A 144,179-nucleotide genomic window follows, 5' to 3' on the forward strand; every position below is an offset into this window, starting at 1 on the left:
ATCTATCTATCTAACTCTCTGTCTATCTAACTCTCTAATTCTCTATTTATCTAAGTCTCTAACTCTCTTCCTATCTAACAATATCTATCTGTCTGTCTGTCTGTCTGTCTGTCTGTCTGTCTAATATATCTATCTATCTATCTAACTCTCTACCTATCTATCCTTATATCTATATATCTATCTAACTCTCTACCTATCTATATATATCTTTCTAACTCTCTAATTCTATATGTATATATCTATCTAACTCTCTAATTCTATATGTATATATCTATCTAACTCTTTAATTCAGTAAGTATATATCTATCTAACTCTCTGTCTATCTATCTGTCCCGATCTCTCTATCTCACTTTCTCTCAAAGTGAGACTTATATTTGACAGTGTTTTGAATTCAGAAGCTTGCGATTGAGACTTTCCTAAAGTCAGAGATTGTCCTGTAGTTACTACAGATGTTTGTATTGATTCACATATTGATTTATTTATGCTGTTTTGATCAATGTATTGGAAGCGGAAAAGAAGGGTCCAGCTGATAAATCATCCCTCGTCAACTTTATGAACGACGGAAGCTGGATTTCCGTTTTGGGGTTTCATTCCCCAACACAACGTCTCTGCCTCCAGTCCAGAGCTACCAACCTGTTCTGTGAAGTTTTCCACCTCTCCCCTCAGACCTCAGTGTTACATTACACCAGACAGGAAACTGCGCCAGCCTCACACTCCCCATCCTCCATTAGCTGGATGTGACTGCAGCTCACTGCTGTGCTGTCAATTATTCACAGCGCCTTTGTCTGAGTCGGCCTGATGACCTGGCGCTGGGAGTGCGAGCAGGCAAGCTCCTTTCAGCTGCTGGCAGGCGTCTTGGCCTCCACTTTCTGCTGACTGTCCACGCCAAGACGGGTTGATTTCTTACTTTGTTTCCCTTTGACTGACCCGTGAAGCACTTACTCCTATTTTCTTTCTTCCTTCACACTAAACTCAGACCCTTTTTTTGTTGATGTAAATCACTTTGGATTGGATGGGCAGTTAATTAAAAAATATATATTTTAAAGGTTCAGAGCGTAAGATTAAGGTGAAAGGGATCTTTTGGCAATAGAGATTAATTCTGTCAGGCTCCGTCGCCAAAAGATTGGAGATGAAATATGTAACAACTCACTAAAATATCTAAACAAACTTTTTTTAGGCCAATCACCTGTCCAGAAAAAAGACAAGGACATAGCACTACTCTGGTACATAAAAAAAGCATATTGAGAAATAATATAATATGGGATATAATATGTAATAATTCTGCATTAAAATGTCTATCGACCGATATTATATATTTTGTTGATAATGGCCACACCCAAAGAAATCCACAATTTTTACTCAAGGTAAAGAGGCGGTTTATTTGGTCGCCTTTAATCTGCATTTCCTTTTTACCAGCAGCTATGTCCAACTCAGCTGTAACTTTCAGTGACTAATGACGAAGTGGTAGCCAGTTGACCAGTCGGCTGTTTTTACCCTCCCCTGTTTGTGAAGGTCATTCGTAATGGATCACGACTATTCATTGTCAATTGCTGCGTGATGTGAATAAAACTTGAATATTTTACCTCATTGGCGAACAGGATTTGTGCTTTGGTAATTTCAGGTACACTTTCATCAGCACTGGTGGTGATGACCACAGCTCCCATCCTGCGCTGCCTCACAACGTCAAACAAGGTTTCTTGTTACTGTTTTGATTGAGAGACCCCTAGTGGCCAAAGTTACACATTATGCTATAAAGTGCTTTTCCTGTAGTGTTCGGACAAAATATCTTGAGATCCTATTTGAGTTTGGGTCAGTTTTGGTCACATTTGCCGGGATATCTATTTGATTAAGCAGAAAACATATATCAGACACAGAAATCAGGATGCTTGTCAGGCTCAGTTAACTCTGCATATTCTCCCTGTCCATCCATGTCAATGAACCATCAAACTCATTTTGAAGCTGCTATTTTATCGTCACAAAGTTGCATTGTGTTGCTTTAAAATACATGTGTATGTTACGGCAGCAGAATGGAATGAAATATAAAAAGCAAATTTAATTATTATTCTTTCTCCCGCTGGCTTCAGGTTACTCCTCCAACTCGATCGTTTCTCACCTGTTCAGCTCTGAGGGCAGTCTGAGCTTGTTATAAGGGATGTAACCGTCTCCAAGACCTGAAATATAGAAGCTCCTCACACAGAATTCCTCTCCACTGCTCTCAGCGACTTCCCATTCAACACGGAGAACTTTGATCTGTCAGAGAACACTCTGACAGAACCCCCCTCTGGCTTGTTTGTGGCACTTTGGGTCTCAAGTGTTGGAAAGGGAATAACATCGCCTTGGTGGATGGCATAACGTTCATCAACTCCCAAAGTTTACAGAGGCTGAACCAGCTCTGTGTGCTGGAGGGAGACGTCTCTATGGCTGTGAGTTTGTTCTGGGCTCATAACGCCCTCGCTGTCCTGGAGAGCAGAACTTTAAAGAACCTGGAACATCTTTGTTCACAGATTGTAAATTAAGTTGGACATGTCTCCAACTTCTACCACCATCCACAGATGAAGCCAAAATATCTCTGATACGAATGCTTCCATTTTTCCTTTGGAGACTTTGAGAAATGCGTTCAATTCATCCCCAGTCAACTTAAACTATCAGTCATGAAACTGCACCCCGTTATTATATCATCTAACAACTAATTAAAACCAGGCTCATCAGAGACATAAATGACAGACATTTTGTATGTTTGATGGGTCTTTTTACATTTTTGTCTGGTCCATGTCCCATCCAATAACCTGGAGGAGACAAGTTTATGACCAATAATCTAGCCAGCCATCAGGGGGCAATTTAAATGATTCAGTTTCCTCAGGGTGCAACATTGTAGAGCTAGACAGATATTGATTTTTAAGGCCAATGCCAATATTGGGCCATTAAAATGTTGGTAGTTTTATTTCAGCTGATATTTATAAAAAACGATTCCTAAGATGTTGTTCTCAAAGCCTTATGACTAAGAAATTAAATCAAGGCTCAATGATTTACAGTTTCAACAATACTTGCACATCTGTAATGTTTCTGTAGAATAAAAGGTTTTATCTCCATAAACATAAACACAGATAACAATTTATCTATGACAGGCTCATATCGATTCACTAATGATTTGGTCCTACTCTTTAAATATTTCTGGGCCAAATAATATAATTCATTTTGAGCATTTTTGATGAGATAATTAAGATAATTTTCAATTCACTACAGGTGGGAGGGTTTAGATTCATAATCATGATTAATGATTATCGCAATCAGCATTTCCTGACACAGGACAAGAGGAAGAACATTTAGTTTTAGCTGAAAATGTGTGAATGGAGACATTTGAGAGATCTGGAGGCAGATCACTGAAGTCTTCTTCATGATTTATATTGCATAGATTTTTTCAAGAGTTCGATCCCCCAAGCTGGGGGAGAAAAGTTAAGTTTTGTCGGCAGCACCAGCGTTGTCCGTGTCTCCTGGAAAAAAACAACTTGTTGTTCTGCTGAGGGGAGACCAGGCAGGTTGTTGTCTCCAGTCTGGATTTACAGATTGTGCAGCTTTGATCGCTCGCTCAACCGGCTTTTGCAAACGCATCGAGCCACTCGCAACTCACATTAATTAAGGGATTATGCAAATCGCTTCTACAGCATCACATGAAAGCTGAACTTGAAATCTTGTGTTTTCTTTCTGAGTTAAATTGTGTTGAAAACAACAATTTGTTTTCAACAACAGTTAAATTGTGTTGAAAACAACAATTTAACTCAAATAGGCTGTTCATCAGCTGATCAAAAGTTTAAGACCACAGCCTTTAAAAGCCCAAATCTGTGCAAAAATTTGGATTCCATGTAATTTCCTGTCAAGTTATCACACTGTGAAGATCTCTTGATGGCAAAGGCAAAAAAGCTCACCATCTTTGATCGTGGTAGGATTGTTGAACTGCATAAACAAGGCCTCTCACAACGTGCCATAGCTGCTGAGGTTGAACTCAGTAAGACAGTCATTTTGCATTTCTTAAAAGATCCTCAGGGTTATGGAACAAAAAAGTCAAGTGGTAGACCCAAAAAAATCGCACCGGCGCTGAGCCGTAGGATCCGAATGGCTGTCCGTCAAGACATGGGATGATCCTCGTCCCAAACTAAGGCCATTACTGGTGCTGACTGCAGCCCAATGACCATCAGACGGCATCTGCGAAGGAAGGGCTTCAAAAACAAGAAACGTCTTCAAAGGCCAGGTCTCCTTCAACGCCACCAAATTGCCCGTTTAGACTTAGCAAGGGAGCACCAAACATGGGACATTCAAAGGTGGAAGAAGTTTTATTCTCTGACGAGAACAAATGTAACCTTGATGGTCCTGATGGCTTCCAACGTTACCGGCATGACAAGGAGATGCCACCTGAGATGTTTTCTAGGCGGCACAGTGGAGGGGGCGCCATCATGATCTGGGGTGCTTTTTCCTTCAATGGAACAATGGAGCTCCAGGTTGTGCAGGGGCGTCAAACAGCAGCTGGCTATGTGGAGATGTTGCAGCGGGCATCCCTCATGACTGAGGGCCCTCGTCTGTGTGGTAACGACGACTGGGTGTTTCAGCAGGACAACGCTCCAATTCACAATGCCCGTCTGGTCTGACCAAGACTTTTTTCCAGGAGAATAACATCACTCTTTTGGACCATCCTGCGTGTTCCCCTGATCTTAATCCAATTGAGAACATTTGGGGATGGATGGCAAGGGAAGTTTACAAAAATGGACTTCAGTTCCAGACAGTGGATGCCCTTCGTGAAGCCATCTTCACCACTTGGCGCAACATTCGCACTAGCCTTTTGGAAACACTTGCATCAAGCATGCCAAAACGAATTTTTGAAGTGATCAAAAATTATGGTGGAGCAACTCATTACTGAGTCAGTTTTTGACACTTTAATTTCTGTTTTAGGAGTTTTTTTTTTTTTTTTTTAGCTGTGGTCTTAAACTTTTGATCAGCTGATGAACAGCCTAGTTCAGTTCAATTGTTGTTTTCAATAAATTGCCTTCTCACAACTTTTGGGCTCTTGTTCCCATTTCTTCTTATTGCATTTTGAAACTCTTCTTATAACCTTCCTAAGATTCAACAGTGCAAAATGCAGATTCATGCAATTTTTTAACTGGTCTTAAGATTTTGATCAGGAGTGTATTAAAAAGACAGTGAAACAATAGATTCCAAAGGTCTTTACAATGGTGGCAGCTGCTGTTTAACATTCACATCAATTGATGATTTGAGAGAACAAGTTATATTTATACAATAAGCTCATAGTTATTTAATTTGAACATATTTCATGAACTAAAGGAGAGATTGTAACATCGAGCAAATTTTTTAAGTACTAAAATGAGATTATCATTAACACAATAATAATTTCCCTGGTGGGGTTTTTGGTTTCCATCAGTAATAATCAATTTCGTTCCGCATTAAATATGTATTTAAATCCACGTCATCTAAATCTGAGATTTCTTCCACCAGATTGACCTTCTCAGCTGCCATAGTTGCAAGGCTTGCATATTACAACAGTTTTCAATACGCTGCCTTTAACATTTGAATAAATGTTTTGTCTGACTTTGTCAGGGGGAATTCCAGACTAGCTGCTGGGGGATGCATTATGCTTATGTGATCCAGTAGACTTTGCAAACCTTTTATATAAAAAATAAATAAATAAATAAAATACCTTCTAGAGGAAAGCAACAGTCACAAAAATCAGTATTAATGCCCTAAAATATGCATCAGCCCCAAAAATTCATTATCGATAACATAATCATGAAATTACAAATTTTCCAATTTTTAACACTAAATATTTTAAAATTCGTTTAAATGTACATAAACGAATTTGAAATGGACATGTGAAATGTGGGATGTGTTGCGATCTGTTCTCAGTCTTGTTCAGCTGGATCAGTGTGGGAGCTGTGCACCAGCCTGTTGTGATGAAGAGGAAGCTGAGCCAGATGATGAGGACTCACTTGAGTGAGATCTTCACTAAGATCTGACAGCGGGAAGCAACACGTCACTGGAGATTTAGCCCGATTCCCCTACATTCGCGGCTGAGCCCAGTTTATTCCCGTTAGGGTTAGGGTGCTGTTGATCAATTCTTGATTACAGCTCCGGCCCCTCTCAGAAAAAGGAACACAAACGAATCAAGTCTTTCAAAGAATAATGGCTCTGGGACTGGTCCTTCAAAATAAAAGTTAAGGCCAAATAAGTAGACCTAACAGAAGCCACACGCTCTTGAACTTTGAGAGGCTGAAAGCTCGCTGAGAGATAAGTAGGCGGATGTCAGGAGGAAAAGTAGGGTGATGTTAGGAAATGGAGAGATGTGTCAACTATCTTATCTTATGAAACACTGTTGCTCCTGATGTGAGTTTTAACTGATGATAAAAAACTTAAAAGTAGCTTTGGATAAAATCATTTGCAGAAAGAGTAAATATAAATGTAGCAATACATGTTCAATTTTAAACTTTGAATAAACCTTCACTATCTTGGGAAAACTTTGAGAGCCTTCTTTTAGCTTTGGTAAGCATATATAAACAATGAAGCAACAGGAGAGAGCGTGGCCTAGGGGATAGAGCGGGTGTTCTGCAACAAGAAGGTTACTGGTTCGATTCCCACTCTTTACCATCTGCATGCCAAAGTGTCCTTGGCAAGATACTGAACCCCTAAAATGGCCCCTCATAAATGCTGAGTGTTCTTAAAATGTAAATCGCTTTGGACAAAAGCGTCAGCTAAATGACATGTAATGTAACTATACAATTTCTTTAAAATTAAACCAGCTTGATTAAAACGTGGTTCAGTGCCTGAATATGGAGACAGTTTCCTCTTTCATAACGATTTCCTGGGAGAAGAGTGGAACTGAGTGATAGTCGCAGCATCAATTGTCAGAATCAGGTCCAGCAAGTTGAAGAGTAAAGCTGAACAGTTAAAAATACTTAAAAGTTGCTCGATAAAGCTTAGAAGCTGTTGATAACATCACAATGTAAAATGTTTATTAATGTATTCAATAACTCCTCCCTACCTCCTCCTGTGGAAACTTGTAAAACAAAGACAAGACATTAATTAGATTCAAAATTTATTCTTTTAATACATACATGTTATTTGGGATGTAAAGCAAAGGACGACTGGATCAAAACGGTTCAGAGTTCGGACCTGTGAACTCCTTCACTTCAGCCAGATGTATTTGTCTCCAACATCTGCATTATATCCAGGAGAGTACTTCTTCCCAGGAAGCTACAAGGATAAAAAGGCAGAGTTTATTAACCAGACTGAAGATTAAAACCAACAGTATCAAATGAGTAACTATTAATACTTAATATAAAGACTTTGATTTACAAGCATAATAGTGTGGATGTTTATTTTAATCAGCAGGGAAGCGCTCTGTTTAGAAGGTTTAATAAGTTAAGTAATGAGTAATCAACTATCAAACTCTATTTTTCATTATTTATTACTATGGAATCTGCAATGCACCAGTGCTGCAAATATCCTCGGTGACTTTTAATCTGTTGGTTCAAATGTGCAGAGGAACATTGCGCCGCCGCGTGTCACAGTTTCTCATTCTCTCCATGGAGATCCAGGCTTACGACAAAATGTCGGGTCACAGCCCTCTGCAGCATAATGCAGCTTGATTTTTGCAGCAGGGGGGACAAAAAAAAAAAGGGACCCCAGTCAATAAACAGAAAAGGTCAAACCCAAATGTTTCCCTCCAAGACTGATGATACCAAAAGCCCCGCAGAATATTCCACATCTGACATTTGCCTTCTTGTAACTATACGAGTCGCTCAATATTTCAGCGCAAGAAAATGATTTCAATCATGCTGACAGTGCTGCACAGGCTTTGTATCACAGAGGGTGGAGGAATAAAAGGAAAAGGAACAGTATGGATCGACTTCGACAGAGGTAGGATCCTCGATAATGTGAATTTTTTTAATAAAGTGTTCTACACAATAGAAGAGATAAGTTATCACCGGATAATTACAAAACGCCAAACAAAAGGGCAGTGTGTCCGCCAGTAATGACAGGACTTCCAACACAGTCGCACACTCTTGAACTTAATGAGCATAAAGAACTCTGTGTGAGCTGAGGACTGTTCACATCCACAATACATCACATGCACAAGTGTCTCAGACCTCAGCAGACTTCACGAAGGAAGTTATCAATAATCTGCGACAACGTAAAATAACTACGAAATAAATTAAATAAATCATATGTATAAATTTTGCTATTTTCATATACTAAATAAGATGGACAATGCATCCTCACTTCTTCACTCTATTCAGAAATGAAACCAATACATCCTGGATAAGAACGCTGCCGTCTTGTGCCTATGACATCGTTTGCAGCCGATAAACTCACTCAACCAATCGCAACGTTTTACCCCGTTTTTAATAGCATCAAATAATTAAAACCAAAACGAAAAATACTCCGAAACTTGTATTTTGACTTTTTAGTTTGGTCCATGTCCAATATGCTAACATGGAGGAGGTGGGGTTTATGACCTACACTGTGGCCAGCCACCAGTGTGGGGAATTGAGATGATTTGGCTTCACATAGGGGAGGAGTCATGTTGTCCATCTTAATTTGTTGTCTATGATGGAGAGGTGCAAGCATCTTTGTTAGAAAAACAGTTAAGAAAACTAATGTTTAAAACAAACACATGTGCATCTTTCTCTCTATGCTTTATTGGAACAGAATGTGTTGGTATATGTACTTAAGCGGGACAACTACCAACAAGGTTATGTTTTGATCTATTTGTTTGTGAGCAGAATTACTCCAATACTCCTCTAGTGAATTTAACTGTTGTTTAATAAGGGGACTGCAGGGCCTTGGCGGAGATTTGCACTCTACTGAGTTTGAGTTTGGATTCGTTATAATTGGATGTTTGTTTGTGTACCTCTGTGATGTGAGGAAACTCAGTTTAATGTGAACATCTTAATATGTTTGGCAACTCATGGAAAAGGGGACATTTTCCTGTGCTGTGACCATATCTTTAGTGCTTAATATGAAATGTAGCAGCATGTATCAAAAACCATTGAGGAAAACACTGAGGAGTATAAGGAATAACAGGGTTAGACATTTCAGTCCATCTCCATGGAAACACACTGTCCTCGAGTCCCATTCCGTCCTGCTGAGAGGAAGGTTTTTTTCTCTCCATTTTTCACTGGGTGTTTCATCGTGGGAGCTGCTGGATTCTATCTGGAATATTGTCAGGTCGCGATTTTGATGTTAAGTGCCATGAGATAATGTCTGTTGTGATTTGTCGCTATGCAAATAAAGCTGGATAGAATTCCTTCGTGCTCCTGCAGCCATCAAGTGATGACAGTGAAGATTTTATCATATGTACGACTAAAACCTTCAATGACACTTAAAAATCTTTGCCTTTGTGACCACAGTTTAATATTCCTGCACGTTGCTGCCACCAACTGTCGAAAAAGCGGGATAGCCTGCAGCAGGAATGGGCACTCACCAAGCAATCCATGACGATCACCATAGCAATACTGTTGAAGAGCTCTGAACTCATTGTCAAACATAACACAGCATGCGAACTGACCGAGTGTCACTGACAGCAGAAACATCACTGATGTGCTACAGTGAATATTCTTCTGCTGTGTCTAGTGAGGATTCTGATCACAGTCGTTCTCCTCTGACCTCGTAATTCAACAACACGTCACTGTCCACAGAACTGCAGAACACACCGAATGTTTTCTGGTTAAATGTTAGACAAAATCCCAGAAAGTTACAGAAATACTCAAACCAGTTTGTTGGTGGCAAACAATTACGTGACCGTCACCAATATCATGTTGTTTTTTTCCATTTTGCTGTTTAATAAGAACTTTATCCTAAAGCTGGGGGTTGGATGTGTTGTGAAGACGCTATTCACACAATGACAAAACTAAAGATATGAAATGACAGTGAGGCTGCCAGGTGGAATACATAGTCTCAACCTACCGCTTTATAAGAATAGTATTTTTCATCGTAGTCGTGGGCCCCGATGGTTATCTCTGGCAAGAACCTAGGTATATGGGTCAGAGTTGCAACCTGCTGTTTGTCTTCGACGCTGCAAAAAAGAGAGAATAAAACAAAGAGGAGAAGAGAGATTAAGAAAGAAAAAATTTTTGAAAAAGCTTCTGCAATATGTTAAAAACCTGCTCTGCAGAATAGATTAACTGAGCATAGCACACAAAAGGGTAATGAGAGCAATTAGAGCTAATTTGCATTTTCAGTTCTCTATATAATTCACATCAGGTTGAGAGACTGAGAGTGTAATACAGTGTGAATTGTGCAAATTGTATGAATCCAACTTCACCTGTGGGACCAATGCTCCTTTGTGTAATTTGCATTTTAATGTGATAAAGTGCGAAACTCATGAGGAACTCACAACATCCTCATGTGGTGGTAGGTGACGTCATCCTGATCCAACCAGGGACCTTTCTCAAACTTCAAATCATCGATGTCTTCTGCCATCTGTGGACGGCACACAGTAAATAACTGGTTTACAGAAATTGATGATAAGTTTTATGGTGTAATTAAACATAGAAATCATTCTTCAGGCAGCTAACGTCCAATATTCTCTTACCTTTTCGATATCTTGGGCTTGGGTTGTATCGTAAGCGAGAACTTCTGATGTTTCACTGAATTACAATAAAACACAGGCAAACACTCAATATTTCGCTTTTTTAATACATTTTTCATTTGGTCCATGTCTAAACCACTTATGTGGACTAGTCGACGAGACCTATACTACAGCCAGCCACCAGGGGAAGATCCAGACGTTTGTCTCCACTTTTAGGGAGCTGACATGTCATCCATCTTTACAGTCATTACATTTGACAGTATCTCTTGAATTTGTCAAGTTTTTCTTACCTGATTTTGGGTAGAAAAGACTTCTTGTATCCATCCTCGATGCTCTTCAAGTATGTCAGAGGAACACTCTGAAGATACGCCTGAGAATAAAGAGGTTTAATCGAAATTAGTGAACTATTGTAAGCCTAAGAACCCAGAATAAAACATCCCACTAGCACCAGTCATCACTGATGAGTGTGTTCAATCGTCTGAGGTGGCTGCTACAGTGTTAATTTTGTTGACGAAGACGATGACGAAATATATTCGTTAACGACCCTTTTTTCCATGACGAAGACGAGACGAAGACGTAACGAAAACAAATCTTTAAAAATAAAAACTATGACGAAATCTATTTTAATTTTCGTTGACGAGACGAAAATGTTGGTGGATGACTAAGTCACAATAATTTTTAAAACATCATCGTATCAGGCCGTCATGAAGTATCAGGAGCGGGCGAGTGACTGTGTCTGTGTGTGTCTGTGTGTGTGTGCGCCCCAGATAGCGCGTTCACGTGCCGCTCAGTGACTGACTGCTTCTTAACTATGGAAACAGTGAAAACACAGAGTTTCTCTGGTCTCAGCTGATCTGAGATCAGCGCTGCAGATTTTGATCAAAACAGAAGCTGCAGTTGGTTTGTACCGAGCTGCAGTATCTGTGTTCGCCTCCAGTCTGACCTGCTCTCACTTTTTGTTTTCACATTTAAAACTAAATATATACTTTTAAGCTATTAGGTTGCAGCTATATGTTTTTATAGAAAAGGAGTTTAATGTGGCTATTAAATGTGACTAAAACTAGACTAAAACTAAGAAGGATAAAAATGACTAAATGTGACTAAAATGGAATTCGTTTTCGTCGACTAAAACTAAACTAAAATGTAATTTGTTTTAGTCAACTAAAACTAGACTAAAACTAAGAAGGATAAAAATGTCTATATATGACTAAAACTAAAATGCATTTTCGTCAAAAGACTTAGACTAAGACTAAATCAAAAATAGCTGCCAAAATTAACACTGGGCTGCTACTTGTATTACGGTTACTGTTCCAGTGAGAATAATCTTCCCTCTATTGAAGGTTAATGAGCAGGATGTAGATATTTGACATCATCACTATGTCTTACAGATATGACTGTGTATGGTTGTGTTTTCAATGAGTTTGTCGCGATACCTTGCTGCTCTGTTTCAGGTTCTTCTGCACCTCCTCAGCTGGCAGGTCCACATAGAGAACAAGATGGGGAGGCAGGAACTCAGAGATACTAATGCCCTTCACCTCATTGTAGTGCTGCACGCCTGCATCCAAGAAATGTGTAAAAAGAACAGTATGTTGTGTCCCACAGTTTGTTTTTCTTATACACATGCAAACTAAATTTAAAACAGAAAATAATTAGGAAAAAACTGCTGTCTATATTCTGGTCCACTGAAATAAAGACAATTTTGTCTAATACTTAATTGACTATGTATTTTCTAGGTTTAATGGGAAGTTAAAGACTATTTGTCTGCATCTTTTAATAGTAGTGACACTGAGACTCACACTCCTTTCGGATGTAGCCCTCTGTGAACATGGCGTCCAGGAAGACCATGTCACTGAAGGGGGATCGCTCCAGGATCACTCCTTGGCCTTAAACACAGAGAATGATGCCGTTAATACACTTTAAATCCCTTAACAACAAACAGGAAATATTATTACTAAAATGAATCTGTCAATAGCATTAAATTAATGCATGATAATCACAAATATGATTTTAAAACCAATACAAATCTAATGTTTGCCATGTAAATTTGTTAAATTGATCACAGGAAAGAACAAACTGTGTGAGTGATACCTGTGGTAAGCAGGTGCTCGATGGCGTCAGAGTACTGCAGCAGCCTCATGTTGTACATCCACAGCTGCAGCCTGTAGCTGTTCCCATCAGCAGCTTTGGGGTCTGTGTAGAACTTTTCCAGGCTGCACATCCCATTGAAGTCAACAGAGAGAGGCTCCTTCTCTCCCGTCATCTTGTCCAGGTAGAACGTGTCAGGCTCAGGCATGTAGTGCATCCCTGCAGATACAATTATATGTTACTGTAGGCACCACTATCTCCCATATTCTCCTCCAACTGAAATATCACAGTAGCTCTGGCCACATATACCAAGAATCAAATTATTTACCTTCTACCAAGACAATCAGCTGTACATTTCCCCCAATAGTGCCAGAAAATATCGTTATTAGGGTTAATGTTATATCCAATATCGGCTGGGGCATAATATTAGCCAGTATTAAATGATTGAAGGGAGAGTTTATCAATCTGCCGTGAGATATTTACCCAGCTTGTCAGCCAGTTTCTGAGCCACCGCTCCTTTCCCTGACGCCAAGTTTCCATCCACAGAGATGATTTTGCTGAATCTGTTAAACCGAGGTGTTGTCCTTTCACCCAGTGCGTACGACAACCAGCCATAACGAAGGGTTCTCACGGAGCTTGTGTGAACACCTGCCTGGATGACAAAGAAACACAAAACCCACTGAAAACAAGATGCCAACAACCACTAGTATACGCCTCATTGTAAACATAATCAACCAGAGAGAAGTGTAGATTCAACTTCACGTTGTTGACAGGTATTGTCTTGTTCTATAATGAAGAATATTTCTAATATATTGTCCATCCCCCATGACATAAATGAGAGTAGATAACCAGAGCCAAAGTAAATGACAACTACCTGCACTTTAGCAGTGATTATGAAATCAATGGCTGTTTAGGCTACATTCTCTGTTTGATTTATATTTAGATTTGATTTAAAAAAATCAACTGGGACTACTTATAGATATCAGACAGAGGACGACAATACAAAAACAACAATGCCAAATATGGCACAGCAGTGTAAATATGTGAGAAATTATATTTATAAAGCACCTTTGAAAACCAAACTTACAAGCTGCTGTACAAAACAATTGTTGAGATAAAATAAAAGAAAATAACAGTAAAACAACAGAAGAATAAAATGGCACAGAAACAAAAACAGTGGAACCATAAGGACTATACCAAGTGAAGCTATTTACTTAATAAATACATGAACAGTTAACGGACTGTGCAATCATTATAAGGGGAAACAGTTCCAAAGGGTTGGGAGTCATGATACAAAAGGTCACCTTTAGTTCTTAATCTGAACTTGCGGATGGTCAGAAGATAAGATCTCATTGTGTGCAAGGGACACAATCATTCAGAATATAATGAGGAGCCTGCCTGTGTGGTGTTTTATATGTAATTAGAGGAATCCAGAAATCTCTTCTACATTGTATGGGTATTCAATGAAGAAGTGTGACCTGTGTTAATGTCAGGCTTTTGCATTTTGGACCAGTTGGAGCCGAGACACAGAAAAGCAGTTACAAATTGTAGATAAAGGTTAGAATAGCCAACTTAAAATGTGATCAACGGCGTAAATGAACTGAGGAAAAGAATAGGCCTGACAAGAAGCTAAACATAACATCTATCTGGATGAAGTTCGCCAGCAACACATCTGGAGGAGGTACGCGGTGTGTTGGCTGTTAACGAGATTACATGTGACGTTGATAATGAAACATTTCACTACTTCAATGTCCTGTCAGCTGTAAATAGACTGTGACAGACGTATTATTATTAGAAACAAACAAGTGAGTGTCTGGGTTGTGGTTGACAGCTTGTGATGCTAACGACCGGGAGGCTAACTGTTAGCTTAGCTTGTCCTTGTGAAATTGAAACGTTGTAGGAGGACAAATAACGATTATATTCTCCGCATTTTCCATCATCACCTTTTGAGCAGCCGTCACTGCTTTGAGAGCAGCGGCTCCAGACGGGATGACCAAGCGAGTGACCCTCAGAGCCATGATCCAACTCCAGAGACACAACCTCCCGACTGACCCAGGAATCTGTGCTAGCGCATTGGGCGACTGAATTATACGTCACAGTCTGGCCTTTGGCAACTTCGGTCTCATATTAAATGCGTCATATCGTGTCCAGTCACTTGCCTGAATTTATTTCTTCCTTATGAGGCAAACTTATTGTTTTAAACAGCAAAATTATCAAAGTAAATACCAATGCAAACATGTTACTATTTGGTCTGTAGATGTATGAAAATGTACATATGTATAAATATATATTGGCTTGTTTTAATCATTTATATTGGAATTATTATTACATATATTATTTGTGCCTTATAAACAATATAGAGCACAGGTAAAACCTATTTATCGTTGTATGAGATCCTTATTAATTAATTCACTTTCTTTCTTTGTCCCTATGTCCGTGAATTAAGCATAGCAACTGAGGAAAAAAAACAATAAGGCAAACAAAATAACTTAATAAATGTTTCAGACTCAGCATGAAATATGTTATTAAATGTAAAGAATCATCACAATCTTGACTGGAATCTTCTCTGATGTGAATCCTAACAATGTGTGACATCTCAGTATATCAGGTAGCTGGAGAAGTTTGGTGGAGATCCTGATGATTAGACCCTCAAGAGCTGATTATTACAGTAATGCGCCCAACAGAGGGTTGTATCGTCGCAGTGTTATTTGCAAACATGATTGGAGAGTTATGAGACTGTCTTTCAGTGTGTGTGAAGGACGATGTGCGCCGCAAGACGATGTGTTCCGCAGGATGATGTGCGCTGCAGGACGATGTGGGCTGCAGGATGATGTGCGCTGCAGGATTATGTGCGCCCCAGGATGATGTGCGCCTATGTGAGCAGCAGGATGATGTGTGCGCAGATGCGTGCAGCAGGATGATGTGTGCAGCTGGCTGATGTGCGCCGCAGGTTGATGGGGGCCAAAGCTCTGGCTTCTTCGCTTTGGGTTCTTCGCAACTGGCGCATCGGTTGCCTGACATTTATGAATCAGAAACTTGTCCATGGTTGAGTTTGTTTACTGATACAGTTTGTGTGATTTTAATAAAGTTGTAATTGCAACGTCATGGTCTTGTGAGTGTAGTTGTATGTGTGGCTGGGAGCGACTTGTACACGAATAATGAATAAGGCTGTGTCTCTCAGCGAGTGAGCGTGGAGGGGGGCGGAGCCACAGGACCGGTGCGCTATCTGGGAGCACACACACACTCACTCACTCGCCCGCTCCTGCTACTTCATGACGGCTTTATACGATGATGTTTTAAAAAATTATTGAGACTTAGTCAACCACCAACATTCTCGTCTCTTCTTGTCAACAAAGGTTAAAATAGATTTTGACATAATAAAATATGATTTGTGGTGCAGGATGATGTGCAGTGATATTTTGCCCTGCATGATGATGTGCGCAGCAGGATGATGTGCGCCGCATGATGATGTGCGCTTCAGGATGAAGTGTGCAGCAGTTTGATGTGGATGATGTTGAAAAAAACATTATTGAGACTTAGTCAACCACCAACATTCTCGTCTCGTCTTGTCAACAAAGGTTAAAATAGATTTAGTCATAATTTTGACTCACAGTATTATGGGACAAAGTGCGTCCCTTTTCAGCTCAATACCGGACGGGTGCTTTCGTTTCTAAATACGGGACGATTCCGTTTTTCAAAGGACGGTTGGCAACCCTACGTCTACTACACGTCTCCATTTTCTCTTGTTGGACATAAATTATATAAGCTAAAATATACTGGATATGGGCACTGCCCTCTTGGACTTTTGATATAATTTGGAACCAGAGTCTGTGCAGTGGTCAATGAAGTGTGAAGTCCCTGTATAGAAGTCCTGCGGATACACATATTGGACAAATTGATTTGAGTGCATGTCACTGCTCAGTCTCAGTTCTCAGTCTGGAGGCTGCATTTGGATTTGGATTTGTAGTTGTATTTATATAGCGCTTTTCTAGTCTTGATGACCACTCAAAGCGCTTTACACTACAGTTTCACATTCACCCAATCACACACACATTCATTCAGTGCATCTATCCCAGCACTTTGTTATTTGAAGACCAACTGCTTCACAGTGGTTGGACTGGGCCATTTCAAAGGCTCCTTTAAATGTGGCCTTCGATCCCTCTGCAACGAAGGATCCAATGGGTCGATCTTTCTAAGGCAAACCAATCCCAGAGTCAGTCAATTCTGTGAAAAAGCTGACAAGCTAGCTATCTGGGTGGTGCAAAGTAGCTAACGATTGCATGGGACCAGGGCCGGCCCTAGCACATTTGGCGCTCTAGGCAAGCTTCACTCCTGGCGCCCCCCCCCACACACACACGAAAGCTTATTATAAAATTATTTCTTTCTTCGTCGAAGTTGCTTGGACACACACACACTAACCATACGCCTCAATGTGCTAGCATGTTCTGACAACACCAAGGAGGTTCGTACCTCAATTTTTGCCTCATTTTACCCTAATGATAGATTCATTTTTTTAATGTCAAAATATTGGTTGGAGATATATGTTATGGGTCCCAAAATTGATACCACAGCAACAAAGTTTATCTGTAGAATACAGCATGAATGCAGCAGCAGTAACGAAACGGAGCATTCAGTTCCACATCCAGACTGCATCTTATTCAAATTAAACACAATTTCAAGTACAAGCATTTCTTTGAGTGTAACTGCATTTAAACTGCATAAAACATACATTCAATTATTATGGTGTCTCTCTCTTCCAAACAAATCTTAATTTACATCATCACTCATAAAGAAATATAAACATTTACAATATAGACCTATTGAACATTAGCTTATAACTGGCCTTTATAAGGCACAATAACAATACATGAATTACAGAGTCTGTGTGTGTCGGAGCTGAACTACACACTGTAAAGTAAACAATATACTATCGCGACCCGCCTGCAAGACGACGTGCAGGTAAAATAAACACCTATACAGGCGAATGTAGCCCCGCCCACCTAGTGCGCGAGTGTCTCTCCTCACTGCCCAGCGGAGTTTCTAGGTTTTACCAGTCAACACGTCTCAATGACACCCGTGGTGATCAAACGAGGCTTTAGGAGCTAACGTAGGTGACTCTCACCCACTACTACCCTGTAGAATACAGGATGGAAGCAGCAGCAGGAACGACACGGAGCATTCAGTTCCTCATCCAGACTGCACCTGACAGTACGGGTGAAACTGCTCCCGTGCCAAACGTTCCACCTGAGTGCTGCTGTCATTTACTGATTTCTCTAATGAAACTACTTAAATTACTGTCAGAGTAATTAAATACAATATTTTTGGCTATACCACATAGAGAAGGGGGCACAAAAAACTCTGCCTAGCAAAACAATTTTTATTTTATTTCATCTTATTTTTTGCTCGGCGCAGTTTTTGGCGACCCCTCTGAGTGGCGCCCTAGGCAACCGCCTATGTCGCCTGTAGGAAAGACCGGCCCTGCATGGGACAAATATCAGAGGTGAAAATTCACCAAAGCTGAACGGCACTCAAAACCTTTCTGCGGTTTTGTTCTGCCGCAGGGTGTGAATGCTTTTTACACCAATAATGTCCACTTTGATTTTCTTAGTTTAGAACCTCTACTACAACCAGCCACATGTCCATGGTTGTGTTTTCAGTCTGCTCTGCAGTTTGGACTGATTTTACAGTGTTAGCAGGGAGGAGGTTTATCTGCTCTGTTTATCATTTAAACGCTGAAAAGCATGGAAACCAGAATAGGAGCCTGTAATTTTGTGCACTGCTCTTCACTCGCTTCAAACCAAAATAAACGACTTCTACCACTACAGCAGTGACATGCCACATCTTGACTTCACATTCATTAGAGTAAAGAATCCAACTTGATTTACTCTCACAACATGACAGGGGTGGGAAACAATTCTTTGAGGTGATTCATAGTCTAATCCCATAATATAAAGCGTTTCTAATTGTGTTTTGTGTCTGCCTTCACTATTACATGACTTATTTGTAAAGTGTGTGTGTATGTGTGTATATTTGTGTGTGTGTGTGTGTGTGTGTGTGTTTGTCTTTATCACATTCCGGGGTCTGTTATCTGACAGCAAAGTCACAGGGTGGGGTCCAAAATTTTAGTGGGGTCCAAAAACCTGGACCCTAGGAAAATTAATTCAAATTCAGTGAAAAGAAGGTCAGGATGATGCCCTGTATGATTTTCAGGGTTAACCAAAAATCAACAAAGAAGAATGCATACATATTCACTTTACATAAACAGTGGCTAATTACCTTAATTTAAAGGAAATTTGCTTCAGTAAACTATCTTTTTCGAAAATACAGTTGAGTACTTTAAATGTTGATGTTTTTTGCAGTAAACAATATTCACAGCAAGCGAGTGTACAATTTCACGATATAATACAGTAATTTTCTTTTTTGTTAAGTCAGAGTTTAATTTGTGGCCTGCGATCGCCCATAAATCATCTGAAAGAAATCATGTTCAGTCAAGTCCCAACGGCTCATTTAGCACACAGTAGAAGCAAAGAAATAAAAAATATTGGTGTAAAATATTGTAGATAAGTGATTTTATTCACGATTGAAGGAAGTATAATAGTATGATGATAAGACAATTTTCACCCCAAGTCTGACCCTGCCAGTACTGAAGTGGAAAGAGCATCTATTACAACCTGCTGCTTCCCTCCTGTGAACATACATCATAATCCATTCCACTCCAACAAGGTAATTGTGATATTATCAAATTCATCGTTGCCCTATTATGTCCTTTTGAGTTGAATTTACATTGTATTGACATTTTGCTGAAATGACTTAAGCCTTGGTAGCACCAAGTAACACCAAGTTACTTGGTGTTAGCATGTTGCAGGCATGCATGCAAATGTTATCACTTCAGTTAGCTAGTCTTTGTTTGATTTTCTTAGCCACAGGATTTAATTTCTCAGCAATCAAATCAACAAACTAATTAAGTTAGCTAGCTTAGTCATTCACATGTAGCTAACTTGTGTTAAACGTCTACAGTACCAGTCAAAAGTTTGGACACACCTTCTCATTCAATGTTTTTTCCTTATTTACATGTTTTTCTACATTGCCAATTTATATTGAAGACATCCAAACTATGAAGGAACACATATGGAATTATGTGGTAAAGGAAAAAAATGCTCAACAAACCAGATTTTATTTTAGATTTTAGATTCTTCAAGGTACCCACCTTTTACTTTGATGACTTTAACGAGGCATGTCGCTATACATCTATCTAGAATCTAGATAGATGTAAAGCGACATGCCTGGCGGGCGGAGACGGGAGACCTTGGGTATGATAATATCACCACCCTTACAGGACGTAGCACTATTCAGAACAAGCGCTCCCTGACTCAACTCAGAGGAGGAGACCGGAGAATAGTTCACTTCTGCGTACGCAGGTGGATGAAGAAGGTGCTAATAAAAAGGTAAATTATGCTGACATTAAATTGTGATTCATTATAAGTGAGCTGAGCCAATTTGATTTAGATGCAGCATGTGGTCAAAGAAAGGTTTTTTTAAACTGGTAAAAGCACACATTTACATGAGCCTGGCAGCTTAACTTAAATTAACAATAAATTAAATGTGAATTATCACAATGCTTTGCACTTAACAAAGTTATAAAGCAACAGGTTTGTGCCTAGCTGATTTGTACTCGCAAGGGAGAGCCAGGAGGGACAGCTACGTAGCTAGCTAGATAGGCAGTGAGCCACCTGCTAAGATTAATCTGCCGGCACCTGGCTGGTTAACCGTGTTGGGTAGTATATATTTGTTTTAACATTTACTTGAATCAATAAGACACGTAAAACAGTATGATGATTGTGACACAAGGAAGCTAGGTTCCAAAGGTAACATGCTATCTATCCAAAAACAGCATTTTGCTGAGGGATGCAGGGTTCGTACGGTCATGGAAAACCTGGAAAAGCGGCCAGCTCTCAGCGGCCAGCTGCTGCTCTCTCATTGGGGATTAAGAGTACAGCAGCGCATATTTTCTAGTGTAACCATTGAACTGATCTAGCAAAAGAGGCTTGTACATTCCGCAGAGTATATGAAACTAGATGGAATGATATTATATCATCTGCATCACTGAGAACATTTCAGGAATCTAAGTGGAATGCCCCTCTAATTGGAATGCCTCTCTGTTGCTTCCATTCACAAAAGATGTCCTGACTCTCCATTCTTATTTAGATGTCCAGCAATAGGGGAGGTGTCAAAAATGTCCCTCTCTGCTTATTGGAGTGAGAATTCATCTGACCCACATGAAGATTTAAATGAAGCCCTCTCAGACCTAGAAAAGATACTCTGTCAAAACTTCCGGAGGATAGAGATAAGAGGAAAAAGGGGAAGAACGGTACCTGTTCTTTTGACCCCAGCAATGCAACAAGCTTTGGATCTGCTGGTCAACAAACGGCAGGAATGTGGGGTTCCTCAGGAGATCATATACTTGTTTGCGAGACCCTCCACTTTCACCTGCTACCGTGGGTCTGATTGCCTTCGACATTTCGACAAAGTCTGTGGTGCAAAAAGTCCAGAAAGCATTACCTCTACAAAACTGCGCAAACAAACAGGAACTCTGTCTCAAGTTCTCAACCTCAGTAATACAGAACTGGATCAGTTGGCTGATTTTCTCGGCCATGACATATGAGTGCTCCAACTTGCAAAAAATTAGCAAAATTCTCATGGCTCTGGACCAAGGACGCCTGGCTAAATTCAAGGGCAAGAACCTGGATGAAATCAACATTGATCCTGAGGGTAAAAAAATGCATTTATATAACGTGATCGAACTATATTTATCTCCAATATCACATGTTTTTTTAGGGTAAAATTTGAGCAGGTCAGAATCAATAAATTGCACTAACAGTCATTCTCTCCATTCCCACCCCCTCCTCCAACCCCACCTAACTCAGAGAGAACGTGCAGTTGGACAGTGACACTGAGGTGGCGTGTGAGTCAGACTCACAAGGTAAGTCTTTTCATATGGCCTTAATTTTAACCATGTCTATGTATTCAAGGATGTCCTATCAAATTCTTGTATGCATCTAAATATAAGCATGTGCATATCTAAATAATGTGTATCTGACTCATTTTTCACGAGCTACTTGATTCAAATGCTGGAGGTCCTGGGTCAAAAATGTTAAGTTGATAAATCTACATTACTGACTATTTGAATGAAAGATTAACTGGGAGAATGTGACTTCTACCATTGACGTGACACGGTCAGCTATTTTCTTTGTAGAAGTCTGATTTAAAAGACGTGCAGTCTATGGCTATGCCTTTTCACTGAAATCATCTCTTAGCTTAGAAATTATGGCAAATAGATAGAATAATACAAACACACCTGCATATATACAGCACTTCAATTTATAAGTATAACTAAGTTACAAAGATGGTGTTGGCAACTCTTACCTCAGCTTTCTTTTTTTCCTTCTCTTAAAGATAAATAACGCTAAGTAAAAAATAAAGCCAGCAAAAATATCTCGCCTTACTCCCAACATAAATTGGCCTAAATAAAGCTGTAGAACATACAGAAGACCGTGACAACAATCACTTTCTAGTAAGTAACTCAAAATATACCTGTCTTATCATGGATATTCGACCTGCAAAGTGGTCAATTCAAAACCGCAAATGTCACATAAAAAAAATTATTATTGAGTTTAGTAGAGTCGCTTGATTCTGTCCTGCAGGTTTTCCACAGCTGGTAGCTCTTCCCTTTTCTCTTTATTTTTAGCTGATACCAATCCATTAATACATGCCCGGATCTGCCTTGATACAAATCCTAAATTACAAATTTATTGAGGAATGACTAATACTTTAGTATTACTTTTTTCTTTGTAATTAGTTTTCTTCTGATTTGCATAGAGTCGGGTCACATCCAGTCAGAGGCAAGAGAAAGACCCTGCAATGCCAGATATGGGTCATAGCAATGCAGCACCAGAGCAAGGCACTCTGACACCTCAACAAACCTCTCACTGCCAATCACCAAAAAGGGGAAGAGGTAAAGTTTTAAGATCGAAGTTTGTTACTGTATGCTCTTACAAGGTTAATTTAATGTTTGAGTGTCATTGAGTTTTAATGGACTGTGTGTACAGAGCTCAACCGTTTTGGTTGCTAAAACATTGAGGGACAGTGATAAACTCTTTTCTCATTGAGTACGACAGAAACTAATACTACTACAACTACAAAACTGACCTGTCTTATAACTTGCTGTATATTATAATACCTTTCTGATATTATATTTTGCATCCTAAGAAATTATTCCAACTATATGACATTAAATTTGACATCCTCTTAGTTGCCCCCTTGTGCTGTTAATGGTTTCCAGTCTGGTTTGGTGTATGGTTTCCAGGAATTTCTTCTTTTAATTTTCTAATCTCAAGAGTTATTTCACACAAATTGCTTCCAGAAAATCTCACTTACCCCCAGTGTTAAGCAGATAGTTTAGCAGTTTTTAGATATTTGAAATTCTCTTCTGAAACTTCTGCCCACACACTTGATACAATAAAGGTAAATTGAATCAGAATTTGTTAAATATAGTTGGATTGATGTGAAACGGCTTCATGCAAATTATCAATATTCTATTTTTTATACCAGTTACTATTGATATCATTGTGATATACATTATACGTATATTGTTGTAATATATTGTAAATACAATTATCTGGAGAAGCAGTCTTTCCATTCGGCAAGAGATTTGTCATGCTGCACTCTTGTTCAACATCTGTTTCGGAGCTGAGAAAGTATTGCGACTGAATGAGAGGATAATGAGTCATCACCTTTATCCAGCCATTGAGGACATGTCATTGTGTCTATAAGAAATAATAGCAAGTGGGCCTGGAAGCACCTACATAGTCCATGCACCCATGAAATATTTCTTTTAAATATCAAAATAGCTTCCCTAGAATTGATTTACATATTCTGTTAATTGTGTTTTACACACTTTACATGGTAAAGCTCATTATGAGTCTTTGTGACCTAACAGGCCAAAGTAATTATTATTTAGCTGATTAACATAATATGCTCCCTCCTATCTAACTATGATCCACACACATGCATTCTCTGGTCTCCAAATCCTTAAAATTTTACACTTTTTTTTCATATTTTGCAGCCTTACAGTACCTGTTTATTGACTTTTGTTCTTCAAATAAAATTTCTATAGCACTTCCATAGAGACACACAAATATGTATTTGTTAACTGTTTTACAGGTCGCCAACCTTTAAAGAGAAAAATGTTGGAGTCAGAGGAGATCCGTGCTGTTGAAAAACACCTGATGTACTTCATCACTTCATGTCGTGTTCCAGGGAAAAGTGACTGTGATAAGTGCCTTCAACAGGAAAAATCTGCACTCAAGGACCGAAATTGGTCAAGAATCAAATCACAGCTCTCAAAAACAAAGTATAATAGTTATTTGATGTCTGTTGGCACCTGTTTTACTTGTCACATGTTAAATCATAATCTCCCCTTATCTCAGTTATCTAATCTGATGTTATAATTTCTTGCCTATAGTCTCGTATTTCATTTTGTGTTTTCTTTAATCATTTAAAACTCTTATTTGGATATTTGCAAAAAACATGGCAGTTCTGTTAAGCTATAGGAGTGTTCAAGTAACATTCTTTTTTTTTATTGATGAACCTCTCAATAACGTATAACGTCTAATGTAACTTAATTAATTTGCATTTTTGGTCCCTAACGCTAATGTGTATGGAGGACCATACATGACTTAAGTATAAATAAATACAGAAATAAATAAATAAGGAAATAAATAGATAAATACGGGACTAAATACATAAATAAATACATTTCCACATTTATTTATTTCCTCATTTATATATTTCTCTATTTCTGTGTCCGTATGCCAATGAGAAATGCTGGTATTACACTCCTGTGACTAAGCTATAGGATTGGTCACAGGAGTGTAATGATCCAGTCCTACTACTTCTGCCTTTCAAGGCTGACTGGTGTCCAGTAGCTTTTTGCAGTGTTGTGCCCGTTCACACTTAAAATTAACTAGTTCAAGTTCAGAGGGTTGGTTAAGGATATTTTTATTGGGATGATTTAGGTGTCAGTAGTCCCGACTGTGAGCGTCACGTCTCGTGTTGTACTGAGCGCAGAGAGGAGGAGGAAATAGAAACTCCAGCTCGGTACAAACCACCTGCAGCTTCTGCTCTGATCATGAAGTAGCTGATCTCTGAGCAGATGTTACCAGAGAAACTTGGTGTTTTCACTGTTTTCATTGTTTCCACTGTCCTACAAAGGCAATGAGCGGCTGCTTCATGGTGACGAACTCAGATCTCACTGCGTGTGTCTCTGAGCGACTGTGTGGCATGTGGGGGCGGCGTTGTCCGGTTGTGAACTCTCCTTTGTCTGATAGATCATTTGAAGCAACATTCCTGTTAAGGACCACTCCAGGATACTGCTTGATTTTTCTCAGCTCTGTACACCCAACACAAAGGGTGGATCCCACAATGCATGGTCTTGTCTTGTGACCTCACAATATCATAAAGACAAGGGTGTGTGTGGTGTGGTCCAGGTATTGCTGCTTTTGTGAGGACCTCGAGCCAGGGAAAAGTGACATTATGAGGACTTGTCTTCAACATGAGGAAAAAGAGCAAGTCCCTATATAACATGTGTAATATTTTACTGTGAAGATTTGTTTTACGGTTACTTTCAGGTTAGGGGTTATATAAGGTTAAGTTAAAAGTTAAGCAAGGAGTAGTTAGGGTTATAATTAGCTTAATGTATGTTATAGGTTAGGTTTGATTAAGGTTCGGGTTTATGCCAAGGTTAGGTTAGGTTAAAAACTAAACCGAAGAACGAATTAACAATTCTTAAATGAAGCAATATGCATGAGATAATTGCACATAATAGAAGCACAGGTGAACAAGTGTGAGGTGGGACTTAGTTGTGAGGTTGCTTCTTCCTCCTCCTCAGTCCCAGATGCTGTCTGATTTTTTTCAAAATTGAAGACTTATTTTTGGGCGTCTCCTCAGACCACTCAGTCTCCACAGGTAAAGTTTCATATGCAGGTTTTTCCACAGGCTCTCCTCCTCCTGCTTCTTCCCCCCATTTCTCCTCTTTCTCCTGCTGCTCCTGCCCCCATTAAGCCTCCTGCTTCTCCTCATCCCTTTCCTCCTGCCACTCACGATGCTTGAAATCCTCTCTCCTTTTTAGTGACAGTTTAGAAGTAAGTTTCTTCTCTCTGAAGAAGCATTTTCTCCTCAGGAGCACTTTTGCGGAGACATCTCATCTCCTCCATTATCTATCTACTGACGAAGGAGGTTCTGCCCAGCCTGGAAAGAGTGCATCTGAGACATGACTGCGTTCTCAAGCTCAGCCTTCATGTGGCTCGTTTGCTGCATGGCTCTCAGGTTTCTGCTTCATAGCTTTGACTGATGTCATTGTTAGACGCTGTAAGTTTCTCCAGATCATCTAGGAGTACCTTGTTTGGGCTCCTCTCAAACTGCAGCTCCAAAGCAAACATCTGCTGCTTGATTATATAAGTGTCCTGCAGCTCCTTGTAATATCTGTAGAGGTCTGTTTCCTTGTTCTGCTTGGTGGTTCCAGTGAGGATCTATGTAGTGCTGAAGGTTTCACTGACCTCCTCCCCATCCTCAGGCTGCCATATTTCTTCATTCGTGTAGCAGTAGCTTTCTTCCAGGGGTTGCAATTCGTTTTTTAAAAACAGTACACGAAAGTGTATTTTTTATGTTTTGCATGTTAATCTTGACACATTAAGGGAGCATGTCTACTTTGGCAGGTGAAAAAAACAGTGGTGTCCGTCCTATGAAACTCCTACACTTCAATGGTCAAACATGCGTTCATCCCAACACACACCAATTACCTGCAACATTGTCTGTGGAGTATATGGCACTTTGCTCGCATATTATATAACTTGAATTATGGAAGTGACAAAGTGCTCACAGACAGTAAAAAATCTTAATTTGAATGAGATAAATGTCTTGTTTGGGTTCCAAGATCCCCTTTTGGCCACTACTGCATTAAAATAACTGTTTATAGGAACGATTACAGTGCAGTGCTTAATAAAATGAAAGTGGAATTAAGACCTTGGTGGGACATTTTAAAGTAAATGCTCATGTTTCAGTATTTTTTCCCGGCTTGACCCTGGACCACCTAAACGTTGGTGACCCACAGCAAGGGCACAAACTGAAAACCACATCTACTTTATGTGTATTTGTTGGTTTGTATCCGTTCTGTCCCAGTGACAAGATTTTGTATTAAAAAAGTTATGTTTTCAAAGTCGGGTCTCTGCCTCCGGCCTCCCACTAAATACACAGTTGTAACAGGACTCGGCAGTTCAGAGCATGATGATGGTCGACAGAAAGCCTGATGGTTCGACGCAGGGTCGTTTTTATTTATACTTCAGCTGCAGAAGCAAATTTCATAAAGCATATTCCAAAATAGAAATACTGAGGATGTTAAGTGTGTTACAAAAGCAATTTTCCGGCATTAACTCCAGAATATGTTCCTAAAATAAGATCCTGGCATTTTTTTTAGATCGCTTTTCATGTATCAAGAAATAACAGGAGAATGTCCGACAAGTTCACAACATCAGGAAAACCTTCAGGTGATGGGTTGAGCCAGGGTAGATCGTGCATGAGGTAGGACATGCATTACATGTCATTTAGCTGACGCTTTTGTCCAAAGTGACTTACATTTTTAGTACAATCAACATTTTATGAGGGGCCATTTTTTAGGGGTTCAGTATCTTGCCAAGGGCACTTTGAAATGCAGATGGGGAAGAGCGGGGATTGAACTGGCAACCTTCTTGTTGGAGGACGCCCCCTCTACCCCCTAGGCCACACCGCCCCACACCACATGCAGGAAGCAGTGTTTTAGTGTACAGCATATCAACACCAGTGTCAGTTCTTATTGTCAAAAGTTGTTCAGCTTTAATACTGCAGTATCTAACATAAAAATGAAAAAATAATTATCATAATCATATCATTTGAAATCATGATAATAAGATGTAATTTCCATCTGTCACATTTACATCCAGGGTAGCTGAATGCAGATGCAGTTTATTCAACATTAACCAGTTCAACACAAAGTAAATTGTATGAGATAACATATAGGATGTTCCATGTATATTTATTTCTAAACATGATTGAATAGAGTATAAATGAGTACTGAGTGATAGTGAAAGTCTCATGTATTTTATTCAGTTGAGACGTGACATTTAAAACTTCACTAACAGAGGCACTATTATCATTTTGACTTAATGAGATATTGTATTTTTTATCTTGGACATATTCATTTATTCACATATTTAATGATTTTCCTGGTGGAAAAGAAGTTCCATAAACCCTTCTGAGCACAGAGAAAGTTATTACAGACAGACAGATTTTAACACATCTTGGGGAGTAATGTTCACTCCTTCAGCTTTAAATCAATTGTTCCTGCAGGATCAAAAAGACCCCAGGACAAGGCTGAACAGTTCAAATGATGAAATCTAAACAATAAAAATAAACCTGTGTTGTCTTTGGCTAAATCTGAGTGAAGTCGTGCAGTGCGTGGAGAACAATAAATCCAGTGAGGTAGCTGGGTGCCCTCAGCGAAAAAAAACACTGCTGGGCTGGATAAATTACAGCTCTAAAGTTAGTGAGGAATAAAGAGATTGAGCCTGGCGTTGACGACCAAGCACTGGTGTTGCTCTCAGAGCAATGCACCAAATAAATAAGCACACTCGTCGTATTAAACCCATGGGAACAGTTTCATAGAGCTCACCAGCAACCACATGTCAAATTCTGTGGTACAGCTGCGGCTATATTCACATTTTCGATTTGCCACAGTCCTGTTTTCCTGCTCAGTGTGGGTCTCTGTTACTGCAAACAGTCTGTGGGTAGGTAGATTTGCTCTAACTAGCTTTAGCTGTCAGAGGAGTGGCAGGATGTAGATAATAATAATAATGGTACTTTTCTTTAAAATAATAAGTGCTTAACCTGAACAAATAAAGTTTTCAAAAATAGCCATTTGACAAAAAGAAATTGGCCACAGAGTAGACAAATATAACAAAAAATAAAAGTAGCATAAATTAATACAGTTTGACCGAAGATTTTCTCACTGCTTCTGCAAAGTCATCAGGCAGAGATGACAGACAGATCACAGCAGCCTCTAAAAACTATTTAATTTCTTTATCCTCATTGCTCACACCACAACATCGTTAGACATCAACAAATTACAAGCCATGTTTTGCCCTGTGGTGCTACTGGTGCTGCTTCATAGTGGCCATGGAAATATGCGGTAGCAGCTCTTAGTTCTGAGATACAGCCTGGGGTGATACAGGATACACCCTATCTTGTAAAGTTCTGCATTTGGCAAATTTTAAATACGTTGATAATGAATGTAGGTAAATGTAGTTGACATATTTGATTTCTGCCAGAATATCTGATGTAGTACTTTTAGTGACGAGAGTATTAATAAAGTGTATATGATTGTATTCAGGCGCTCACAGAACCGTGTTTGAAGTGAGGGAAACCTGATGGTTGGGTGTAACACAGACACAGCATTCGGACATTAACCAACCTTCTCTTGTTCCCTGAGCTCAACCTCCAGGGGATGAGGACTTTCGTGTGATCAGCATTCTGTAAACTCAATAGACTGGTCTAAGGTGTCTCTGTTAAACTGGCCCCACCATGACCAGCAGAGGGCGACTCCACTGGTTGTTTACATAGAAGTCTATTGGAAAATAACTCTACTTCTCACTCTATAACATCATTAAAAATGTTCCTAATAAAGAGTTTATGTCCCAGTCTCTAGTTTAAATTCATCTTCAATACGGCTGATGTTAATTCAGTAAATTATGATCCATTTAGCGTCAAATAGACCATAGAGCACTGTATGCATTAGGGCCATGAATACAGGGTGACAGTTGGGGCCGTCCAATGGGTGCAGGTGGCAGGTGTAGGTGAGTGTGTAGTGTCCTCGATCTCACTCTGTCAGGCTCCACCCCACGCTCTTCGAAATATGGTAACTTCTGGTTTCAAAAAACCAAGATGTCGCTGGACAAAGGGCGAAAGTCAAGGCTACAAAACAACAGCTCATGAACCAAAGGCTGATGTCATGGTGGGTGTATACTCATTTTGATATCACATCAATTCCTTGAATGTTTTACATTTCTACAACAATAAATAGACAATTATGTGTAGGGTTTCTGGGCCTTGGTGGAGGAATATGTCAACTAGTGCATCCTAGTTTGTAACTATGTTACTCTGGGGCGGTTTGGCCTAGTGGTTAGAGTGGTGGTTCTTCAACAAGAAGGTTGCCGGTTCAAACCCCACTCTCTCCCATCTGCATGCCGAAGTGTCCTTGGCAAGATACAGAACCCCTAAAAATGGCCCGTCATGAATGATGAGTGTACTAATTGTAAGTCGCTTTGGACAAAAGTGTCAGCCAAATTACATGTAATGTAACATGTCTTTTTCAGATTGTTGATAAAATATGGCCAGAGGGTGAAAAGCCTCCACCTGAGTTATCCCCCAAAAACCTATAATTTTCAGCAGTCCAGAAGAAACTGGAGAAGCTGACCCAAACATGAAATATCTGCTTCCCCTTTTTTCATGATTTGCACTTTAAGGTTCACTACTGTATTTGTGTCACTGGTGGTCGTCTCATTCAGATGTAAATTTGGAAACAGAACTTCATGTTTTGACACAAAGGACAAAATTGTTCTGCAAAAACGACAGCGCTCCATTGAAATTAAAAGGACAAGAGCTCATGTTTCTGCTATTGGCAAAACAGAGTTTATTATTTGAAAGGGCGAAAAACTTTAACTGGGGAATGCGTACATGATAGACGGCTGTTATGATGAAGTAAAGTGTGCCAAAGATAAACACTTCTGTTTACAGGTGTGAATTTGTGAATGGTCTCCAAGGAACATGCAGTGAATTAACTTTGCTTATTTTGAATGTAAGAAAATTCCTTTTCATGGAGTTGCAGATGGGGATCAAACTGCCGACCTTCAGGTTGGAGGACGACCGCTCTACCCCTCAGCCACAGCTGCCCAATCAGAGTACGTGTGTAAATATTAAAAGAAAATCGATTAAAGAAACACTGTCAACAGCACCACAGTCTACACCCTCCCAAAAGATCATGAAGCTGAAATAGCAACTTCTCTAAAGGTGAATGTTAAAACCTTCATGACAGTTACATTTATTGCAGGGTTGTACATTGCATCAGTTATGGCTGTACCTAATAAACTGGCAACTGGGTGTTATGTCATAGATTTCTTCGCAGATGTGCCTCATTTCGTTTGTAAACTGTGTAGTAGGATGTCTATTTTGTATGAAACTTATTAAATACATATTACATAGTGTAGGGGCCAAAATGCATATTTGGTCTGTTTGTTTATTGTTTATTTTGAAAGGTTAGTCACACTGTTTGGATCATGTCTCTTCCGTTTGATTGACACATGGGTGTGGCTTAATGTATATACCTGGGCAGTCAGATCAGCGGGGGAGAAAGGGGGTTAGTGGCGCCCCTGATTATATTTTCTGTTTACCGTCGTTGTCGTCTACATCATCAAACAACCATGTTTTCATTCATCAATTGTCATTCGGTCTGCAGCAATAAAATGCTCAAACTATGTTCATCACCGGACTTGGATTCATTGTACAACGCGTGATAGCCTGGAGCCCACTTAAGCCTCTTAGCGGCCTTTTATAGGAAAACGGACGCTATATAGTACATTGTAAGTTGAAAAGGCTATAGACATTTTATAATACTATCTATTCGTTCTCTCTCCTGCAGGACAGCCCACAACATACAGCAGGAGTCACAAAGAGAAAAACAAGTAGTCCTGTGACGGATGGTGCTGCAGGTGCTTCATGATGCTGATCTCAACATCACAGAGTCAGGCTGGGATCACGTGACAAAACAGGAGACAATAGATATATTAATGTAATGATATTTTGGGATCTAACTATTTTACCTGAACATGCTCAGTGAGTTCAGTTGAAATATCCTGAATCAGCATAAAGCTCTGCTAGAAATGTTTGCTTGGGTGTAATGCCGGGGAACTGTTTTCGTGCTGTGAGGTTGATGAACCGGTGAACTGTTTGATCAAATACACATAGTGTGTACACTTAGGAAAGAGAGATCAATGACCACCTCTTCCACCATGCAGCAGGTTGCAGGACGCGTGATCACGGCTCGATGGTGACATGACTGAGGACAGCTGCGTTTTCCTTACTCTTTTGTATAATAAATGCGTCAACAGTCTGAATAAGACGCTACCATGTAAACAGCATTTTCAGATTTACCTGAATAAATTCATATTCTCAAAAAACAGTAATTGAATTAAGACACATGTATTATTCTGACCTTAGTCTCTTTATGGAGACACATATATATTTTGATTACATTATAATGTCCTATTACCAACTGCTTGAGGACACATGCCCTTGATCAAGTGTAATGTTGATCAAGTGTAATGTGACATGTCATAATCGACGACATGAAGGGTTTAGTCTATTAGCAACTCATGTTAACGTCATGATCCGATTAAAGTAATGTGTTATTCAGTAAAAGAGCACTGAATATTGGTGTCCATGTAAATGCAGGAACAGAGTCCACAGAACAGCTGTGTCAAGTACTTCAAGAATATTCCCACATACAAGCGATATTCACCATCTTTTATTTAAATCTAAAATTGCATTCGCATCAACTCTGGAATAGGGCTGGGTGGAGATGTGGACAAACATTATACCAACATATATATATATATATATACATATATATATATATATATGACTGAGACTTTCTGCTGAGTGAAGGTTGTGTTTTTTTCTTTCTTACCAGAGAATGACAAACACTAGATAAACAGAAAAACATTGATTATACCTTCTCATTGTGGTTGCACAATGCATGAGCATTATTAAACATTTATGTTTGAGTTTTTGAATATTGATATTGATGAAACTGAATCTGTAATTGATTCTATATACTCTGAAAAGGGTCTGTTGATGGAATATTTGCATTGGCTTAAGCTTGAAATGGCTAAGGGAAATTATAAGGTTTAATTTGACTTCCTTGTGTTTTTGGAAATCTCATCAAAAAGTGTCACTGAGTCCAGTCCACCTTAAATCAACTTTGCCAGACTGTGCGCAACACATTTCCTGAAAACGCCCCGTGAAAGAGAAAAGGCGGAAACTCCAGAGACTCTGAATAATAATAACATAAATAAAAAAAGCTTGTTTATCCAGAGGAGGGACGGACTTCAATTGACTTCTGCGCCCAAAACCTTCTTTTCACTTTCCAAACCTGCACTTTACTTCCTTCAGCAGCAGTGACTCAGTCTCCACCCTCCGCAACAACAACCCCGACCCGGGTCAACCGCTGTGACAGCCCCCGGGATCTGTCAACTCGGCCACAGCAACAGCGGGCGTCCATGAACATGCGAGCCGGAGGAGTCGCTGGCTAAGCGGACACACGACGACGAGGCGCGGCGCGGAGCTCATGGAGGAAGCCCCTGTGGCGCAGGAGTGAAACAAAAACGTGGAGCTAACGTCAAGGTTGGAATATCGAAGTGACACCATGTTGGGGAACACGGGGACTTACGCTAACAAGAAGAGGAAGAAGCCTGTCCTCAAACAGTAAGACGCACAAATGTTATTAATCTTCAAACTTTGCCTCGCATTCTCACTTCCGTCACAGATGGCGGCTGACTTCCCTGCAGTGTATAACTGGCCGTAACATGTGGAAGGGAACGCACACGTGATACCGTGTAACTTGAAACTTGACGTGACTCTTTCAATTGTCACAAAGTTACTTAATGAAAAAGTACCCCCCCAAAAAATGGGTCCGAGTGTTATAATATGATACAATGTTCCTCTGCGTAGGTTTTCGGGGACTATATTAAAGAGGACGTGCGTAAGTGGGATCTGGCGTAAATATGTTGCCCTGGCGCATTAATCACAATCAAGTGGGAGAATCGGCTGCTGCTCTCACGCGATGCTCCGAGGAGGAGGAGGTGGGGTGGGGTGGGGGGGGGGGGGGGGGGGGGCTGCTGCAGAGAATATTATTGTAATGTGATACTGCCTCGCCTTCGTCACTGTGGGATCAGAGCTGGCTGCACGGTGTGTGGTTGTCATCTTACCTTCCTCCACTGCTCAGTCTTTTCTTTTTAATGTTCAGCACAAAGCGAACCAGGAGACAAGTGGAGGGAACTATGAAACTAATACACTTCAGAGGGAAATATGTGGCTTAATAGATCACTTGATCCAAACTGTTAACCACAAAAAAAAAAAATCCCAAAGGGAACAGGCATTGAGGAGGGTATCAAACCCAACCCTGGCAGAATCTTAAATGGATAGTTTACCCCCAAATCAAAATTCCCTCATTATCTACTCACCATTGCTGATGGAGGATTGTGTTTTAAGCTTAAAAACAAGTGCTTGCTCGTTGTGACTGTCTGGTTTGTCTATAAATCTAAGGTCTTAATATTTAACTGAACTTTATTTTATTATAATTCATTCCTCATTTTGTGTGAAACACTTTGTAATCTTGTTTAGATAAGTGGTATACAAATAAAGTTATTATTATTATAAAATGTCTGCAGATGTCCTCGTCCTAGTTACTGCAGCAGTAACTAATCCTGCAATATTCGGCTAGTTAGTTCTGCAACCAGTCATCTCAAGCTAAAGTGAAAAACCTTCTCTCTCCAATATCTTATTTTCAGATCAGTTTCAGGGTTGGTCCTTTGTAAGTTTAGTAAATGTGTTAACTCACTCATCAATGTATTTATATAATCAATGGATATTTGTAGTCTAACTTAGAAGTTCTGATAAACCCTCTGTATATGACAGATGAAGAGTAGACCAGTTGGTATCTACAAATCCAGATGTTATTTCAAGAAAGTGGTGGAGACGGAGTGGAGCTTAAAGTTGATTAAGAATAGGACATTTTTAGTTGAGCCAAACTTTAATACTCAGAGTAAATTGCAAACTTGAGCTATAATAGATAGTCCTGGTGTAAATGTAAACCAAAGGCAACCTCAACCATAGGTCTTTACTAGCTTTAAAATTGACATACAATGATTAATACTATAGTAAACAAACAAAATCAAAGTAAATATTATGCTCAACAAACATATAGCAGTAAATATTCCTTCAAATTATATTTTAAAATGTTGATGCATTGTAAACTAGTTATTATCAATAGGCTGTTCCCAATGTAAAAACTGAAAACACAAAAGTGACCTGGGACTGACGGTCCAGCTGCAGAAAGGCACCACTGAGCCTGGCTGTAAAAGGCTGTGGTCACCACACAGAGGCATTCCATGGCAGATCGGACCGTCCGAATTCTCAGTTTTATTGCCCAGAGGCCTTCTGTGTGTGCTTGCTGTCTCATTCACCATGAACTCTACTACATTATTTTAAAGAGTACCTATTCATTGTAATTTATATGCTGTTTTTCAAAAGAGAACAAGTCCTCTAGTCTTGCAGCAGACTTTTTTTTCGGTTTTCAATTAACGTTGTTTTTGTGCATTTAACAAATTTAAACTAGATTGTATAAAGATGGATGATATGAGAGCTCCCAATCATCTTGATGGCACCCTGTGGCTGGCTGCTGTATAGGTCATAAACCCTGCCTCCTCCATGTGAGCAGATGAGATGTTGACCAAAGTACAAAGAACAGTAAAGGAAGTTGTTATCAGACTGAGGATCAAGTGTTCATAAGTCTGATTAGTTTGGTTTTAATTTATTATTTGATGATATAAAAGGGGTGGGTGGCGGGGGGGACATCCACACCATGACCACCACTGCTCAGACTCCAAATGATGTCATGAGTGCAAGATGGCGCCATCCATGTCGTTGATATTAAGGCCTCACTTTCATAGAGTATGAGGAAGTGGAGATGTGTCATCCATCTTTACAGTATATCAATCTACGATCTCAACCCTCTCCGTGTTCCAGAAAAATGCAGTTTCAAACTGGCAGACATCATTTCATCATAGGATTTATTTATAATGCTGTTGTACTCTTCCAAAATAAACAACAGGAATCGACTGTGATTTATTGCATTTGTCTTTTGCTGGCTTTGCGTGAAACCGCTAACCCACTTTGGGTCAAACTTGTTATTGTTACATTTTTATCTCATTAAAAGGTGAAAGGAATAATTATGTACAATCAGTGCATTATATCTCTATCTCTACGTGCGTGGGGGAGCAGGGAGAAATAATGAGGAAGCAGGATGTTGCTGGCAAGTCAAACCATTGAAACGTCTGATGTCCAACTCCTGTTCACATGTTGAAGTGCCTCTGAGCAAGACACTGAACCTCAAGATAACCCTGATCTGTTTATGAATAGTGATTCACTTTAAACAAGACAACCTTTTGCCACAAACTTGACTCACCCTAAGGAGTTTGTGTTGGAAACTCTTGCATCCAATTCTCCACTGTCTGTCTGTAACCAGATACCCTCATTTCATATCATGCTGTTGTCTCTGTATTGCTCTGAACCTTCACTGGGAAGAGCAAATTTCTGCAATTTAGAGGCTAAGCTAGGCCTCAAAAGATTCCTGAAAACCCACGGTTCAGTTAAAAGCATGATTTTTGAGCCATGGTTTAGTTCATACCTGATCTGACCTGATAACTGCCCCTGCCTCTGCAGGACACTGTTAATAGGAACTGCATTCAAGTGTTATTTTGTGTGTGCTTTCAATTCTATTTATGCCTCTCTTTCTGGAATACTTACTAAGCCAGAGCCTGCTTTTGTAAACTACCTTCCTTCCAAATCAGCAGTCTTTTCATGAACAGCCAAACATCTGTAAATAGAAAGAGCACATTCACTACTTTTTGAGCCGCTGACTCATTCCTCTGGATCTGGCAGACGCTTCATCTCTTTTCAGCAGACAAATATGTGTCAGTGGCATAGCAGCAGACTCAGTGCAACATGTCCTGTCTTACATTTGCGACTGAGGTGTTTGAGTTAATTTCTCATGCTCAGCTCTACTCTTGCTCTATAGATAAGGAATTCCAGTAAATATGAATTGATGAGGTAAAGCATCTTTGTTTCTGTCAATGAACGCCCTGATGTCTGCTGCTCTACCTCGTGATCCATAGCAAATCAAGGTAGAAAAAATGGTTCTGAATGCTGGCTTTTGTCTCCGGTAGGCATTTCTTGAGAGTGAGATCAGTCCTTCTCCATTTCTGGGAAGGTACAGCTAAGATCTGATGACAACAATTGAGTTTTGGTTTGCATTCCCCACACTATTCAGTGGCAGAAGAGGAAATATAACAGCCTGCCATTAACATAGCTTTTAGTAAAGAGAGAAATATACTCAAAGGTGAAAAATTTGCAGCCTGACACGGACGATAGGCTCCATTAGTAACTGACTTGGAGAAGCTGTTGATGTTGAGATTACTCTGAATCTTTCTACGGCTGAAATCAAGTGATTTACTGACGAGAAACCTACCAGACTGATACAGATCACTTATTGGTTCCTCCTTGTAAAGATTTGCTGAGAGGACTCTTGCTTCAGATCTTAATTTGTATCTGCCCCCAAATTTTTGCATAATCTTGCTAACAGCCAACAGGCAATGAAAACATGACCTCATTGGTAGAGGTAATAATATCTGAGGGGGACTTTGACACTCAGTTATTACAATTTATAATTTCTAACCTGTGACTCACTGTTGTGAGAACTTATCACACTCCTCAAACAAACTCCTTGTTGTTCCTGACAGGAATGAGCTTGCATATATACGTTTTGAAGTGGTTAGCTTCCAAAATGTTTCTTCTACATCAATGTGGTGATTATTTATGAATACTTTGACTCTGTTGGGTCTGTGTGTGGTGGAGGAAAGACAGCAGTGGTGTTGTGTTGTCCCAATTGTTCCTTTTTGTTTGTTCCAGGTGTAGCATGTGCATCTGATTTGTGAGAAATGACATACCTCGATTCTGAGTTTGTGTTTTGCACTTCAGCACATAAAGCTGCAGTCATGGTCAAAACTGGGTTTCCGTTTGGATAAGCTACATAAGCAGTCAGTGAAATTACTTAAGGTAATTTGTCCATTTTTCATGCTGGTTCCTGCACAATTTATTCTTAGGCGAAGATGTTTCCCTGAAGAATAAACAATTAGTGGCAGATAAGTATAAACAAAATAGCAGAATCTCATATAAAAAAAAAATTGTAAATGCTATCGTGTTTTTTGTTTTAGCCTTAGAACTTATATCTTTTTTTTGTCGAGCCAAGATTTGTTTGTGTCCCCCAGTAGTTATGTGGGTTTCAATGCTAACATTGCTAAATCATGTCAACCACAATAAAAACTCCCCCCCCCCCATGGTTCTTTAAGCCTTGTAGTTCCTACAAGGATCCTAGCACAAATATGTAGCTATTAAAATGCTGTTTCATGATACTCTTTTCATTCAGCAAGTACATGCAGGTGTGAAAAGACCCTAAAACTAACATGTCAGCTGTTGACGCAGCTGTATTTATTAGTCATTGTTATGAGGGAATTAAGTCTGAAGCTGTTGGTCTCATTGCTGAGAGTAAATACGGAGCATGTTTAATCAAAGTGAGTCGCTCTGCACCTGACAATGGATGCCTGACTTGAATCTTCCATGGTCTTCGATCTTAATTGTCTTCCTCAGCATAATTATGATAAAATTATCTGCCCTGTTTTTTTCTGTATTTGCTCCACAGAAAGAAAGTCACTGAAGGCAATGAGGTTATCAAATCAAACCCTTCAAAGCGACACCGGGATCGGCTGAATGGGGAACTGGACCGCCTCACAGACCTCTTGCCCTTATCTGAGGAGGGTCGCTCTCGTCTGGACAAACTGTCGGTCCTCCGCCTTAGTGTGGGATACCTGAAGGCCAAGAGCTACTTTAAAGGTGAGAAAATACAAGCGAAGTCCACTGTTATGAGAGGATGTCAACCTTGGCCCTGAGTGACAATGGACTTGGACCCGGGACATCAGTGTATTAGGGCAAATCCTACAAGCCCTTCCTTGCATTGCACTAACACTGCTGTCTAGATTGACAGAAGATAACTGCAGAGTAGAGGCTTGTACAATGTTTCTTAGTCTTCCTACATCCCATGTAGGACTGAGGTTTTCATGGAGTAGGTAACAGTTTGCAAAAACAGTGGGCAATTCAAAACAGGAGAAACTAGGCCTTTCAACTGCCCGAACTGGAAGTGATCGGGGAGTAGCTGCACTGGCAGCACCTTTGACAGCCAAGGCAGGAATGATAAGCATGTAGGAATCTGGTTTTAGGAAACAACACATCCTCAGTACTTGAAACCTTTCTCCACCCTCTTCAGTGAACAACAACTACAATAGTCCACATGAAAAAAATGCTGACGGTTCCAATTTTCATTGATGACTGAGTAGACTTGCAGGCACCCAGACTCATGAAATCTGATGAATCATGAGTGTGAGTCAATTATATGTGATTCATGCACATAACATCACCACCTGCAAATGATAGATTTCGGTGAGTTTAACAAACTAGTCATGGTGTTGGCAGATGAGATGTTGAGTAAGTTGATCGGTGCCTCTGACACTGACTTTAAAACGTAGGCATCACGTCTTTGTTGCGTCTTGGTACATTGTCTGTGCATTGTTCAGCCGCTGTGATCTTCTGGCTGTATTGCACAAACAGCACTTAATGTCTCTGTCAATTATTACCCTGGTGATTGGATTAATGACTAGCTTGATCGCCGACAATAAAACTTGGAGACAGGTAATGGCTTCAAAGTACAAAACCTCTCCCAGCAACATGATATTATCAGGACTAGACCCCTTCTTGATTAGTTTGTATTGTCCATGTGGCAACTTTATGATCAGTTTATGAATGGAACATGTACCGTGATGGCATGACAGCAGAATATACAGGGTAAGTATGTTTCCTTTTGGTCGCAGCGACAGAGACAAAGCCGTCAAGCAGCTTATTCTTTTTTTAGAGCTCTGGCTCCAGGTTGTGGATTTCATCAGAGTTGTAATTATAACTTGTTATCAGTCCAAGTAAAACAAAGGCATATAAAATAATGCCTTTGACAAAAAGGGAATATCTCTCCTACTACAGAGTGGCTAAAGCTAGGGCTGCCCGATATTAGGAAATATGCAATAATGTTGTTAAATATGGCGATGACGGAGAGACCCCTGACAGCTCCACAGCCAGGAGAAGGCGCACAGCCTGGCCGCGGTGCCACCAAGTCACCGTTTTCTCTTCATATTCTCTTGTTCCGACATTATTCACTGATGGAAAAAACCATCAATGATCTGAATGTCTTTAATTCATCATGTAGGGCAACAGGGCTCCATCTGATCAGCCAAATATATTGACATGCAGAGAGTGAATACCTGGTGCATGAAACAATTATTTATCACAGGTTTTGTCATCTTTTGCGATACTAAGATTAAGATTAAGATGCATTTATTTGTCCCAAACACATTCACAGACATGCACAGGCACACTCATGCAGGTAGGGAACTTTAACCTCTGCTTTTGACCCATCTGGTGCAGGACACACAGAGCAGTGAGCGACCATGTACGGTGCCCGGGAGCAGATGTTGGGGGAGTAAGGTGCCTTGCTCAGGGGCACTAGACAGGGTAGGGAGAATCCTCTTGGATTTTTGGACAGATCAATCCAGGTTTGTCTTTTTGTTGTTTCTCCGTTGAGTCGAACCAGAGACCTTTTCTGCCCATAGTCCAAGTTTCTGTCACTAGACCACCGCCTCTACGTCTATACTGCCTGTTGATGTCGGAATGTACTAGGGATGCGCTGCCGTAATCTTAAACACTGCCCCCCCCGGTCAAATGTGTAATTACCGAATTTCTCGATGAAAAAATAATTTCATCGAAGAAATTCTTAATGATCAATAAATCGAGCGTCGATTAATTATGCCCATCCCTAGAATGTACATAAGTTTTTCGATATACTGTGCAGCCCTATTTAGAACCAGAAATACCAACAGTTGTCGACTGGAACTATATTATTTTTCAGCCAGTCGTCTTCAACTGGGACGAAAATGGGTCAGACACTGTCTGACATGGGTCTTTATGAGCGGCGGAAACTCAATTAAACAATTAAATGTAATTTTAAACGTTGTCTTGTTTGAAGAAAGAAAATAAATAAATGAACAGATTGCACGTGCGGGTGACTGAAACAACAGTAGAAAGGAAGCTTTACCGGTAATTATGCAATGTAATTGTGCATAATTTTGTGCAAAGGTTTAGCAGTAAATTGTAGCTTAAGTTACAGTTGCAGAATTCTCCTGCATTAAAATGCACTTTAAAAATGAAAAAAGTACTCAAACTTAAAATTCCTTGTGTGAAATGGGCATCACTAAATTATTTAAATTGGCCAAACACAGGGTCTAAAGAACATTCTGCAGGCAGTTTTTGACTCGAAGAACTTTCCTCTTCTTAGTGAAATATTGATGTTCTAAAGATGAGTGTTTTAGTTTGTAATTTGTTGAGGCTTGTTGACCTTTTCAGAAAAATTGCATGGGAACAATTTAATGCAACTATTCCATTGAATAGATTTCATGTTCTAATAATTTCTTTCACGTGGTTTGATCCCTGGCTCCCCCAGTCCACATGCTCTAGGAATTATGTGGTTGCTAAGACTAGGAAAGCTCTTTGTAAAAGGCGGCCTTTAAAGACTTCATGTAAAATATCTGGGGCAAAAGCACACTTTTTCTGTACAATGAATGTATAATGAACAAAAGATAATGTGTTGGCACAACCTTTCTTAAAACTCTGTAATCCAGTGCATTCTGTGAGTTCAGAATTGTGTTGCGTGAGGGTGTGGATTCACTTGGACCCACACATGCTCTTACAGGCAATAAATTGTGAGCCTTTCACCTGTTAGCAGTGGAGTAAATGAACACTATGTGAAGTGTCAACCATGCCAACTGTCTTCTTGCATTTCAAAACACCTAAAGCCAACTTAAGTGTTTTGTAAATCGCTGCTGAAAGCGAAACGTTCCATGCTGCTTTCTCATCTGTTTGTTTGTTGAGTAAACAATGGCAGTCAAAGGAAGTGTGTTGTACATTGTAAGGTGGGATATCGGATTGCAGGGTTGGGTATCTCAGCCAGCATTGGTATCACCTTGTGTATTTCCACTGAGGTGTTGATTTCTTTGAACTTGTTCAGAAATGGACTGTCGTGATTTTTTTACAGCGACTCTTTTAAAAAGACAAAACATTGATCCATGCGACCTTTACGAAGCAGCAAAACGACAGACGTCATACAATTCGTATGTAAAAGATGAAAATAAGTCATGAATAAAGAAAAGTAATGTCACAGGAGTGATGTTCCTGTGGTTCATCCAATGCAACTCCACCACAAACAAGAATAGGTTTCATCAGAGTCATCTGAGGTTGTTGCTCCTGTGTAAATAAGCTTAGGAGTAACTGAAAGTCCTAGTTTTATATTTCACAAGTTTTTATTTTTGTTCTTCAGCACTTCCATTCATCCATCTATTGTTACGAGTGTCTACGAGTTGTAAGAAACAATTAATTTATAAAGTCTCACTTGACAGTTGTGCACAAGCTGCTCAGTGAAGTCTTGAAAGAGGATCAGGGGGGGCGGTGTCATGTGTTGTGGGATGTTTTGTCTTTCAACATCTCCTGTTGTCTTTGTATAGCTGCTGCAGATGGCCAGATACGGTTATGTACCACATGACATAGATTTAGCTTAAGTGTAATTTCCAGAGCAAATTTCAGTTCAACAGAAGATGCAACGTAAAAACCTCTGACAAGGGGGTTATGTTTTTGTTTTTGTTTGTCTATCTGTTAGAATTATGCCAATACTACTGAACCAATTGCCATGACGTTTGTGGGGTATGGGATGGCTCGAGAAAGATAAGTTTTTTTTGCGGACAAATGAGCAAATCTAGCATTGGTTAGATGGGGCATTTTCCTATAGCAAAAGTATGCATCATCCTCCAAGTTTTGATCAAAAACATGTTCACAGGTTGAAGAAATGTAAGGAAAGGAATGAAGACACACAATCTCCCTTGTGGCGAACATGTACAAAATGGTAGTGATAGCACTAAAATAAACTATACATAGACATGATTGCCTGAGTCATTGTCTTATTGCTTTACTTCGGAGAAAAGCCAGTAGTGGAAAGTTGCCGCATAGATTGTAATGTTTTGAGGTGTTAAAGGTCACAGTGCATACATACTCACTGGAGAACAGCAGTTCAAAGTAAAGTTAATAGAACGTTTAGACTCAAACACATGGCAACATACATCAGCTCTTAACTTTCACCTGGTATCAAACACCGTAGATATTCATAACAACTCAGCCTTAATTTTATTTATATTAAGTTGGATAAGAAGAAAGGTTGAGTCGGATGATGGATACAGAGCGTGGGCTGCCTATCTAAACAAGATCACTTAGTTTGACTCTCTGGGGTTATCCCAGTCAAAACATAAGTCAGGGATGGATGTTCAAGTGGGGACATGCCTTAAGGTGGAGATAAAGATCTTATAAACCGTTGAAAAGAAAAAGAGTTAAAGAAAAGATCAAACATAAGCAGGTTTTAGGGGTGCAAGTATGATTCACAGAGCCGATAATGAAACAAGCTATTTAAGTTCTTTGCCATGAAAGCTGGACCGTTGGACTCATAGCGTGACTTCATGAGGCAGCGCTGAATAATTTTGAAAGGCTTGTGGATCACTGTTGCTGACATGTTTGTGTGACGCTGGTAGAAATTTCAGAAAAATGTGGACTGGCTTTCCAAGTCCATTGAAAACATCCAGGGCCTGTTAGCAATCATCGTTGATGTGGTAACACAGTGTTATGTGCTATAATTTAATTTAATATGGTATTTTGGGGGACATCTGAACCATGTACACACAAACACACAGCTGAGTGTAAGAGAAGAAATAAAGAGGTAAGGACAACAATCAGTGCAGGGAAGTCCGGTTTTCTTTGTTATTGAATCCTCAGGGGATCATTATGAGGATATTTTATTTGAAAGATGGGTTTTGCTAATACAAGCCTTTAAAACCTCAACGTAAATCACCTGTCAGTATCACAACATGTGAGAAGAGGACATCATGCCGGGGATGACAGCGCTTGCGTGTCGGCTCTTGATTCATGACTTGCCATTTTGGTGTATCGTGAGAATGCAAGCGACCGCTGGGAGACAGATTTAATCATGTTTTCGTTTTCTTTTTAACAATTTCCATTCTCTGGAAGGTTTGTTTCTGAGTCTCTCCAGCTTTAAACAACAGCATTGAATCCACCCTTCGTACGCAAACCTAATTATTTTCCCCGTGTTGGCCAAAGCCAAACTCGCCCACCGAGTCTTTCTTAGACATTTAGAAAAGTTGTCCCACTCGAAGATCCGACACATAGAGAAATGTGTTACTAAATTTATTTTAGGGCTGTAATTTCCTAATTACAGCCCTAAAATAATAAAATTTTAAGGCTGTAGAAAAAACTCGGGGTCTGCTTTTAGTGTTTTGTGCTACAACACACAAAGCGTTTCAAACCTGCTTTCTGTGGCCGTAAAAAGGGCGTTATGAAAACCTTCCCGCTACTCATCAGAACATGGTCACTAAGACAAGTACAAACATTAATGAAAATAAAAATAATAATGGAAAATATGTTAAGTGCTACAGAAATTATTTGAGAAATAGGATTTCGAAATAACCTGCAATAAACTCTTTCAGGGAGGTTGTGTTATTACTGCGTTTGATTGTTTGTTAGTTTGCAAGATAACCCAAAAGCGATTGAAACGATTTCAACAAAATCTTGCGGAGGTGCGGACCCTGGTATGGTTTTTCGCTCTCTTAAACATTGTAGGATGGGGGTGTTTTTCCACATTAACCCACATTTTTTTGAGAATATCAGTGAATGAATCGTGGAAATGAATTCATAAAGCTGTTTTCAGACATTCACCAAACTCTGGATAATCTCCTGAAATGATCCAGAGGGGCTGAAACTGGGAACGCAAATGTCCGTGTTGCTATGGATATTCTCCGGAGTTTTTCCAGCAGCCCCCCTAGTAAATACTCATACACACAACAAACCATGTGATTTATGTAGTGGAATTCAGAAGTTACATATTTTGCATGCTGTGGCATCCCTCACCTGCATACTCTGAGGATTTCTGTGTTGATTTGACCCAGAGAAGCTCCTGCCACACTCTTCTGATGTGTCAAACTGAGGAACAATTTCTGGTCCCAATTGTGCAGACATTTTCTGAAGTTCATGTCTGTAAACAGCCTTAAGGGGACTATTTTCCTTGACTGAGGTGTTAGCTGTACTACGTGACATTCTAGTTTTATCATAAACTTCCCTTTTTTGTGGTAAACCCCGAAGTTGCTATAGTAATCATCTGTCTTTCCCCTCTTTCTTTTCTACATAACACTCTGGTCCAATCACCATAACAAATTGAGGCTGTTTCGCTACAGTCATTGAAAGCAAACAAGGCGTTAATCAAAAGCCTGATGAAAGGATGAACCTGTGGACTTAGTGACCCAGCTCGTTAGTTGTTACTTGCTGCAAGCCCTCCCCTACCTGCACATCTGCGTGAGAACAGAGATCTCTGTACAGGATCTACTGGAACTAAATGTTTTCAAATCAAGATAATATTCCCCTATGCATTGCTGGCATGCTTTATTCTCGCTCTGAATGTGGCAGGCATCCAATCCGTGACTGCATTTCCTTTTCTCTCTCCTTAGCTTCAGTGTTTATGCGGATACTTCAAAGTAGATATTGTTTTCATAGGTTGTTTTAATTCTGATTCTCAGAGCATTTAAAGATTCTCTTTTTAAAGTTTCAGTTGCATTGAATTCTTTAACCAGTGATTTATATAACACTTTTCTAGACTTGTTGACCACTCAAAGCACTTTACAGTACAGTTTGCCATTCACCCATTCACACACACATTCATACTTTAGCAGCACTTTTTTTTCTATGAGGGGCATTTCAGGGTTCAGCATCTTGCCCAAGGACACCTCTGCATGCAGATGGGAAAGACTGGGATCGGACTGCTGACCTTCTGGTTGGCGGACGACCGCTCTACCCCTCAGCCACAGCCTGAGACACCATGTCCCGATGTCTGTGCATTCATCTCACAAATTCTACTTCTGCTGCTTAAACTTGTTTCTTTGACTAGTGCACATAGAAAGACTCTGCCCCCCCCCCATGGTTCTTTGGTTTTACTTAATTATCCCTCGATGACAAGACATCAACTCATTTAAAGACCGCCTCATCCCCTTTTGTTTACCTGGAGTGAATCTTGTATAAAATAAAAGCATTTCACCAATCCTGAAATCGTCTGTTTTTAGAAACAGGAAGCTAAAGTTTGATGCTGAGACTCTCCTGGTGTCTCGCCGTGGCTTGAAAAAAAAGAATTTGACATTATTGGAGGAAGCATTCAAGTTGACTGTGAAATGTTTTTTATCATTACTGTTGAAAGCTGCAACTGGTTAATCCAACAGTAAAGAATCTACTTTGTTGCTTTTACATGCTGTTGTTTGCCGTTGTCAATACATCACATACTTAACTATCTACGGGTGCATAGAATGCTATCTTGAAAAATCTATCTACATCGTGTACGTTTGCTAGGTTGAGGCAACCAAACGTGAATGGTTAGCTCAAGATTCTAGTTTTCCTTCTGCATATTTCTGGAGTAAGTGTGTAGCATTTTGTGATACAGAAAAATATCATCACTTCAAACCTTTTCTAAACCTAAATCAGAAGGTGGACAAAGTCATGTCAACACAACTGTTTCAGGATTAGCTTGTGCAGTCATCCATTTTATGATAGATGGCAACTTAACAGAAATTCCTTGTTGAATCATAAATCGGGCCAGAACACCTCAATAGTCATACATCTGGCCTCAGTGTCAGAATAAGTGTTTCCTGGCCTGTTGTTGAAACACAGATGCCATAAAATCATATCAATCCTTGATAAAAAACGTGAATACACTCTTCCTGCCGGCGTCTGTGTTTGATGTCAGTGGGAATCTGCGGTTTTCTTCCTGCGCTGCCTCAAACAAACTTACAGGAATGTCTCTGTAGCCTCTGGTCAATCTCGAGTATCACGAAACATCTCTCTCCTGCGGCGTCGTGGAGAACTGTGAGTGCACATGAGGAACTCTGCACAGAACTGTGCCATGAAGTGTTAACACTGTTCACAATAGAAGAAGATGAGGGAGGCAGAACAGAGTCCTCCCCACTGGGGAAGAAAACCAGAATGAAAACAAACAGGCCGCCACAAAGAGGCCCACTCACTCACGCGAATACTTAGCAGAGAAAAAAATATACAACAGAAGTGGGAAGAGTTTGACAGTGTGTAATATTAATTATTCATCATCCCTGCCAGGGATGTTATGTCTTTGTTTAGTTTCCTTGTTAGTCAGTAGGATCACAAAACACCACCAAACTGGAGGGCAGAATGTGCTATTATGGGTCCGAAAAGGATCCAATACACTTTGCTGCAGATCTGATTAAAAAATAAATCCATTTTGTTTTACTTTCTCTGTGCAGAGTTTTGCACAGAATTTTTTTGCATTCAATCTATGTCGTAAGCAGGGGTGCAAGATAGCCCTCACATGCAACAGATTCCTAGCAACAGATTCCTAGTGACAGGTACACAAACTAAAGAGTGAAAGACAACGTCTCACGTCAAAGTAAGAACTACATTCCAATGCTTTTGAATTGCCTACGGTTACATGCACAGCTCTAGCTGAAACTATGAGATCTGACTGCGAGGATGGTAAAAAAAACTTTATGGATGATAGTGCAAGCAAGCCAGAAACACAAAGAGCTTCACAAAGCTATACATTGCAGCAACCAAGCAAAACACAAAGATAGTGCTCTCTAATGTCATTGTTATTGCTTATATTTAAATGCTGGCAGAAAAATGGAGTCTAGATAATGAATGGGAAACACTGCTTTGACATGGTGAGATATGATATTAGACTTCTCAGAGCAACCTGCCAGTCTTTCTGTGTTAGTTGGCAGGATTATGCAAAAACTACTGGAGGGATTCAAAAAACATGGAGGAGGATATGGTAAAGTTGAACTTGTTCAGATGTTATACAGTCAGGGGATCCAGGGTTGCCAGATATTCATTGATTTCCTGAGTAATTCATGGATCTAATGGTAAGAAATCATACATGTTTTGGAGACTGATATGTGAAAATTGGTGCAAATCCACCTAAAAATCTGAGTCTAGTGAATTTAAATGTCGTTTCATTAGAGGACTGTAGGGCCTTGGCGGAGGTATGCATATTCTAGTGTTGAATGTGAAAGAAAGCCTGACAGTTTATTCTTGATGACAGTGTACTGGCTGCACATGCAACTCACAGTTTACTAACAGTAATCACATGCATGGGTTGCGTTGTCAGGCTTGCAGCTTTGCGTGCTGTGGATGTGTGATTGTCAGACCGTGCAGGTCGGTGTTTATGTAAACACTGTGTGAGTTCTGGCGGAGGGGCGTGGAGGGTCTGTGTCAGACGGGAGTGCTCAGGGGCCCCCTCCCTCCTTTTAAGAAGTTGCGTGACAGGACTGGACTGACGTGTTGGGAGAGGCCATATCCTGGGATTTTCCTGTAGTGGCCTTCCAGATAAGAGAAGCACTCTTTGGCGGCTATTGCTTGCAAAAAAAACTCCAGGGACACATGCAGGAGGATCGTATGTGTTTGTGTGTGTATTATTTCTGTGTACGTGTTCTGTGTGTGCGGAAAATGCAGGTTGCCAGAACAGTCGTTTTGCCAGCAATGAGAAAACCTGTTGTTTGGCAAGGCACCAACAAGTGAAGCTTGTGTTTTTTTTTTCTGCGCACTCATGATCTTCAATCTAGATTATTGATAGGTCCTCACAAGGTTTTTTTTAACACTTATCCACAGGATTGTAAAAGTGCAGTCTGCATAGCAAAAGGGATCCGACAAGAACAGAGGAAACACAGTGTGTTGTGCAGTTTGCCATTTAGTGTGGATATACCCTTTAAAATCACACAACGAGCTGTAATGATTCAGGATAACTCTTCACTTGTTCTAGCTCATCATTAACATAAGTGCATGAGTGCTGCCACAGGGACAATTTAACCGACTTTTGTTTGCAGCCGTTGCATCATGTCCAGGCTCATAAATCACAGCATGAGGATGTTTGACAAAGTTATTAATATTAGTGTGAGGCTACCTCCCCCTGGTCTGCCCCCTCTTTCGCTCCAGTTCTCCATCTTGACCTTCAAATGGTGAACGGTAGTTGATGATGGACATTCAAGGCTCCCGCCCAGGCACCTTACAGCTCAAGTTAACAAATAAAGTCAACCGATGGCAATAATCTACTTAAAAATAGATGTAAAATGAATGCAAGTGGTGTCTAACGAGGCATTTTAAGTGCATTTACAAGTGTGATTGATGAATGACCCTCTAAAACTTATTCATTAAATATTAATTATGTTATTATGACATCATCATTACATAATTTACCCCATATGATGACATATAACCCCCCCCCCCCAAAGTTTGCTGAAATTCCATCAATGAGTTGTTAAGCTATTTTGTACATGCACATACATACAAACATCTACAAATGTCTGTCCCGTGTGCAGGGGGAAAACTTTGCTTCACTCACACAGGGTTGATATGGTTGAAACCTACAATACATTCTTAAAACCTACAACCTTTATAAAAATATTGCCACTGCTGATTTAGTCTTCTCTGTTTTGTCTCTGTGTGCAGCCATCATGAAGAACAGCAGCAGCAGCAGTCTACAGATTCCTGGGCTGAACGGGCAGAACGGACAGAAAGGGAACAACATGAACACCACAGGCTTCTCCGAGGGCGACCTGCTACTCCAGGTATGACTCAGGAATAAGTTAACATTGAGGGGATAACTGCCATTTAAACCCAACTATAAATTATCTGAAAGTGCATTATTTATTTGTCATACATTTATTAAAATCCCACACAAAGGTCCCAGCGAGCAAAGAGCAGGAACTCACTTATCACAGGAGCAGAAAACCAGAGATAATGAATTAAACCATGAAACTCTCGTATTTAAATGAATATTCAATACCGAAACAGCACGAGGCGAACAGGTGCAGCAATGCACAGTCATACTTTGTTTAATGTGCGTTTGCCATTTTGTGTATTAGAGCTAATCCAGGTGGATCCGTCAAGGAGGAAGTTATGACAGGTGACGCTGCTCGTCTCAGGGCCTGTTGTCAAAACCCAGCCATGCTTTGTGGCTTTTGTCAAAACCGGTGGATGTCCAGTTCCCTGCACCTTGTTATCTGAGGCTCAGCTGTCAGTTCCAGTTTAGAACTTTGACCTGTGTGATGATCAGAACAGGCAGTGATTATGTAACAGAAAGGACTTGAAGAAGCAGGAGCCGTCATTTTAGATGATGAAAAACCATTCGGACTGTTTGACCCCTTGTCCTTTAAAATGAAAAAACATTTACTTTGAATAGATAGGGAAGTAACTGTATCAATACTAAAAACAAATCAATACCTATATGTGTCTTTTTGTGGTTTGGATCTGTAAATTCCATAAAATGTATTCTTCATGGTCACATGACCCAAGTTGGGGGAATTTTATTTCGGTACTGTCAGCAACACAAAGTAACCACACAATAAATCATCCTGACAACATTCTTACAGACAATTAAGGTCAAACCACCATCAATCACTAACTTATAGAGCTGCTTCTGTCATAATAAGGTTTTTATATATAAATTTGATGTGGTGGTGAATGATTATATTGGACATCCATGTGTCCTGTCTATGTGGATACGTCTGATTGGTCTATATGTCAGTTGAATACCTGTCATGTACAGTTTACATGTGTTTAACTATCTGTTTCCTGTGCAGGCGTTGAATGGGTTTGTGATCGTAGTCACATCGGAGGGTTTGGTGTTTTATGCCTCTCCCACAATCAAGGAATACCTTGGCTTTCATCAGGTGAGCGGGCGTCTCCTTAAGATGCACAAGTATTCTAGTGACAAAAACGTATCATTTGAAAGTTCACTGTTAAAAGTACTAACAAGTGCCTCATGCAGCATTAGTTCAATATTTCACTGAGTTATCCAATTTAATATCATTGTTGTGTTACTCTGGATTCCCCTTATTGGGTGAAGACGTGAAGTTTGAAGTCCTTAGACTTTTAATAAAAATGGACGAAACGTCTCCACTTCCTCCCTCTGTTAAAAAGTTAAGACAAAATATCTCAGGAAGCAGCACTACGGATGTCATTTGGTGCAACATTAGCATTCTTGCTGTAAGGGTCAGCAAGAATGTAGCAATTGCTAATGTTGTTCTCCCATAGGAGGTGGAGCCATAAGTGTTACATACCTCACATCTATAAATCTCTTCTGATGTGGTTAAAGTTTTTCCTCTCTACTGCCAACAGTCAGATGTGGTTCACCAGAGTGTCTTCGATCTCATCCACACTGACGACCGAGACATGTTCAGACAGCAGCTGCACTTCGCCCTGAACCCACCACCAATCAGCACGGCAGGAAATGGTGTGTGTGACGAAATTTGTTCTAAGTTATAAGCGTGAGTCCAGTCTGCACATCTCTGTGTGAAGACGACTTCAGTCAGAGGTTCTTGGTTGTGATGTGTACAATCTCCATGTTCTTATCTTCTTATCAATGAATATTGAGCCAAAACATGTATTGACTGACTGCACCATCCTCCTCAGGGCATATCATCAGAATCCTTTAATAGTCCCACAGTGGGAAACAGCAGCGCAAGCACAATGCAACAAGAGCAAAAGAAAATAACAAAACATCATATTAAGAAACAAAAACAACAATGAGCAAAAAAAGTATAATAGTAAATAAGTAAATAAATAGTAAATAGTAGAACAACTAAATAATTAAATTAAATAATTAAATTAAATAATTAAATAATTAAACTAAATAATTAAATAAATTCCACAAATTTCACAAATTGTGTTGTGTGTTCAATGAGATCACAGCTGGTTGTACAGTCTGACTGCAGCACGAAGGAAGGACCTCTCCCTCACACACCGGGGATGAATCAACAGGTGGCTGAAGGAGCTGTTTAGAGCTGCCAGGGTGTCCCGCATGGGGTGGGAGGAGTTGGCCATCAGGGAGGATAGCTTAGCAACCATCCTCCTGTCTCCTACCACCTCCACCGTATCCAGTGTACAACCCAGCACACTGCTGGCCTTCCTGATGAGCTTGTTAAGTCTCTTCCTGTCGGCTGTCGAGATGCTGCCACTCCAAAGAAGATGGCTGATCCCACTCCTGAGGACCAAAAGACCTCAGACTCCTTAGCAGATAGAGTCTGCTCTGACCCTTCTTATACAGATAGCCTGTGTGTGATCAGTCCAGTCCAGTTTATTGTTCAGGTGAACACCCAGGTATTTATAAGATCTCACAATGTCAATGTCCTTTCCCTGGAAGTCCACCACCAGCTCCTTGGTCTGTCCAGAGTTAATCTGGAGGCAGTTCCGCTGGCACCATGTTATGAAGTCCTGGTTCAGTTCTCTGTACTCCCTGTCATCACCAGCGGAAATGAGGCCGACGATTGCAGAGTCGTCAGAGAACCTTTGCAGGTAGCAGTTAGTGGAGTTGTATAAGAGGTCCGAGGTGTAGATGGTGAAGAGGAATGGAGCTAGAACGGTTCCTTGTGGGGCCCCCGTGCTGCAGGACACCAGGTCAGACTCACACCCCTGTATCCGCACATACTGTGGACGGTTGGTGAGGTAGTCCAGGATCCATGCGGTGAGGTGGTGGTCCACTCTGGTCTGCTCCAGCTTGTCCCCCTATAGGCATGTCAGTTGGTATATTAGGTGTCCTATCCCTGTATTAAGGGGGCTTGGCCTGTACGGTGGTCAGCAAGAATGTATTTTGACATAGATACAGTATAAGGAAAATTCTGTTAAGACTGCCCGGACTGTCAACTCACAAAAAATCACACTTTTTAACGTGATGACTCTCTCCAGCAAAACATTTATTACAAATGATTTCATCCTACAAATCTGGACTTTATATTTTCAACAGAGTCTTTCTTACTTCCTAATGACAGCAGCCAGCTCATTGAAGTATGTCCTCCTCTCTGATAAAGCTGCCCCGTTGTGAGCGGTTAATCAAACAAAATTCGAATTTAAACTCAAATTTTAACTTCCAACAAACAGTGGATTTCTGTCAGAGTTCTCCAATGTCTTATCTGGCCATTCAAATACTGCCATCTACTGGATACCTGTCAGAACACATGAAGCCTGTTGTCAGAAATCTTGGCCCGTTAGACTGCAACTTGAGCTTCGAACAGCCCATAACAAAACTTGTGCAAACATTTGTATCTACTGAGAGATGTTGTTAGAATTCAACTGATGTTAAGTTTGAAAGATATTCCTATTACTTAATCTTAATGTGTTTTTTTTCTTTGTGTTTTATCTGATTGCTTTGATTAAGTGCTGTATGAATAATGACAAATATGATTATGATTATTATCTTTGTTCTCAGGCTTGCAGAGCTCTGGTAACACAGAGAGTTACAGTCCTGAGCACCTTCCTCCAGAGAACTCGTCCATCCTGGAGCGGAGCTTTGTGTGTCGCTTCCGCTGCCTCCTGGACAACTCGTCCGGCTTTCTGGTTAATACAATATTTGTCTTAAACTGAACAAAAGTAGCCAATAATGAAGGGTAGTGGTGGATTACTACATTTTCTTAAATCTGATGCAGTCATTATGAAATATTGAAGGCCAGTTCAACATACCAAAACTTGATTCTCTCAACCAGGCGTTGAAGTTCCAGGGGAGACTGAAGTTCCTCCACGGTCAGAGTGTTGTGAAGGACAATAGGACGTGCAACCACCCGCAGCTGGCTCTGTTCAGCATTGCAATGCCTGTTCAGTCCCCGTCCATCGTGGAGATCCGAGCTAAGATGATTCTGTTTCAAACCAAACACCAGCTGGACTTCACGCCCATGGGCATTGACAGCAGGTGCAGCAAATTCCTCCACTCTTCTTTTTTTAAGTTTTCTCTTTCTTTCTCATGGCAGGTAATTGTTTGGATTTTAGATAAATGGAATACATCAGGCAGCTTCTCAGGCTTTAATTTCGATCAACTGGACTGCAGATTGTTTTATTTTCTTGTAACGCAGCAGAACAAAACTTATGTTTTCTGTCTTTCTCCAGGGGGAAAATAATCCTGGGCTACTCAGAGACTGAACTGTGTATGAAAGGCTCCGGCTACCAATTCATCCACGCAGCTGATATGATGCACTGCGCTGACAGACACATGCGCAGTATGTTGGCAGTTTGAGCTTTGATAGGGAGACATATTCATTTCTATTTGTTTTATTACTGTAAAAGGTTAACCTACTCTAATGTTCACTTTCCGCAGACTGTTGGTTTTAGCTCCTGTCTCTTAAAAGCCTACTTCTTGATAAAACCCAGTTTGCTCTGATTGGCCAACTGCTACCACTCTGTTGTAATTGGTCAACTGCTTGGTGGGGGGGTGTCAGATAAGGCATGAGCGGACTTTGAACTTTAAATATTTATTATAATTTTTATGATATAAAAACAATGTATAAAGCTGCTTTCATACATGCACCGGACTGCGCAGATCCTCCGTTATTTCTATGGAGGAGTAGCATGTGTGAACGCAAATGTCCGAGTGAGAAGCTCCTTATTTTCTACAGACTTTATCCTCCTGGCCCCCTAGTATAACGTCTGTTGAAATCCAGGAAAAGTTGATCTATGAACACAGCAGGGGATTAACCGCAAATGAGTGTGTGTGTGTGTGGGGGGGGGGTGATGTACGCAAAAATAAAAATAACAAAAATAAAACATAGCTCCCGGTGAAAAATCAGTGACAAACGAAGAAGACTGCATTAATACATCACTTCCTGCTTCCGTCTGCTGAACCCTACTGCTCCACCTCTCACTTGAAAAAACATCATATGTCTCATTTGACGTTGTTTGTTTTTAATGAAAGAATCAGGAATCAAAGTTGTCAAGTTTTATTTATCTGTTTTTTATTGTCATTAGAGACGTTTTCCAAAATATTCTGGTTGTAGTATGATGCACAATTAAAAAAGAATTGTTAATTGAACAATAATAATTATTATGAACCAGAATACTGTACTGTAACCAAACAGAGATCACACTTTTGTCCACATGAGACACCACTTCAACTTCTGTCCAATTTGTTTGTGTTAGGCTCAAAGTTGTTATGAGTTGTTTCCTGCTATCACATTGTTAATCTCTTATTGTGCGTGCTGTTTCCATCACAGTGATTAAAACAGGAGAGAGCGGACTCACTGTCTTCAGGCTCCTCAGTAAGTCAAACAGCTGGGTGTGGGTGAAGTCCAATGCAAAGCTGATCTTCAAAGAAGGACGACCAGAATTCATCATCTGCTATCAGAAAGCTTTAGTGTAAGTGTTTTTTCTATTGGTCGACCCATTAGACATATTCAGACCTGGTGTTAACATCCGTCCTGAGGGTTTTGGTCACAGTCGGACAGTTCTAAATTCAGGTGGGATCCCACCAAAGAGATCTGAGCTCTGATCACTTTCAGAGGGGGTCTTGGACCAAGGTGGTCTTTAAGCTGCATGAACACAAATGTTTACTCATCTCAAATGAGTATTATCTAGAGCTTGACTAATTTATCGTTCAAGCCATGAAAATCAGTTGATATGAGCCTTTCCAAGAAGGATCCGGATCAGCGTTTAATTAGCAAAAAATGCATCAATATGAAAACTTCAGTTTTACAGAATAAATGATGCAGAAAACATTCATATTTACATTAACAAAAATCAAGTTAGATAAAAAATTATATTTATAGATTTTTATAATAAAGTTTATCGGTAAACTATAAAATATCAAGACTCATATATGTTTTCTTGTTATGGGTATTGCATATAGACATCTTGCGAACAAAATTGTATATATATATATATATGTGTTTATATATTGTAGCTGAGTAAAAATTTAAGAATTTGCTCTCACCGTAAGAACTGACGTACATGTTTATTTCCATATAGAGCTGAGAAGTGAGATTCAATCACAAGGGTCGCAGGAGACTCATTTGACTGCCAGCTGTCTGCTGAGAACTGCAAACTTACTGCAAACTTGCTGAGTTTGATACAGACTCGCTGCCTACTTGTGATCAGATCTCTCAGGACAGATCTTAAAACAGGGTCTGAACGCGGCCTCGGTTACTAAAATTATAATTTTATTAACACCTGAGACTGGTTTGTGTTCTTTAATATAACATTTGGTCTCTTCCAGCAACAATGAGGGTGAGGACTATTTGCGTGAAAGGAGCCTGCAGCTTCCCTTCAGCCTCACCAGAGGAGAGGCCATCCTCTACAACACCGGCCCCACTGTGGACGTCACGGCCTCTCAGTTCAATAAAATGTTCAGCAACACGGACATAATCAAGGACAAGGCGCCCCGCTCTTTGCTGGATTGCTTCTTGAGACAGGATGAAACGGCGTACATCCAGACAGTGGAGCCGCCCTTACCTGTGGACCAGGTTTTCAAGGAGAGCCGCGCTCTTGTCAACATTCCCAGTGATGTGTGGCAGGAAAACAGGGCCCTGGTCAATACAGACCCTGTTGCTGTGAAAGCAGAGGCCAAGCAGTCTGTGATGGCTTTGATCAACAACTTTGAAAAAATGGCTCAAAGTGGGGACTTCAGTGCAGCACTGCAGAATCTGGAGGTGGGCAACGCTGAGCTGATGGAGTTGGAAAACCCGCTCAAGAGATTGGGTCAGGACGAGGATCAGCCAAACAACATCAGCTCTGAGCTGGACAGCATCCTCACAAATGACATATTTGACTACATTGACAGGGTTCTGTTGCAGGAGAAGGGAGGCGATGGTCCCAGCAGCCTCTGCAATAATCTGCAGGAGCCCTTCAGTGACGCTGCTCTGTTCTCAGCCACTCAGCTCTGTGAGGCACAGTTGTTTAATACACAGAGTCCTCTTCATACCTACTCTCCAAATAATGGACTCTACACTCACCAGCAGGATCCAGGGCAGATCTTATCAGACCCTGCACAGATCCTCAACAGCACCAACAAACTCTCACACCAAGGTCCCCTCATTGCTGCGGCTGACACCAACCTACCGCCTCTTCAACAGCTGCAGCTCAAGGACATTTTCAGCCCGTCGATAGAGCTCCCAGATCTTGTTGTTCCTGATGCCCCAGCCTCATTCCAGTCCTGCGGGCAGGTGCCCATCATGGGAGGGGAACAAAGGGTCCCTGCTCAGACACCGTTCCTGCCGAACAATTTCTCGGCTCCTGCGATGGCAGGGAATGAACACATGCTGCAGAGCTCAGTTAAACAACCAAAGAACATAGCAACTGGTGTGATGGACATTTTGCCACAACTGATTCCCTGCAATGACTTAAGTTCCTCTACCACACAGATCATTCCCATTCCCTTTGCTGCAGCATGTCTGCAGGGAAGTTCCCCCTTTGAAATGCACACAGTTCAGCAGTGGCCACAGGGTCAGCAGCAGATGCTGCCTCAGTCTGGCATCATGCAGAACGGACATCAGCTGATGCAAGACTGTCATGGCCAAACTTCTGAAAGCCAAACAGTTGCGCACAGTGGTCTATGGCCCAGGCGAGTTACCGGACTGAACCACTCTCTACAAGGCGGGATGGCATGTGGACAGGCAGTTACTCACAGCAGCTGCATGTTTGAGCAGCACATTTCCTCCAGTCCAGCAGTGGGCGACATGCTGGCGATATCTGGGTCTTCAGGCCTGAGGCAAACAGGAGTGACGCTGGATCCAAGTCCTCTTCAAGGCTCCTGCTGCTTCCAGTGGAGCCGCAGTGAACCAGTGGTGGGAGCATCGACCATCAACCATGTGAACGGCAACATCCCGTCAGAGCACATTCAGCACTACCAGGAAAACCACAGGCAGACACAGGTAAAAATGTGTGTGGATGTTTGTGGTATATTTATTCATTATCAAATATCCTTGAATGGAATACATTATAAAAGATTATTGTCAGGATGTAATTAAATGGAGTGTTTATTATTTTTATTTTATGCAAAATTATTTTGGAATTGATTAATCAGATGATGTTTAAGAATGCCGTACATAATATATAAAGCAAAGAGTTTTGAGAAGTTGGAATATTTATTACTTTTGAAATTGCTAATATTAATGTTTGCTCCTCTTCTGCCATCCTCCTCAGGATGAAAAACTCTCGTCTGAACTCAATGGGATCTTTGCGGCTCCTCCCCATGATGTAGCCATGTACTCGGCGTAGTCTTGGAAAACACGGTGCCTGTGTCATTGCTTTTAATGCTTACCCTCCTGTTTTGTATCACTTTCTATTATATTTACTGTGTCCACTCTCATGTTTGTCAGTTTCTATTGAAGATACACTTAAAAAAATAACGATAATGAAATTATTAAAATGAAGTATAAAGCCGAAAGTGCCTGTACCAGAATGGAACTTTACCCAGTTAGTAAGCTGGGTCGGGGGAGGCCTAAAAATGTTTTTACAAGGCAAACAATGCTCGTGTCCACAGATTTCCCAGATTTAAATTCATGAAACAGTCAGAATGTGATTTTTTTATATATACATATACACAGCTGTACCACCATCATCCTTATCACTACAGATGAAATCATCTGTATATTTGAAATGAAATGCTTAAAATGGCCGATGTAAGTATATAAATACAATATTGTAAGCTAATGTATTTTATATATGCTTCAATAGAAGGGCTGATTACTTGTGTTTATCTGTGTTCAGTGTAAATGTGCACGAATCTCAACATTCAAGACCACGATTTAACGAGTAGAGGAAACAAAATCACAATTAACCAAAATGACATCTGTCATATTCGGTCTTCTTTCTGCTGCTGCTGCTGCTGTCAGGGATGGAAACGTCTTTATATTCATATTCACCACACTACAAAAAGACATGGCAGCTTAACCACGTATATCCCGCTGAATTTTGGGAAATCACTCAGTATCTCACCTTCCATTAAGATTCTGTTTTGTGGTTTCAAACCTTAATGTCTGAGGACACTTAATGAATTGTCTTTGATGTCGGGCTTTGATACGGACTCACCCCCTCGGATTAAAAAACAAACCTGGAGCCAAATGATTTCTTCACAGCTGTATTCATATTTTTAAATATGTGCCTAGGCAGTCGCCATAATGTCCTTTATTTGTACAATAACTTTTCAGTTTATTTAGCCAAGTAGTAGAATTATCTATATCATAATACAATATGTGTATTAATTATGTAACAGCCTTTTTACTGATAAATGTTTGTTATGATTGAAACTGTGTTTGACACTCTTCCTTTTGAAGTCAAGTTAAAGTGTGTTTGTGCGTGCGTTTGTGCTTGCACAAACGCATGCCTAGAAATGTCTCACTCTTTGTGTTAGGTAAAAACAAAACAAAAAATAACATGGGACACTTGTAGGCACTTTGCATTATAGCAAGAATGCCTAGAAATGTCCCACATGTTTTGTTAAGAAAAATACGATACATGGTAGAAAAAATTCTCCAACACCAGCCAAGCCCGGGAACCCACTCTAAACCCCCACCTTGAATGCTGAAAAATGTGCTGGTGATGAAGAGAAGTTGCCTGGCTTAGTGAAAGTTTAACTTGTATCCACCAGAGGGGGCAGTCTCCCTGTCCTCACATACCAGCAGTAGAAAAAACTGCTCCTTTAACTTTAATGGAGTTTCAGTGTTTTCTGTGGTGGAGCGTGGTGCTCACTTTAACACAGGCTTTTTGACTTTACAGAACTTCTACATTCACAAAACAAAACTTTCATAATGCAACAGAAGAAAGTAACTGAAAAAACATAAAATGTGTCCTTAAACGTTTGCTTTGTGATGTGAGCATTCAAAATCCAAATTTGTTTCCCAGAGAGGAGCCTTATCTCAGGAGCTCTGAGAAAAGGTTCCTCTGATGAAGCATTTTATACCAATGCTTCTTTGTGAATTTTATGCCTCTGAATTACTTAGACAAGTTTCCCGTAAATCTTCATATAAAGCAGTGTTAATTTTGGTTTTATATACGCTTCAAAGTTATACTTTACTAAACCATAGTTTGTTGCATTTATGAAATTATAGAACAACAATAAAGCAAACTGTTGACATTTTATTGCTATTTTTACCAGTTCCAACAAAGGAAAACACCAAACGCTTATGAAGAGGAGAAGAAAACACACAAGAATCGGCCTACTTTGAAATAAATTAAACACAGAACTATGTAGGGCTATTTGAGTCCTCCCCATATTTGAAATGTATGAAATAAGAAGTACCCTATTTTTAAATAAATAAAAAACGACATAAATGCAATCGTATATATTTTTGCGAGGGAATGTGAAAACAAAAAGTGAGAGAAGGTCAGACTGGAGGCGAACACAGATACTGAAGCTCGGTAGAAACCAGCTGCAGCTTCTGCTATGATCAAGAAGCTGCGGCGCTGATCTCTGAGCAGCTGAGACCGGAGAAACTCTGTGTTTTCACTGTTTCCACTGTTAAAAAGCAGCTGGTGAGTCAGTGAGTGGCTGCTTCACGTGAACGAGCTCTGATCTCACTGTCAGTGTTGCCAACTACTCAGTAATGAAAGTAACTATTGGCTGTCCTAAATTTTGCTAGATGTCACTAAAAGACGTCATCGCCTAATTTGCAGAATGATGTGCGCCGCAGGACTATGTGCGCGGCATGACGATGTGCGGCAATGTGCGCCCCAGGATGATGTGCGCACATTTTCTGCAGGATGATGTGTGGCGCAGGATGATGTGCGACGAAGGCGATGATGTGCGCTGAAGGACGATATGCGCTGATGTGAGTCCCAGGAGGATGTGCGCAGTAGGATGATGTGCGCTTCAGGATGATATGCTCCGCAGGATGATGTGTGCCGCAGGATGATGTGCGCTGCAGGTTGATGTGCGCCTCACGATGATGTGCACTGCACGATAATGTGCGTGAGGATGATGTGCGCTGATGTGCGCCCCAGGATGATGTGCGCCGCAGGACTATGTGCGCTGCATGAAGGATGTGCGCTGATTTGCACAGTAGGATGATGTGCGCTGCAGGATGATGTGCGCTGCATGAGGATGTGGGAGGCAGGATGACGTGCGCTGCAGGACAATGTGCGCTGCAGGACTATGTGCTCCACTGGATGATGTGTGCCGATGTGCGCCCCAGGATGATGTGCGCCGATGTGCGCCCCCGGATGATGTGCGCCTCCGGATGATGTGCTCCACAGGATGATGGGACTATGTGCACCGATTTGCGCCCCAGGATGATGTGCGCTGCAGGACGATGTGCATGGCAGGACAACCTGAGCAGTAGGATGATGTGCGCTGGACTATGAGGTGCGAGGATTATGTGCGCCGATGTGCGCCCCAGGATGATGTGCCCTCAGGATGATGTGTCCCAAGGATGGTGTGCGCTGCACGATGATGTGCGCCGCAGGACTATGTGCGCCGCATGATGATGTGCGCCGCATGATGATGTGCGCTGCAGAATGATGTGCCAGGCAGGATGATGTGCGCCACACGATGATGTGCGTCGAAAGGACGATGTGCGCTGATGTGCGTCCCAGGATGATGTGCGCCTCTGTTAAGTGGGGTGGCATTGCTAGCTCTATGTCCAACCCTCCTCCTTTATCCGGGTTTGGGACCAGCAAAATGAGCCAAAAGAGACACTCTGGCAGAGCAATTATTTTATTTTTTTCTGGGTCCTGAAAGGGTTCAGTTTCACCACTGAAGGACAATGTGCGCTGATGTGCGTCCCAGGAGGATGTGCGCAGTAGGATGATGTGCGCTTCAGGATGATGTGCGCTGCAGGATGATGTGCTGTGATGATGAAATGGGCTGCAGGATGATGTGCGCAGCAGGATGATGTGCGCCGATGTGCGCACAAGGATGATGTGCGCCGCAGGACTATGTGCGCTGCATGAAGGATGTGCGCTGATTTGCACAGTAGGATGACGTGCGCTGCAGGATGATGTGCGCTGCATGAGGATGTGGGAGGCAGGATGACGTGCGCTGCAGGACAATGTGCGCTGCAGGACTATGTGCTCCGCTGGATGATGTGTGCCGATGTGCGCCCCAGGATGATGTGCGCCGATGTGCGCCCCCGGATGATGTGCGCCTCCGGATGATGTGCTCCACAGGATGATGTGCCCCACACGATGTGTGCAGCAAGATGATGTGCCAGTAGGCCACAGGACAATGTGCACCGATTTGCACCCCAGGATGATGTGCGCTGCAGGACGATGTGCATGGCAGGACAATGTGAGCAGTAGGATGATGTGCGCTGGACTATGAGGTGCGCCGCAAGATGAGGTGTACCGCAGTTTGATGTGCACCTCAAGATGACGTGCGCTGCGCAATGATGTGCTGTGATGATGAAATGCGCTGCAGGATGATGTGTGCAGCAGGATGACGTGCGCCGATGTGCGCGGCAGGATGATGTGCGCCGATGTGCGCACCAGGATGATGTGCGCCGCAGGATGATATGCAAGGATTATGTGCGCCGATGTGTGCCCCAGGATGATGTGCCCGCAGGATGGTGTGCGCTGCACATTGATATGCGCCGCAGGACTATGTGCATGGCAGGACTATGTGCGCCACATGACGATGTGCGCCAAGTTGCGCCCCAGGATGATGTATGCAGCAGGAAGATGTGCGCCGCAGGACTATGTGCGCTTCAGGACTATGTGCGCTGCATGACGGATGTGCGCTGATGTGCACAGTAGGATGATGTGCGCTGCACGATGATGTGCGCTGCATGAGGATGTACGCTGCAGGAAGATGTGCGCCGCAGGACAATGTGCGCAGCAGGATGATGTGCGCCGCAGGACAATGTGCGCAGCAGGATGATGTGCGCTGCAGGATTATATGCGCAGCAGGATGATGTGGGAGGCAGGATGACGTGCGCTGCAGGACAATGTGCGCTGCAGGATGATGTGTGCCGATGTGCGCCCAAGGATGATGTGCGCCGATGTGCGCCTCCGGATGATGTGCGCCTCCGGATGATGTGCTCCACAGGATGATGGGACGATGTGCACCGATTTGCGCCCCAGGATGATGTGCGCTGCAGGACGATGTGCATGGCAGGACAATCTGAGCAGTAGGATGATGTGCGCTGGACTATGAGGTGCGAGGATTATGTGCGCCGATGTGCGCCCCAAGATGATGTGTCCCGCAGGATGGTGTGCGCTGCACGAGGATGTGCGCCGCAGGACTATGTGCGCCGCATGATGATGTGCGCCGCATGATGATGTGCGCCGCAGAATGATGTGCGCTGCAGAATGATGTGCCAGGCCTCCCGAGGGCCTCTCAGCGCGCACCACATTGTGGAGGAGCTGCGCACCCGAAGCGTTTAATTCATCCGGTCTGAGCCACGAGTTGGTTTCAACTACTTCTTGACTGAAGGCGGCTCCGCGAGGCCGAAACAAACGCTGGTGGCAGCGTCACTGACTGCAGCTTCGCTGACGGATTCTTCCCGGGACATCTCTGCTCTACCAACTTCTCCCTCAACGCGGGATGTTGTCCCTCGGAGGCAGAGGGAGCGCGCCTGGATCCGCTGGGGCTTTCATCCTGTTTCCTCTGCTGAATGAAGTCTGCACTGAACGTTATGAATGAAACAATTCAGTCTCGAATCACACGCCATCTTCCCTGCACGTGATGTAAACAAACTACGGTCCCGCTCGTGCTATAGTACTTCCTGGTACGTCACTCCAGCAGGATTATGGGAGTTGTAGTCCAATCTCCAGCCATGGGCTTGAAGCTCCTGTCTCCTGACAACAATACCTTTCCCAAAGGAATCAAATGCTAGCAGGTAATATGTTTTGTTATTCCGGAAACATTCAATTATATAATATAATATATATGTGGGTAGAGTGGTCTTCCTCCAACCAAAGGTTGGGGTTCAATCTTGTGCAAGATACTGAACCCTCAAATGGGCCCTCATAGATGTTGAATGCAATAATTGTAAATAACTTGTATATATGACTTTCTTATGACTTCTGGCATGACATGGATGGAGGTTCAGGGAGGTAATGTTACCTTTGGCCTTGATGCACTTGTTGTACTATGGTTTGTGGGTTGTTTTTTTTCAGGTGGTTAAACAAGGTAGTTGTATTGCTATGCGGCGCAAACACAACTCTAAACGCACTCTGGCATGTTTTGTTCTTGTTTATCTTCACTTGCGCTAAATTCCAAAACTACCAAACAACGGATGATTATCCTTTTCGAAGGACTAGCTCCTCGCCTTCTGCTCCTGATAATTGATTTACCTTTCACACGACACCGTGATTGGCTACTCTCTGTCTCTACTCTTCTAAGAAATAACGAAACTGGCTGCAGACAAAACGTTTGTTCTGGCTACCGCTGCATGGTGCGTGCATGACAACTCCCATCTTGTTCTCCCTCTGGTGTTTAGCGAATGTTAGTCGAAAAAGCGCTTGATTGGATATGTAGCAAAGCACGCATTTTAAATGTCAATATCGCTGACGATCATGCAATTCGATTAATTGTGCAGCCCTAGTTGTTGTGGCGCCCATTGTCACTCTGAGGTCTGTAGAAGTTGAAGCAGAGGTATAAAAAATAAATTGTTGCATTTCCGGTGGTTTGCTGGACTTAGAGTGTTAAATTCTGGGGTATAGGTTGCCATGTGCCAAGTTCACAATATATTCTCCTACAGCCAGGGCAGTTGGGGGGAACCTCACCAGGCAGTATATAGTCTCCAGCGACAATGTGCCTACAGCGAATGACCACACCACGGGGGTGCATGGTGCGCATCACAGTTTCACAGGTAGCATATTCTCCTGCAGGCATGCGCCATGGAGAATAGCTACACCGCAGTGGCATGGCACACAGAACAGGCTCACTAGGTAACATATTCTCCAGCAAGCATGCGCTTATGGAGAATAGCCACACCGCAGTGGCGTGGAACACATAACAGGCTCACTATGTAGCATATTCTCCAGCAGGCATGCCCCTATGGAGAATAGCCACACCGCAGTGGCGTGGAACATATAACAGGCTCACTAGGTAGCATATTCTCCAGCAGGCATGCGCCTATGAAGAATAGCCACACCGCAGTGGCGTGGAACACATAATAGGCTCACTAGGTAGCATATTCTCCAGCAGGCATGCGCCTATGGAGAATGGCCACACAGCAGTGGCGTGGAACACATAACAGGCTCACTAGGTAGCATATTCTCCAGCAGGCATGCGCCTATGGAGAATAGCCAGGGCACAAGTTCACTATATTCCCGTATAGGGAGGGAACCTCACCAGGTAGTATATTCCCCCGCAGACAATTTGGCTACAGCGAATGACCACACCGCGGCAGTGAATGGCACACATAACAGTTCACTAGGTAGCATATTCTCCTGCAGGCAATGCGCCTAGGGAGAATGGCCACACCGCGGCCGTGAATGGCGCACACATAGCAGATACCGATCCGTACGTCAGGCTCTGACTATGTGCAGTTTTGGGGGGTTACAAGTATTTGCTCATCACTCCCATCATTCCTGTGTAATCATATGGGGGAGTGATTAAGTTGGAGCCTAGACGTCAAACACTAAATCTGTTGTAATAAATATATCACATGATCAAACGTGAGTTGTCTGACAGAAATATGGCGACGCCTGCGAGCTAGTTCTGGCAGGCAACTCGAGCTGCACTGCGCCAATCACGTGACATACATCACGTGACATACATCATGTGACATACCTCAATCTCCACAACCATCTATAATACACACCCACCTTATCAGGTGGTCTATTTAACCAGAGAGACATTTCCCATCAACCCCTCTTGCTCGCACTGCTGCTGCAGTATTGCTACCTATTGCTTCAGTCCCTCCACCACCCCAGCATCCACCTGTAGGCCCAGCATCCACCTGTAGGCTCCTGGTTACAAGTATTTGCTCATCACTCCCATCATTCCTGTGTAATCATATGGGGGAGTGATTAAGTTGGAGCCTAGACGCCAAACACTAAATCTGTTTGTAATAAATATATTACATGATCAAACGTGAGTTGTCTGACAGAAATATAGTTGTTATTGCAACGTAGTGGTCTTGTGAGTGTGTTTGTATGTGTGGCTGGGAGCGACTTGCACAAGAGTAATGAATAAGGCTGTGTCTCTGAGCGAGTGAGCGGGGCGGGGGGCGGAGTCCCGGCACCGGTGCGCTATCTGGGCGCACACACACACACACACACACACTCACACACTCACTCGCCCGCTCCTGGCACTTCATGACGGCCTTATACGATGATGTTTAAAAAAATTATTGTGACTTAGTCAACCACCAACATTTTCATCTTGTCTTGTCAACAAAGGTTAAAATAGATTTATTCATAATTTTGACAATTTTTTTAATATCACAGTAATACGGGACCACGGGCGTCCCATTTCAGCTCAAAACCGGACGAGTGCTTTTGTTCCTAAATACGGGACGATTCTGTTTTTCAAGGGACAGTTAACCCTATCCCAAACACATTGAAGGACTGACATATATAGTTAAATAATCATTCAAAACCACATTTCAAAGAGCAATTAAGAGTCTTCAATTATCCAAGGCTTGAACCACTCCGCCGGCCTAGTTTATTAAATGGCATTTGATAACGTTATCGACTCGGTGCCTGTATGACCGTGTCTACCAATGTTTGATCAATTTGCAAGTTGTATGTATCTGTGTAAGTACGGATTTGGGCCACTTAAGGCAATGATGCAACTCTTCTGGCCATTTTGGTCCTGTGCTCTCGGCAAGGTGTAATCTGGATGTGACCCTGAAGTGGCCCATGCTGATTAATGAATAGGGACCTCATGACATGTGGTCTTACTCTGGCTTACTTGTTGCCGACATCTGGAAAATAGAAGGCGTCCTCCATCACTCCATGCTGCATGTGGGCCAGATCTGTGATATATGGGTCAAATATGGGCCACAACAAAGATTGATAATTTTATACGATTTATATGTTTAATACTCACAGCATCATTCAATCGAAACAGTTATTTTCTTGTACTTTCTTTTTTTTCTTATAATATTTTTATTACATTTTCTTATAACACAAAACATACAGAACTGCTCAGACACGACAGAAAAGGAAGAAAAAACAAAACAAACGTGGGCATGTGGGTACAGTAGATGCAAAATAACTAAGAAAATAAAAATAAATGACATTGGGCACATTTTCCAGCCCGTCCCCCCCCTCCCCCCCACATCAAGACAAGGCAATACAGAGCATACAAACATAGCAAGGCCACAAGGTGCACGTAACTACTTAAGACAAAGTCACAGAGACAGGCTAGGCTGATCTGGGAAATCCACAAAGCAAGGAGGATGACAGTGTGGGCCCAATATGCTGCAAATAAGGGTCCCAGACCTTATAGAAGGAATCTATTTTTGAATGAAGCATGCATGTGATGTATTCACTGGGAATGCAGTCCATCACAATGTTGTGCCATGACTTTTTTGTTGGAACAACATTCTTATTCCAGAAGAGCAGAATATTCTTTCTAGCAGCAAAAGACAGTATATTGAAAAGTCTCCTGTGTTTACTGTCAGTGATCCTACCCTCCGGGAGACCAAGTATCAGGCACATAGGGTCCATCCGTATTGGGACACCAAAGATAACAGTCAGCTCAATCACAATACTAGACCAGTAGCTTTGTAATCTCACACGACCAGATGGCATTGGACATAACTACCAGTCTCAGATCTGCATTTCCAGCAGAGCGGGGAGATATTAGAATCCATTTTGTTCTTGACAACAGGTGTTGTTTGCGTGCGATGCACAATTCTGAACTGTATGGATTTGGTGCGGTTACACACAGAAATGTTCATGGCCTGAGACCAGACCTTCCGCCAGTCAGCATCATCTATGGCAACGCCTAGATCTTTCTCCCAGGCTTGCTTGGTGGTTTGTGAGGTAAGAGGATAACTAGAGTTCAGAGCTCTGTAAAAAACAGCAATACATTTCTTACTAATCTGCCCAGTCAAGGTCCTCTCCACACACGAAGTCGTGTTATTAGTCATTAAGGTGGTGTCTTTAACTATGAAATCTCTAATTTGTAAATATCTGTAAAAGTCACCCTGATTGGATAAACCAAATTTTTGTTGCAACTGCTGAAAGGATAACAAAGTCTGGCCCTTAAATAGATCACCCATTTTCTTCAGCCCTTGGGTGCTCCACACTTTAAAGCCCTGATCGCCACAGCCTGGCAGGAAGTCCGGGTTGTCAAGAATGGGAATGAGAGGAGACGATAATTGAGCCCGGCCTTCTATAGAGCGAATGGATCTCCAGGCTCTGATGGTACTAAGAGTGACAGGGTTAGAACAGTATTTTTTAACAGATTCAGGATATTTCACAAACAATAGATTAAACAGGGGATACTTTGACTGAGAGGATTCAATATCGTGCCAAATCGAGCAAGCTTGCAATCACCCGCAGGTGTGATGCCAGTTGGTAAAATCTAAGATTGGGCACATCTAACTCTCCATCACAACCTGCCATTTGAAGTTTTATCATCTTGAGACGGGGCTTCCTTTTGCTCCAAATGAAGGAGTTTAGCCAGCCTACAAGTACCTTGATAACCTTGTTGGATAATAAGATAGGGATCATACGCAGTGGGTACAGCAATCTAGGCAGGATATTCATTTTTATAAGAGCAACCCTACCCAGCCAGGAGAGAGGGAGAGGAGCCCAGCGGTCCAAGTCCGCCCTTATAGCATCCAATAGGGGGGGGAAATTGGACTTAAACATTTGACCAAAAGTGGGTTTTATATGCACTCCTAACTAAACAAAACCGGCGGGAGACCAGCGTAACGGGAAGGGCTCAGCCATATCTGGAACACATGTTAATGACCCCAGCGGCATGGCCTCGGATTTTGCAAAGTTAATTTTATATCCTGAAAAGGCGCTGAATGACGAAATGACCTCAATCAAGCAGGGAACAGAAGTTTGGGGCTGTGATAAATGTATCAAAATGTCATCCGCATATAAAGTAATTTTGTGTTCCTTATCACCAACGAAAATACCAGAAATTAAAATGTTTTGCCTTACTGCTTGGGCCAGCGGCTCAATAGCAATATCAAAGAGCAGGGGGCTGAGGGGGTCACCCTGCCTATTCCCGCGGTGGAGGGGGAAGTTGTCGGATCTCAGCCCATTAGTCAAAACCGCTGCTGTCGGGGTGTTATATAGAACCCTAATCCAATTCACAAAATTGCCGCCTAGGCCAAATTCCTCCAGAGCAATTTTTGGTCAGAGTTAAGTAAGGCTATCCTTAAGCAAATCAGGACTAGATATATGATTTTTCTCCAGCTCAGCTAATCGAGATTCGAAAAGTCTACGCTGTTCATTCTTCCCACGTCTCTTGGATGCAACAAAAGACATAATCAGTCCACAAGAGTATATCTTACACGTCTCCCAGAGGATAGAAGGATTATCTGTGGACGGTGAGTTGATAGAATAAAAAAGTAAAATAGGAGATAAACTGGTTGTCTTTGAGAAGGTATGGTTGAAATCTCCAGCACCGTGACAATGCCCTGTCCTCAGCGAGAGAATACACCAAATAAAGGGGGGCATGATCCGATAACACAATATTGCCTAAAGTACATGATAAAGCAAGAGACATTTTTGAGGAGGGGATAAAAATGTAATCAATTCTGGTGTGGCTTTTATGTGGGGCCGAAAAAAAAGTGAACTCTGAATCAGTAGGGTGAAGCTGCCTCCACACATCACAATATTCAATATCAACACATATATTAGTGAGCACCCTTGCTCGCTTAGAAGGGGGAGAAATGTCAGATGGAAGTTTGTCAAGAGATGGATTAAGGTGACAATTGAAATCTCCTCCCACAAAAGAGTCACCTGAGGCCCGCTCCATAAAAACTGCAAAAGCCTTCGAAAGAAAATCAGGGGAGTAAGCTGGGGGACAAGATAGATTCATGAATGTTACCTCTTTCCCTGCGAGTATTCCCTTAACAATTACACACCGGCCCTGGCTGTCTTCGACACACTCAAGAGACCTAAATGCCAGCTTTTTACTAATCAAAATGGCAACGCCCCTACTGAAGGAGGAGTATGAGGTGGCAAAAACGTGCCCCACCCAGCTCCTTAGCATTCTAGCATTATCCTTGTCCTCCAGGTGAATCTCCTAGGGGAAAGCAATAGAAACACTTTCCTTTTTCAAAAATGATAATACTGCCATCCTCTTGGCAGGTTTTTGGAGGCCACGGACGTTCCACGAACAGATCTTAATATTATATAAATCAGACATGGCCATAAGACACTATTTGACACCAGGGCAGAATAAAAGAGTCAGAGCGGGTTAAGCCCACATTCATCCTGTCAGGAATAGAAACACACTGATACCCCCACAAAAATCTTATACACATGTCATGTCCTGAGCTTAACACATGAACTACACTAAACAAACATAACAAATGTACAACAAAGAAGAACAAACTGAGGGTCGTTCCCCAAATAAACAGGGGCTGTTCACCATACAAACAGCTTTCAAACTCACCGATAGCGAACTGACGGCATATGATGAAAAGCATGCAAAAAAAAAGAAAAAAGTCCTCCATACGGGGGCAAACGAAATAAGGTGGAAACGCGATAGTCACGTTACGAGCAGCCGCGCCACTCGGTTAGGAAATGTTCATTTTGTTCACAATATTCAGAGTGCTCAAGAAAAAGCGACATCTAGGGAAAAAATAAAATAAAGGAGCATGATCTGCCAGCCAAGGTGGAAGAGCTACGACCGTCCGCAAAGTTATCATCCAGGCAGAGACTCAATGAAAGCGCGTGCCTCCTCCGGGGTGGAAAACCTCTTTTTGGAGCCTCCATGAGTCACCTGGAGAGAAGCCGGGAACAGCATAGCATACGGCATCCCTCGCTCTCGAAGCCGCTGTTTCACTGCATCAAATGCCTTACGTTTCTTCATCACCGTCGAGGAAAAAACGCTGTAAAAAGAGACCTTGGATCCGTCCTGACTCGCCTGGCGCGCCGCCTCCATGACTCTCTGCTTGTCTCTAAACACGTGGAATCGCAGCAGCAGCAACCTTGGTCTCCTGTTCGGGTCCGGCTTCGGTGCGAGGGAGCGTTTGGTCATCTCCAGCTTTATGCGGCCGGCCTTCGTGGACATCTTTAGGACGCGGGTAGCCAAGACTCGAAAAACTCCACCGGCTGCCCAGTCTCCGTACCTTCCGCCAAGCTGACGACTCGGATGTTTAGACGCCTGCTGTAGTTCTCGGCCATATCCAAACTCTCCGTGAGGGCGCTGACCTGCTTCTCCAGCTCCACGATCCTTGGCTCTTGTGCTGCGGAGGTGTTTTCAACCACTAATAGCCTAGCCTCTGCTTCATCTAGCCGCTCATTAGCTGCCTGGATCTCCGTAGCATGTTTGCGGATAGTCTTGGTCAAAGAACCGAGTTTTTCATCAATAACTTTAATAATGTTGGAGGTCATTCTGTCAGATCTTTAGCAAGGGCAGGGTCAAGTCCATCCACGGAATCCGGCTCGGCTAGGTCGCCATCTTGTGTGTCGTCGCCGGGCTCGGACGGGGGTCTTTTTTATCCTTACTACCTCTGGTTCTTCCCATCTCGTCGAAAGACTGTGGCCAAAAGTTTTCCAAGGACATAGCCTATCACGCTCATAACAAAAATGTCTTGTAGCGCCTGGATGTTATCAGGATAATGGGTAAATTAGCACCGAGTGGCACGGAGCTCCGACAAAAACGTCCGCTCAGCTCGCCGCCATCACGTGACCCCCTTTTCTTGTACTTTCTAAAGTGACATTATCACTACTTATGTAAGTACATCTTTAAATCCCAGAGCAATTACTGCTTACGTTCAAATGAGCCTTATTTATTAATTATGCCCAAAATACACACTGAATTTGGTAAGCACTGTTTTAAGTTCGCTGCACCTGCTGCTTGGAATGTACTGCAAAAAACCCTAAAGTTAAAGGAGCTCATAAACCTTGACACTTTGAAGACTCGTGTGAGAGAAATTGGAGCGGCTTGATTCCACACTTGTTCTTGTTTTGGTGGGAATCCGGAGCTTTAGTCCTGTTGCCTTATCTTAAGGGAACAGGGAACTTATCTTTTTGATCTGTGTTATGTGATTTGTGTGTGTCTTGTGACTGTTTGACATTTTGTATGCTGCTGTCTTGGCCAGGCTTCCCTTGCAAAAGAGGTCATTGTATCTCAACGGGACCGACCTGGTTAAATAAAGGCAAATAAAAAAATAATAAACAATTAATGTTCTTACTTTCACAATTATTTTACTATAATGTTTTTTTTTTTGTTCTAGATAAGTTTTGGACACAATTTAAATGATAGTTTACAGAACAACATTCACATTTACACAACACACATTCCTGGTGTGTTGTTCTCAGCTGCCTGCACACTCCCCTGCAGGCCAACAGGACGACCTTGACCAGGAGACAGACCCTACCCGACCACAGCTCTCTGTTCTCGGACACTGCCAGGCTTGGAGCATGAAAATCACATTTACAGTTGTGGTGGCGTCCATCCCTCGGGACATAAGAGTGTCCAAACAAACACAAACCCTTCCTTGTTTCCAGCCCTCCGCTCCTGGAGGACGGCAAACAACGAATACATGAGCTCAAAGTGCTCGACGCTGGAGACAATTCCGAGCATAAAGGAAGCTGAAGCAGGAGGAAGAATGTCCTCTAAACAAAATGTCCACTTTTCACCTAATACATGTTAAAGCTAACAGGTAGATGTGAAACAATATTCTGAGGAAATTCATGTTCCCCAGAGGATAGGTAATTTCACCCTCACCACTAGTAAGGCTGTAGATGTACTTGTACTTTGGGAGCATGTTATGGACACATCCTCTGTATTTTTATTCAGTTTCATTCTTACATTATTAAATAAATTGTTTTATTTTATTGCAATTATTTCAATTTCATGTGTTCTATGAATGACAAGGGTCTATCCTTTGGGGAACAGGAATGTACCCACTAAATGTGTTTGTTGGATTGTAGATATGTTTTGCAAAAAGCGAACAAAGACCATGTATGGTTCATCTTCCGGGGAACCTTAAATGTCTCTTATTGTCGACCTGGCAACACCAGCATTGGTCCCACTATTGGGTCAGAAACTGTGGTTAAATCTACAGTTAAACATCTTCGACATCTTCCTGAAAAGGAGGAAGACCTTACTTTTCAAATAAAACAGTAAAAACACAGTCAAGGGGAGGGGAGTCTTCAGCAGCCTCAGGGGTCTGACCTGGTCACAGACACAATGTTTGCATTTCCATAGTTGCACATTTAGAGTCAAGTCTGTGTCTAATTTCAAAACACAATCATGTTTCATACCATCTGACCACATCCTGCACGTTCTCACGGTTGATCAGTGCTTTAGTCGAAAGTCCAAATTCTATTTATTTGCAAAACGGTTAAATGCTGAAAATCTGAGCTGATAGAAATTGTCGATTAATTTGTCTGAGTCTTTGCCAGTGAGCAGTAGCGGACCCTGGAATTTTTTGCCCTGGCTCTCGTCTCTTAGGCGACATACATGGTGCCTTGCTGATTGGTAAAAATAATGAAAGCTCTATGAAACCTGAGAGGAAAAACAACATAACGCCAAAAGTCAGGGCTGAAATATTCACTGTCCTGCAAAGGCAGAATATCCTAAGGTTCACTTATTATTTTCCTGTGCCATAAATACGACTATATTCATCCATCTACACTAAATAATTGACTAAAGAAGGGTTGAAGTGGACATCATCATCGTTCAAGGACCAAACCTCTGAGCTGTAGAAGTAAACATGCAGATACAGCATCTATGATAACATATAGAAATTGAACTATCATTAGTGAGCTGGACTCCCCTCGGCAGGTGCTCTCCTTCCTCCCTCATCCCTCTCTCTGTCCTCACTCGGTCCCCACTCCCTCCTCACCACTTCAGGTGCTCTCCTCCCTATGTCCTCCCTCTCTCTGTCCTCACTCTGTCTCCACTCCCTCCTCACCACTTCAGGTGCTCTCCTCCCTATGTCCTCCCTCTCTCTGTCCCCACTCTGTCCCCACTCCCTCCTCACCAGTTCAGGTGCTCTCCACCCTCTGGCCTCCCTCTCTCTTTCCTCACTCTGTTCTCTCCTCACCTCCTCCTCCCTCTGTCCTCACCTACATTATTTAACACTCTCACCTCTGACCCACATTCAGCTGCGGCTCAACATAAACCTCCTTCTCTCCGCTGCGCGCTGATTGGACGATATGCCCGGCTCGGGAGGGCGCAAGCGTGAACCCGCCCGGCCTGTGTTTCTAGGAGACTCTCCAACGTGCCCGCGCAACCACCGCGTGCCCGCTCTACCCTGAACCTACATAAGACGATTCCGGGGCGCGCGCCCCGTTAGAAATCTGTGTCGGGCGTGCCCGCCAGTGGAATGCGCGCCCCCGGTCTCCCACCCTCCGCCTCTCGTGCTCATGTGTTTGCGCTAATTGCGGAGCCTCGCTATAACAGAAGATAAAATGTAGAATCTGATGAACGTTTCTCTGACAGATTTCCCAATTGTTTCGTTGCGTTAAAACAGCGCAGGGAGGATGAGGAGCGTTTACGCGCAGTTTCCGCATCTTCTTCTCACTTGTTTCTCCTCAGGATGAAAACACAACATCTCTGGACTTGAAGCGAGTTGATGTTGGAGCTGATGGAAACACACGAGTCTGTTTCTCTCCATCTTTTCTGTTTCCAGTGGATTTAATCCTGATGCGACACTTGTTCCAGATTTTGAAGTGAATTGACGCTTAAAAACCAGGCAGAGCAGAAGAAGACCTGCTCCCCCTGCGCTGCCTTTATTTTATTTTATTTGACTCTACTGAACAATGTGTTTCCAGTGTTGATCTGAAGGATTACAGCAGATTTTTTACATGTAGACGAGGCTCAGTGTGTTTGAGGGGATTCGTCAGAGGCTTATATAAGAGCAGCGTCATGTATGCAGGACGCAAGAGGAGAAAACCGGTCCAGAGAGCGTAAGTCCTATTTAATTATAATATAATTATTATTAATAGAATTGAGCATTGACGTAAACTCTCATTTAACCACCAGTTACAATAATAATCGTAAAAAAAGTGTGGAAAGTTCCAGGAAAGAAAAAAACGGCTTCTTATGAGAATTAAAAATCTTATTCAAATTCGAATGGTTTTGTTTTCAAGTTAGACTTAACATGTTAAATTGTGTATTTATTCCTCGTATGTTTCCTGTGTGTACGTGTGTTTGTGTGTGTCTCTCTGTGTGTGTGTGTATTGCTGGTTTAAAGCCTGAGGATTATTGTAGGCCTGCAGCAGCAGAATGATTTTAACCTCTTCTCCTAACACCTCTCCCTCTGATTTTCTTTATGTAACAGTTTCTGAAGAATGAAAAATGGGAAAATAACTCAAAATCACATTTCATCGTTAGTATTTATATTCTGTTTAATTTCAATGACACTGACTCACCGGCTCGTGCTCGGTGTTGCGCCATTTTCTCTCAAAACGCCCTTCAGAGAATCAGACCGAAGTTTTCTGTATTCTCGTGTGGCGGTTTAAACGGTTTGGGATCATTAATGTTCATTATCATTAATTTGTTGTGATTCTACATTTTATTATTCGTTATTGAAAAAAAAAAACAGTTGAATTCTAAATATCATAAAAAACAGGCCCCTTGCTCAACCATAACAATAACCTCAGAATAAACATTTATATTAAATCCTCCGCTGTGATGGTAAATATATGCAAAGTAAAGACACATCATTTCATATTTCTCTCATGTGTCGCCGTTTTGGTGCAACATCTTAGTCGATGACCTAATTTCTCTGTCAATATTTCAGAAATACGAGCAGTATAATGTAAATAGACGATGAATTCAAAGCTTAGTATTTTTTGTAAAATTTCCAAACTGACTCAGACTTTGTTTACGTTCCGGGACCTGCTGCTTCAAGATAAATACAGCCCTATGCGTTTTGAGAAATGAAGCTCCTGCAGATTTGTGCTTCAGTCATTAAGTAATTGTAAATGTTTCCACACTACTGATGTGATGGAGGAAATTTGAGCTTGACTGACGGATAGGAAGATTGATGTATAGATATTTAGATAGACAGATGGATAGATTTTATTGATCTTAAACTGGGAAATTCCTGTGTTACAGCAGCAAGGCATCACACTATTGACGATTTGAAAGAACACAAGAATACAAAATATAGATTATATATATTTTTATATATATATAAATGATATACATTTAGAGTACAATGTACATAATAACATGAGGTTAAGGTTGAGGCCTCTGCTGCAGATAGTGCTGAGACTCAAGACTGTGCCGCAAAGATGAAGAACCTGTCACACACACAAACACGCAAACACACACATTTGATTCATTCAATTTCATGTTTAAATTTATATTAATCTTTGAAGAACTAGATTAGATAAAATTTGCATTAAAGCTAACTCAAGCTCATTCCCATTATACTGTCGGTTGATCAATAAGCACAGACCCTATCAAATCAAATATTAATACATAAACACATATCATTATTATTTGAATAATCCGGCTATGACTGGTTCCATTTTTCTCCTTTATGAAGATTTATTATGTTTATTTAATTTTATAAAATTATGACACATGATCATCAGGGTGAAAGGAATCACGTCCAACTGGTCCTAGATGTTGTATTTTGAGATTACTGATCAAATTGAACTAGCAGCTCTGAATGTATAAACACGGTTTTATGTGATTGTGTGAAAATTATAAATCACAAAATAAAAATGGTTATAATTAATGATGATAAATATATTTCTTGTGTCAGTAAACAGTCCAGAAAGAGCAGCATGAGTTCAGGTGCAGGCAGAGCTGACGTGTAAACATCCCTCCATCCGTCCACAGTCATGCACAGAGATGACATGTGACAGTGTCAGTGTGTGTGAGTGAGGAACGGTCATGGCAGCCGCACTGTAAACTGTCAACTCGCATCGCTTCTCTGTTTGAGTAGAAATATTTGTAAAATTCAATGAACCCAACTTGAAGCACTGACACAAAAAATTGGAAATATAGGCCGCACACAATCACACAATAACAAAACAGGAATGACTTAGTCGGGGGCCGAAACAATCCTATCCTTCTTATAGTAGAAATATAAAACAAAAAATAAGACCTCTGCGTTTCTTTACATGTCTAAAACAGTCAACATTTTAGTTTTCTCAATTCAAGTTCTATGTTTGGCATATTTATACATATTTATAGTAAACTGTTTAAACAGTAAAATATCAGGCCTCAGTAACATTAATTTATCATTTTCAGAACAAAGGACAAGGGAGAATATTCTTCTTATGTTCTACTGCACTAATTAATGGCTACTACTAGTTGTTTTGTTGACATGGTCTTCTGCAACAATTAAGTTACCAACTACCAGTAGATATTAGCAGGTACTACTGGGCTGTTTCTGGTGTTTCAGCCTTTTAATCACCAGACCCCCTCTTTTAAGGCCAGCCCCCCACAGGTGGATCAGACCTGGGTGCATGTCCCTGACATCTCAGGGCCCAGTCGGGATCTTTCCTCCTGATCCAGGATCATCAGCTGCAGCGTTCCGCATTGTGTGATGTTTCTTTTATGGTCTTGCGCAGAGTCTGTGAATCCCCAGATATAAAACCTGATGGTGGATGTTGCAGTGAAACCTAAACAGGGCAAACTATTGCTTTCCAACCACATTGTTCTGCCTCAAAGGCCACGTCTGCAAACCCCTCGCAGACAAATGTGGTTCTTCGAACAGTGTTCGATGTTTTGGATGGAGTTCAATGTTTTGGATGGCAAGACATTGGCAGCATTTCTCTTTGTCTCAATTGTTGCTGCAAGACATTCGAGTACCTGGTTGTGTCTCCACATACATGTATACCTACCTGCCTGCCTGAGGATGAGGGTAGCTGGTGTTGAGCACAGTGGGCAGGATGATCTTCGTTCAGCCATTGCTGATTTAGAGTGATGGATGAAAGTAATAGGAGTTTCATAACGCCATTTAAGGAATCATTGCCATATTCATCTGTTAATCTGCTTCCACACCAAAATGTAGTTCCATGCCCATCCGTCCACCAAGTTTGGATGAAATTGGTTTTGCATGGAAATAATTTAATATATTCAATATTTCAAAGGTCTAAAAGTAAGAAAACTTATTGTAGTAAAATGTATTATTATTATTAGTCCTACTGTTTAATCTGCTATAAATATGATCATTTTTATTGTGAGATTTTTTTTAAATAAATGTTTTTGTCTTACTTTCACACATTTCCACAAATTAACTTTGGACACATTAGCTGTTTTTGGAAAAACTGTTGCAAGTGTATATAACGTGTATAATATATTTGTTGTGTCTGATCATTTCAAACCTCATCAAATAAAGCAACACAGCAAAAGAAAATATTAGATTAAATATTTATAATTTTGTAATTAGCAGTAGTATTGTATCATTCTTAAAGTGCAAAAAACTAAAAGTTCCAGAACCTCTGGGATAATTCAGTAAAATGTGTTGTTTTAATCCCAATACTTATTATACTGGTCTCAAAATATAATGTTTATGTCTCAAAATATATGCTCTATAATCTTGGGATTTATTGTTTTAATCCCAAATTGTGCCACCAAATTGTTATAATCTCTAACTTTGTTATGCTTCTCCAAACAACTTTCCAGACGTCCTCTAAAACTCTCTCTCTTTCTCTCTCTCTCTCTCTCTCTGTTTGTTTGGGGCCTTTGAATGACTACTAACGTTCTTTCTTGGAAATCTTCCCTTAGGGTGAAGCAGCCGCCGGCCGAAGGGGCCAAATCCAACCCATCCAAACGGCACAGAGACCGGCTGAATGGCGAGCTGGAGCGGCTGGCCAGCCTGCTGCCTTTCCCTGAAGATGTCACCGCCAGTCTGGACAAGCTCTCCATCCTCCGCCTCAGCGTCAGCTATCTTCGTGCCAAGAACTTCTTCACTGGTAACTCTTCAACACTGGTACCTGATATGAACTCGCAGCTCGGCACAAGGTCACATGTAGCCCCAAACTTCGGGGGCTGTCATGAACATCTCTGTGTGGCCCTGGTCGACTGTTTTACGTAACAACTCTGACATGGAGAGCAATTATCTCATCTGTCACATAAACATGTTTCCAATTGGTGGCACAGTTTTTGGAAATCGTGTCGTTTGCTGAGAAACTCAGAGGATCGATTTCAAATTAATGAGTTTTATGGCCAGCACTCAGATGGAGGGGGGAACTGTCGCCATGGCAACGTGATGCGTCAGCTTCCATCATTTCACGTGTCAATGTTTTTTCTTAAAGAAAAGCAGCAAAACAGAGATTTGAGATCAACAATTTCTTGACCAACAGCAAAGACTTTATTGAACAGTGTGAGTCAAACTATATCAAATACAAACAGAGACACAGTCTCAGCAGATCTGTCTCTGCTCTTCAGTCTTTATATCGAGTCGAACCCAGCTCACAGCATCTGCTCCATAAATAAGAAAAACCTTATTCGAAATGACGTCTGTGATAATGCAAGGCCTGAAAATCCAGCTTCATAACAGCAGCAGCAGCAGGTTCATGTCATGTGGTTCATTTCATTTGTCTAGACAAGCTGCTGATGTTATTAAAGTCGGACCAGTCAAGTGTTTTTAAGAAAGAATATATATCTGGAGTATTGATGTTAAATGAGAGTCTTTGAGGACTGAAGATGATACACACTGGAGAAACATAATGGCAGCTTTAGGTCTTTTCTAGTTAACACATTAATTGCTGGTTGATGTCACAAGTCGTATAGTTCCAATAGAAAATCTGCAGTTGACTTTTATGTAAGTGAGAATATGAAAATAAAAGGTCCAGAATAATCGTCATGAGATAGCAAATAATTCGGGGGTGAATTTTTACACATCTACTCCACTTAATGAATGTGTAGCTCCTCCCTCTTGTCAGGAGGAAAAACCTCTGATTGGTTCTAACTTTGTAAACATGGCCGAGGTTATTCAAGTTAGTTAGAGGGTTTTCTGGCTGGGTCAAACAATAAACTTATAGCCTGTCAAAACCGTGGGAAATAAAGACGGACAACACAAGGTTGTAGGTGAAGGGTCTCAAACGCCCCCTGTTGGCAGGCTGCAGTATAGGATATTTTGACTCCTGGATCTTTATAAACGGTCAAAGTAAAAGATTGACAAAACGTTTAATTCCCACATCTACCTCAGTCGGAACAGTCTCTGATCTGATAGGCCTTCATGGTGCAGTTGATTTTCCCTTGATGAAGATCAGCTAAAAATATCTCTCCTCCAACCCATTCCCTGAATGATATGAAGTATTTGATCTCCACCCTATTAAGCTAATTTAAAGCCCAACATATCTTCAGCACCTTTCAGCTGATCTGCACGTTCAAAATATGAAGAGAGGAGGAACAGGAAGTAGCAGTTTAACGCAGCATCTGTTTCTATAAACGTTCTGGTCCCTGCAGCCATTACAAGAACGCCACCACGAGTCACGTCGCTCGCTTTCTCTAGTATTTGTGCCGGATGTGTTTGCCAACATCTCATGGTTCATCTCATCACTCAGTGCTAAGGAGACCACCGTAGAGAAAGAGGGAGAAAATCCAGCCACCGCCTCATCCAGATGATTTCATAGCAGGGAGAAACCCTCAATATTTCATCAAGACCCGCGTCTGTGACGAAAATGAAGATGTAGCGCTCTGCTCTGCATCCATTAAAACTGTACGCTGAAGCATCGGGAGGAGTTGCATGCCAGCGGATGAATGTGTACAGTTTTCTCTACTATGCGGAGCGGAGACATTGTTATTTTAGGCGATGATCTGCAATGCGGCCGTCAGATGCTCTTGATGCATGAATTATTCAGAGAAACCCTCGAGTTTAAAGAATTTATGAAATGGAGGCAGAACAATGTTTGTTTAAGGCAGCGGCTTTTTGAAATGGCTGTTTGGGGTGAGACTGGTGATCCGAGTATTTTCCTTGGATTTATCAAATGCATTTCATATTTTGTTATTGCCCGTGTGTTCATGTGCATGTTACTTTGTTGTGTACAAGTGGAGGCTCCTGAAGAAACACAACGTTCATCCGATTTTATTTCTCCATACATTTCAGAGCCAAAACTAGATTTGCATTTATTTTTCCCTTTCTGTAACGTATGGAATTATTCAACCTGTCAGAGTGAATTATTGATAGTGGATGTCTGCTGCAATAGGTCAAAGTGTAGCCTATAGACAAACCCTCTTGTCTAATGGCATTAGCCTACTTCCTGCAAACTCTCTAAGTAATTAACGAGCTCAGGGCTCTTACATTAGGGGGCAGCTCCTCGGAGAGAAAGCTCCGTGGACCCCGAGGGCCCGACGCTTGCGTCCGCCTCTGTGGTTCGCCATAATTTGTTGTATGTAAACAACGCGAATCCTGGATGTCAGAGGCATCGGAAAGAGAGTTGTCTGCGCAGCAATGACTAAGCTCCAGCTCACTCTGGGAACGTTCCCACTGCTTCAACACTCCACTGCTGCTCCTGTGTTTGCATGTTTAGAAGAACTCTTAAACTCTCACACAGGCCCGACTTCATTAAGTATTCAAATGGATTCGATTTGCTTTGCATTGAGCTTTTTCTTCCTGAATACGTCATTACAGTAACGGTTCATACTCAAGGTTTGTTGCACCTCTTGACTCCACCACTGTAGCCGTGAGTGTAACTGAATATAATGCGGGAGTTGAACTAAGTGCCTAGCAGAAACTTAATCTAGCTCACAGTATTATCTAGCTGCAGTCTTTGTTATTGTCTGGAGCCACAATGGGCTCGTCCCTCTCAGCCAGTCTGAAGAGAGGGGCGTTACCACGCTAAAACCAAACTGGATGTGACGTACCACTCGGCCGTCTTCTACTGTCACTCATGCTCAATGCATGACACCACATGAGTGAAATATGTTCAATAGAGAGTGGATCCGCCCGCTCAATGGGGCCATGGGGAGAACTCAGGCCAGGTTCAGGTGGGGTATGAAATTCAAGTTTAAGTCCGATTGCCTTGTTGATTTTATGTATCTGTAATTGAGTAAGCATCAGACTCAGGTCGGATTAGACAGAAAATTGTGGCAGGAGCTTCACTCAATCAATTAATTAATCAATCAAACTTTATACTGCACCTTTCAATAAAATCAGTTGCAGTTCAAAGTGCTTTACAAGCAATTGACAGAATGTTAAGACCAAAACCAATGCACAAATACATTGTAAAGGATTATTATGGAACCACAGTGGAACCATAATAAAACTTTAAAATGTTAATAAAACAAGACAGAATAATTAATAAAAAGAAAGATATAAGAAAATATAGATTAAGAAAAATATATTTAACCTGTGTAAATTATAAAAAGCCATACAAATTACAAAACCCTATAAAAGTCAAAATGAAGAGACAGGTTTTATATCATTAAAAAAAACACATGTTTTTATTCTGCTTCAGGGAAAATGCTAACAGAGAAGAACCAGCGGTTCTGAGGTTTGTGGTTCATAAAGAAAAAGCACCCCTGACAGGTGGTGCAAGGCCATGTGCTTTATAAAATACTAAAGGATCAAACTGCTGTGTGATGGTGATGAGCTCCTGCAGGAGTTTCACTTTAGTCTCAGCCACATTACTGGTGGTTTCCAGCAGTGTCAGTTTGGTCACAGATAATCAGCCGTGCAGAATCAATGATACCCTCTTTGGAATAAGTCTGCTCGCTCCTCTTTATGCATGTGTGGCATGAGTTTTGCAGCCTTACGTGTCAAACACTTCTCCTGAGGGACGCATGTGTAAAACTGTGATTACAATTTTGCAGAAATTTGGAAATATAACGGAGATTGATTAATTTGTCACATTTAGGGTTACATTTTCCCTCTGAGCAGAACTGTGTTTGAGGGAACTATCATGAAAACTCAAACAATATAAGTCGTCCGGTGCCCCCGATTACATTTTCAGGATTTTTGGACCTCAGGTGGCCACTATTGAGCCTTGATAAGGTTCTCACACTATTACTCTGATTAACATCAACAGAGAAACAGTGAATATAACATGCCTTTCAAACAGAAACAGCTGTGACAACATTTATTTTCATAGCTTTCTGCCACTGTTTGCGTTATTTTTTGCATCTGCTGCTTTTCCTTATTTCATACATTCTGATACTCAGCTCCAACATTATTTGGACTCATCTTGACAACCAGGATGTAGAATACTCAACACCATGAGGGTGAAAGGAATCTAATTATTTGTCCATTTACTCCAACACATGCTTTGTTATCATTATTACAACTTCTTAATGCCTTCAGGCTGTTAGCTTTACTTTTTATTCTGAAAGACTGAACCAGTTACCTTGTCCAGGAAACAGCTGTGGTCAGGTTCAGTCCACATGATTACACAAAAATGACATCACTGATTTTCTTCAAACTTTGGGGAAGAATGTTGGCCAAAGAAGAACTCGTTATCTTTTGGAGCAAATTCAATTCAGGGCGCAGATTTATTCTTTCACTCTTTCATTGTGTCGTTGACATTTTTGTGAATCCCTCAGAGAAATTTTGTGCAGTTTTGTATAGTTAGCCAGATTTTGAATATTTTTAGGTAGGTTGTTTTTATTCAGTGGGTAACATACAGTACATACTCTCAATTTAAATCACAGAATGAATATTTTGCCTGAGCAGTTTACAGAACATTTCTGTCTGTGTTTCTGATCTCAATATATGTTGATGCACTATAGTAATAAAGTGGCTGATCGGCCTTGGCAGAGGCTCGTCACTTTAAATTTTACTTCCTCCCCTCAGTTACATTTCATGCTTTAACATGACACGGTTTGGTTCATGTTTTTTCTTGAATGTGTATTTCCATATTTCCTCTTAAACCTTTCTTCAAGCTCATTTTCAAAGTGGTTCATTTTTGCAGCCTCGTCGATTTTCATTTGAGCACCGATTATTCGAGATGGTTCACAGTGAGGGTTGGTCCTGTGGGGAAATTGTTATGTTGTTGATGTTGTAGGAAACTCTGACAAGATCCTGGATGACGCAACTAAGCCAATAAGAGCTCTCCTGGGTTTCTTGGAAGATTCAAATGGCTCGATGGTCCTTTTTTCATTTTCTGTGCCCCCTAATTCACCCCAGATCTTTTCTTCTCCTTCCTCTCTCACTTTTCTGGAAAGGGTCTGGGAGTTTTAGGCGCAGGCAGCAAGAATCAAACCTGCGCGTCACGTGGCGGACGTTACATAACCGCCACTCTCTCAGATGCACGTCAGATGGTCGCTTCTGTGCTTGGAGCCTCAGCAAGCACTGTACTTTCATAGTTCATAGAGCTTAAACCTGCGGTGGACAGGAGATGAAATTATGATTAATCCTGTGATTTTCATCATAGCAGAAGGACTGTTGTTAAAGTGAACTGTAGCTCTTTGAGTTTCGCTCCATTGTAAATATAGATGGAGATTAGGAGAAATAATCCCTGTGGACGGCAGAGGATTCACTTTGCTGTGGTTTGGTGTCGGCTGTTTGTACCGACAGACGGACACATATTGTTCCAGGCTTTACCAGAAACTGAAATGGATCAAATGAGTTTGATGCTCACGTTGAATCAGGATCAGATGTAGAAATATTGTCAAGTAGGTTTTCACATTCAAAACATTTACTGCTTTAGAGGTTGAGAGGAAAGATACAGAAAAAGACTGGAATCATAAATGTAAGCTATAAAATGAAGGATTAAAATGCGTATGTTTAAATGAAGACTTATGTTCCTGTAACAACTCTACAACTGGTAAAAAAAAACTAACACTTATTTTGTTGGTTTAAATAGAAGTTTATTTATGCCGCTCTAAAAAATGTTTGACATAATAACATATCCACGTTAATACCTGGTTGTGCTGCCCCCAACAGGCCATACAAGTTATCGTAAGTTTTAGTCTGAGTACATGTTGAATATAAGTAGTAGTAATAGTTTTTTCTAAATTACCTACATTAATGTTCATTCTTTCAGTCTTTAATCACACTGCATATCCTTACTGGGTTGTTGTGTTAATAGAACCAATCCCAGCGGCCAACAGCAAAACTGTGTTCTGTCAGACTAAGGACAGTTTCCATGAAGTTCTGCCCTTTTGTGGCAATTTTTGCTTAAACTTTTGCATTTTTTCTATTGAGATCTAAATTTCCACATTTTCTCTTGAATAATGTAATCAAAAAAATCAATCAACTGTATCGACAGTGAAGCATTTATGTTTTTTTCCTCTTAAGCTACAAATTCCACGGAAAAAAACAACAACACAACAGTGGAGGAGAAATTCATTATTCTTCTTTTTTTTTCTTTTTTTCCAGAAGTTGGACCTTTTTCTATTTATTATAAAAGCATCAGCATGAAACGCCTTCCATTAATAGAGACTTGGCAAAGATGGGCCTGCGCAGCTCACGCATTATGCAACTCCCGCTGGATCAGGCCGCAAATATAGAAAATGAATTATGAAAAACCCTTCGCTGCTCCTAATAGAATGCACAGCAGCTTTGTTCACTCATGAATTTGGTATGTTTAGTGACTTTGGACTAATGTGATGGGAATCAAACTGGAGGTGCATTTTGTGTTGCTTGTTTCTCTTCAAATCGTTACTTGACTGGTATGGTAACGAGTCTGTAATAACAGAGAATGAACTGTATTCATGTCAATCAATTCAATTGAATTCAGTGGGGGAAACGGCTGCGCAACATTTTTCGCCGGATCGCTGAAAGCAAACAAGGCCAAGCAACTCAATTTAATGTAATTAATGTCCATACATCGCTGGCATGACATGGCACGCATGGAATTGGCTCACAGCTGGAAACGATCTGTAAGCGCTGCAGTGATTCTATAGGCCGTCGTCGTCACTGCCACTCTAGGATTGGTTACTTACGCGAGTGGCTGCTGTGAAAGTCTTGTGACAAACCATGCTACCCATATCCGCTCGGCTCCGGAGGAGGAGGCCGATGATTTTGTCATTTGAAGTTCCGGCGTCCCCTCCCCCACCTTCCTGTAGGTCGACCATCCGGACACAATTGAAGGGCAGGGCTTTGCTGGGGCTACACGATCAGCAGTGGGTCATCCCTTCACGACGACCCCCCTCCCTCTCTCGATCAGTCCGCCCCCCGTCCTCCCTCCGTCTCTACCCGTCCTTCCCTTCGTCCTTCCCCTACAGGGCTTAACCCCCATCCCCCAGCCCCACCGATCACGATACGGCTCTGAGAGGAATGCAGGCCATCGAATGGAAAACCTGGTAATCAGGAGTGATTACCAGGTTTTCTTACCCAGCCCAAATCCCATCACTCCTCGCCACCACCTCCTCATCCCATCTCTTCGGATTCCCCCTCATAAGCAAATATGCAGCCATGTAATAGAAAAAAAAAACTCAGGAGATACGAAAGTAGCGCAGGGTGCATGCATTCCCCTGCATTAGTGACCGCGTGTTCATGGTCATGTTCTATATGTGAGCCTGTGTGTGTTGCGTGCATCCATGTGTATGTTGGGGGTGGTTTGTGTGGATCGCGTGTTCATTTACTGCAGCGTTCACAGGGTGGGGGGAGCTGAAGGAGTTTCTATATTTACTCGCTGCCATTCACACTCTGCTGGCATAATTAACACACAACACACGCACACACATGCTGTATGAGTGCACAGGGCTGTGTGTCGCTTCATGTGCGTGAAGTGAAGTGCAAACGGCAACTCTGAGCATCGTTTCAGACAACTTGTTCAAGTCATGCTGCGCTGTGATTGGCTGCTAGTATGGCTGCGAGGCAAATGAACGGGATGTGATCTGTTTTTATTGACTCTTACAACTCAAAACTGTAACAAAAACTCACACACACACACACACACACACTCACACACACACACACACACACATACACACACACACACACCCACACACACATAGTGGATGTCAGTTACCACTACTGATGCATCCAGCTATTCCAGATTAGCGTAAAGATTAACACCTGAGCCAAGGGGACAGGTTTAAAACACAGTTGATCATCTTTTGTGCATCCTCGTAGTTCTGCCTGTACACTGTTACTCCATGAGTCAGGGTTATAGTTAAAATGGTGTAAACAATCAGAAAACTGAAAATCTACTCAGATACCGTATGAGCAGGGACATATCTGTGCTTTCTTTCATCACCAATGACAGTAGACCTTCTCAGCCATCAAAGCAAAAGTAATTATTTGTAGTGCTCTCGTCCTCGTGGCCTGAATCCGTCCTGGCACGGCTCCAACACAAACTTTAGCGTTTCCACTTCCCCTCTTCTTCTATATAACCAGCCGTGTAAGTGTGGGAAGGTGGGGCGTGTCCTCTAATCGTGGGCCTTAACGCGGCGGTGTCAGAGGATGTGCAACACCGCGGGACACTATGGCCGCCCCTCCAACCCCCGTCCCCTCCCCCCTCCTTCACAGGCCTAATATGCTGGGTTAGTGCCGACAAATATAGCCCTGTTTCCTGATTCAGACTCCTGCCATTGTTGGCATGTTGGCAGAGACATGCATGATGTGGTGTAAACAAAGTCCCTGCTGCAGGTACTTGATGTGGAAACCCTTAGAAACGAGTGTGTGTTCAGGTCCATCCCTGGAGGGAATTCTGCATCTGTCGAACTGATCAACAGGGGAAAGTGTTGTTCTCTTGCGCTGAGGAACATTGTATAGAAGCTTTCCCTCGATTCGTTGGACACAACAAGTGTCTCTGAGCTGCGTCATGTTTGTGTGTTTTGTGTGTTTTGTCTATTATCCAGGACACACCAAGGCCTGTTGCGACGCTTTGGAAAAATGCCAGTTTGACATGTAGGGATTGGGCAGGAAATTGGAGCGGCACCAGCTCAGAAAATCCGCCCTAATCCATTTGTAAATAGCATGATGGGACAAATTGAAAGTGGACAAATATTTGATAAATATTTGATGGTGCTTAATGTTTTCTGGATCTCAGCTTTCAGCAAAGTAAAGCCCACAGTGAGATAAACCCCTCTGCCTCTCTGTGGGGCGGTGTCAGTAAGCTTTGAGGTGGACGCTCCATGATGGAGGCCCAGCGCCAAGCAGCACTCTCCCAGAGCAGAAGGTTGCAGTCCACTGAAAGTGTTGAGAGCTGGATTTTGGTTTGGTTCCATCTCTGTTCTCAATATAAAAACATTTACATACATGGAGGACAGGTGATTCCTGCCTGGACTTTTGCCTCCCATGTGCAGCTAACGTTTTGATATTGTCATATCCATTGAAAAAATATTTTGATGGGTGCAGTATCAATCTGACGTTCCAGTTAAATTATTTATTTCCCAGTTGCATTTAGAGCACAAGTTACTTCCAACAAGATCCCACCTGAAATCCATTTTATAAGGTGGATGTATAGAGAAATATATAGAGTAAGCATGATAACAGGACAGAGCATATAAGACTCATTATGGAGGAAGAAAAAAATCACGTGATTTGTTCAAAATTAATTGTGGATATTTCAGATGAGGACTCTGAAGAAGAGCCTCATGCTTGAAACATCACTGGTTAATAAGTTCTCTAACGTGAGCTTTAAATGTGCAGATCTTCTATTTTTCAATAGCGTTTCCACCACAATTTCCTCATTAGGAAATTAATCTTATATATAAATAATAATTTGTTGAGCTCAGACTTCTTATTTGTATTTTGCCACATTAGTGATACATCTGTAATGGGCTGTGCAAATGTTAGCGAGTTCACACTGAACTACTGACACCTTAGCAACATGTTCAGGTGGTTCTTGTTTCTTTGTGCACACAGTGAGGTGCATTACTGTCACAGGTTAGATGGTATATATATAAAAATATAATACAAGTTTACTTCAGCCTGTTTGTTGCACTGAAAACATATTTACAGTGTTGAAATTCAGATGATTTATCCTCTGAAGCCATTAAGTGATAAGTATATAAATTATTTTGTATGAGACTGCAGCTGACTGCATCATAAAGCTAATTAATTTATTACCTTCCAACAAATGGCATGTTAGATGTAAAGCATCAGTTAAAGTCGTTGTTTGAGAATTTCCTCCTGGCTCAACTCGACTTGTTCTCATGGCTGTCGACGTCTCAGAGGAAAATACTAATTAAATTAAACTAAATTAAATACTTGTTAAATGTGTGAAACTCAAATGTACTTTTTGACTCTTTACACTTAGAAACAGAAACAAATGGATTAAACGCATTTCAATAAACCTTCAGCTTCAAACTGCAATAAAAATGCTTGTGAAAGCAACTGAAGTTTGACAAACTGAATGATTTTCAGGGTCACTGCTTGTTTGTCAGGTTTGATTTATCAAATCCTGGAGTGGATACGTTTACCGAGCTCCGGCTCGAGGCCCAGTGAAAGGAAGTAGACCATGATTACACATTTCTCTATAGATCACTTTTCTGCAGCTCTGGAGCACAATTGCAGCAGCCAGTACAGCAAATAGAATTTCGATTTTTCTAAAAATACTGAGGAACAAGTCGTTTGAGGTTCAGTCTTTCAGTTTTATTGTTGTTGGAACAAAAGAAGTTTCAGTCAGTGGGTTGAGTTGATTCTGGTTCTTTCCAGTGTACAGTCCTTTGTTTTTGAAAAAATATAATGAGAAGACAGAAGATGAACTCATAAATATATTAATCTATTTATAGAGCAGCAGATATATTTCCCTCTTGTTTAACTTAATGACTCCAAATTTAATCAATACAGAATTCAGTGGGTTAATACTTTTTATTTCCCCGAAGAGGAGGGGGAGACCAAAAGCAGAGGTAACGGAAGTGACTATTACTTGAATTGAAGGCGACTGCTGACTGAGTGTCATTTTAGTTTTAACTTGTAATTCAAATCTTTGTGATGGATCCACAATTCTCAGGCATATTGAGGAGACTGATGTATGTGAGTGTGTTTAACTGGGAGCAGCTTGTTTGAAGATCAAAACTAACCAATTTTGGTTATGCAATGATTCATAGGGATATAATACAGGTTTTAAATTAAAAAAACAAAAGTAAGATTCAAAATTTCTCCTGCAGAGTTGATCTTTTTTCAGTAAAGGTATAAAAAGGGAAATGATTGTCCAGAATGAAGAGGATAAAGGAGAGGAGTCTCAGTGGACACAGATCACTGACCTGTCTGAGTCTGATCATGCCACTGTGGTGTGTTGATGTATACTGTTTGTTGTCCTGCAACTTCAGAGCTCCATTAAAGAGTGTATATGGGAAAGCCAAGCTGTTCTATTCGGTTTGCTAGGGTGATTTGGGTGATTGCTTTGGGTGATTGCTGCCGCTCTATTATGGTAAATATATGTGATGCAGTGGGAATATAAATTCTTCATTATGTGCCCACTGAAGCCTGATAACTAGATCTGCTCTTTGTCCTCCCCTGGCCGTTCAAGAGGCTTTGTGTTGGCCCACTTTTTCTTGCTGGATTATGCTACTGACGCTCCTGCTGCTGATGCTGCGTACCTGTGGTTTCTGATGCGTAAAGATACCGAGTGAAAACACACAGCAGCCACAACACACACACACACAAACACACACACACACACACACACATACACACACACACACACGCACACACACACAAACACACTTGTCTCTCTACCCTTACCATAGCCTAAATCTAATTCTAACCCTAAAACCAAGTCTTAACATTCAAACAGCCAAATTCTCCTCACAATGATTGAATCCCAATTGGCCCTCCTAACTATAGCTAGACATGCGTGCAAACACCCACACACACACACACATTTAGAAACACACAAGTCGTTAAAGCCACTTACATGGTGCAATACTTATATACAATCGATACAATCTTAAGGTTGCAATCTAGCTTTCACATGATCAGAAAATAGTAATTACATGATGAAATACAAAACAGTTTCTTTTCTAGAGATGACAAATTAGTTTCATCTTCAGATTATGTCAAATGTATCTTTTTATGATTAATTGATGATTTTTGCTGTTGATCTAAATATGCCAGAGACTGACTGTGTTGTTTTAGCAGTAACCAGGCGAAATAAGAAAATCCTTAGTTTATTAGCACCGCGTTGGGGAAAGTTACAGCGTTACATGAATAGTGAAAAAGTTATAAAACGTAAATGCGCAATATATAAATGATAAAGAGACATTTACAAAATGAGGCATTGACAGTTTCGGGGTGAATTTTCTTGGCAGTTATTCTGGTAGCACTGGGAGCTGTGCAAGATACAAAATTCCTCCCACAATGTTCCTGTAGTGACTGATACTGAGTTTGTGGTTGTCAACAACAACATTACATAGATATTAAATTACAGATACGTGTTTGTGAGAAGCTGCTTCTGCTTCATATCAGTTGCTGCTCAGTGTCTCTCCAAAGCCTGACAAATGTTGTTGTAATGATCATGTGGAGACAAAAATAATACTGTTTTGTTAATTTCACAACACAATTACTTCCATACGTCAAGACATTGGGATGATGAAGGAAGAAAGTACTGGAAAAATTTATTTGCTATTCAGATTTTACTTATTTGCTTTTCTAAGGTGGCCCTGAGAGCTCAACAAACAGCAACTTAAGAAAACACATGCAAGTTGACAAAACACATGCAAGTTGACAAAACACAAGCAAAGTAAGAAAACATCTTCATCAATTTCACAACACAACACAACACATTACAGAAACGCGCAGCAAATAGTCATACGTGCTGCAAATAGACACACGCGCTGCAAATAGACACACGCGCTGCAAATAGACGAACGCGCAGCAAATAGACGAACGCGCAGCAAATAGACAAACGCGCAGCAAATAGAGGCGACAACACAACGGAAGTGTTTCCAGAGGACAGCTAAAAGGGAAGGACACAGGAGACAGTAAAGCGTCCAATACACTATACAATTTCGGTTCCGCACAGGGGTCGGCAACCCGCGGCTCTTCAGCCCCTCTGCAGTGGCTGTACAGTACAGTGTTGTGCATATGTTTCGCGATCGCTGAACTTAACGAATCAGTTTTCATATTATTAACGTGAACGTAACGATTGAACGTCACGTGCATTTTTTAAATCATCATCGTATCAGGCCCTCATGAAATACCAGGAGCGGGCATGGGTGTGTCTGTGTGTGTGTGTGTATCTGTGTGTGTGTGTGTGGCCAGTGCACCGGGGCTCCGACCCCGCCCACCCGCTCGGAGAGAGCCACAGTGAGCTCTGAGCTCTGAAGATGGTCCGATCTAGAGACATCCCGTCTTCTCCTGTTAAACTGAATAAGCAGCGCTAACAAGCAAGCCCCTGTTTGTGAGGAAATGTATTGTCCATAGTGAGCAGGGGTTTGAAACCTTTACTATCAGAAGAGACATTTTGCCCCCTCTTCTGAGCGAGTGGGCGGGGTCGGTGCCCCGAGACCCGACACCGGTCAGCCCGCTACACACACACACACACACACATACACACACAAACACACACACAAACACACACACACACACACACACACACACACACACACGCACACACAACACACAAACGCCCGCTCCTGGTATTTCATGAGGGCCTGATACGATGATGATTAAAAAAAGTAACGTAATCACGTTCATCGTTACGTTCACGTTAATAATATGAAAAGTGATTTGTTAAGTTCAGCGATCGCGAAACATATGCACAACACTGTACTGTACAGCCACTGCAGAGGGGCTGAAGAGCCGTGTTCAGCTCCAGGGCCGCGGGTTGCTGACCCCTGTGTGGAACCGAAATTGTATGGTGTATTGGACGTTTTAGTGTCTCCTGTGTCCTTCCCTTTTAGCTGTCCTCTGGAAACACTTCCGTTGTGTTGTCGCCTCTATTTGCTGCGCGTTCGTCTATTTGCTGCGCGTTCGTCTATTTGCAGCGCGTGTGTCTATTTGCAGCGTGTGTGTCTATTTGCAGCACGTATGACTATTTGCTGCGCGTTTCTGTAATGTGTTGTGTTGTGTTGTGAAATTGATGAAGATGTTTTCTTACTTTGCTTGTGTTTTGTCAACTTGCATGTGTTTTCTTAAGTTGCTGTTCGTTGAGCTCTCAGGGCCACCGTACTTTTCTAACTAAAATACTAAAACAATATTTACCATATTTTCCTCAGCCAAGATTATATCATCACATTCAAGTTGTTAATCCAATTTGATCATTTAAAAACTATTCAACTCACAATCATAGTTAGTACATTTAATAGAGAAAACATAGAAAACCAGCAAACTCCATCATTTAATCAACTGGAATCAGTGAATAAATCTTGATAAATGGCCATTTTGTATTATCTTTGATTAGTTTCATTCACAAGCTAACCGATTAATTGTTCACCACTAGGATCTTTGTATGAGTTAATCATGGAGAAGGTAAACAAAGGAATGATGGACGGATGACACGAAATAAAGGATTCAAACCTGAACCAAGAACGTTCTGTTTATATTATAAAGTCATCAGCCGTGAGTTTATCCTGTTAATTTACACCTTTTTTTGCAGAGCTACGTTAGAGCCGTTTCTCCCCCCCTTCTATCAGCTCTGAGCAGCACCATGATTTTTTTTGTGGGTCAAGAATACGACACTCTTGCATATCTGACATATGCTAGGTACTACCCACGCCATCTCCTCGCCAGTTTGTTGGATTATATCACACTCCATTCTCAAGGGCCTCTCCAAAAGTTGATCCGAGATGTCTGTATGGGAATAAGGTCAGGGGTGTCCAACCAAAGCTGCGTCTCGTGTGAAGGTACGAGTCACGTCGGACTTGCCGCACAAAGCCCATATGCTATCCAGTGTCTGCACTGACACGCCTGGCACGGCCCCGCCCCTCTGATGGACTCCTTGTTAACCCGCATTGCAGACAACAAAAGATCTGACCCAGAGCCCAGTCACCCAATCATGTCATCCATCACCTCCAGGGTCAGAGGTCATTGTGGGTCAGAGCACCGCAGGGTCAGAGATTAATGTGCTTGACCACTGCTCTCTTTCTCATGACTTCATCACTGATGATAATATTAGCTGTGGCTAACGAGGCATTTTATTATCAATCAGCTAATGAGCCGTTGTAAATTTTATAGACATTTTCAGGCAAAAATGTTGATCAGCAGTTGCCAGGCAACAGCAATGCCTTCAACCAACTGAAATACTTCACCAGGTCAACTCAAAGTCTAACTGCTGAACCTCACTCTTGAGAAAGTGAACAGAAACTGTGATCTTTGTGTGATGAATTAGGTCATCCGTTATTTTCAAGTAGTCGATCAATCAAAAATAACCAATGAATAACTTTCAGTAAATTCTTATTGCTATTTACATTAAGTCTATTCCTTACTACGTCCTCTGCAAAACTACTAACACAAAAGTGCTCAACACAAAATAAATTAACTAGCATGAACCTCCACATCTAAATACACTAGATCCTGGTTTGTATTTGGATCTGCAACAGATTACACATGATTATTAATATGAGCCTTCTCATATTGCCTGATTTATTTCATCAAGAATCCTTGAATTATTCTCTGAGAAATCAAGGAAGACGTTGAAAAAGGTTGTATTGTTGTTGTATTACAACATTAAAGGAAACATTCCTGGATCCGACCCCTGAACCAGATCAAAGCCAAAATTTAATGAGTTCTTCCCTGACTCATGTAACATCCTTCCACCAAGACTCACGAAAATATGTAGCTTTTGCGTCCTCTGCTGAACAACAAACATGCGCAGATGAAACAGCTCCTTGTTTGAGTTAACTAAACTGTACTTGGATACTTTTTCAGTCACTTTTCAGATCAACTGTGTCACTAGACTTTGTGTTTTTGTTGTGTTTTTTTTTAATGTTGTTCTGACAAATACAGTTTAAGAGACAAAAGAGTTAAGAAGATATGAGGTACGACATTAGCAGCTTTGTCTCTTATGTGGCCACAGTCCTTTCTGTAAAATGTCTTGTCTTGTTTTACTTTTTGTTGTAAAGCACTTTGTAACTTTGTTAAGAAAAGTGTGATATAAATAATGTTTATTGTTATATGTATTATTATCATTATTATTATTATTGGTAGTAGTAGTATCTTTAGTATTACATTAATGCCAAATAACGTTTCTCAGTAAAGTCCAGATAACTCGGTAAGCCTGGTTCTTGGAACAGGATCCAGACTTTGTAGAAAAACAAACAAGTTAAGGAAGCATTAACACCTGGAGAGAAGAAAACAAGTGCAAAGTCTTCCTCAACGGACGAGGCTAAAGGATTTAAATCTATAAGCGCAGGAGGAAAAATAAAATAAATCCTGTTTTGATCCAATTTAACACCGTGTGTATAGCTGAAATCTTTCAAAAAAGTCTTTGACAAGGTCACGATGATCTGGTCCACATTTAAAAAGAAGTCTTTAAATGCCACAAAATGAATCTCCTTAAAAATAATTAGCAGGATAAGACCTCAGTCAAAATACTAAGTATCTCAGATGCAGCTTAAAAGAAGCTAAAAATAGATATGACAATATGTACAAGGAAATGAGGACCAAAACAAAATTAGAATGAGGACCCTAAAGAGTAATTTAGACAGTTGATAGGAATAATACAGCTACCTGCTGCTAAGGATCCCTCTATAGCGCCCCTAGTGATCAAAGGGTCCACAAATTAAGGGAGTTGAGGAATTCCATTGGTTCTTAAAAAAAAGTCTAAGCATAAATCGAAAGGTTAACAATCTGAATGTAAGGCCTCGTTATGATGGCCTTAAGATATTTAGCACTTATTTATGTTAACAATCATTTAATGCCACCTACATGTTTTAGTTGGTTTTTAAGATAAACATTTTGGCATCATTCACAGTGGGTAATGTGTTTTTCTGTTGTAGTTATTTCTCAGTGATACAGATATTAATATGTTCTTATACAACTACAAATAAGATCAATGAGGAACTGATAACTGATTGTCTACAAACACTCCTTGAACCACTCCTATGGGTTGGTGTAAGGAAAAGACTCTGATACTCTCTCTGTCTGAGAGATAACGTGATGTTTTCAGGTTGATCTCTGCTAAGATACTTAATTAGTAATCCTGGGACCAATATTCCTTCACATGCGTCGTATTTAACGTAGAAATTAAATTTCATCCATCCAAGTCTCAAATTTAACTCTTTGAAATCTCTATTTGCTTTTTCGATCTTGTGTATTTTGAAAATTGTGTTTACACTCAAACCTGGAAGTTCAAATTCTGTTCAAAGCTTAACCAACAAAATCTCTGGCCCTGTTCCAACCTGTCATCAAGATGTTGCTGTTACGATACGAGTCGGGTGGACTCCAGACCGGAGGCCAAACACAGAGCACAGAGGTGGTGCGTTCAATGGCGTTTATTTAACGTGGGACAAGGAAGATAGACGGGGTGCTGATGTCTCAGGGAGATCTTCAGCGCAGAGGGGAAGCAGGAGGGCAGGACGAGGGAGTGCTGATGGCTCCGGGAGTTATTCAGCAGGAGGGAGAAGCAGGTGAGCAGGATGACGGGGTAGCTGATGGCTCCGGGAGACCATGGTACACACCATGATACCAAACAGTACAGTGACTACTTTTCAACCTTTAATAGGCAGACTGACTGGTTTCAAGTTTGAAGACACCTGCAATGCTAATTTCAGTACACACCTTAGTCCTTATGGTCCAATTATTTGCAATCTTTTCTAGGGATACTATCATTTTTGTCCAGTCCATTTTCATCAGTTAGCTTTTTTAAATGATTCGGTTGAACCACAATTCAAAAGCAATGTCTGATTTTCATTTGTAAATTTTCAGTACATTTTTATTTATTACTACTTTTGTCATTTTCAAGTTATACAGTGACCATTGTGAGTTTTTCTTTCTTTAACGGAAGGCCACCAACAATTTTGTCCAGGAGTGAAAGTCATTTCTGTTACTGAAGACCAAGCTATGTTTTTTTCACCCAATCTGTGTGTGTGTGTGTGTGTGTTCGTGTGTGTGTGTATGTGTGTGTGTGTGTGTGTGTGTGTGTCAAGAGAGTCAGAAGAGTAATTTTGTGCAGTTGCGCTGTGTAGAACGATTTTTACATTTGTGTGATTTTCAGTGTTGATATTTTGCCTGTGGTTACCACCAAATCAACGAGAAGAGGATAAAATTAGAGTTCTTGGTGAAACTGCAGCAAGTCCGAGGATGTCCTTCATATGTGGACGGATTCACGTTCACACTGTTAAAAGACTGTGCACAGTTGGCGTGATCGGATTTGTATCTGATCTGAACTCTATGAACCAGAGTCCTCGTATACCAGGTGTGTACGAGGACTCTGGTTCATAGAGTTCATGTTCGTCGATTGTTTATTTACATAGCCACTCCGGCTCCTCATAGCCTATTTCTGGCGGACAAATCGGCCAGTCAGTGACGAGTTATACAAGTGGTCATACTTTCGGATCTCTTCTGCCAAGTGCTCATCTATTTGGTCCATATTCGTTCTTCTAAATCTTCCTTGATTTCCGCGTATTGTGGGGCATGAAACCGTAAACTAGACTCCGGACGGGATGTAGTAAACCGACCAATCAAAAGCCTTGCGGGCTGCGTGAGGCTCGCGTCGTTTTGTCGTATAGTTGGCGTAAAATTGGCGGACGCACGCAAGTCGCCAGAGGGCTCGAAAGGGGCGTGTTGCGTGTCTTGCGTGCATGCGTGCGTCCGTGCAACACGACTATAATTCGGCCTTAAGGCCTTAATGCCGAATTATAGTCCTGCGACTGCAACCGCGGAAGGCCACGCAGCTGCATCGACGGATCCGTTTTGGTTTATGCTTCCTAAACGTGTTGCGCGTGTTGCAACGCAATTCACCGCCAGAACACTAGGCGGAGTAACTTTTTTTTTCGAAAACAAAACACACAAAGAAGAGACGTCTTCTTCTTCGTCGAATGTTTATTTACATCGCCACTCCGGCTCCTCATAGCCTATTTCTGGCGGACAAATCTGCCAGTCAGTGACAGGCTATACAAGTGGTCATACTTTCGGATCTCTTCTGCCAAGTGCTCTTCTATTTGGTCCATATTCGTTCTTCTAAATCTTCCGTGATTTCCGCGTATTGTGGGGCATGAAACCGGAAACTAGACTCCGGACGGGATGTAGTAACCCGACCAATCACAAGCCTTGCGGGCTGCGTGAGGCTCGCGTCGTTTTGTCGTATAGTTAGAAAAATTGGCGGACGCACGCAAGCCGCCAGAGGGCTCGAAAGGGGCGTGTTGCGTGTCTTGCGTGCATGCGTGCGTCCGTGCAACACGAGTATAATTTGTCCTTCAAGATGAAGCAGAGCAACATAGAAAGGAGTCATTATTACTGCACTATATTATTACTGTATGTAGCAAAACTACAAAGGTAAAAATTACACATTGAAGGCAGACAACAATAAATAATTCGAATAAATTCGATGATCACACAGCATTAGAGCACAAAATCACAGTTGAATGTTATAGATAAGAAAAGAGTAACAACAGAATTAAATAAAACACAAAACGATTAAAGTAGGGAATGAAGAATGTGCCTTTCAGATTTAAATGAGGATCAGGAGTTTGTCAGATGAATCTCACCAGGGAGGTTCCACAGTATGGGAGCTCTGACAGAAACGGCCCCTCTGGTCTTCAGGTAACAACAGAGCACATTATGTGTAAAGAGAAACAAATAATGTGTATCATGCACTAGAAAATATATACATTTATTTTGTTTGTAAAAACATCTTAATGTTGATATATCACCTCAGAGAGCTCATCCAATGAGCAAACTATTATAAAACTCTGATTGCAGAAATCCAAATAATGCACTATTCTAGATTCACTTCAAGGAAAAGTACAGTCAACAACTATAAAAGATGGAATTCAACCAGATTTCACAGCTGTGGGTTTTTGAGATCCAAAACAGAAGTGTGCCATTTAGAAACATGACCAACATCATTCATTAATAATCATGTTAATGAACCAATTTAATGAAATTAGTAAAAGTCCTGAATTATTCATTTTTGTCACAGAGCACAAAAAAAACATTTATCAATTCATCTATCGCCGCTGCCTCTTCAGAAACTGAAATAACAAGAGTACGATTTTTTTTCAATAATAATTGTATCACTGAAGTGCTGAGGTCATAAAATAAAATGTCTGATTTATGTGAAGTCAGATTTTTATATTTCCCGTTATGAATGTTTAATGAGTTGGGAGCCCATGCACGCAGCATCGTACCAGGCATAAGACCAACTGACAGTCACAGCAGTGCTTTGTAAACATTATCACAGGACTAAAGCCTGTCTTCCTTTCCCCACCTCCCCCTGTGTCGACCCCTGTCTCTCCCTCTCCCCCCCACCCCCCCTCCCTACAGTGGCCCTGTCCAGTAGGAACGGAGCAACTCCAGCTGGTGTGAATGATGACGACAGTAAAACAGCAGCAGTGGTGGAGACAAAGATCCCTGAAGGAGAACTGTTGCTGCAGGTCAGTGTTCGAACTGCATTTATTCTTATTTCCTGTTTCTGTTTTTATCTTTATCATCTAATTAAAGGTTTTTTGATGCAGCCACACAACTGGTCAGTGATCGTGGACGAGCAAGTGCTCTGATTTGTGTCTGGTCGGCACTTGTGTTTTCTGTTTGTGTTTGTTTTTTTCTCATCCTCACAAGTGGCCAAAATCTATTTAGGCCAATGACAGAGGATCAGAGGCTCAAGGCAGCTTACCACTCAATACGTCTGGCACTGTCTGCTGGGCTCTCATCAAACCTCAGTGCACCATCAAACAAGTCTGCAGCTGAACTGGTGGATGAAGCTCGTTCCTGCAACTCAACAGGACCAACCTAACAGTTCTGTGCTCAGGATCCCTCCTTCAAAAACAACTCTGTAAATGTGGATGGATCTGAACACAGATTTCTGCTCGTTCTTCCTCCACTCGCGTGTGGATCAAATCGTGTTTTATCTGTTTTATCTTGTTCCACCTGTCAGTACTGGTTCCATATTCCAGGAATAGTTTGACATTGTGAAAATGTATGTTCAGAAGTTAGGGTGCTTTATCTGCTTTGTTCAAACCTTCAGAGTTTTCATTTTAGTCTGAACCCAAATATCAGGTGTGACAGGTTCCTCGGATCACCCTACAGACCAACACGCCAACATTTTGTCGTTGTTATGATGTGGTCTATAATTCATCTACAGCTGTATATTGATAAATGCCAGACTTGGGGGGATCTTATAATTCCATTTTCTTTTGTGAACAGAAGTGAGTGAATGATGATGGGCATGATTTTATTGTTTCATAGCTGACATAGTTTGAGCATTATGACAAACAATCCAATTCAGCTTAACTCAGATTCAACGTGTTTCTTAATCCAATTTGGACAATGAAAATTTAACAAGGAAATCAAGGTTGGGAAACAGAGGCAGCAAGCTTTCAAAGTCAAAGTTTCACTGCAGCGATCAATTTAAGGTGAGCTCTTTCCCACGCTCTTCCCATTCTGCATGCTAAGCTAACACTAGCTTCACTTTTATATTAACAGACATGAGAAAGTAAAGCCAAAGTGTCTCTATTGCCCCCTTTTTGCTGGCTGCAGTATAGGTAATAAAGCCCAAGTCCTCCTTTTTAGTGAATGGGACATGGAACCACCTAAAAAGGGAAAGTGCACATTAAATACATTTTATCGTGCGATGTCAAAAGCACAATATGGCGGCATCTGTATCCAGGAAATTTTAGCTTCATCTTTGCTCAACGGGAGGAATTCGACACCATCTTTATATATAGTCAATGATTTGTTCACTGATTTCCTTGTTTGTATCCAATCTGAATATTTTCTTATTTATGTGGGATCGAGGCAGTTTCATGAGGTTTGGTTTAGACTCGGAGAGACAACAAAAGACAAACCTGGATTGATCTGTCCAAAAATCCAAGAGTCTCCCTACCCTGTCTAGTGCCCCTGAGCAAGGCACCTTACTCACCCAACATCTGCTCCCCGAGCGCCATACATGGTCGCTCACTGCTCTGTGTGTCCTGCACAAGATGGGTCAAAAGCAGAGGTTAAATTTCCTTACCTACATGAGTGTACCTTTGCATGTCTGTGCATGTGTTTGGGACTAATAAATGCATCTTAATGATGATGCCTCCAAGCAAGAGGTCAGATCCATGAAGAAATTACACAGAACGGACCTCAACTCCATTTCACACCTTCGGGATGAGCTCCAGCTGCAGTGAGCCAGTATTGGAGCTTGCTGTTGCTCATGTGACTGAATTTAGCTCTGTAGCCAGGTTTCAAATTCTACTGTCAGATGGTCGGCAGTTCTATCCCAGTCTTCCCCACTCCAAAGTGTCCTGGCAAAATACTTAACGTCAAATTTTCTGTCTTGGAAAAAATGCTGGCTATAGATGCACTGTATGAGTGTGTATGGAAAGTAGAGAACATTTACATATACACCAGTTACCATCAGAAGAGTTGTTGTATGAAGTTGAAGATTAATTCCCAAGGTTGTGGATCAAGATGTTCAGCGATCACATGTGGGAGATTTGTTCACTTACTTTTACTAAATAATGTGATAAAACGGTAAAAATTTTACTGGAATTCTAGGTAACAGTGCAGCTCTTTTTTTGAATGCGATCAATAGACTTGTTTTCCATTCCAGGGAAAACGACCGGGAGGGGTTAGATCTCTCCGTACTTTATGTGTGATTGAGTAGAGCGCCAGCTTGCTGCCAGATCTTTTTGGGATCTACTGGAATCATTGATTTTCCAGTCCAGTTCCTCCCAATGTGCATCACACTGGCATTCCAGGAGAGGAGAGGAAACAGCCTGCCGCCATTTCCCGACCCTACCAGGAAGGTTTCGTTATTCTGATAAGCCTTCATTTCCCCGACTTGTTAGTAATGAGAAATGAAAGCTCATTTGGACCGATAGTCAGGAGGAGCGTGTTCCACGGGGGGGCCTCGTCCTCCTCGTCCTCCTGTTTTTCCTCGGGATGAAAGGGGAGACGGACAGCGAGCGAGCGGTTCACAGGCAGAAGAAGGCAAAGGTTTATTTCTGAACCTGAAGTCTGAGCCGGTTTCTTTGCTGCTCTTCACATCAGACAGATGTGAATTATACAAAAGCTGCAGGCGAATCAATTATTCAGATTGAAAATGGAGGAAACATGGTAATTGTGCTGCTCTGACAACAAAAACTGGCCTGTTTGAAAGATTTATTTGCCTTTTTGATTGCAACAGTTTTAAACCATCGCTCCTGTTCTTGAAAGTGGCAAATCATTTTCAACTGGAAGGTCAATAAGCAGACAATCCTACAGGGTTTCTGTGTACTGCACAGATTATCACATCCAATAGCAAAAAAAATCTTGAATTTTATCAACTATGCCCGACATAACATAGAAATTTAAATGTAGTAAAAGAAAGTGCATTAGTAATTGGTCGTTTACGATAATTGTGTCAAAACACATTCTACTTTGGAGGAATTGCCACAAGTAATTGAGGTGAATCACTGGTGTGTTTTCAAAAGATTAAGATTAAGATGCATTTATTAGTCCCAAACACATGCACAGACATGCAAAGGCACACTCATGCAGGTAGGGGAATTTAATCTCTGCTTTTAACCCATCTGGTGCAGGACACAGAGCAGTGAGCGACCATGTACGGTGCTCGGGGAGCAGATGTTGGGGGAGTAAGGTGCCTTGCTCAGGGGCACTAGACAGGGTAGGGAGATTCTTGGATTTTTGGACAGATCAATCCAGGTTCATCTTTTGTTGTCTCTCCGTGGAGTCGAACCAGGGACGAACCAGAGACGAACCAGAGACCTTCTCTGCCCATAGTCCAAGTTTCTGCCACTAGACCACCGCCTCTCCACTAGACCACCGCCTCTCCAGTAGACCACCGCCTCTCCAGTAGAAAAGAATAACATGTCGTCTCCAGCATTAGTTATCACTAATTTACAAACAGATGAGTGTGCTTGTATGAGTGTTTGTATGTTTGTGAGAGAAAACAGTACAGGACAGTTGTATGTTGTATCCTTTTTTGTACAACATATTGTCGTACCAGGGGAGGGTACGTTTGTGTTTAGTGAGGAGGAAATGTTGGACCAGCTGTTCCTCTTTGCAGAGTTACAATGAATGCGCTCCATTTTACTCAACATACTCCCTCATTGTTCTTCCTTTCCTGCTAGCTCTCAAAATTACAAAAAGAGATTTACAGAAGAATTTAAATAACTGAATAACTAACTTAACACCATATTGATCTATGATATTAGCAGCATCTGTGACAAATGTTATGTGTCCATACACGTTTTAAATATATATTGATCAAAATGTTGTTTTTTAAAACTAAGTTGCAGAGAATGTCGAGGTTAGTTCAGTGGAAACGGGAGATCTGAGCGTTTCAATGCTACATAACCATTGTTAGCATCATCACCTGTTAACTTACCAATGCAACAGAAAGGTCAAGGGCTCGATGCCAGTGTTCAGTCATGTTGCTTCTATTTCTATCACTTCTTTTATTCCATTGAAGTTTGCTAAGGTGGCCCCGGGCTGTCTGGTCTGTCTCGCCACTGTCCTAGCGTCACTGCAGCGTCCAGTCTGCCCTGAAGAAGTAGCACTGCTCAGAGAGAGCAGCGATCAACCTCTTGTCTTGCAAGCGACCATCACTGTTACCGTGCTCCCGGCTTGTGTCAGTGGCTGAGAAAACATACAAATAGTTTTTTGACTGGAAGCCCATTCAGAATAATCCGTAAGACTAAATGTGACATATGGACGTCTTCTAAATGTTCCTTTGTTTGACCCACAGGCTCTTAACGGCTTCGTCCTGGTCATCACGGCCAGTGGAACCATCTTCTACTGCTCTCACACCATCCAGGACTACCTGGGCTTCCACCAGGTATCCTATTAACACAAGTCTTTTTGTTTGCTTAACTTAAAGAAGTTGTCTCAACAACACTCTTCTCAACAATGCCTGCATAGACATAACGCCTGCATCGTCATTACTTCAGGGATTCCCTTCTAAAATCAGTCAGCTGAGTAATTATTCCAGCATCTCGTTGGATTGCTCATAGTGGAAGACAACAGCGTGTTACAGCATTGTAACCCATCATATTTATCATTTTCTGGGGCTTATAGACACAGAGCTGTGAACATCCACAGAAGCACTTGACGTATTAGACATCTTGAGGCTCAGTGTTTGCAGCAGACAGTGGGGTCTGGATGGATGGTTTGCGTGCAACATCTGCTGGGAGCAGCTCGGGGGTCTTGTCTGATCTATTGGTCGACTCCCTGCATGGTGCAGAGACAGAGGCTCCAACAACAGCAAAAAGACCTGACCTATTTATAGCGTGGCCTTTAGTTGAAACCACTCGTCACAGAAGGGAGCTCAACTGAGCAGCAGATCTCTGCCCTACAGATCAACGCTGGTTTTTAACCACCATCCAAAAGTGACGTTCACTTTTGGGCATAATGTTTTAGGACACTTGTCTCACGTTCCTGGAGCCACTTGGACTGGTCGGTCTACGACTGATTTGTGCACAATAATGAGTGGTGGTACAAATTAGATAACCACACTAGTTCTTCCTATTTATCTCTCCCTTTGTAATTTCCTAATTTTTTGTCATTGGCTAATGCTTCATCTCATTATTTCTTTCAGACGGACGTCATGCACCAGAGTGTTTATGAACTGGTCCACACAGAGGACCAGCAGGAGCTCAGGAGAAGCCTGCATTGGGCTTTGAATCCTCCTGCTGCGGCTGCAGCTGCCATCACCCAGGACTCCCCCCAAGGTGCTCTCTTTTCTTCTACATGGGCCTTACATCACAACCTCAACAGATCTGTAAGGTCCTACAGGGACCACATCAAGGAGTTATGAGTGTCTTTTGAAAATGATAATGAGTCACATTTTGCAAATGAAGTTTTAAACAATGAGGGTTTGACCGTTTTTGACTGCAGCTTGTGACAGTGTGTCGGAAGTGAATGGTTTTATGTAAGAATTGGCTTTAATCAGTAGGACTTGCAAGGTAGGATCGTTTTTGGCCATTCAAAGAAAAGCACATTTTTGGCTGAATGCTGGTAATGTGGTACAGTGATGCAAAATTGTATTTAGACCGAGCAGCGCAAACCAGACGTAGAGAAACCAGTAAGTAGTCGGCACTGTTGTTGTTGTACCAGGTACATTGCTCATTACTCAAGCAACAGAGAGGATGGATAAAGTAAGCTATGTTTCCCAAATGCTCCGTTTTACACGTAGACAATGATACACACTTTGGAACAGTCTGGACGCTAGGTTCTAACATAGAGGAAAGATCTGGTAAAATATCAACATTAGTGCATGGAAGTTCCTGTACTTTGAACTTTTGGGATAAAGTCTGGAAGCTATAAATCAACAACAGTTCAACCAAGAGTGTTCTAAAAGTATTTGAGTAAAACCTGATTGATTATAACATTTATTATAATAATTAATTATTCATTGTTATTATTAATTGAATTAGAATCACTCCAATCCAAAAATCTGTATTCCTGCTACATGTTCTGCATCCATTGCAGGCTTGAGAAAGTGTGTGTGTGTATGTGTTTGTTTAAGATTATACTCATTTAGATATCAACATTAGACGGTACAGTTTAGTACACACAGTTCAGGCATTAAACTGTAACACCATCCTCAGGTCACATGACCCTGTAATCCTCACTGTGGCTTATGAGGTGAAGTGGTCCCAGATCTGTATTTGGGTTTAAGATGCTTACGTCTGGGCTTTGGTTCTGAGCAATGTGTTCAGGTTAAGACTCGCAGCCGTGACACAACTGACCCATTCCCACAGCGCAGGGCGGGTTCACTGGCTCCGCTCTAACTGCAACAAACGTCCTTGCTCGCTGTGTCGGGCAGATCGAGCTCAAGGCAGCATTACATATGTGCGTCTTCTACAGTGGATGATATGAAAACAACAGTGAAATATAGCTCACGAGTAAAATCAGATGCAGTTTGAACCCAAGTCTCTGTGTCTTTAAAGTTAGATCATCTTTATGCGACTGCTGTTGCAGATACAGACCAATATAAAGCTGTTTTCATTTATTGTGAGTTAAAGCTGACTGTGGCTAATGTCGTGTTTTCCACAGAGATGGAACCTGACAGTTGCTCGTCTCTGGTCACCTACAAACCTGAACAGCTTCCCCCAGAAAACTCGTCCTTCCTCGAGAGGAGCTTTGTTTGTCGTTTCCGCTGCCTGCTGGACAACTCCTCCGGCTTTCTGGTAGGTTACAAGTTAAAGCACTGGAAAGATGAGGAGCAAAGATGTTTTTATGTGAGACTCCAGTGTTGACTTTTTAATGACTTGCACCTGACTGCTGACTGTTTTATCGAGAAGTATTGCAATGGTGGGACATGTCCAAAGGAAGAATCCATTCATTTTTGGAGAACATTTGATTTAAACTGGGCTGCGACTGCAGAAATGCTGTGCCTCATCTAGAATCGGAGGAGAAATCTGGTCTGGAAACTTGGGCATTCCAGATTGTTTGGTAAAGTGTTACAGAGGAAGTTCTCAAACATGTTTGATTTACAGAAATTATGAAAAATGCCATCTTTATATTATTTATAAGTGAATGAATGCCATTGTCAGATATGAACACGTGTTAAGTACGTAGTATGTATTAAAGACAAACTGCTTTTCTTAGCCTTACTTTCCTGTCTGCAGGCATTGAACATCCAGGGCCGGCTCAAGTTTCTGCACGGACAGAACCAGCGACAAGAAAACGGAGGGAAGGCCCCGCCGCAGCTCGCCCTCTTCGCCATCGCCACTCCTCTGCAGCCTCCGTCCATCCTGGAGATCAGGACCAAGAACATGATCTTCAGAACCAAACACAAGCTGGACTTCACACCTCTGGCCTGTGACGCAAAGTAATGAAACCAACGAGCAACACACATACACTCAGTTCACAGTCTTAACAAGTCACGAGAATATTCGTATAAATTACATCCAGATGTGTAATTTGTTTTGCTGTTGTTTTTCTTTTGAATATTTCCTCATTACAGTCCTATATGATAAATGTGAGTGATTTCCTATCTTTTCACGCACAGGGGGAAGATAGTACTGGGGTACACCGAGGCTGAACTGCGGGTACGAGGATCAGGGTATCAGTTCATCCACGCAGCAGATATGTTGTACTGTGCAGAAAACCATGTCAGAAGTAAGTTACGCTACAAACATACATCAATATCACTTATCAATGAAGAAGAAATAATCAGTTACTCTTTAACATTATATTACACTTTATTCTTTTATTGAATCACTTTAATTGGTCAAGTGGTTGACGTCACAATAAAAATAAAAAAAAGTAATTTCAAGACTTAAACTGACGCGTTTCAATCATTTAAAGTATTTTCCTGGGACATTGGACAGTTGAGAGCTGACATTAGGGAGAGATGTGGAATTTCAGTAAATTAATGTAAGGACACTTCATTAAGATAAACACGATATCTTTGGATCCATTTCACTTGTAAAACTAGACGGGCACTCAGAGAGCGGATACCTAAAAAAAATGTTGTTCAAAGTTTGCTCTTCTCAAAGTGGAATTCTCACTTCAGCCTCATTTTAATTTCTATTTTGTTTCTATTTCTCATATTTTCACATGGATAAATAGATGAGACAAGTTACACTTGCTCATCTATTTATCACATGCTCTGGAGGATCGACGCACATATCATATCACGAGTTGCAGTTTACCAGACTTTACATGATTCTCTCATGAGCAAAACATGATCCTCTAAACTGCTGCAGCACAATCAGTCTGACTGATGTAAACACAGTCGGAAAACCACTGTTAGATAATGAAGACAAGAGATAATGAGTCTTGCTTTGTTTGTCTGACAGAACCGTGTTTCTATTTTCAGTTTGGTTCTGTTTTCAAAGAGTTAGGGAGGCCTGGTGTAACCTGGTCAGAGAGTTCAGACAGCTTTCACAAGTAATCCTGCTGGATTACGAAGCAGATTGAGCAAAGCTGCAGATCGGCCAGAGGAGAGGATAGGGCCCACAAATCCAGTGCATGAGCAAAGCATGAGAGATGATCCATAATGCAACAGCAAACACACAAACATTGCGGAGGTCAAACATGTTGCTGAGTGTGTCTTGTGGCCAGCGTGCACGGATCAGTGCAGTTTAATCAAGATGCAGGAGCAAGCGCAGCTACTGCACAGAGGAGCCACCTGATCTGAGCATGTGATCATGTCAGGGTGGGATTCTGTGGCCTGAGTCACCATCTCTACTTCCTTTTTCTTCTTCTCACAACCGCACAACAACGTAACGACAGAACAGGATTCATGAGCTTAAAGAAAGATACAAAAAGTGGTCCAATTAGAACTGTTTTCTCCCCTGTAATAAAGTGAATGAATATGTTACTAGAACGACTCAGTAGAGCACATACCTTCACCAAGGCCCCCATTTCGATGTAGATCTAGATATGCACTAAATTACACAAACTCATAGGTGCAAGAATTGTTCCCACGGAAATCTGGGAAAATGTCCAAGAAGAGTACCAATGTTAAAGAAGGAGAGGTTTCGTTGGGAATCTGTTCAGCAGAATTATGCTTTTGCATAATTCTGCTGAAAAACTAGGTAATAGTCCTCTAAATATGTCAGATTTGTTTAATTTTTTTTTCAAGAATTATTTTCTTAGAAATCAACATAGATTTAGCTAAACATCCTGGACCTGCCCCATGTGCAGATGTTGATCTGTTTTTGTCTAATCTTGCTTACAAACTAACAGAAAAATAAATACACACTGGGGTGAAACACATAACCCACATAATCAAGCTTTGCTGTGGCCTCAAGAACTCCAGCATCTAGCATCTAGTACGACTCTCCAAAAAAGACTCCACATGGCCCTGCTAGTAGAGAGAGGCTTACTGTGTCAACTTAATTAACCTCCCCCTCCTAATAACCTTAAATAACCTAATAGGTCATCTAACAGGACGTCTGGCCGTTGAATTTCTTCCTTTTAACAGCTCAGGGCTCTGCCCTGTGCTTTAAGGAGGTTTATATTATTCTCTATGTGGATTTTAATACTTATACCTGTGTTTGTTTTGTGCATTTGTAGTGATGAAGACAGGAGAAAGTGGTCTGACCGTGTTCCGGCTCCTCACCAAGGAGAATTTCTGGAAATGGGTCCAGGCTAACGCCAGACTGGTTTACAAGAACGGCAAACCGGACTACATCATCGCCACCCAGAGGCCTCTCTTGTATGTTCCTGTCCCTTCATGTCGTGTCATAAATCAACACAATGTACCAATCATTTAATGTCATAATATACGTGTATATAAAAATCTAAGTTTATCTTGGATCAAATAACCTCTGCTCTTTGCCTTAATCATTTTTTTGCATGGAGTTTATCAAGCACTTTTTCAAATCTGTTTTTTAATGTGTCAGATTCAACATTATACAGGATAGCACACACATCCAAACTTAAAAGCACCAGGAGACAGGAAATGTTGGGACATACATTTGGTCTGAAGGCGTTTGTGTGAGACTTAACTGATGTGAAGAAAATTCTTGTCTTAACATTTTAAACTTGTGTGAAAAGTTGGTTAGAACCAAATACAAGGTGGAAACTTTGCCCATAATGAATTGCCCCTGCAAGTTCTCCAGATAATAACCCTGTCTTCTGTCATCACAGGGATGAGGAGGGAGGAGAACACTTGCGCAAGCGCTCCATGCATCTGCCCTTCACCTATGCCACAGGTGAGGCGCTGCTCTACCAGTCCAACCATCCCATCGCAGGCTTTGGAGACGGTGGCCACGAGAAAAACGGAAGCAAATCAAAGAAGAGCCGCACTGAACGGCTGTTAAGGGAGGGTCTGGACCCTGGCTCCCTCCTGGGGGCGCTCATGAGTCAGGATGAGTCGGTTTATGTTTGTCAGCCTGCCCTTGAGCCCAAGATGTCGTTCCACAGCACCTTCTTTGGAGAACAAATGGGCTTCTCTGACTCTGAACCCTCCAGCTTGCACCAGAGCTGGGACGAGCTGAGCAACGGTGTGGTGGGTCCAGGCAACACAGAGCCGAACACGGGCTTCGACCCGCTGCTGGCTACTCTGGACTCGCTCTCCCTGGAAGGCCAGGGGGTGGTGGATGCAGACGACGGGGGGTGCTCTAACGGGGAGCTGTTTCGAGCTCTGGAGGGGTTGGGGCTTAGCGCTGAGGACCTGGAGCTGCTATTGCTTGACGAGCGGATGATCAGAATTGAGATGGACCCTGAACGGGTGCCCACGCTGGACGATCTGCTGACGAATGACGAGATCCTTTCATATATCTACGACTCCATAGAGGGAAGGACTGATTCCGCAGTGCACACGGGCCAGGGGCCTCTTAGTAGCGCCCCAGCCACAGTTACAACATTGTCCCTTCCTCCCACCTCTGACACTAATGTGCAAATGCAGTTTCCTCATCACAAGCCTCCCCTGGTGGGACAGGCTCCCATCGTGCAGCTGTCGCAGCAGATGCAGCAGCACTTCAACATGCGAACAGGTAAAGTGACGCATAACTGGGACCAGCAGAGCGACCATTTGACGAACACGATAGTTAATGGAGAGCTGCCGGGGCAAAATCAATCAGTTTCTAATGGTCAGTGGACGCCGCAAGGCATTGTCACCAGTGTAGGGATACAGCTGGGACACTTGAACACGCAACAGACTGTTTTCAACGGTAAGGCCCCTGCGGTGGATCAGCAGCAAACACATCAACACTACCTTCAGCAGCAGCAGCAGCAGCCCAGGATGCGGAACCAGTTCTCACCGCAGTGCCATGCCAAACACAAGGCATCCAACCTCAATGGACTGTGTGGCATCTCCAGCACAGAGCATGCAGCTGGGAAGTCCCAGTGGCAAGACTACAGATTCAGCCAGAGTCTGGGCAGCAACACCTGCCTCGACAACAGCCAAAAACCTCTGACAAGCACCTCACTAGATTCATGCATGGATTATAGCATGGCTGACACTGAAAACGCAGATTACACCATCAGCGGAAGCGGTTTGTACGAGAGGAGCGGGCAGCAGCACAGGGCTGAGCCCATGGCCTCATCTTTCCAGGGGATGAACCACAAACAACAGCAGGAGCAGATCTCGGTTCCTTTGGCTCAGGTCATTTCCGGCCTGTCGCAGTGCCCTCCCGCCAACGCCTCCCTGGAGCAGATCCTGGGTGTGGCTAAACCTTGCCGGCAGCTAGACCATTATGGCATGGTGACGTCGGAGAGGCCTCACGATCCCAATCATAGCAAGGTGAGGTCATGGATATTCTTATAGGTTTAATATCAGTCTGGAAGTTCATGCATGAGCTTTGGGGACAGTGTGTAAAACCATGAAATATAGACTCAGACTCTTAGCTGCTGTTGAAGGAAATAGTTCATTAAGTAACTTTAAGTTTTGGTGAATAATCAATAATTAAGATTTTGACGATTATGTTCTTTTCTTTTTGCTTTATGGGTTAGTTCCAATAGTTTTACAATGAATCAATTAGTCAACATTAACAAATCTAATCTGCAATTGTTTGGATGATACATTTCTTGTTTTCATTTTTCAAGTAAAATTACTTGATTTAGTGTAGATTGATATTTTAACCATAAACTTTAGCATAAATAACTATAACTAACTATATATAAATACATATCAAATATATAGACATTTGAATGACTTTTGGAAATGTTATTTTTTTCCGTAAAATATTAATATAAATACACATCTTTTCTTTAATATATGTTTAGGAAGGTAAACATCTTTTAGGCAAACATAAATGAAGATTACAGTCAAATATTTTTTTATCAACCAACCCCTCACCCCCCTCCCTCCTTCACGAGATACAAGCACCCAGATTTTAAGGCTATCCATTAACTCTGTAGAAATATGGCTACTGGAGACGAAGGTACATCTTGCAGCCATTTCATTTTGAACCAGCGTCTGGTGGGCCGAAGCCTGGCCACGAGAGCCCCAGCTCCCCAGCACAGCCCCAAAGTGGGAGCAGTGGGAGCTTGAGCTGGCGCAGCAGCAGCATCCTTCCACACTGTTGAGTCAACGTTTAGAGGTGTCCTGGGGTCCCTTGTTTATGCGGCCGTTTAAATGTCTGACAGGTAGCAGCATCGAACTAACACTAGCCGGGCTCCACTGGCCGGTTAGCTCACGAGCTTACGCAAGCCGGGGAGCCGGGCTCCCCTAGCCGGGGGGAGCTCCTAGGGAGCTAGGGGAGGCGGGCTCGCTACCTAACAGGGCCGGTGGAGCTCGGCTAGTGTGACTATGACGTTTGTTTCGGTCGTAATCCAAATCAACACACTCTAGCGTCTCGTTTCTGACATAGAGTAACCACAACAAATCGCGTGATTTGTTTTTTTCCAGAGTTTTTGGGACGGTAGACATGCCAGATACACAAATTATCGTGTAGAAGCACTACAAAAGTGGAATTTTCATAATATGTCCCCTTTAAAATTCATATTTGTATAGACTGTTGGTAGGACAAAATCTATTATTTGAGAAAGTTTTTTGCAGTGTGGCTCAGACATTCATATTCCCCCAGAGGAGGGATAAAAGGTGCACAGCGTCTCAAAATCAACATGGTCAACATTTATGAACTGAACTTGCTGCCGATATTCCTGACACACAAACACACATACACATACATACACACACTGCAGATGACAGATGATAACTCGCACACTGACCTTTCCTCTGATGGTTTTATATTTAAAATGTCCAGCTGCTGCCTCCTCTGGGAATCTGTCAACATTTAGTACAGATTCTGTTCAGCAGGCAACCATGACATTTCCAGAGTTAATTCATGGTCCTCACTATACAACCTCTCTAGGACCACAACACCTTTTCAACCTTCAACAAATGACAAAGCATCACTGTTGTTTCGGTTTATGGGAGAAAGTGTTTAGTTTCTTACCTATGGAGTTCAAAACTTCTTGATGTGCAACCAGAAAAATACAATTCTTAAATCATAAGCTTGATTTCTAATCATATTTTCATATTTCTCTGCTGTAGAAAATGGAATATTACTGAAACTATAGTTAAAAGACTATAGATTCATGTTAATGAACTAGACTCAATCAGGTGCTTCTTGTTATATTGTCCGACCCATTTATCTCAATACACACCACAGATCAAAAGCACCACAAACTGTCCTTTTAATGGTCGTACAATTTTATTAACTCCAAACACACTGCACCTTTATGAAGGTGAGTTTATTGCAAGAGTGTTGTATAAGACTAATTAGTTTTATCAAGGCGTTCATAATAAGCTGGCCACATGTGCTCTGTGTATATTGCCTGTCAATCAAATGTAAACCACTGACAAAATGCAGAAGAGTTTTCAGTTAAAATATTTACAGAGGATTTAAGTTTCACCTGCAGTTAAAGGATTCAAACCAATGAACTAATTATATTGGTATGTGTATCAGTCACTTTTACATCACTACATGCATCTGTCATTTAACAGCTTTTAGTTTATTTAATTGTTGGTTCGACAAAAATGAATCACTTGACGATCAATTGAATTTCCCTTAACGGTTATAACACGACACGTTTCAGATCTGGAGATTAGCAGATGTGGTGGAGTCTGATCAGTGATGATTATTTTAAGGACGTCAAGATCAAAAAATCTGACATTGGTTATTCTTTCAAATACAAAGGTGCATACTTATGTATTTAAAGCTGCTAGTTTATTTGTAAAGCACTTTTCAATACAAGTAACGAAGTGCTTTACAATAAAAAATCAGAGTAAAACTAATAATTAACATAATACAATTAATCAAAGCTAAAGAAATCTGCATGATAGCCTTTTTATACAGTTGCTTCTTAAGAAGTGAGATATTTAGGTAAAATTATGGTTGGTATTTCAAATATTCAACATGAATCTATAGAAATAATTTCCCCCTTTAATGACATGCAGTTGTTTGAAAGTCAGACATGTATCAGAATGAATGGGGGGGAGGTGATTGAAAAATCACAGAACATCTTTTATTTATTTATATGATGCAACCATACAAAACATCCGATTTGAAGAGCTCGTCTAAAGCTTTAATGAAGAGCTAGAACGAGCTCAAAAAGTGATATAGTGTAGGATATGATTAATGTTCAAGCTTTAAAGTTACCAAAACTTCAAATCTACACAACAGTATCACATTTATATAACTGTATTTTATGATTATACAACTACAGCGCTCTCCTCCCCTCTTGCGTAGATGGAGAACGGCTGCATCCTGAGCAGCACTTACCCAGGAGGCTGTGCTCTGCCCAACGGAAACAGACCAGCGCCCCCTACTGTCCAGATGCCCGGCCCTGACACTCTGTCAAGCCTCCCCGACCCTCCAGCCACCGGCTTCTACCTCTGACCGTCTGACCAGTGACAGCTAACAGAAACTGATACTGGCCAGAGACACACAATGACTGGAGCAGCCTTACAGAAACCATTACAAACAAAGCTGAACGAACGTAGGCCTATGTGTATTTCTTTTCTTTTTCTTTTTTTAATTTGGATTTTATTCCTTTTTGGGGGGAGGAGGGGATCATCGCGTTTTATTTCAAGACATATTATCATATGAGTCCTTTGTTTACAATAATGCAGTCAAGAGTGCTGAGTGGAGTTTGTTTTAATACAGCGACGGAAATATGTGAGTTTCATGAGTTCGGATACAACGCAAAGCACAGTTTAGATTTTCGAGGCAGGTAAACATTAGGATACTGTTGAGACTTCTAAAATCAATTATTTTCTATATTAAAAAAAACGCAGGATTTCGGGTTAAAGTTTGATGAAACAGTTTGCCCTAAAACATCTGGATTACCTTTGTTTTATTGGTGGGTCATCCTGAAGTTTGCCGCAGATAAACAGCAGGAAATGTATGTATTTATCAGTTTGGTCATTTTCTAAGAAAAATACAAAACATTTCCTTATTCTAACCTTTCAAATGTCAGGATATGTATATATATATATATATATCTGTATCTATCAAATTTTCCAGATTCAAATCATGATCTGGTGTTAGAGTTAGGACAAATGTGCTTGTCTTTGTATCCGAATCTGTCAGTGCAGCTCGGTCGATGGGAGAATTCAGCTCCGCTCACAGTTCTTCGTCACGCAACAAGAATGTAATCTTTCCGTGTTCAGTGATTTCTTTGTTGAACAGTTTTACTCGTCAACAATGAGATTATTTTTCGTATGTTTGGAGGGAAAAAACAGTCTAGAATATTGAAATTATGGCTAGAAATATCCTGCACTTTATTTCAAGCACCCACTTAATGCAGATCTGTAGTCAGGGACCCTGGTGAACAACAGACCCTGTTTTAATTTGGTTGTTGTTTATCTTTGAAGCAAGATGGACAAGTTTGTATTTTTTATTCCTACTTTGAGGTACATTTCAGGTGACACATTAATGGCCTCACAAGCACAAACACTCCCGTACAATTTATTAGTGTCATCATTTTCATCTTTCCCGACTTGAATTTTTTTTATGGGTTGTTGATGTTTAAAAAATCTTGGACCTCTTGGATGAGTTTTCTTTTCTTTTTTAATTTCTCTCTTATTTTGTTTAAAGTTTAACGGACTTGAGTAGGGGATTTCACTTTAATTTTAATTTACTGTATTTATTTATGTCCTACAGCAAGCATTCTGGATTGATTTGAAGTTAATGTGTGAAACAGGTTCTTGAACAAAAGCAGTGATGTAAAAAAAGAAATAGAAAATGTCCTCTTCTGTGGTTCTCCTGCGAAGCAGCTTATTGCTCTTCTGAGGAAACCAATGAAATATATATATATATATATTTTTTTTTTACAGTTAATCCAAACCCACGTCCATCACAGTATAAATTAACCCGAGATTTTAAGGAAAAGTCTGATGTTTTATTAAAATAAATCTTTTTAGCTTTGTCGCTCAGAGGGAGAAAGTACCAGAGATGTAAAATAAAGATGGACAACTTCTCCACTTCCACCCACCATCAAAAAATTAAGCCACAATATCCCATGCACGTCACCATCTTGTTCCTAATTACATCATTCTGAGTTAGTTTGCGCACAACCAATCGTGAGTCAATTAGTTAGTTTGGGTCGGTTGCAGGGTCTGTCTTTCAGGCGCTTTCTTCTTTTCATTGTCTTCGTATTTGATCTCATTGAGTCAACAAGATGTCAGCGTTGGTATTTTGGCTTAATTACTTGATATTGGGAGGAAGTGGGGGCATCGTTCAATTTTATTTACAAATTTACTCAAACAAATAAAATTATATTCATCTCCTCATCTGATATATCGACTGAGTTACAAACAAACCATTTCTTCTCCAAGATGTCAGACATTTCCTCTGGAGCGGCAGAAAACGTTGTGATGTTTACATCATCAGGTCGCTAGATTCAGGGTCTTCAAGGATCAAAAAGGTACAAAATAGTAAACACTGAAAAAAACCAAATGTGTGTATTAAAATCTCATTTCTACTGGAAGGATTTAGTTCTGAATGTTTCTTGTACATAGTGAATTACTGGAAAATGATGCAGAGTCAAGGTATTTCATCAAGAAAAGATGCTGAAAAGAGATTTCCATTTAATTGTTCAAATAATGTCATACTCTCTGTATTAATATTATTGCTGTATGTTTTAGGTTGCAATGTGATACACACGTCGTTCAACATGTTTTTCTTTCCCTTTCTTTTTATTTTCTACAGCAGAAATGTTTGCTATATTTAATATGATTGATGTGACTTATTAACAGTGTGAAAAAAAAGGTGTATATAAAGCAAACCAGCTTTGACAAATACAGGTATGTAAATAGTTTTACGTCGAGTCACTCGTTTCAGCACTATTTTTAAAACACATGCTTATCAAACTCCTTTTGTTGATTCTTTTTTCTTTTTAAAAAAGTTGTAAATAGTTTCCTCACCACAGAACACTGGACTCTATGACAGCCTGCAAATGGTGCCATACTACTGAGACTTGTTGAATAGGCTATAATGTTGGAGAGTTTAACTTTGTCTTTCTGGGCAGCCACTGTAAATTTAACATGCTAACAGGACAAGGTGTAGATGTTGTAGATTTTACCCGTGTCCTTTGACTGCTTGTTTCAAATGTATAATTTTCTTCCTTTTAAATAAAGGATTTCTTCAATCACAGTGAAAAAACACAAACATCGTTTGAGTATATGTAACTGATATGTCTTCCCCCTCTGAGGCCTCCAATTGTATCTGAACTAATAAAACACTTTCTCACAAATATTGAGCTAAAATATCTGCGATAAGAGAACCAGCATCTTCCACTTTTAACGTCATTTGGAGGCTGCAGTGATAGTGGTCGTGGTGTGGAAGTGCGAATGGGCCTCACCTTTCATAAAGACATGTTACGACCCTGTCTAGGGGAAAATATAATCGCAACATGCTACAATAGTTCACCCCCTCCTTGCCACGCTCCCAAGAACCAGCCACAACAATTAACAGCCCGTTCGTGTTTATTGACACATTTGCTTCAGGGTGGGCTTACAGCAAAATAACAAACAGAAAACAACCCTAAGGCGAAACAACCTAATCTTCCCTACTCAAAATTAAAGAAAACAAAAGACATCATACTGACCTAACTCCTCACCAACAAAACAGGAGAAAACATGGTTCAAACGGAAATGCTACCCACCCCTACCAAGAACGGGCTGTTACCAAAAACAACAATTTACAGAAGGCTGCATAAGTTGAGTCCGGCTGGAGGTCCTGCTGGCAGTGGCAAGAGGAGAGAGAACCGCAGGAGCTTTGGGAACCGTCCTCTTATCCTGGAAATATGATCCACCTCCATCCCTGCTGGAACCAATCCGCTCCCTGTAAACACATCCACCCACTCAAAGAGACACACCTGAAACGCATCCACTCAAAGAAACACACCTGAAACGCATCCACTCGAACAGACACACCTGAAACACATCACACAATCATCACGAGAGAGAGAGAGAGAGAGAGAGAGAGAGATATCCACACAACCTCAAGGTTGTAACACCTCCCCCCTTAAAGATCGAACATTTCTCTCCAAAAGAAAATGATCGATTTCACAGGTCACCAGAACGTGAAAGTGCATCAGCTATAACATTATCTTTACCTGTCTTATGCCGAATTTCGATACTAAAATCCTGCAATAGCAGCGACCAACGCATTAAACTCTCTCGACACAGTTTTCTGGTCGGATCTGTTCTTCATCTTGGTCTGAACAGAAGCAAGAGACTGTCTAGCTGTCACTAGTGCTTTTATAATAGCCTTTGACTTTATTGTGCGTAAGGGCACAGCTTCAGGATATCGAGTGGCAGCACACATCATAGTGAGGATATACTGGTTGCCAGATTTACCTTTTGGAAGAGGTCCCACACAATCAATCACGACATGCTCAAACGGTTCTCCTACTACAGGGATAGGGTGTAAGGGTGCACGAGGGACCATTTGGTTAGGTTTTCCCACAACCTGGCAAATATGACATGAACGGCAAAACTCAACACTTGAACACGAAAGGGAGTTGGCACAACTAGTTGTCGGATTGTATTGTGGTCACTGTCAGGCCCAGAAGACCACCTCCGCATGAGGACACCATCATCAAAGAAGCAAGTGCCAGACCTCTCCCTTCTGTTTTCAGAAGCTGCAGACAAACTACTAACTAAGGTACAGTCACTCTGTTGGGCCTTAATCAGTTCTACTTTGTCCAGGGACAAAGACAAATCTGGAACCGTCCACATGTGGTCATACGTTTTTTCCAATGTTATTCTTGTTGTTGGGGCTTCACCCAAAACAGACCTATCTACCACAACATTATCCTGTACCATGAAAATATCAGAAACATGAACACTCTGACATAAATCAGTGATAGGAAATACCTGGTATTATCCAAAATTTTTATTTGACATGTAATTTGATTCTGTAGTTTGGTCCACGTCCCAACTGCAAACATTTAGATTACAATCAAGACACCCTGCCTTCACTTCTTGGGAGTATTCACATCATCCATCTTTATGTACTTTGGTCCAGGTTGGGGAACAGCCCGAAATGGCAGGTAAAAATATTTCGGAAAGCAGTTGGGTTGAGACCTCGAAGGCCAAATTGAAATCATACATTCTGGTCTACGGAGAATTACCTGGATTTGCGTCACCGGCTTGTCCTAGCAACAGAGCTGCTGTTGGGTAACTTATTGCCCCTTGGTTTCCTAACATGTTTGCGTGTAGGCAGCTGACATTTTTCTCTCAAGGCTTACCACCACCATGATCTTTTTGAAACACAGTTCACCACCCAAGCGCAATGAATCCTGGGATCAGTTGGCTAGAGAAGATTCCACCCGTTGGATCCTTTTTTTCTCGGGATGGAAGGACGCATTGTTGGACATTTTAAAAATGAGCCTTCAAAATGGTCTAGGGTAAGGGTTAGTGGTGTGGTCTCGCACTGCTGGGATGAAATCATTCCTCTAATTCAGCCTCTTGAGGTTGCGGCTTCTGATTCACATGGGTCTAACCTTTTTCAGTTGCTCCTGGCTGTGGACCCCTGTCGTGTAGAGGTGCTTCACATCCATAAATCCCTGCTGTAATTACTCTGAACAAATCCCCTGTCATGTCTGCCAGTGCATAAAGATGCGTGCAAGTTATAGAAGTTGAATAGAGAAAACGCCCAAGTTTGCATTTGCTGCTGCCTTTAAAACCTGCTTGTCCCAGCAAGGGAGCTTATTAGAGCTTTTGATTGGCCTATTGTAAACAAGCGAAGACAGCTTAAAATGTGGAGATGGGTGAGGTGCATGGATGGATGTGAATTTGGAGGCACAAAGGGAGGCATCTTTTCCATAGTTCTGAATCAAATACCCATTGACTGCAGACGTTTTCTAGAAAATGCCTGTGGAAAATTGGGTTTGGGAAAATTTATGGAGTTTAACTTTCACATCTGAAGAAGCAGTATGAGAGTATTCAAGTCAGACTGGATCAAAGCAGGAACATGTAAAGGTGAGGGGTGGAGCCTTGGCATAGCAGCAGGAGGCAGGACATGACATATGCTTTATTTACGTCAGATCTTTTTTGCCAAAAGCTCCTGAATCCCATTGTTGTCTCATTGTTTCTAAGTTGACATCTAGTTATCACATGTTAATCAACACACCTACTTGCAAGCTGTGAATTTTACCAACATTTCCCCACTGTATTCTCACATGGGCTCACTCTGATATTTTATTGAGGGGGCTTGGCAGGAAATGTTCTGGAAAAAGTACATGTGACTGAAATTGAAGCACCAGAAATAGCTGATGGAGGTTTGAAACGAACCCAAGGCACAAAGCGTTCTTCATGAATTTACTCACAAATTTCCATAATTTACCAGATTTTGCTCCAACCCCTCGGTGAGGTAAAGCCTCCTCACAGGGCAGCAGAGAAACTGGAGGGGGCATTTAATCAATGATGTTAGAAAGTAATGTTTGTTTTTGTTGTTTCCTTGGCCACAGAGGAAGTAGACTTGATTTACTGTAAATCCCACTTAGGATGACGTGCATAACAGCAGCTGCAAAATGGAAACAAGAGCAGGGGGATCCAGATGAAGAGAAAATCAATATGCAAACACAGTCTGATCCAATTATTCACTGACGTTCTCTTGTTGTCTCAAGTTGAAGCCAAGTAGCAGAGATGAATACGAAGAACGTCAATCAGACACTGAGTCTGAGTCCTCTGAGTGGGCATCAGGAGCGGATTTCCAGGGTGAGTGGTGGTTGGAGGCGAGGGCGGAGGTTTGGAGGCACAGAAGCTGTCCTCATTTACACAGAGGCACATTGTGAGTCATTTTGATCGAACCAGGCGAAAGACGGATCAACAGGACAAAGTGTGCATGAGGGATGCTGTCACAGAGATAGTGCAGAGGTTTGAGGCGGCTCCACCGACCTCAGACATATTTAGATGATAAGCAGGAGTCTCTCTGTGACTGTAGAGGCAGAGACATGAATCATCACCCGAGAACATCGAGTTCCATCGTCTGTCACAGCCACACTGTGGTTTTCATGAGACGTGAAGGCGAGCAGAGAAAATGAGCTCGGGAAGAGAAAAACATCAAGAATAGCTAGATTAAAAAAGATGTCTTCTACAGAGCAGACACTTTGAAAAACTCAGACATCCGATTAATCATACTCTACGATGAGTGATATAGTTTCTGTTTATTAAAGCAACAATAAGCTTCTGTTGTATTACTGTCAATCAGCAGCTTCAGAATGAGTTTGATGGTAGGTACCACATTTGTTTTTAAAGTCGTTTTTTTCTGGGATACACAGCAAGACATATAGGTTTTGTTTTTAGGAGAGACACCAGATTCACCACCTTATCAATCCTGCAAAACTGCAAGGTTTAAATGATGAAAACATAAAATACTGAAGTCACTCGTAGGGAAACAGTTTCTCATTGTCGAGGTACAGCACATTTTCTCATCATCTCCCACTAGAGATAGTTCTCTGCTATAATATACAAGGGTTGGACCAATTAAGGCCAAGGAAGAATTTCACATTACGTATTAACTACGAGTGTGTGTGTGTGTGTGTGTGTGTGTTTGTGTGTTTGTGTATGTCCAAAGAGAGTGGATTCACTCAATCTAAAATATACTATACAGTCAATTGCATGAGCTCAATTATTCAGGACAGTAAAGGAAGAAAATGCAGAGCTACTTGTTTTGTTATTGTGATCATCTGTCTAGAGCGACTGTAACTGTCCCCAGTGAACGAGTCACCAAACAGTTTATGCTTTGAAAATCATCAATTTAAACTGACCTGAACAAGGCTTTGACGAGTCCCTGTGGGATGGTGACAAACAAATCATACGTCAAAACCATTACACAATGACAACGCTGTCAGGTGCAGTGTTTGACACTAGGTGGCAGTACCATACAGTGGGAGGTTTGCATTAAAGCCTCTTGTACCTGACCTCTATGCTGATGAGACGAGGTGCTGAGAGAGACGAGAGCCTCAGAACGACAGGAAAGATGGAGGACGTGGTTTCCTCTGGACGAAGAGAACGATGGAATGTGTCAAAAATGTCACTTACCGTCTATATTTAATGCAAGGAGGTTAAGAAAAACAGTATAGCTGTGATTAAAAACCTCTGAATCAACTAAATCCAAAGGGAAAGATGTCTGTTTCCACCAAAGCATCACGCGTTGCGGTGATAATGATCAGCACATTCAACATTTGTGGATATTGGTTCTTTTTAGAAGAAAAAATACTTTTGCAAAACTCTGCCTGTATCTTAAAAAGAAAGAAGTATTTTATACCAAGGTCGAACAATCCCACACGTGATCATCTAGTTAGAATTTTTATTATGTATGAAAAAAAGGAAAAGTCTAATAACCTAAATTACATATTTGTCATACTATATAGTTTAATTTGCTTGAGCTAAGTTAAGTTTCCTTTAATTATAGTGTAATGCAAAAACAATAAAAACAAAAAACCCTGGTACCTCCATGGATGATAAAGGAGCAGGAAGAAGAAAATCTTACATATCAATAACATAATATAAATACAGATGGCAATCATTGTAGTTGATGAAAGTGATTGGAGTCCAGCTACAATTTCCTGTCCGAACCTGATCAAGGGCAATTTAGCTGAGCCCACCTTACAAAAATTGCATAGCTCAGCCAACGAACCCAACCTGAACTTGAATATCATCAAAATTATTGTTTGTTTTTATCCCAGACTGCATCCCTTCATTAAATTTAGTGGAAATGGTTTTTGGAGTAATCTTGCTAACAAATAAACCAGCAAACAATGTTCACATACTGTTCCTTCTGGTTCATTTTTAATTACTGTAGTTTCCTTGTTTGACAGCTGTTTGACAAAAGGAACTTTTGATAACGGCTGAAAATGAGCTGACAGGGTGTCTTGATTGAATTAGCTAGTGTAGCGGTTGTGTACTCTATCGTTGCGTTGTGTGATTGAGACCACGATGGAACCATTGGCAGCCAGCCGTTTATTCTGGTGGAATATTTAACATGGGAAATGCTCTTTGAGACCCTCACAATGGCAGCCTCTCCCAGCCGGGATATACACAGACTGAGCATTTACATGAAAATAAATATCACATTAAACAAATAACTCACAAAATATTTGAATGGGCGTTTGGTGTCATACCTGGTGGAATATTTAACATGGGAAATGCTCTTTGAGAACCCTCACAATGGCAGCCTAACATGGGAGAAAGACAAGCTGAAGTACACTTTCATGGCGAAGTCGACGCTAGCTAAGTAGCTACGACCAAAGCTAATGGTAGCCAAGCTAGCGATCCTAAGACTAAAGTCCATTTAAAAGTAATTACAGATTCCAAGCAACACAATATATATGTACAAACAACCAATATTAATACAGTATTGTGTACCTTTAGACTCCTGTAATACATCGCCAAAGTGTGGATTCATTGTTTAACTGCTCTGATTACCTACATCTCCCAGCCGGGATATACACAGACTGAGGAGAGGAGGCAGCAATGTAAAATACAACCCCCGCATTCCGCTAGAGGGAGCTCTAGCACTCCAACCAAGGCTCCCACTACCACAGCCAGCGCAAGGATCTCGCTGGCAATGGCAAGTGGGAAGCATTAACCCTGCTACATTCCCCTCTACTGATTTCCACTTGCCCATCCAAAGAACAACCATACAAATGCTGTGAGAACCCCTGAAACAAACCAAATCAGGCACAGTAAACAACATACAAATACACAGTGAATAAAAAAACAAAAATTCAGTACTATTCATACTACAGATATCAAACAATCCAGTCATTGACCATCCCTGAAGAATTAGAATGAGGAAGGCTGCAAAGCCTCCCAACACCCATAGGAAAACATGCCCGTCTACATGTTAGGCTACCTGATACCTCATAATTCACACAGTACAGTCGACAACCACCTGGACCCACAACATTCTATGTCACACAGGTCCCTGCACCATTCAGAGCTTTACCCCTCCTGAGGAAGAAAGGAAAAACAACCAAAATATACACAAAATATACACACTTTAATATACACAAAAATAAATAAATAAAATAAAATAAAAAAAAATAAAAATCCATAAACCTTAGAACCCAGCAAAAACTCTCTGGTGCATATTTTGGATGAGCCTGACCACAGGGCTAATAATCCTCCCACCTCTAGATCTCACACCTAGCATTATATCACTGCCAGCAGTATCGACTGAGGATGCTGTACCCTGTCTACAGTCAGGAAACCTACAACAGAAGACTGCAAAACAGGTGCTGACACAGGGTCAAGTCGCAAGTCAGTCTGGTCCGAAGGACAGTCAACGTCAGCCGTCAAGTCAGGTGGAACTGTCCAATCGTCTGCATCCCCAGGTAAGTCACAGGAGGTAGACTGGGCCGGAGGGTCAACATCCTCCTCCAGGTCAAGAGGTGCGTCACAAAAGACAGTCCGAACAGGTCCGTCAGCCAACAAGGCATCCAGCGGATCTCCATTAGAGTCTGGGAGTCGTGAGATCCAAGAAACAGTCCTGTCCTCTGAATCACTATCAGGCAGGACGGCAGAACCCACATCACCATCCGGAAAGGAATCATCTGTAGCAAAGTCACTCTCACAGGAACCGTCATTTTCGGACCCAGGTGGGATAGGCAAGAAGTTGACAGGCATTATCAAATTTCTATGAACCAACTTCTCTCGATCCGTTGTACAGTTCTTGATCCTGAAGGTGTGTGTGTTTTCGTGTTTCTCCACAACAGTGTGCAGGTGACTGTCCCAGCGATCAGCCAACTTTCTCTTCCCACGCTCTCCTTTGTTGGCTAAAAGAACCCTGTCTCCAACTTCCACAGCTGCGCCCCTGAACTTCCTGTTGTATATGGCAGCTTGTCTCTGCTGCTGTTTAGTAGAGGAGGTCTGAGCGATTTTTATGGCCTCTGCCAGATCATGCCTGAGACCCTGCACATAGGCGCCATAATCCACCAGCAGATCATCCTGAAGGACAGACCCAAACAACAGGTCGACTGGCAGCCTGGGCGTCCGCCCAAACATCAGCTGAAATGGAGCAAACCCTGTGGTCTCGTGCACTGTAGCATTATAGGCGAAGGTGAGAGATTTCAGATGCTGCGGCCACCTGTGCTTGGCCTTGGGCGGCAAGGCTCTTATCATTCCATCAAGGGTGCGATTGAATCTCTCAACAGCTCCATTGCCCATGGGGTGGTACGGGGTGGTGCGCGATTTCTGGACACCAGCAGCAATGAGCATCTCGGCTATAAGACTGCTTTCGAAGTTGGCACCCTGGTCCGAATGTATGCGCTCAGGAAAGCCGTATACACAGAAGAAGTTGTTCCAAAGTTGATTTGCAACAGCTTTTGCTGACTGGTTTGGACAGAGGTATGCCTGAGCCAGTTTGGTAAATGGTCGGTAACCACAAGCACATCAAGTGACTTGTTGGAAGAATCTTCAGCCGACCAAAAGTCAATACAAACCAACTCAAGAGGCCTAGATGTCACTATGCTCTCGAGTGGCGCCCTGCCCTCCGGCTCTGGAGACTTGCTAAAGACACAGCTGCGACAACACCGCACATATTCCTTCACGTCTCTCTCCATGCCTTGCCAGTAGAATCTCTGTCTAGAGAGGTAAAGCGTCCGTCTTTGGCCTTGATGACGAGCTTCATCATGCACACCTCCGAGGACCTCTTCCCTCAGTACCAAGGGTACAACATGCTGGTACGTCTTCCGCTTTGTGACATCCTTCGAGACACGATAGAGGACGCCTTGTTTGATGGAAAGTTTCTCCCAATGCCTGAGGAGCCTCAAAGAGTCAGCTGGCTCATGCCCACGCTCGCGCCTTGATGGACGTCTCTGCCTCTCCACAAAGTGAAGCACCCGACTCAAGCAAGGGTCTGCACGTTGTGAAGCCATCATCGTCTCTTTGGGCAAGGGACGGATGTCGGAATGCTCACGTGGTTGGATGGATGCACAAGCTGAGGAAGGAGAAAGGCTTGGTAGCGAGACTGGGCATAGTTGAGAGATTTGCTGGCGAATGCAATCGGACGTGCTACATTATCCCCCTCAGTCAGTTGAGATAACACAGCACCCAGACCATTGGAGGAGGCGTCCACCGAGAGCAAAAAGGGCCTGCTGAAGTCTGGGTGAGCCAGAGCAGCATTATCTAGCAAAGCTAGTTTTAGCCTCTTGAATGCCTCTCCGCATTCCGCTGTCCAGTCAGCAGAGGTAAGTTTCCTTGTTACAGGCGTCTTCCTCTTCCCCTTACTGTAACGTGGCCTCTTGACTCCAGAGATAAGTGCAAAGAGGGGCTTGCTGATCTTCGAGTAGCCCTCAAAGAATTGCTGGTAGAACCCAACCATTCCAAGGAATGATCTTATCAAGTCTTTCTCGCTGAGATTTACAATGGCCTTGACCTTCTCAGGGTCTGTGGCAATGCCATGTTTGTCAATGATGTGCCCCAAAAACCTCACAGATGGCCGCAGGAGGTGGCACTTTTTGGGGGCTAACTTTAGATTGTGCACCTTCAATCTCTCAAAAAACATTTCTAGCCTCTGCAGAGCTAGCTGTTCGTTAGGAGCAAAAACCAAAATGTCATCCAAATAGCAGTGGAGGCTACAGAAGTTTTGGTCACCAAAGATAGCCATCATCATCCTCATGAACGTAGCCGGGCTGTTACACAGACCCTGCGGGAGTCTGTTGTACTCATAAAGCCCAAATGGAGAGGTGAACGCAGTAAACTTCTTATCCTCCTCGTGTACTTCCACATTGTAGTATCCCGAGGTCAAGTCCATGGTCGAGAAAAATGTATTTCCCCCCAGAGCTGCCAAAGCGTCGGCCTGGTGAGGCAGAGGGTGGGCATCCCTGACGGTACGCGCATTCAGCCAGCGAAAATCCGTGCAGAGACGCAAGTCTCCATTCTTTTTCCAAACTAGGACAAGCGGTGATGCATACTCACTCGCAGATTTCCTTATGATCTCTCGCTCCTCCATCTCATTCAAAGCCGTTCGAAGCATGTCATAGTGAGATGGAGCCAGCCGACGATACGGCAGCCTGAAGGGTTTGCTGTCACTCAGGCGGATGCGGTGGACAAACCCTTTGGCTGTACCGCAGTCCATGCTGTGGCGAGAGAAGATGGACTCATACTTTGTCAGTGGATCAACCAGCTTTGCTTTCCAGAATGGAGACAAATCAGCTGAGTCAATGTCAATGTCCTGCGGACCCAAGTCGTGAAGGGCTGACCTACAAGGCCTGGGAATAGAACGCTCAGAGTCAACTGTCAAGCTCTTCTCGCTACCCGTGTCAGTCAGGTCAGTAGTCTTGGCTACATTACATTCAACACTGTCAGTCGTGTCAGTCCTGTACAAATAGTCATTGTCAAAGTCCTCAAGTGCCACACAGGGGGACGCATCAGCAATCTTGCAGTTCCGTCTCAGAGTCACAGGTTTATTGGAGGGGTTGATAATTCTCACTGGGACCCAACCATCGCCCCAGAGCGGCGTCACCAGTCGCCCTACCATGACGGTCCGTGGCACTGTGCGTGACTGACTTGGTTCCACTACCAGTGTGCTTCCAGCAGAGAGGCACACATGACCAGGCAAGCGCCCCCACACTAAGTGTTCTCGCATAGGCTCTAAAGTCACAGCATGCTTCAGCTTGACTGTGCCCACTTTTTCTGGGATTTCACTGCCTCTCCATTTCTCCACAGTGGCCAACAGCTGCAGAAGACCTTCCTCCTTACCAGACGCCTGAGGTGAAAGAGATGCTGTCTCCCCGAAACTCCCAGAGTGTTTAGCCATTCGAATGAGGTGTTTTATAGCGTTGCTGCCCAGAATCAGGTCATCACTCTGACCATCCACAATGAGTGTGGGCACGGAGATCTGGCAGTCATGGACTTTCATCTGCAGCTCGCAAATACCTACAGGACATGTCCTCAACCCTCCACAGCCAATCAGCACAACTGATGTCGGGGCAACAGAGTGAGGGGAAATAACACCTGCGTCCTGCAGCTTTGGAAGTAAGCGTGAGCTCATAGAACAGGCCATTGAACCACTGTCCAATATGGCGCGCACCTCCACAGCATCATGAATCATCACACTAGTGTAGAAAAGATTGTCTTTCGCAGTCAGTCGCTGCGTGTTCTGAAAAATTAAAGTTGAATCACTGTCCGTCGTTGCACAAGCATGTGAAAAAACGGACTGAATATCATCGTCATATGGGGATGCGCCAGCATCCCCATATGACCATATATGGCTAGTTTCCCTGCTGTGTGGGTGAACCGGCCAGGGCAGTGGGTGAACCAGGAGCAGGTGGGGCTGAGCAAGTGGCAGCTTGATGCCAAGCAGCATGGCAGCGGTAGCATAGACGTTCGTTCCGACAGTGGGATGCAGTGTCATGGTCGTCGCAGCCACAAATAGCGCATGGCCCCCGAGCCCGGGTGCGACCGACAGGTCTCTGTCTAGACTGCCTGTAACGCTGAGGAGACTCCCGCTGTAACAAACGCTCCAGCAGAGTGACAATATGCCCAAGAACGTGACTCTCACCTGACGCCGGCCCACCGGTCATGGCAGGTTGGGCAGTAGGAGTCACTGCAGTCTGCACGTGACTATGCACAGCATCAACAGCCTGAGAATATTGCAGGTGGTCTGTAGGACGTGCAGCTGAATGGCGCTGCTGAAGACGATTCTTGTGATGGTGCTCATCAAGCCGTACCTGCACATCCATGGCAGTCCTATCCTCCAGTGGCCTACAGCTGAAGACCAGAGACAGTTCTCGATCGGGACAGTGAGTGATGAACATGACAGTCACTTCCCTAGAGGAGTCATCAATAGTTTTGCCTTGCCTTTTTAGCCCATCCGTAGCTGTGTCGAGTGCCTTGTTAAGCCGGATCCAATAGTCAACAGCACTTTCATTCTCTAAGGGCTTTGTGTCATAGAAGTCAGCTAGAGGCATGAAAGAAGTCACAGACTCAAGTGTTGCTTGAGTATGTCGAAAATGGGCTGAGGACCTAACCGTAAGACCAAACTAGGCTTGCTACGCACCCCCACTCTCACAACATCTGACCCCTGCCTAAAGCAGATAAGTTCAGCTCATCCATCTCCAATGAGTCACAATTTCCCAAAACCCAAAATGTACGGTTGAGCAGTGAAAATAGTAAAGAAATAAAAACACATACACAAGTAATGACACGTCACTGTTCAAATGTGACGTTCAACTCAAAAGCAAAATAAAACAAACAAACAAAAAAAATAAACTCAATTTGCATTATGTGCACGAGAAGGAGAAAGAAAAATAAAACACATATATCTTTACAAGATGGTCGGCTGCAACCATATCCCTTGTTTCGAATTATTCCTTCCTTTTTTTATTACTGAACCTGTCTACTCGAAGCAGCACGGGCGACTCACAGCACGGCCACGTCGTCAGTGCTCACGTGCTACGTGTCGAATGGCGATCCTCAATGGCGCAGCAGATAGGCAGAGAAGACCGGGTCACGGCACCATTTGTAGCGGTTGTGTACTCTATCGTTGCGTTGTGTGATTGAGACCACGATGGAACCATTGGCAGCCAGCCGTTTATTCTGGTGGAATATTTAACATGGGAAATGCTCTTTGAGAACCCTCACAATGGCAGCCTCTCCCAGCCGGGATATACACAGACTGAGCATTTACATGAAAATAAATATCACATTAAACAAATAACTCACAAAATATTTGAATGGGCGTTTGGCGACATACCTGGTGGAATATTTAACATGGGAAATGCTCTTTGAGAACCCTCACAATGGCAGCCTAACATGGGAGAAAGACAAGCTGAAGTACACTTTCATGGCGAAGTCGACGCTAGCTAAGTAGCTACGACCAAAGCTAATGGTAGCCAAGCCAGCGATCCTAAGACTAAAGTCCATTTAAAAGTAATTACAGATTCCAAGCAACACAATATATATGTACAAACAACCAAGTATTAATACAGTATTATGTACATTTAGACTCCCGTAATACATCGCCAAAGTGTGGATTCATGTTTAACTGCTCTGACTACCTACCTCTCCCAGCCGGGATATACACAGACTGAGGAGAGGAGGCAGCAATGTAAAATACAACCCCCGCATTCCGCTAGAGGGAGCTCTAGCACTCCAACCAAGGCTCCCACTACCACAGCCAGCGCAAGGATCTCGCTGGCGATGGCAAGTGGGAAGCATTAACCCTGCTACACTAGTTTAGCAAAATTTGGTATTAATAATATACATTAGTTGAAAAACAAGGATCCATTTGGATGACAGTGTAGTGTTTTTAAAAATAGTGCATTCAAATATTCTATTTCATGGAGAACATGTGTGTTGTAGCCACAGACAACACAATACCCAATGAATCTCTCCTGAATTACCTTTGGAGCCTCTTCTTTGTTGGGATGAAGAACCAGATATTACAAAACGTATTTCTAACAGTGTCTTAAATGTGTTACTGTCAAATAATGTTTTTGATTCATGTTGAGTTTTCACAAGTTACATCCAATGGGGAACAACAGAGTAGGCAAAGCCTGTAAATAAAGATATGGACAAAATCTAAGGAATGAAGGAGCAGCAATAATCATTGGAATGTTTATGTCCGACCTTAATTCAACCCCCTTCAGGACGACATGATAAACCATGACCAATCAGTTTGAAACCTTCAAATTGTTGTTGCTGTAGCGCCACCATGAGGACAAAGCTACTACGCCTACTTCCATTAATAATAATAATAATAATAATAATATTAATAATAACAACAACATAATAATGACAAACCTCTTACCACCACTAATAATAATAATAAGTAATAATAACAACAACAATCATAACAGCAACGATAATAATACTAATAATAATAATGATTTAGAAAACGAAAAAGCAGAAAAAGAAGTTGGAGAAAAAGAAGAAATAGAATTTGACAGTAATTTATAGATATTAAAGGACACAATTTAGAGCGACATAAACAGACAGAGAGAGAGCGAGAGCGAGAGATAGAGAAAGAGGGGAGGGAGGGGAGGTACGGTGGGAGAGGGAGAGAGAGAGAGAGAGAGAGAGAGAGAGAGAGAGAGAGAGAGAGAGAGAGAGAGAGGGGAGGTACGGGGAGAGGGAGGCAGAGAGGCTGGACCGGGAACAATAGAGGGAGACGACGCCAGCAGTGAACCAGCAAACAACCGAGAGAGAAAGAGAGAAAGAAAGAGGGGATGGATGGAGGGAGCGAGAGGGAGGTGAAGTGAGAACATGTGAGCACTCAGAGACGACAGGGATTCTTCTCCTATTCATTTTCTGTCCGCTCCTTTGTCGCTGGATTGTATTGATTCCGGTATGAACCCGGCAGAAGCGGCCGAGGAGGCGCCCAGCGACCCCGACACTGATGCCTTCTACAAACCAGGTAGAACCAGGAGCTGCTGCACAGACACACACAGACGCCCACAGCCACACAGACACAGACAGACAACAACAGCATCACACCAAGTCAGCTGAATGTCACCGGCAGCACATGAGAGCCGCTGCAGAGGAGCCAGCACAAGATGAGCGTCAAAATCCAGCGGAAAATGACGTGAAATCCTGCTATGTGTGCTGCTGCAGGAAGGTTCTACGTGTGTGTGTATGTGTGTGTGTGTGTGTGCGTGTGTGTGTTGTACTGACGGTCTCCACAAAGGAAAGATAAGGAATTAAAGAGGAATCACAGAAGATCAGCTGTAGAAAAGCTTAAGATGTCTGTTCAATATGCTGCTAAAGGACGATTTGTGTCGTCCAGGCATGAATCAGAGGTTCGATAACCAGGGTGTTTGTCAGTGTGTGTTTGTCAGTGTGTGTCCGTGTCTTTTACTGATGCATTTAGAATAAAAAGGACAGATGGTTGTGACTAAACTGATCTAAATGGTCCTGAGGTGAGACAAAGTGTCTGTGCAGTTGTGTGCAGGGTGTGATAATGGATATAGTGTGTGTGTTTGTGTGTGTGTTTTGGTAACAAGAGTGTGTCTGACACTTCTACCAGAGCATAATGGCTCATTCTCAGAGCCTATTGGCTACTGCCTGATGGCGAATTAGTCTCTGGGGCCAATATTCCGGAGCTCTCAGTTTAGATGATGCTGATATCCGGGCCAAGACACTTCTTGTCTTCACTGTTCTTACACTGTTCCCCGCCCGGATAACGACATGAGATACGAGAGATGGGGAAGTTGGGGGAAGACATCGACGACCAGATCTTTTAAGCAAGTTATCAGGTGTCCTTTAGGTTTGGACATCATTTCGGCTTAAAAGGCCGATAGTTTCAATGTGTTTCGCCTCTTTTGCTCTCCACATGCACTGTTAACCTGCGGACAACCAAAACCTGCTCAAACGTGATTGGTCAATCTAGAAACGTGGGATGCCAGAACGATGTGGGGATGCGAAACGACATCTATGACCAGATGTTTTCACAACTAGCGAAACCACAAGGCTCTGGTTATAGAGATTAAACTGGGGTTTGCAACTAGCATATTGTCTTCATCGTTGAGTCATTGATTTTGTCCATCGATATCCAAACTGACGTTTTCAAAGAGTTTGGTCTGAAAATCAATCACATGATAGGAAACAGAAAAGCATCATCTGTCCGGAACTTCTACTAGAGCATAATGGCTCAATCTCTGAGCCCATCAGCTAATGTCTGACGCCGAATTCGTATCTCGGGTTAGTGGCCAATATTTTGGTTCTTCTGGTATAGACAGCAGATATCTGGAGTCTGTCTTCCATTTTTCGTACACTGTTTGGAGAACAGTGTGAGAATGGAGTTGGAGTTGAGGGACAGCCTCAACGAGCAGATTTTTTACTAGTGGGTTTACAATCCATTAACGTTATGTTTTCGGCATTTTGGCTGGAAATACAAGAGCTAATGCATTTCGGTAAACCCTCACCTACAGATTCTGCCCATTCACATACAGAATCTGTTCGTAGAGATTCTTGGCTCGAATGCGATACTTGGCTTTGCAGCTAGCAAATTCTCGTCATCACTGATTCATTGAATAACTCGATAAATATTTGACTTCTCGTCGTTTCCAGATGGACTGCAGTTTGGTCTGAAATCAGTGACATGATGGGAAACCAAACTGCAGCAGCTCATCCCTTTAGTAGAAGCTGAAATCAGACCATGTTTGGTGTTTTTACACCTGCTGATGTGAGTCAACTGCCTATTCATGTATCTATTACATTTACTGGCTGATTCTTTGATAAATACAAAAGGATCAATACTTATCTGGCTCCAGCTGCTTTAATGTGAGGACTTGCCGTTTGTCTTTGTCATGTATCATTGTAAATTGATTCCCTTGACCATTTTGGACCGATGGGGGGACTAAATAAGGAATTGCACTTTCCTTATAATCCCCCATAATGTTCTCCTAACCTTAACCCTAATCCTGATAAGGAAAGGTGCCTCGGATCAACGGATAAAAATTTGTCCGAACAAAGGTGGAGGTCTGGGTCCAGATAGTTCAGTTTGTTTTCATTGTGAAAAAACATATCTGGATCGTTCGTGCCTTCAGGCCAGTCACAGAAAATTGAGACAATATCAAACACTAGATGAGGAGGAAGCAGCTGCAGGATGGCTGCAGTGATCACCTCAGACGATATGATGTTTGGATGATTGGGACGTTCATTTTGCCTGTAGAAAAACTATATTGATATTACAGTGAAAGCTAAAAATCTGCCCAGCTGACGACATGGTACTGGACACGTGGTTTATTCACCGATCTTTAGGTTGCTCCATAAATTATAATGTGAAACCAAAACTAACCAGATCAAATGGGAACAATGGAACAATCACACGAGAACTGGGTCAGACTTTCATTCGTGAAAAATACTTTAGTGTCTCATCATATCTAACGAAAATAATGCAGTAAAAAAGATTTCATGTGTTTGCTGTATTGTGTGTATGTATGTGTTGATACTTGTGGCTAATTAGGTTCAGTAATAGAAATAAGTCTAAAACTGGGATTTACCTTCTTTGTGTGAAAGAGAGAGAGATATAGTGTGTGAAAATCATAACAATACATGTTTTTTTATCAGTTTAGAAAAGGGATTACATAAGTACACATGTTAAATAGACTTGCTGGAGGGGGACACACCCTGAAATCTGCCTCGCTCCCCTCCTCCTGTGTGTGTCATTGTAATTCAGTCCCATAACGTTATTATGAACAATCCAAGCCAAGGCAGTTTATTAAATCAAACACACACTTAACACTCTCTCTGTGAGACGCTGTGTGTGTTGTCTACAGTAACACACAGCTCCATGTGTGATCCTCTCCTCTGCCTCTCTTCCATGAAATTCCATGACTGTCAGCTGGAACATTTCCAGCAGGTGGACGTGGAAATCCTCAGTTTGACTCATCATGAGTCACAGCACCGAAAAATACAATCTGATTCATAGAAATCTGGTCAGAGGTTAAACAAATGTACGAGTGAAGTGGAGACGCAGAGAGAATTGAAGTTAGAGGTTATCAAGCTAGACTCACATTAAACATTATGTTTTCATGTACGGGTTTAGTACTTAAATGCATCGTTGTAAGTACCACAGGCTCAGATCTTGTTAGAGTTGTTCAGATTAATGGTTGAATGTTTACACAATGTTTTCGTCTGCGTTTGTTTGTCTTATAGCAGGATTACGCAAAAACTGCTGGATGGATAACTATGAAATTTGGTGGAATGGTGGGATATTGATCAGGGAAGAACTCATTTTTTTAGTTCGGAAAAATTATACAGATATCAACATGAAAAAATTATTAAGAGAGCTGATCTATGAGAGTGTGCAGCTTTTTTTTGGATTTAAGAGACTGTTGTGCCATGGTGGAGGTATGTATGGTCTTTTTCACAAAGTGTGTTTTCTTGTTGTCTGCAGTACAGAAAATTAACTGGAGGGTTTATTATTGCGTTTTATGTCATATCTAATGTAAAACCAGATGTCCAACAGTTTATTCTCCTTTGCAAATTGGAAAAACTACAGCTGCGTCTTTGATTCTGTATGTAGATGATTAGGCCTCGCAGCATGGACTGCAGCACACAGTGTGATGCTTTGAATTACATTTTCGTGTTAGTTTTGTTTGCTTCATATTTTTTCTGTTAGTAGGAGGAGGAATGAGCCACACACACAAGTGAAATTTAATTATTTTTGTCAACATAAAAAACTAACTTAGAGCCTGTGAACACATTTAAATGCATGAGTGTGTTTGAAGAGCTGAGCGACTCTTTGACTTGACTACAGGGGAAATTGGAGCCAACTAGGTCCCACCTCCTCATTTCATTTTCAGTAGTGATACCGATCTGTTAATTAGCAAATCCTAAATGAAGTTGCATGTTTCTGATATTGTCTCAGAAAATGAAGTCGACCTTACTCTGCTTCTCTTACTGACCATGTGTAACATCTCCTCCGTATTCAGTCTGTCCAGGAGGCTGTCAGGCTGTGGAGTGAGATAAGAAACCCATGCTTGTGCAGCACAACTTTTATCATCTGGTATCATTTCATTTTCCTTGTAAACTTTATCAACCATGTTGCTTCTGCAAGCGTTTCATCAAATATGTGGTAGATCCAGTCCCATCAAAGATTCAGCTTGTTTGCTCTTTACTTCCTTTGTGACTAAATTGACTTTATGTAGATACAATAACAAAACAACAGATGCAAGACTTTCATTGAATTTGTGGAGACGTCCAAATGCTTGTAGAATTCCCCCCTCACCTGGATGTTCAGGACACTTTCCTGTTGTGAACGAGTCGGACCCCGATAATCTCATACATACATAAATACACTGATTTATTTTTAGCCAGAAAAGCACAGTGGATGATTGTTAAGCCATGGTAAGTGCCTGAATGCATTACAACAACACTTGACCAGCTAGTTTATGCTGCATTTTCTACAGAAAAGACAAATGAATAGAGCTCAATCTGGATGAAATGCTGAATGTGTAGTGAGGACTGTAAGCTCTGAGAGAGCAGGAGGAAACAGAGCATCAGTTTCTGAGCTGAGCTCTGTTTCTGCACTGAAATCTGATCAATTGGATAATTAAGTCATTCAACACAGTATTTTATCTTTAAACTGTTCAATCTACTGATCCTAAAAGTAAAAGTTTTAAAATTAGGGTAAGATTTAGGATTTATCAGCGCCACAAACTTCACTTAATTAGACATTATACCCAAATCAGAACTACAGTATATTCAGCTCATCATTCAAAATGTTTGCCCCAGCTTTAACAGAAAAACTGCCTAATTTTAAAACTGTTCTATCCTTGTAGACATTTCTACATAAAAGCTCCACTCAAATGTATTCTACTTCTCTTTCTCCTTTTTATTTAGTCAGTTATTTGTGTTTCCTTTCAATGCATGCTGCTGAGGCACTTTAAAATGAAAAGTGAAGTTGATCTATTTAAATGTTGTATCTATAGGAATTGATTGGAAATAAAATATTAAATAGAAAGTATGCAGCAAGAATCCGTGGATTAAAAAAAGAGGAACAGAAGAGTGATTGACAACGAGCAGATTGATGAATAAATGAATAAACGTTCAACAGTTCAAGTGCTCATCATGTGCCGGGCTTGAGTCTGAAAGCACACACTCAAACACATAACCTCGCAGGAAAGTGGAAGCGGCTCAATGTTATGCTAATCATCCCGTTTATAAATAGGATCCCAAATTATCAGAGGGGAAACAGGAAGTGACACGCAGGCATTCATACCTACACACATGCAATCAGGGGTCCGAGAGTTTACCAGGTGACTGACACCAGCTTATAACAGAGGAAGCTTCATTCTGGTCTGAGATGTGTTGGAAACAGGTGAAGCACAGCAGCTCCTCACCCAGGGCATGCTGGGAGATTAAGGCTACCCTCACACTAAGCGGCCTCCTGAACGTGCTAAAAGCAGAATCTTTCTAAACGCTGGTTCACATTAAATCTTCTAGATAAAAGACAATTACAAAGACCCAACTTCTCCGGTGAAACACAAGGTTAATACATCGTTTTATCCTGTTGGCTTGTTTGACATTAAAAGCTGCCTGTTCAAGTGGGATTGAATCCCAGCGTGTACCTTTCATATTCCAGCAGTGAGGAGTGAGGTGGCCTCCCGCTGTCTGCAGGAACAGGTAATTAGATTTTATTTCCTCATCTGACGTAAGCCACAAACGTCTGTAGCTATGGTAATATGGTTTCCCGCTGATTCGTTAAACAATGAGCTTTATAATGATAAAGAAGCTGTGTTTAATGAGCATCAGTTATGTCTGGTTTTGCCTAATCAGGCCGGTATCAATGCACATAAAAAGCTGCAGGACCAGACCAGATTATCTGTAGTAGACCCCACGTTACAGTGTGGGGTTTTGTGCTGTCTGATACATGAGTTGACTGGTTTGAACTGTCGTCCAAAAGCAAGAAGGTTCGAGGTTTCAACCATGAACTGTTTATAAAAATTAACACAGACTCTGGAAAGTGAAGTGCCTGAAACCTCTATTTTCTACATTGACCAGGAGAGGCTCCACTGGGTTTGTCATAAAGTCAGTTTACTATCGAAGTCTATGAAATAATTACTCTTCTTCTCTCTTGTATTTATAATGTAAGAAAACATTTTCCTAAAGAGTTTACGTCCTAATCTCTAGTTTCAAGTCTTCTTCAATACAGCTGGTGTTCATTTAGTAATTTTGATCGATTTGGAGTGAAATAGAAGATAAAGCATCATTAACATTGGGGCATGGATAAAACCGAGATTTCATGCAGGGGAATGTGAGCATTGCTAGGATTGGATTCATTGCCCCAACAACCATCAAATGATAACTGTTCTTGAAGCCCATCGGCTAAGGTCTGACAACGAACTAGCCTTTGCGGGAAATGGCCAATAATTTGGGGGCTTCTGACGAAGACAGTATATATCTGGTATCTCAGTTTCTTTTATCACATCAGTAAAATGTTTCTCCACACAGACTGGCATATTTTTTAGTTTTTTTTGGTCAAGGATGAATTAATGCAGAAAAGTCTATAAAGCTAATAGCAACGAAAACCTGCTCAAAACCATGTCCCTCCACTACAGATTCCTCATATTCACACAATAGAGATTAGAGACAATAGATGGGTTAAACAAGTCAATCCTAAACAGTCGTCCTGGATCGCATCTTAAGCGAAAAGCTCACAAAAGCTGACCATCAAACAGGAAATGGTCTGTGGACGAGTGTGATTGAGTTGCATTGTATACGTGTCGCATGTTAATGCATATTTTTGTAATGGTTATAAAATTGCTATATAAACACAGTACATTAAAGTGCAACCAGGATTTTAATCAACCCATCCTGTGGCATACTGTGACACATAATAAACTTGCACAATCATTGTTGTACTGCTGCCTGAAGGCACCTTAAGACCGGTTTCATTTGAAGCATACCAAGTCAGATTTTATTTCACCTTAAGAGGAGATCTTGTTTCTCTCTGGAAAGACCTCATTTCACCCTGAAAACAACCATCATCGGACCCGAGGATAAAAGTCTGAGAGGGAGACCTCATCTCACCCAGAGGAGAAACTTACAGTCTGCACCTCATGTCTGCTGGCACTAGTTTCTTTCAATATAGGAAATAATTACAAGATTTAATTCCTCTGGTTGACATGGCAGATATTGTGTGGGTGGGTGCATGCATGTGTGTGTGAGAATTAGACAGACTCTGCTGGTCTTTGGATAAAAATGGAAAGTCTACAGTGTGTGTGTCTGTGTGTTTGAATGGTTTGTGAGTAGAGATATTACATGGATGAATGACCAGTAATCCATTCACACACACACACACACACACACACACACACACACACACACACACACACACACACACACACACACACACACACACACACACACACACACACACATACACACACACACACACACACACACACATACACTGCTTCCTCCCGTTTTAGAGCCAGATTAACCTGCAACGTAAGCGCTCAAACTCAGACAGAGAGGGAGAGAGGGACCGGCAGAGAATTTGGTTGAATTATATTTATGATGTTTGTTGTTTTCTTTAATATTTCTCATTCAACATTCTCAAGCTGCAGTTTGTCTGAGCTGAGGCGTCATTACAATCAATTATCCAGTTTATGCAGAGGGATTAAGGCTAATGATAAAGGCTGTTGTTTAAGTGAAGCTTAATGAGATCACTGTCACTAAAACAGCCTGGTCTCATGCTAATCCACAAGTATTACTAGCACTTACACTGACTCCTATGATCATAAGCTGCCATGAATTCACATTAACATATTATTAGACTTATTTTCAGGAGACGACTGACTTTGCATGTAGAAGCTTAAATTGTGTTTTTTTTCAGGGTTCTTTAACTATAAAGTGCTTTATAGATAGTTGTGGAATTAAATGCCCAAAGTTTGTGTTAAAGGGGAAAGAGAAAACACTTAAGCCCCTGAAACACATTTACTGGAAGTCAGGATGTTGCATAAGGTGCTGATGCAGTTGACATAACTTGAGTCAACTCAGAGCCACACAAATCTTTATGCAAGATCTTCATCTAAACAATAGGATTCTCCTAAAATGTTAATATTTTCTACACTGTTCCTTTCCCATGGAGTCGACATTATACCGTTGTGTTATGCATGCAGTGCACAGCAGGGGCGTTCCGGCGCAATGTTGGAATAACATGTTATTAAAATGTAATTTCCCAAAGCAGCTTTGGTGCAGAGCTAATCCTCCGATTTGTATGATCTGTCAGTTAACTGTTAATGCAGCTGGTGCAACACAGGCTACATCCAATGTAGTCGCTCTGAGCTGGAATTCAATATTATTGATTGTCGCATTAGTGTAGTTTTAAAGCTTTAAAACAGAAATGAATGGTTTAGCTCTGTATCAGAATTTATATTCGTTCATCATAACACACCTGAAAATGTGTATTATATGACCGTTCACATACGAGAGTGTGGCTACCTTATTGGTTCCTGCAAAATGTTTTGAATGATATTCAAGTTCAGTTTTGATCAAACTTATTTTTTACTCTGCATGTGCATGTAATCAGGGAACATTTTAGGGTCACTGTGGGTTTGAAGTGTTTTTTTTTGTCTGGCTCGTATTTGTTCGGACATAAATTAGCGTCCCAAGTCACATTGCATGTTACACACTGGATATATGAATACTTGTGACATATTGCCACCTGATTTCATGCTAAGTCCAATATTCCTTCTCATTTAGCTCTGTTTTTGGTCTCAACCAACTCCGTTAAAGCCTCCAAATCCACGTACCAGTGTGTACAGAGCCTCTTTAGAGCTATTACGATGAGCAACAACCGCCTGCTGTGGCCAGAATTATACTTGCAGAGTGAATCAGAACAATGAAGTTGTGGGTCGTTCAGAAAAACAATGAGCTGAAACTCACTATGACGTTTTTTAAAGCCGAGAGGAGCTGCAGATTCAGACGATAACTCTCTGTATGCTCATCACATCTTCATGTTGTCATTTGATCCACTGTAGATGATAAGAATATTGATTTCATGTCACAAATATTTACTTTATAACAAAAGTAAGTAATTTCCTGTAACAGCTGCACACGGTGGGTTTTATCAAACAGAAGGAAATTGTGTATTTGTTGTTATTCGGCCACATATTTTATGCGTATGGGACTATTTATGGCAGTGCGATGGTTGTATGTGTGTCACCCATGTGAAGCTGTAGCTCATTTATGTGTTTGTCTTTTGGACCTTAATGGAAGTTTTTGTTCCGTAGCTTAGTTAAACTGAACAAAATAGAACCAGTGCTCAACTTGTCTTAGTGTCAGGGCAGACTGGCGAGTATGACTTTCATCTTGTGAGTGCGCGTGCATGACAAAATATGGTGTAGGAACTAGCACGGAGATCACTTTGAATATTTTTGCAGGTGTTTATTGTCAGTGTATTTGTCGGTGGACGGACTTTGTCGAGCAAGATGCATTGACGGAGCTTTACAGGTGTGTTTCTTCAATAGAAATGGAGGCAGAGTTTGAAGATGACACACATTTGATCCTATGTCTACTGACCCGTGTGATCCAATCAGTTTGATTTACAATAAGAATTACATCCAAAGTACTGTTCCTTTAAATGAGGCCTCAGTCCTTAGTCATGGTGAGGAAACTCAGAGGGTGGAGCAACACATTCATTATTTAAGAGGGTGTGTGTGTGTGTGTGTGTGTGTGTGTGTGTGTGTGTGTGTGTGTGTGTGTGTGTGTGTGTGTGTGTGTGTGTGTGTGTGTGTGTGTGTGTGTGTGTGTGTGTGTGTGTGTGTGTGTGTGTGTGTGTGTGTGTGTGTGTGTGTGTGTTTGTGTGTTTGTGTGTGTACTGTCATCAGGAACAATAAGATGCGGCTGCTGAGGAGAGGCTGGGATTCCCTCCTTCCCTTCATCCATCTCTGTCTTTGTCTTCAACTCACACACCCAGTGCCAAGAACAGTGGCAGATGGGTGTGAAGACTGATGTGTGTGTGTGTGTGTGTGTGATTGTGTGTGTGTGGGGGGATGTTGGGGGGACAGACAAAAACAGAGAGAGAGAGAGGGAGAGAGAAACAGCTTAAGTGGATTATCCCCTATTACCCACCAGGGGACAAGCGAGAGAGAGAGCTAGAGGACTGCGACAGACAGAGAGACAGAGAAAGATTGTTAAATAGATAAATACAAAGAAAGGATTTCCTCTCCTCCTCCTCCTTTTGTCTATTCCCTCCTTAAAAGCTTTCTAGTCTTGGGACAGCTGCAGCCATATGGTGTGTGTGTGTGTGTGTGTATGTAATCAGCATCCGTTTTGACTATAATCGATCACAAAGACATTTTACAGACATGTTCGTGAGTGTGAGTGTTGCTGGCTACTTAGTGCTGCTAGCTAATAGACCTTGATGTCATTAGCTGCTGTGTGTGTGTGTGTGTGTGTGTGTGTGTGTATTTTTCTGTGAGTGTGTGTGTGTGTGTAAGATAGACAGGAAGCTTTTATTCTGATTGACAGTCAGCACCGATCTGTTAAAATCTGCCTTCAATTCTATAAATGTATTTGTACAAATTAATTTAGTTTGTTTTATTTTTATAACAAAAAATGCCCTCTCTGCCTCAGACCCTCAAATCACAGAAGAAAAACAACAACGTTGACTGTATTAAGTACATAGCAGATATAATAAGGTAAATAGAAAAACAAGAGTAAATCTCCAGTAAAATTAACTGAAGTAGATTTAACCCTGAAAGAATGTTTGCCATGTATAAGTTAAAATGTCATGAATTTTCAATCTCAAATCCATATTCCAATTTCCATGGTGAATGAAAAGTTTGCTTGAAATGGTGCAAGGTTCGTAAGAGGAGCCTTTTAACTTTGCAGAACTTATACATTCTCCAAAAACACACTTTTATACCTTTATAACACACTGAAAGAAACACTTTAAATTACTTTTTCTGTTTGGCTCTTTGTCTCCACCCCACTGCCTCCACTGTTAAAGAGCTCTACAGGGGATGTTTGGCAGCTATTTATAGGCTTATACCCCAATGACAGAGTGGCTGCTGTAGAATTCTTGTGTTTCCTCATGTGACTGAACCCGGTGAGGACTCTGAGGGGCCCTTACTGCCCCACGTTTGAATTTGAAATAACTCTCACAAATTATATAAATATATTAAATAAAGAAACTGCATCTTTCTCCTGGATCCCTGGACAGGCTTTATTCTAGGTGATGGTTCAGTCATCCAATCAGAATAGGTTTTTCTGTGCTGCTCCCTGCGGCCCTAGCTTGAGCAATCGCAGCCTGAATGTCGACACACATATACACACACACACTTAGCTGGGTTTCCTTTCAGAGGAGAAGTATGTTTGGCCGGGAGTAATTACTCACCAACCCTCGTTTAAGGGTGTGTGTGTGTGTGTGTGTGTGTGTGTGTGTGTGTGTGTGTGTGTGTGTGTGTGTGTGTGTGTGTGTGTGTGTGTGTGTGTGTGTGTGTGTGTGTGTGTGTGTGTGTGTGTGTGTGTGTGTGTGTGTGTGTGTGTGTGTGTGTGTGTGTGTGTGTGTGTGTGTGTGTGTCTCCCCGGGCTGAGCTGTCAGAGAGCAGATAAGCGTCCTGAGAGCGACTCAGTCAGACCTGCAGCTCTCTCTTCATCTGTTATTGATTCCTTTTGTCTTGCTCCTTTTAAAACAGAACCTCCTCTGATTTTACACTCCTCGTTTTTGTTTTGACTGCTGAAGCAATTTTCAGTTAATCGATGGTATATGTAGAGAAAATTTAAAGATCGGTGCATTGATCAACCATTTCAGTCATTCTAGTTTCCAGTTTCTCTTAGCTTTGCTGCTTTTCTCTGGTTTTTATTGTAACCATCTGGATTCTAGTCGTACATCTGTCGGGCAATAAAAAGCTTCTGTTCAATTATGATGCTTGTTGGAATTGATTTACAAATTGCTTGTTGCAACCCTGCCCTACGTTACTTTTGAGAAGAAATAGGAAATTGAGATAATAAACTGTAAATAAAGATGAACGACACGTCTCCACCTCCTAAACATTATCCAGAAATGAAACCTTAAAGGACTCATCATATGCCCATTTTACCACAAGTTGATATGGTTCCTTGGGGTCTTAATGGAATGTCTGTAACATACTTTGGTCAAAATACCACAAGGATAATTTAAAACAGCACCTTTTTACCCTGTCCAAAACAGCCCTCCTCAGATTGACCTGTTTTGAGTGCCCCTGCCCCCCTCTCATGGTGCGATGCGGGGACGTCCGAAGCAGCGGCAGATCTGCTGATGCGATGACATAGCGGTTGGGATCAGCTAACGCTGCCGCCTCGGACAGCCCGGATCACACCGTGTCACTGCCGCTCCCCCCGTCGCTTTTGCCGTGCGTTAACTCGCTGCATACCCAAATTAACATGTAGAAGCTCTACAAAAGTGGAATTTTCATAATATGTCCCCTTTAACATTACAGAAACAAACTCTGACATCTTGAACTCTTGTCGACATTTGGAGCCAGATTCTTCACAGTAGCATAGTGTGGAGTCGGGATATCAAGGTCCCATCAATAAAAAGGCTTGACCAATCACAAATCAGTTTCAACAGTCAATCGTGACATTTGACCAAAACGACTTTAATGCCTAGATTTTGCATTTTGGTGTGAATTGCTTACATTGAAACTGAATTTCTGGATACGGCCCACGTTGCTGTTTTACTTGTGTGACTTTCCAGTGAGAAAGCTGCCGGCACAATAGCTAGCAATGACATAAATCACCTGTTCTTTGCTGCTCTAAAAACAGCACTTGCTGATGGCAGTACAGTGCAACAGATGTTTTGGAGCAGCAAAGAAGAAGTCATCTCTGGGGAAAGACATTTTCAGTTCGGTGCGTAGATATATTTTCTTACCTTCCGATGCCCACCTTGCACTATCAGCATCTTCAGAGCCTATACACAGTCCATGACAGAGAGGTACATGGTGCAATCTTGTCAAGAAAACAACGTGCACACAGAAACGCAGTTCGCCCTCCAGATGTTTAAAATCTGGTAAATGGTTTTGTATTTATATAGTGCTTTTCTAGTCTTGATGACCACTCAAAGTGCTTTACTGTACAGTTAGCCATTCCCCCTTTCACACACACATTCATACAGTGCATCTATTGCAGCACTTTATTTTGTACACGCATGCCTCTAGATGCGTCATGGTGCCATGTGACCAACATGTGAACTTCAGGCAGTTTGTCAGATTGGTTTGCTCTGATTTACTTCTCACTCCTCATGTGCTTAACT

At 41.7% G+C, this 144,179-nt stretch overlaps 4 protein-coding genes across 5 annotated transcripts in view; 3 read left to right on the top strand and 1 right to left on the bottom strand.

The window, feature by feature from the left end:
- Positions 1-7,083: 7,083 nt before the first annotated feature.
- ndufa10 (NADH:ubiquinone oxidoreductase subunit A10) lies at positions 7,084-14,778 on the bottom strand. The gene is made up of 10 exons (XM_062402879.1): positions 14,623-14,778; positions 13,163-13,331; positions 12,683-12,898; positions 12,391-12,477; positions 12,028-12,149; positions 10,885-10,964; positions 10,598-10,652; positions 10,400-10,485; positions 9,970-10,078; positions 7,084-7,254 (listed from the first exon to the last, which is right to left on the bottom strand). Exons 1-10 carry the CDS (start codon positions 14,695-14,697, stop codon positions 7,186-7,188), a joined length of 1,068 nt encoding a protein of 355 aa, XP_062258863.1. The 5' UTR covers positions 14,698-14,778; the 3' UTR covers positions 7,084-7,185.
- An 18,061-nt stretch (positions 14,779-32,839) lies between these two features.
- Positions 32,840-58,935, top strand: LOC133967457 (aryl hydrocarbon receptor-like). The gene is made up of 11 exons (XM_062402919.1): positions 32,840-33,304; positions 38,358-38,548; positions 49,379-49,497; positions 50,512-50,601; positions 51,050-51,164; positions 53,136-53,263; positions 53,410-53,612; positions 53,807-53,916; positions 54,907-55,048; positions 55,905-57,558; positions 57,830-58,935. The coding sequence occupies exons 1-11, from the start codon at positions 33,246-33,248 to the stop codon at positions 57,902-57,904; spliced, it is 2,886 nt and encodes a 961-aa protein (XP_062258903.1). The 5' UTR covers positions 32,840-33,245; the 3' UTR covers positions 57,905-58,935.
- A 15,157-nt stretch (positions 58,936-74,092) lies between these two features.
- On the top strand, positions 74,093-115,341 carry LOC133967458 (aryl hydrocarbon receptor-like). The gene is made up of 11 exons (XM_062402920.1): positions 74,093-74,638; positions 78,423-78,610; positions 98,902-99,011; positions 103,313-103,402; positions 104,162-104,294; positions 105,622-105,755; positions 106,197-106,399; positions 106,580-106,689; positions 108,595-108,736; positions 109,171-110,767; positions 113,721-115,341. The coding sequence occupies exons 1-11, from the start codon at positions 74,598-74,600 to the stop codon at positions 113,868-113,870; spliced, it is 2,898 nt and encodes a 965-aa protein (XP_062258904.1). The 5' UTR covers positions 74,093-74,597; the 3' UTR covers positions 113,871-115,341.
- Positions 115,342-130,607: 15,266 nt separating this feature from the next.
- The window catches only part of kalrna (kalirin RhoGEF kinase a), a 123,386-nt gene continuing 109,814 nt past the window's right edge, over positions 130,608-144,179 (top strand). For both annotated transcript variants that reach the window (XM_062402400.1, XM_062402399.1), the window contains exon 1: positions 130,608-130,847. In XM_062402400.1, the coding sequence (XP_062258384.1) occupies positions 130,781-130,847 (67 nt within the window). In that variant the 5' untranslated portion in view covers positions 130,608-130,780. The remainder of the gene's footprint in view (positions 130,848-144,179) is intronic.

The sequence above is a fragment of the Platichthys flesus genome, chromosome 13 (assembly GCF_949316205.1).
Source record: "Platichthys flesus chromosome 13, fPlaFle2.1, whole genome shotgun sequence".
Lineage (NCBI taxonomy): Eukaryota > Metazoa > Chordata > Actinopteri > Pleuronectiformes > Pleuronectidae > Platichthys > Platichthys flesus.

What these genes read in the sequence shown, in the direction of transcription:
- LOC133967457 (XM_062402919.1), top strand. Translation starts at nt 33,246, where the DNA reads ATGTTGGGGAACACGGGGACTTACGCTAACAAGAAGAGGAAGAAGCCT. An exon ending in GGCCAAGAGCTACTTTAAAG is followed by an intron (nt 38,549 to 49,378) that starts GTGAGAAAATAC and finishes CTCTGTGTGCAG; the next exon opens with CCATCATGAAGAACAGCAGC. An exon ending in AATACCTTGGCTTTCATCAG is followed by an intron (nt 50,602 to 51,049) that starts GTGAGCGGGCGT and finishes TACTGCCAACAG; the next exon opens with TCAGATGTGGTTCACCAGAG.
- LOC133967458 (XM_062402920.1), top strand. Translation starts at nt 74,598, where the DNA reads ATGTATGCAGGACGCAAGAGGAGAAAACCGGTCCAGAGAGC. An exon ending in TGCAGAAAACCATGTCAGAA is followed by an intron (nt 106,690 to 108,594) that starts GTAAGTTACGCT and finishes GTGCATTTGTAG; the next exon opens with TGATGAAGACAGGAGAAAGT. An exon ending in ACGATCCCAATCATAGCAAG is followed by an intron (nt 110,768 to 113,720) that starts GTGAGGTCATGG and finishes CCTCTTGCGTAG; the next exon opens with ATGGAGAACGGCTGCATCCT.
- ndufa10 (XM_062402879.1), bottom strand. Translation starts at nt 14,697, where the DNA reads ATGGCTCTGAGGGTCACTCGCTTGGTCATCCCGTCTGGAGCCGCTGCT. An exon ending in GAAACTGGCTGACAAGCTGG is followed by an intron (nt 12,899 to 13,162) that starts GTAAATATCTCA and finishes TTGTATCTGCAG; the next exon opens with GGATGCACTACATGCCTGAG. An exon ending in CGAGCACCTGCTTACCACAG is followed by an intron (nt 12,478 to 12,682) that starts GTATCACTCACA and finishes TCTGTGTTTAAG; the next exon opens with GCCAAGGAGTGATCCTGGAG.